The following is a 130,636-nucleotide window of genomic DNA, read 5'->3' as shown; positions in this document are numbered from 1 at the left end:
TTAATTAATCTGGGAGTCTCAAGCATTCAGAAAGGACATCTTGTAGATAAATTATATCAGATTAATATACTATTTGGCCCAAATTCATCCTAGTATAACTTCAATGACATCAAGGGATGGATTTGGTCTTTTATGTCCATTGACTCCTTTGGGTAAGGTTCCTTTGTACAATTCATACCTTGGGCAGGATCAACCCTGTAGACAAGAATGGCAGAAGGCACAATGTTGTTGAGGTTGAAAGGAATAGGGAAAGGGAGAGGTTACGGTGTTCGGGGAGTACAAAAAGGGCTAAGCTGTAAAATAGGAATTAAACTGGGCGCTGGGCAGGCTCCAGCAAGAAATGTATAATCCATCCCAATTAGGAACTGTCTCTCAAGAGAAACCCTGAGCCTGATGCAGATGCTAACAACAGGGAGAAACACTGCATTTCTAGTCTCTGTGCAGCTTTGGCTTTCTGTCTTTTGCTGAAGGCTGAGGGATTTGCTTTCGGCACCACACCTAAAACATTCAGGTGAGAATTGCTTCCAGTTGCCATTCTGCCTTCCTGTCCCTCTGTGCTTGGACCTCCATTGTGATGAGTCCCCTACTGATAGCAGAGAGACATTTCCATTCTTCCCACTGTCAGTCCTGGGGACTCCGCTCCCCCTGCACTGTCAGTCGCCTCTCCCACAACCTGAGCAGATATCCGATTCCTTGCCCGTCTCTCTTAATGGATAGCTGCCAACTATGCCGGTTCTGATCAAGTAGTTTTTCCATCTGGTGGACTGCGCTCCAGGCTCACCAGGCTCAGGGTCCTGGTGCTGTGCTGTTTTGTACTTAGGGAGTGCCAGAACTTTCAGAACTGAGGTGGAAGGCTGAGGAGGAGCTGTTAAAGGGCTGTGTTCACAGGCCCATCCTCCCCTTTACCCTGAGGGCCCATCTTCCCTCCACAGTCAGAATGTTGTTTCCTCCTACTGTTGTCATCTTGCCTTGAGAGTCCTGTCCTCTTGGCCACTGGCTCATGGTTCTTGACCCAGAACAACAAGAGGGTGGGGGGAAGCTGCTCCGTCGCAGTTAAGGTTTCCCGGTCCTTTCCAATAAATGCTCTTCAGGGGGTCATCGAGTCCTGATTCCCAGCCAGGCTGCCCTGAAAGCCCAGGGGTGTAGCTCCGTCCAAGGTGTATTCCCCTGGCGGGATGGCCCCTGGCTAAGTGCTGGCAGCCTAGTCCTGGCTCTGCTGGAGCTGCTGCAATGTAACGTTCACAGACACTGGCTCTTCTCATTCTGACTTGGAGTTGTTGTTTTTTTTCCCCTTGGGGGAGTTTCTCTCGTTCTGTCTCAGCCTCACATAACTCCTCCCCTGGAGCGATTTGTCAGTGAAGCCTGGATTTGCTCTTTTCCCTGGTCTCTGAGATAAAATCCAAATCTGACAATGTTTATAGGGGAAATGTGACAGACCTTGCGTGTCAGGCTGGGGTCGGGGATGGGGTCAATTTGATAAGGTTCCCTCCAGCCAGACATGCATCAACTGGAGAAATGTGGAGCCTGTAATCTCTCTGCATGAGTACTGGAAAAATACCCAATGCCTGTCCCAGCCAGCAAGGGGCACTGAAGAAGCAAGGGGTAGTGGGCAGAGGAGAATATGCAGAGGAGAGATCAACTTCTGTGTCTCAGACAACCAGGGGAATTGCAAGAGCAAAGGGGAAGGAGAATATGCAAGAAGGAGTGAATCTCTGTCCCACCTCCTTGAGGGCACCAGAGGAATTGAGTGGAAGGAGACATGGGGAAAGACCAATATTTGCCCAGTTCATGGAGTTTACTGTGGAGAACAGAGTGGAAGAAGGAATGACCAACCTCCATCCTGGCAAGAGGGAGAGCTTCAGGAAACAGGACAGAGGTTTTGGGGTTTTGATGTTGGAGTCAGGCTCAACAAGGGTACACTCAAGATTGGGATGTCTGGAACAGGGTCTGTTTGGGGATGTCATAGCTGCAAAGGATATGGTAGTGACAAGTTGGGCTCAAGATGTCAGTGCCAGGGTCAGAGCAAGGGGTGGCCGTGAAGGATCAGCGTGGCGGTGTTGGGACTATGGTGGCGATGTGGGCCTGAGGCGATGCGTGTAGTCTCAAGGGTGTAGGCCTGAGTCATATCAAGAACAATAATGTGGGTCTGGGATAACAAGAGTAGGGTCAACATGGGGAAGTTGGAGCTACAGGCAGTGGTATCAGGATCGAGGGAGCAAAGCATAGAGGATAGGATGCTGGGGACCTGGAGCTGGAAAGTGTACACCAGTAGGGGCTGAGGACACTGTGGTGAGAGTCAGTGTAGCTTTGTTGGAGAGGTGGATTGAAATCATTGTCGCAGTATACAAGGTCCCTGAATAAAGCTGGACAGATACCTAAAAATATTTTCCACAAGTATTTGTGTGAATTAAAACATCGGTTATCTCTGGCCACATCTGCAGCCCTACTGTATTTTTCTTTCCCCAAAGATTTCAGTGATCCAGTCGTGCAAACACTTGCAGAAAGCAAATTGTAAATTCATGTGTGAATTATTTGCCCCAGCAACCTGAATATAGAAGTTACATTCACCCATTCAGAGAGCAGAAACAAAACCACATGACTCGTCACCAATCACAACTAACCCAAACGTCCTGAATTTTGTGTTGCATACTCAGCAAAGACTGTTCGCAATCAAGTCATACAGCAAAAGAACCCAACAACAAATATTGACAAATTCAAGAAAATTGCAATCTCCACATAGACATTCTGCAAACAGAAAAAATGGCTAAATTAAATGAGCAAATTACTTACCATAAATAATTCACCCAGCTCTTCATGTGAAAGACATATTTTATTGTGTGTGCTTCAGTTGTTTGGTCTTTTAAGTCTAAGCGAAGCATCACTGACTCCTCTTTTTGTATTTCATCAGTTTCATGTGGACTTGGTGCAATGTTACTAGGACTTGTTTTTGTGGGTGTGGGGGGGTTTCAACCTAAGCATTTTGTAGCTGGGAATAATGGGGCTCAGGGGCCGTTTGGAGGGCATCACGCTCAAAGCCAGCTGATGGGGATGTCAGAACATGGGGTCTGGAGGAGATAGCCTTGAGGTGTTGGGATGGTGGGTTTCATAGCTGATGTTCGCATGAAGATACTCAGGCTGAGGTCAGTGTGACTATGCTGGGCTTGAGGAAAATGTATGGGTTGTTGGGACAGAAGGAGTGTGGACTGAAACAAGGTTGGCCATGGGTCGGCATGGAGATCTTGGGGCTGGGTACCCGTGGAATTCAGGGGACTGTGGCCAGCATCATGGGTGGGACTCAGATCTGTGTGGAGGTACTTGGGATGGAGAACTGTGTCTGGCAATAAGCATGGAGCTGAGTGGGGTAAAAAGCTGGAGATGAAAGAGTGGTGCTATGACTCACAGAAGAGCCCTAAACTCAGAGGAATAAATAAGCCCTTTCATCCATTGTGGTCTGCCCACCCACTGAAACCCTCAGGATGTTTCTCTTGGGCAAGGATTGAGTCATGGCTACTGCTGACGACCCTGTCACCCGAGTCTGCCTAGTGGTGTCGCTTTTACTATTTACCGAGATAGGAGACACTGCTAAGCAGAAGTGACAGGAGCTTGCAGGAGAGACGGGGCAGAGCACGTGGCTGAAGAGGAAGCTGCCGGACATCAGGCAGTTATATACACCTCAGCATCTAGCTGCCTCCCAACATCTCCCATAGCATTGCCCACAATTCCCACTCACCTTTGTGCTGCTGAGGCTGTCCCAACATACCTCTGGCATGCTGCCTATGCCCTGCACCCCCATGCTGCACCTCCTGCACCTACCTAACACCCATCTTTCTGGAGTCTAAAGCCACAGCCCGGAAGAAGCACTTCACATCCTATCCCTTGGCATGCACGCCTGCCACTGTTCACCTGGGGCCCAGCACAGAGCTCAAGCATTGATTGGCTCTATGGTCTGGCAGGAAACTGGGCTGGTATCAGGACAGTGCCTGAGCTTGGTGTGTATCTGTCTGGGGGGGGGGGGGGTTCCAGGCAGGCACCCCTTTGCCCCCCCATCAGACTGCACTCATTTATTATACCATCTGTTTTCTCAGTGCTGGAGATGATGCTGGGGATATGTGACTTGGGGCACTCAGGCGGAAACTGGCCTGCACAAGGCCGGCCATGTGTTTGCCTCCTAGCAATGCAGCGGTCAGCAGCAAATTCTTTGCCGCTGCCTCCTCTCAGTAAGGGAGAGAGAGAGCCTGGGCCTGGGTGTGTAGGAGACACAGAGAGATGGACTGTGTGGAGGTGGGATAGAGAGACAGAGATGGGCCAGTGTGTGAGGGTGAGAGAGATGAACCGCGTGAAGGAGGGACAGACAGATGGGCAGTGTGTGGGAGTGAGGAAGAGAAATTAACTGATGGAGGGAGAGACAGACAGATGCACTATGTGTGGGAAAGAGAGAAGGACTGGCTGGAGGAGGGAGAGAGGCAAATTTGGCAGTTGTGAGCAGGGAGAGAGATGGACTGCATGAAGGAGAGAATGTGGGGAGAGAGACTACAGTAATGAGTGCGTTAGAAAGGCCATAGATGACTGGATGGATGGAGATGGATACACAGTGTGACAAAGAGATTGTGTGAGTGGAAGGGAGAGGGGCTGTGAGAAGGAGCAAGTGAGCGAGGAGAGAGAGGTGGCAAGAGAGGAGGAGACATCCATCTGAATGGCAGATGATATCTTCAACAGGCTGTGTGGGTGAAAGTGGGGGTGGGGGGATGTGTAGTGGGGAGGGGTTACTGGTCCTAGGCGTATATAAGAACAAGAGAGACTAATAGCGTGTGAGCTCTTCCATGTGTGGGGGTTTGAGGTTCCCTTACCACACACTGGGAGAGGAGACTGCAGGGCAGAGTTCGGAGACTGGCAATGTCCCCCTGGTACTAGCAAGGAGCACTCACGCTAGGTTAGGGTGAACTGACAACACAGAGAAAGGTGTTCCCAGTCCTGAGGATGCAGAGAAAGTAAACATTCCCTGGGCATTAGCACAGAACCCTTTCCCTTTATTAGGGTTCAGGATGCCCTAGAGCATTACACTGCAACCTGTTGACTAGTTGTTTCTGGTGGGTTGTTTGAATGAGTTTAAAATGACAGAACAGGTTTGGTTGTGTTGGTTTTTTCTCACCCTGTTCTTCCAGTGTGGGTTCTCAGGCAGGACATGCACCCTCTCTTCTCCCAACCAGGTCTGAGCCCATGGCCACCATCTTCATTTTCTTTTTTTCCTGGTCTTTTAGCCACCATATTTCCTCTCTTTCTTCATCTGACTCCAACTGTCCCTTTGTTCTTTTGGCTACATCGCCTCTTTTCTGTTCTTTTTTCCTCTCTTTTTTCAGTCTCTTTCTTTCTCTATGACTTTCTTACCTTTTAGATTTCTCTCAGACTCTCATCTTCCCTGTCCCTTCTTCTCCTCTGTGTTCCAGACTCTCTCTCTCCCAGATTATAGGTCTTTCTCTTTTTGCTTCAGCTTACTTCTTCTGGTTACACTGTTTCAAGTCTTGTTTTCTCTCCTTAGCCCCTTTATCCCTTTCTGTCTCTGGCTGTCTGCCTCCTTTCTCTCACTTTCTGGCTGTCTCTCTTGAACTAGGTTGTGAATTCTATCAGCATCAGAGCAGGGCAAACTGTAAAACTGAAGTTCCCGGAGGGCCAGGTTGTGATCATTTTATTTTAGCAATGTCCTTGGATGTATAAAGGTGTTTGAGGGGGAGGGGCAGCATGTGTGCTGGGTGGGGGAAGAGAGGGGAGTTCAGGCCAGAGCAAATGGAGCTTTAGACTAATATAGGTCAGTTGCAGACAAGAGTCCCAGTGGTCTGTGTAAAAGAGGAGTGGCTTGTAACTTTGGGCTAGATACTGGAAAGATGGCAACTGAAGAGTTTTACCCAAATGACGGATGGATCAGACACACAAGTGCACATGAGCAGGCAAGTGCCATATCATCCAAGAATGCAACTAATAGTGAACGGGATGAGACTCTGAATCTGCACAATTGGCTACTCCTCTCCCAGGCATCTCCCCAGCTCGGAGAGTTTATGGGAATTTCCTGAAATTCCAGGCAGCTGGTTCTAATCCTGCTTCTTCTGTTCAGCTCCTTGTCCTGTGCTCTGAGTATGGAGGTCAGAGGCATTGCTGGCAGACCCCTCCCTAATGTCCTCAGCCGTGCTGCCTGATGGTTGTCTCAAAAGAAATGGCAGCAAATAATCCACAAGCAGAGTAAACTAGTTAATGACACTCAGAGGAGAAAGACACCCCCTCCCCCCATATTTGATATTGCAATGAAATGGCTAGAATGTGTGTTCAAGCTGCCTTTTGCTAGCTGGAATCAGAACTGTCCAACTGTGTGTCAAAGACCAAAACGGCTAGTGGAGATTCTCCTTTAGGTCAAGTGGCAAGAGCCTGGAATTTTGGAGCAGAAGGACCAAATTCTGTCCCTGGTGATACCATGAAATCCTGAGCTGCCATGGTGTGTAGCATAGTGACAACTGTGAAGTGACCTAGCTGGCCACAGATTTGCCATAATATGTGTGAACAGATGCCTCTCTCCCTCCGGACAGCTCCCAGATACTACACAGGGCCACATTAACACACATCATCATAGTGTACAGTAGATGATAGATAATAATAGCCCTTGATTATACACCCAAATCACAGCCTCTGAAATCCTAGCTTAATTTCTACTAAGATTTTTTAAAAATAGGATCTTAAAGTTAAGCTCATAAATCAATATTTAGCCACCTAAATAAGTAGCCAGATTTCCAGAGGTGCTGAGTTTCTGTAGTTTTCTGTAAAGACAGTTGGAGCCGCTGTCTGCTCAGTGCATTTGAAAATCAGTCCACTTATTAGGTGCCTAAATATGAAGTTAAGAGATTAAGCAGGTTTTTTTTTTAAAAATATCTTGGTCTTCATTCCTGAAGAACAGGCTAGGACTATTATTCTATCTATGACTTCTGTCTATGACAGGTTCTTATACTATGCCCATCACCATGGTGTCTGAGTGCCTCTGTGGTGTCTGACATGCTTAGTCTGACATGTTTAGCAAAGTTCTTCTATATGGGTTCACTTTGTGGTTCCTAAAATTTGTAATATAGGATTGTGTCATATGAAATATTTTCAGGGTTGCCTACAGCAGCTGTGTATCTACAGATGGCAAAACTCCCACTGATTTCAAAGGAGCCAGGGCTTCACCCATTATGATTTGAGCTTCTATATGTTTGACCCTCTGAGCTCCTGTACTCACAAAGTTCCTAAATAGTCTTTAGGTCGTATATTTCTCTAGATTTGTTCCTCTGCAATGTCAGACGTGCGCTTACTAATGAATTCCAGAGGGTCAGCTGCTTTTCCCTTTGGATCTTGCACTGTGACAGAACTTTTGATTTGCACATAACATTTCTTAGAAAATTCCCTGTCTTCATCATTAGTTCTGACTCGCACAGCTGGATGTTAGAGAAGTGAGAGGATCTGTATGTCATTGCCGATCCCCTAAACTAGCCAGTCTTTTGTGGCAAGAGGGCTGAGGATGGCCTAAAGGGGAGAGAGGAACATGTGGGTGGCCTGTGGCAGAGAGGCCTGCATCATTTCCAGTGGCTGCACTGGGAAAGTAAGTCTGTTCCTTATGAGATTCAGCTGATGAAGTTTCCATGATGCTTCTGTAGAGGATCAAATGGAGGGTGCTTGTGTTAACAGTGGACTGTGGCTTTGGCAGATGAAAGTGAAAAGGGTGAGGCCGCACAGGGGCTTTTTCTGCACTACTATAATATAATCATAGAAGTGTAGGGCTGGAAAGGACCTTGAAAAGTCATCTGGTCCTGCCCCCTGCACTGCGGCAGGACCAAGTAAACCTAGACCATTGCTGACAGGTGTTTGTCCAGCTTGTTTTTAAAAGTTTCCAATGGTGGGGATTCCACAACCTCCCTTGGAAGCCTGTTCCAGAGCTTAGCAACCCTTATAGTTAGAAAGTTTTTCATAACATCTAGCCTAAATCTCTCTTGCTGCAGATTAAACCCATTACTCCTTGTACTACCTTCAATGGACATGACTTGTTCCTTAAGTACCCTAGTATGAATTTCATCTTGCCCTGCTGACTTAAATAACTCTAACTTATTTAAATATTCTTTAACCTGTTCTTCTCTGCCATGTACACAGGGAGAAGGTCTGCTACCAATAAATATTGATCAATGTCAGAGTGAATAATCCCCATTGTAGGCCTCACTTTCCCTTGCCATTCATTTTCCTGCTTATGCTGCCAGGAAGCCTTTCAAAATCCTTCCATTTAGGTACAGTTAGATTTCTCTCCCTCTCTCCTTGCTCGTATTCTCTGTTTTTCTCTCTTCCTCTTGATTACTGGTATACTTGCATGAAAACAGGGACCGTGTTTCCTTAAGAGCCAGTCCACTCCTGCACTGTATTTCCCTACTGGAGTTTCTCAGATTTTTTCTTGTGAAATCATTAGCTCACCAGTGGACCCTAAATCTGACCTGAAGGGACCAGGGACCAGCCCTCCTCCTGAAGTGTGAAAAGAATCCAGGGCTAGAGAATGTTCTTCTTGTAATTAATGGGAGTTTTGGCATTGGCTTCAGTGGGAATGAGGTTAAGCCTTCTGTCTCTGAATGTTGTTCAGTTCTAGCCTTACATGCATATACACTGCTCCCCCAGTGAGGTCCCATCCTTGTGCCTTCTACTCAAAGCAGTTCCTGACCACAGAATAATTCCACATCCCATTCACAAACCCTCTGCCGACAATGGGCAAATGGCTTTTCCTTCTTCGCTGTTTCTAGCTTTGCAATTCAGACATTAGCTCATCCTTGTGTGCGGCCTCCCCGAGCTGTTCGGCATGACACCTGGTTCTGGAATTTGATTCCAGGGTTGCATGTGTCTGTGTGCTTGTGGGTGGATGTGTGGGGAAGGGCAGGTGTTTATGGAGGATTTGGTCAGAAGGGTAGGGGCCAGGAGTGGCTATGACAGGTGGATTTCTATGGGTTATTGGTCTGTATGTGGGTGGAGGGATTAGGTACATGTATCGGTGTGAAAGAGTAGGCAGATGGGGGTTGTGCAGGGAGGTGTGCAAAGCTGGGTACTAAGGGGAAGCATAAGGAGGATTAGATATGTGTGGGGTTCATGGCATGTGCTCTGTTTGTGCAACAGTGTGGGAAGGGTTAAATGTGCTGGTGGGAGTGAGGAAAGTGTTCTCCCCGATTTTCTTTGCAAGTCCCATCCAATACATCTGTGTTAGCCTCGGTAAGGATACTTTAGTAATTCTGGCTGGAGTAACTTAGCAGCAGCCTGCCCTCTGTTAGAGCTAATGGGTTACATGCATTGATTTCTTTCCTATTCCTATTGATCAGGCAGTTGCTGAACATACAAAACCCACCACAGCATGGAAAGAGGGACAGAGGTAAAACAGTTCACATCCCAGAAAGCCAGCTCTGTGGAGAATTTGCTATGGAAACCCTGTCCATCTCTGCTGCCTGTCTCACCCAAAGGAGGGACAGTATTTCCCTGGTGGAAGAAATCCACCCACAAGGCCCAAAAGGTGACATTTAGCAGCGTGTGATTAAAAAGGGGTTAGAATGAATACAACACAGAAAGGTCTATTTGGGGAGCAGTGTGTGTGCACTTCGGGAAATTCCAGGACCGAGGGACCATTTAGACCAACTGTTTTTTTTTAAATCTCATCCCAAGAAAAGTGGAGAATCCACCAAAGAAAGGAATGTGTGTGTTTGCATGTATTTGTGTGTGTGTGCTGGAGGGGATGCCAGTATTAATTTAACTTGGAGACTGAATTCCCCTCTTACTCTGGGAAAAGACAGGACAGGACAGGGCAGGGTTGACTGGAAAGAATCAGGTGGAGGCAAAAAATTCAAGCTGTAATGGTCATGGAGAAGAGGGACAATGACTAGGAGAGGACAAGGGAGGTGAAATGAGGGCAAAGATGAGAGGGAGGAGGTGATTAGATAAAGGGAGGAAGACAATACAGCCCTTATCCCATCCAGAAGCCCTAGGTGCTGTTTGTGCACCATAGTACTCATCCTTTCCTTGGAGATTTATTTTGTTCTTTGATCTGGTAGAACAAACAGAGAATAGAATCCTAAAATCACAGATCAGTGAGACCCCACTTAAACTTTGGAGAGCATGGATGGTCTTGGAGTTAAAGCATGGAAGTTGGGATTCAGGAAATTGACGGCTGGTCTGCACAACAAAGTTAGCACGTCTTACCTACATTGCTCAGAGGTGTGAAAAATTTCATGCCCTGCAATGTAATTAAGTCAACCTAAGCCCCGGGGTAGACACTGTGAGGTTGACAGAAGAATGCCGATGAATTTACAACAGCAACAGAAGAACCCTTTCTGTCACTGTCTACACTACAGAGCAGCTACAGCACTGCAGCTGTGCCACTGTAGCATTTCTAGTGTAGACATGCTCCTAGTTTCAATTTCAGCTCTGCCACAGACTTCCTGTGTGACCTTGAGCTAGTCACTTAGAACCTCATCCAAATCCCACTGAAATCAACGGAAAGACTCCCATGGACTTCAATGGGCTTTGCATCAGGCCCCTGATCTCTCTATACCTCAGTCCCCTATCTGCAAAATGTGGATAATAATATTTTATGAGAGTGGGACAAGCATAAATGCATTAACGTGTGTGGGGTACTTAGATACTATGGTGATGGATGCCATATGGAAACCTAGTGAGAGAGTGTGTTATCTACTCCACCTTCCTTTGCTCAGATACCTAGTTGCCTCTGTCATGGTTCCACTCCTTCCGAACAAATTACCTTTTCCTCTGCCTCTGGAGATAGCTCTTCTTCTGCACCAATATCACTCCTCTATGGAGTCCTACAAGTTTTAATTCTTGACCTCTTTCCTACCCACCTTCTTCCTCCAAGTCATATTGGCCCATGGAGTTACACTACAGACAAATTTGGCCTTTTATACGTATGTTTAATCTTAAATCACTTCAGTCACTTTTATGGTTAGACAAGGAGGCTGGGAGTCAGGACTCTTGGGTTCTCCCAGCTGTATCAGTGATTCACAGTGTGGTCTTGGCAAAAGCACACTTAACTTTTCTTTCCTCAGCTCACTCATTTGTAAAATGTGTATAACAGTCCCAACCTCATTTAGATGTTGTGAGACTGATGGTTGTAAAACACTGTGGGATCTTCAGATGAAAGGCATTAATGAAGTGTTGTTACTTATGGATTGTAGATAGCTTTTGATACCATTAATGACTGCTCTGTTCACCCTCTCTGCTTGTCTCACCCATATCCTTTTATGGCTTTTTTCCTAACCTCCAGCTAAATATCTCAGACTGAAGTGCATCTTTTGGATAAAAGGAGCCCTCTTAAGGACTCACCCCCTTCCACAACTCAGATCTCCCTCTTGTCTCCACTGTCCACTTGGCATCATGCACGACTCTGAATTCTCCTTTTCCCACATCTCCTATACCTGTGCTGCTGCCTACTACCATCTCCACATTGCCTATGAATACAACTGCCTCAGCTCCATCGCTACTCCATGTTTACATCTCCTCTCAACTTTGGCTGTGGCAACTCCTCCCTCTATGACTTCCCTGGATCCTTAGATTCCAGCATATGCAGAATATCACTGTCTGCCTTCTCACACCTACCAAAAAGCTCCACTGGATCACCCAGTCCTCAGACACCTCCTCATCCCTTTCATAATCTAATTCAGAGTTGCCCTTTCTGCTTTTAATGCTCTCCCGTGAACTTGCTTCAGCCCACTTCATGCACTTGGTCTCTTTCTTTACACCTTCCCCACATCCTTCACTGACCTAGTATGGTCCCTTTCTCTCTCCTCCCCAAATCACATCACTTCTGGTGCAAGAACCTTCTTGTCTTCTGCTTTTGCCACCTTAGACAGATTTCCTATATCTTTCTGTTTTATCACTCCATTTCATTTCAAATAGCATTCAGATCTCCTTTTTCTCCCATAGCCTATTACTGTCTCTCCCATTGATCTGTAGTTGTATTGCATAGTTCTGTTTAAAGCATATAGTAGTATCTTATTGTAGCTCTGTTATAAAAATCTGCGACTGTTGTTATTCTGTAATGCATTTTTTGTATTAAAATGATTCTCTGTATAAAAGATGAACTCTACACTGTATCTCGCCAAAGTATGAGCAGCAGCAGCTGTATGCACATTGAAGATTTTGAGTGATTATGTGATTTTGTTTCCTTTGCCTCTTTGCTGTAATTGGTTCCATTTCTCTGTCATGTCATTGCGGATGGTAGAGAAATTATTCAGAATGGTCCAAAGGCATATAACTAGGATAGTGGGAAAGGAAAAACTTGGTGAGAAGCTATATTAGATCCCGAGCCCCCTTAATTCCCATTGCAATCCATGGAAACTTAAGGTGCTTGTCATCCTGCAGGATTGCACTCTAGTACATTGTGGAATAGTCTCCCAAGGGAAGGATCTCCTATTGCTTGTGTAATTTGAAACTATATTGGTCAAAGCACTAGAAAATGCAATGACGGGAACGATCCTTTGCTGATGTAGGGAATTGCCTAGATGACCCAGTAGGTCTCTTCTGTCTCTGACTTCTATGATTCTTCTAATATCAATATAATTAGAAACATAAATCTGTTGTTTCAACTGCATTGTTCTGTTTCAGTTTAAATCTATGCTTTGAGTTCGGTTGGGGGGGGGTGTCTGGTTTTTTTTGTTTGTTTGTTTGTTTTTGTTTTTTCTGGTCCTCTAGTTATGTACTGCGGTCCCAGTTGTGCAACACTTACAGTGGTTAGCACTTACCCAAGTAGTTCCATTCGAGTCAAATGCTCACTTGTATGAACAGGGTCCAGATCCCATTGAAATCAGTAGAAGTTAGGTACCTAAATACCTTTGAGGAGCTGGGCCTAAGCTCCTTGGGGTGGGCCTGTCTTTTTGTTCTGTGTGTACAGCACCTAGCATGATGGGATCCTAGTTCATGAGTAGGGCTGCTAGGGCTAGTCATTCAAAGAATAAGGGTTGTACAACTGGGCCCTAGGAAAACAATCATAGCACCAAACGATCTTTCCTGCTCTTCATTAAACCACCCTTTTCTGTAATGAGGGCCTAATTTGCAGAGGTGCTGACAGCTGCAGCTCCCATTGACTTCATCTGGAGCTACAAGTGCTCAGCATTTCTAAAGAGCAGAAGTAAAATTTTCAAAAGCACCAAGTGACATAGGCACTTAAGTCTCATTGAAAGTCAAAGGCATTTAAAGCTCCTAAGTGACTATCATTTTTGAAAATATGACGTAGAATACAAAGTCATTTTAGGTGCTTTTGAAATTTTGCCTAATTTCCCTAATATTCCAGAATCACATCCCCATTGATTTTCAGTGTTGTAACCAAGTTGGTCCCAGGATATGAGAGAAACAAGATGGGTGAAGTAATGTCTCTTATTGGACCAGCTGCTCTTGGTGGAAGAGACAAGCTTTCAAGCTTCACTGAGCCCTTTTTCAGATCTGAAAAAGGTAGCCAGATTGTCACAGCTAAGTACAAGGTGGGACAGATTGTTAAGCATAAGGGGTTGCAAGAAACCACTTAAAATGAAGTAGACAATTAACACCTCTGCAATTATAGGACAAAGAAGGTGTCCTTGTTTGGTGAAGGCAGGTTTAAGTGTGTTAAGTGTGTAGGACTTTCTCCTCTGAGCATGTTCTGTGGTATCTGAGTGCCCCAGGGATTATATGTTAAGCTACACCTTTAACTTTAGTAATCTTTCTTCACCAGAGCTCCTGCCTCAGAGCCCTTTGTACAGCTGGCTGCTCTGTTCTCTCCTACCTCCTGTACAGAGCGATTGTGGATTCTGGGTGTAACAGAACATTCCATGATGGGTCGAGATCCCCGGAGGAGAAAGGAATGAAAAATGAATGTAGGGACAGAGACACCCCCCTCCTAGAACCGCCCCCGTCACAGTTATGGAACCCTGGGGGAGGGGAAAAACGTCTTTGATAATCCCACTAGCTCCTAAGTAGTCTTAGTCTCCGACCTTCAAGCCCCCCAAGACTTTCCTCACAATTATAGCCCCTCTCCAAAGATCCCTTTCTGGCAGACGCAGCCTGTCTGGAGGGGTCCCTCTCCTGTATGATTCTAGTCACTCTCCTGGACTCGAGGTTGGAGGAAGGGATCTCTGAGGCGATTGGCCTTCCCAGTATCTATTTAGTACCAGAACAAGAGAACACCAATGGGGGAGGGGAACAGCCCCATCCATCCCCTGCTGAAGACAGTGCAGAAAAAGCAGCCGGGGGGTGGTACCACCTGTCGCCAGCAAAACACGCCCTTTGCTCAGGGGAACCCCCTTTTGTGCAGAAAGAAACCCGCAATTCCGCTCCCCACTGTAGGGAGAGAGCAGGGTCACCAGCTCCGTCGCCGAGACTAAGGACTGAGCAGAGACTACTCTCTGGCTCGCCTCCTTGGCTTTACGGGGTCATTCCCAACCTCCAGCAAACAAACCCAGCACATCCCCACATCAAGCACGTGTGTGCCCGACAGATGCCCGCTACGCCCGGCTGTGCGTGGGACCGCTGCAGCGCATGCCGCGTGTAGGCACGGGACTGAACCGGGCAGGCTGGGCTGGGGGGCGAGATCACCCCAGACAGGCCTAAACGTCGTCATGAAACCACGCTCGGTCCTCCGATCCTTCCCCTCGTCCCCACCAGGAGGAACGCGGCTGCGGAGCAGAGCTCCTGTTACGGATGGTGCCCGACATCAGCAGTCATTGGTTGACAAACAAAACCTCCTAGGTGTTGGCCATTTTACTCCGTCGTGGGTTACAGTTCTGTGCTCTGAGGAGGGGCAGGGCCAGGGGGGAATTCGGGGGCGAGACTGCTCTGCTGTGGCCGGGTTAGCAATTTACAGGAATAAATAGGATTGGGGCGGGGTGGGATCCTAAAGGCTCGTGGAGTAGGGCTGGGCACAGCTGGGGTTTGGGCGATCTCCTGCCCCGCCCGAAGGAGCTTGCCCTGCACCGGTTTTGCGGGGCTGCGAGACGCTAGCTTTTTGGTAGGGAAAGGGGGAGTCTCCTTGTCCCACCCATACCCCAATGTAGCCACGTGGCTGCCCCGTCAATAAACTTTGTTTTCCCTTGCTTGGCCGGGCTGTTTTATGCGCTGAACGTCGTTTGTAGACTGTCCTGGGTTTAAATGTGTTTACTGGGCCAAAGAAGACAACCAGAAGTCGTCGCAGCGGAGCCACACGGTGAAGAGAGAAAGCAAAGGAAAAAGGGGGGAAAGCAGAAGACAAAGGAAGAGAGAATGTACGATCTTCACACTACAGCAAACCTGTCGTTGCCTGTGTGGGCAGAAATGGTTCGTCTAGAAAATTAGGCTAAAACCCAGGTAGTTTGGTAATTTACTTGCAAAGCTGAGAAGCGGGTGTTTTATTGTAGGTCAGTCAGTATTCGATAGCAGAAGGCGACGCTTAGAGATTAATTTATACCCGGTGCAAACTGGTTTGTAATTCACTTTTTTTTTTTTTAACAAACTCTTTAGCGTTCAGCAGACCTCTGAGAGATTGTCTTATAAGCATGAGCTCAGCGGAGGGGGGCGGGAGAGGGGAGAGAGAGAGAGAGTTATGAAATTGCAACGTGTCTCAAACGCTCCAACTGATTCAACTTCCCTGCATCCCCCCCTCTGGCAGAAAAACAGTGAACCTAAAGCAGCCCTTCTGGTCTCTTGTTCTCTGAACTATGAAGCTGATCCGAGAGAAATTAAATCTGTAGCATCAGGAATTAGATGAAGTCATTTTTCTCTTTACTGGTGTTAGAGTAAAGAACAGCTACACATATAGAATGAGGAGCGAGGTGAATAATGTAATTAACTTAGTGTAATGAAGGGGGAAAGGATTATGACATGCTTTGATGTCAGCACTGTACAATGTTATAGACATGTTTTCGGATTCGGTACTAACGAGTTATGTCTGACACAGGAAACTAAAAATACAATTAACTATTCCGACTTTGATTCGAATGGACTCAATCAACGCACCTCTCGATTTCAAATGGAGGCAGGAAAGGAGCATTATTTTTTGAGAGGAGATACTTCAATTTGCAGCAACCCTTTTCATTACTAATCTTTTCAAAATGTCTGCTTGTTGGAGCAGCATTTGGGATTTCAAGGAAAGCTACAAAGAGAGAGAAAGCCACCCAGAGATTCATGCACGATTAGTTAGGAAGAGACAAAGAAACGAGAGGAGAGAGGGGGAAAACCCCACTATGTAACTTATAGCCAGCCCTAGAATAATGGAGTGCTTTTAAAAGTGCTTTAAAAAAAAACATTTTATTTAATTTTGAATTACCCTTCCACGTTACATTTCCCCCGTCTCCTGGGAAGAGAAACGGCTGATTGAAGTTCTGTGCTGGTCTAATTGTGATGTGAGGGTTGTATTTGGAGCTCTGGGCACGTATCGCTGGAATGCGAAGGAGGCTGGGCTGAGAGCGAGCGAGCGAGATCCAGCTACGCCTTTCTCTCAGCTCCTGGATCCTAGGGGAGTTATCATTTCAGGGTTTGGAAGAAGAGGGGTAAAAACAGGAAAGGACAAGTGGGAAGGCGAATCAACCCCTTCCCCATCCCTCCCTGCTCCTCCGAGCAGAGCAGGGTCACTCGCATTTGCAGACGCTGGGGAAAAGAGGATATAGGAAGAGGAAGCGCTTGCCCCCCGGTTTCCCATCAGCATCCCGGGCAAGAGGCACAGGAGCTGTTCTTCAGCACCGCGGGGAAATCGGTGCAGGGGAGCTGTCCACTTCAGCACCACCACGGTAATGCAGTAGGTGGGAGAGGAGCTAACAAGGGAAGAGAGACAGAGGCAGCGAATCCTGCAGCAAGGCACCGGTTCCCTTCTTTTCAGAAGCTTTGCCAAGAGGAGGAGGGAAATCCGTCTCTCTTCTCTGGGAGAAACCCCCCCTCTCTTGCCCACTTTACCAACAACAACAACTGCCGCTGCTGTGGGGAAAGCCATGGAAGGCAAGAGCTCAGCACCTGTACCGCTGAAATCAAGGGCTCACAGTATACTGGGAAGTCTGGTTTGGTGGTAGGAAAAAAGAAAGGACGAAAAGGAAGGAAGAATTTGAACCCCCCAAAAAGCCAACCACAAAAATCCCAGGAAGATAACTGAGAAGAAAAAGGATTTTCATGGCGCAGGCTGCAGAGCTAAGCAAGACGCCTGAAGGTTGCATCTCTGCTCTTACAATCTCTAACTGTCTAGGTCCAGATAATGAGAGATTGTGTTGAGGATGCTGCTGCTGCTGCTCCCCTGTTCACTGTGGAAGCCATCTCCAAATTAGCCATTACATATGGAAACTGGAGACCAGAATTTTAGGAAAAGGGATTAAGGCATCTCAGTTTGGGGGGGTTCTCGCTTTAGTCTTTTTTGTTCTTTTCTTTTTCTTTTCTTTTTCTTTCTTTTTTATATTACAACCGGAACGTTTCCGATTTAAAAGGCAAGCCTCTTCCCGTGTGGTCTTTATAATTTACACTGTTTTCCGTGGGCTTTCTTACCTCCCTTTTTGATATCTCTCTCTCTCTATATATATATATACCCATTATATTAGTAGTGGAATTATTATTTTATTAACACACACACCCCAAGAATCAGAAGGCGGTTGGGTATTTGTATAATGAAGAATTATGGGGCTCTTTGACAGAGGTGTTCAGATGCTTTTAACCACCGTTGGTGCTTTCGCTGCCTTCAGCCTGATGACCATAGCTGTGGGGACCGACTACTGGCTTTACTCCAGAGGGGTTTGCAAGACTAAAAGTGTCAGTGAGAACGAAACCAGCAAAAAGAACGAGGAAGTCATGACCCATTCTGGATTATGGAGAACCTGCTGCCTGGAAGGTATTTGATTCCGGATCTCCTCCCCCCTCCCCAAATAAATCTCTCCACATTCCACCATTTTCTCACTTCCACCGTGGAACACGGGTGGTTGGGTTAGTTGCTGAGGAAAGAAAAGGCAATAAGAGGGGTAAAATATGCTCTCTACTCTGTTCCTTTATCCTTTCCTCTTCCCCCTTCCAAAAAACCCCCTCCTAATTGGAGTAATCTATGCACTGTGTAAACATCCAGAGACCCTGTTAAAAGCAATTGTGTGATCTGCCTTTTTCCGGATCATTATTGCCTGGGAAAGCAAGCGAAATGCTACATAACTGGTGCACTGTTGGCTATAATAACAGAGTGAAATAATTGCTCTCCGTTGCAAATTGCTTTGATGATCATAAGTCTGGGAACTGGGAAAAAACGGCAAAACACCTCATATGTAAACATCAAGTTCCCTGTACGGGGGGATAAACACACCTAACCCCCAATCTTGTTCTGTCTAAGCAGCCTTATTTGGAAAATCCGAATGATTCCAGTCAGCTCAAGCAGAGTTCAAGAGCATTTCGTAATGTCTCTGAGCAGCCACACGCTGCTGGGGTGGGTTTTGTTTTTGCGGGGTCCCCCCCTGTTTGTTTGTTCTCTCTAAAGGGTTACTGCAAAGTCTAAAAATAAATAAGTCTTTGAACAGAAAACCAGCCTAAGTATAATGTGGTGAAACTGAGCAGCAACTCAGCTCCCACATACAGTGACATGTCTGATGGCCACTGGAGAACCAGCAATGCAGCCAGCCTCTGGACTCAGACGTTGGGGGGGAGTGGGGAGAGGAGGCCAGCACTTTGCTTTTAAATCTGTGTTGTTTCGTATTGCTATTGGAGTATGTGTGCATGGGGGGGGGTCTTCAAATCACGTCCTGGAAGGAGAGGGGCACGGATGCAAATGTGTGGTTTATGGACACACACACACACACACACAGAGCATTTCGGTGCATCGTAAAATCGGTGTTCCAGACGACACTCTAAGCAGGAGGGTCGATTGGGGGTGGGGTGGGGACATCCACAGATAATGTGCACGTATGTCCATGTCTCCATGGGTCCCCCTTAACCGAATTAGCCTTGATCGCTCTGATGAGGAGCGGGAAGTGGATACCGCAGAATTGGTTTTCTAAAACCAGCCCTGGAGCTTTGGGGGTGGGGTGGAGGCGGGGAGGGAATAACCTGTGTTGTGTCCTAACGTCTCTCACCAAACCAGGCTGTTTGGAAACGGTTGTGGTCCGGGAAGAAGCGCGAATGGTCGCCCCCCCCCCCCCCCCGCCCCAGTTCTTGGTGCAAACGGTTGAGTGATGGCTGGACATGTTTTGAATAGCTAAGTGACTTCATTGAGCGATGGTCTGTTTGACGCATACTGCATCTGGTGCCCTTTCTCTATCCAAACCGCCGCCTTTCACACATTCTGCGGAGGAGCTCTCTGCTGAATACTCGGTGCTAGCTCCAAGCCAGAAAATCAATAGCAGTAAATTCAGCGGGGAGGCTTTAAACACACACACCTTCCCAAAAACAAAAACCCAAACCCCCACCACCCCATCCTTAAGAGCCGCTCAGGGAGCTTTCATCCGAAGCGGGGAGAGAGACAGCTACTTCATTAAACATTGATATAAGAGCCCTTCAAAGGAAAGAAAAGCGAAATGAGAGGGGGAGCTTTGGGGGCAAACAGCCTCTCGGTGATCTGTGTCCCTAGGCTTGGAGATCTAGCTGGGAGATGAAGGCGAGAGATGGGGGGGGGGGCATTGATGTAGGGAATATTGTGCATTCCGGTTGTGTGTACACCCAGAAGCACGTAGCTATGGCTACAACGGGGGGGGGGGGGGGACACACGACAAATCGGAGAGGTTGCATTCCTTCTCCCCCACATTGGACCGGCCCCTAAAGGCACAGGGACTGACATGTCCTGAGCTGGGACCACCCCTAGATTACAAGAGCTGGACTATTTACATTAAAATGTCATAATTGCCCCCCTCTAGCGTGACCAGACCTGCGGCTATTAGGGGCTTTGTCCTATAGGCAACTATCTCCCCCCCCCCCCCGAAAAGTGTCCCGATTTGTCACACTTGCCATCCGGTCCCCCAAGGAGCCATCAGCCCCGCGCACTCCCTCGCTAGCACGCTCTGGGGCTCTCTCCCTCGCTCCGTGAATGAGCTCCAAGGGTTGGGAATTGCAGCCCTGCAACAGGGGGGTGCGAGATGCAGACAGACAGACAGCTGGCTTGGCCCTGCAGGACCCTCTCCCCCTCAGCCTGCGCTGGGAGGGCTCAGCGCCCCGCTCCCTGGCAATAATCAGCTCCCGCCTCCCCATCCCCGCTTTGTTTAATTGCTCTGCCGCCAAGCTGTGTGAACCTTCAGCGGGAGATGAGGCTTCCCATCCCACTCCGGGGGAATGCGGAGGCAAAGGGGGAGGGTGGCGCGCACAGCTCCTGCTCTGTTGCTAATTAACTAGCCCAGCTGCTAAAATCGGCCTTTCCCGAGCGGCAAGGCCAGGTAGAGTTTGCACTAAAACTTTGACAGGGGGCTGGTGAAGCAGCACAGTTTGCTGGCCAAGGCTGTGTGCAAAGGGGGGGATTTTAGGGCACTAACCCTAAGCGGAATTGGCCTTTGCTGCTGGGACAAGTCAGCAGTGCCTCATGCTTCCCTAGGAAGGGTCTTCCCCGCAGGGATTTCTGTGGGGTTGGATTTCTTCTCATTCCCCCTCCCTAGCTGACCATATTTCAAATCTCCTTGTCAAGCTGCTGTCTAAGGGTTGCAAATGAAAAGCAACTTTGTGTTTGCCTCTCATCTCTCTGGGGTTTTTATTAGTGCGGTTGGCTTCCCTGCCCTTTCTGGAGAGAGAATCAGAAACACTCCTCTCAGTCACCATATTTGAAAGCTGGCTGCTTGGGGGCCAGGACCTGTTCCTCCCTTCCCCACAGAATTCACCGGTGGCCTGGCACCTGGGAGGACGGAAGGCTGAGATCTCACCTGGGGGTTCAGCTAGATGACCCTTGCAGTCCCTTCTAACCTCATGATACTATGAAGTGGAAATGGCAAAGAGGACCCTCCATCTGGAATCCCCCACATCTACAGGGTGGTGGTGTACTGTAGTGAGACACACTCACCATTAGGTCGGAGTTTTCCCATCAACTTCAGTGGGCTTTGGGTCAGGCCTGTAAGGTGAGGTGGGGCCATTGGTGTGTGAGAAGCTATACCGCTGGAAAAGAACTGAGGAAGTAGGCAATGTTTGCTCTTGGTCTATTGGCAGAAGGACACTCTCCATGCCACTAGCATGTGGGGTTGCCTTAGTCCTCCAAGGACTCTGTGAAATCTGGGCTGGTGCTGGAGAGTGGTGGATAAGTACTGTAGTAATCATTTGAAAGTGGGTTTTTCTTTTAGAAATATTCTTGTAGTTATTTACCTTTATATAGGCCTGGTGTGGCTGGGCATCCTCATGGATGCCGCTATTCAAGGGTCTTTCTGCTTCACCAATCAGTCTCAGTTATCACCTCGAGCTCTCTCCTTCCCTGGCCCCATCTATGTCTCAGGTACTTATCTGGCCCCAGTTACCATCCTGTCAGCCTCCATGTTCATTCTGCTTTTGGCTCTCTCCACCCATTCTGCTCCCTGCAGTGATCCACCTCCCCAGTCCTCACCCTGCGGTAAGAGGGAAACTTAGTATCTCAGCCAAGATTTCCAAAAGTGATTAGTTATTTGGGGGAAGAGGGAGCGTGTTTTTCAGGGGCACTTTCTGAAAATCAGGTCCCTTTAAGGTGTCTCAAGTTAGGCACCAAAATATTCAAGCACTCAAAGTCACTAGTCCCTTTTGGAAATCTGGGCCCCTTGTTCCATCTGTGTGAGGGTTCCACTTCTTTCAGACAGTAGCCTGGCTCCCCACAGTGGACTTCCAACCTTATTCTGAAGGACCTTCTGTGCTGGAGTGAATAAGGATTCCAATCTCAATGTTCTTTCATTGCAGAGGGTCCTTTCCCCTCTTTCTCCAGCCCACCAATGAGCTCCAGTCCTACACTAGGGTAAGAGGAGAAATGTAGTCTCTGCTCAAGTTAAGTACCAAACTAGAGATGTTTTCTGATCTGCCTCCAGGTACCTCTCTCTCATAGAGCTGCACTGTCTAAGCAATTTCTCATGTCACTCAAGAATTTTTGTGCTGTTTTTCTTAAAAGGGCAGTGACTGGCTCCTTTAATATAAAAAGCGCACTCTTTTTTAATTGCTCACCCACCCATCAAACAGCTGAGATCTGCAAACTCACTGCACCCATAGATCTGCTACGCTACACCTTTTCTGCCTTTAAGAAAGTTGCTGATCCTCCAAACCATTTCCCTCTTTGCATGGAGCCTTTTGTATATTTATTATTATGAATGATACTTCTGGTCTAACTGTAGATTTCTGTTCCTAGGGACTAATTTGATCCTCCTCTTATAGAATCTTAAAACCGGAAAGACAGTAGTTTATTGGGGCCTTATCAAGGCTAGCAGTATGTTAAGAACTATTAGGAAAGAGCTAGAAAATGAGACAGAAATATCACACTGCCACTATATAAATCCAGACTGTAACCACACCTTGAATACTGTGCGCAGGTCTGGTCGCCCCATCTCAAAAGGGATATAGTGGCACTGGAAAAGGTTCAGCTAAGGGCTGTGGAATGGCTTCCACATCAGGAGAGACTTAAAAAATTTAGGGTTGTTCAGCTTAGAAAAGAGAGAACTGGGGTATGGGGGGATATGATAGAGGGCCACAAAATCCTGAATCACGTGGAAAAAGTGAATTGAGCAGCGGAATTTACCCTTTCCCACTATACAAAAACCAGGGGTCACCTGATGAAATTAACAGGCAGCAGGTTTAATACAAACAAGAGGAAGTATTTTTTCACACAACGCACAACTCACCTGTGGAACTCATTGCCATGGGATGTTGTGACAGCTAAAAGTATAACTGGGTTCACAAAAGAACTGGATAAATACATTTGCCAAGATGGTCAGCAATGGAATCCCATGCTCGGACCGACCCTAAGCCTCTGACTATCAGAAGCCAGAAGTGGAAGATGGATGGATCATAATTGCCCTGTTCTATGCAGTTCCCCTGAAGCTCTGGTACAGATACTGGGTAAGATGGACCCTGGTCTGACCCAGTCTGACAGCTCTTATGTTCTTAAATAGAAATGAACTGTATTTTGTATTTCTGTATTGTTATTGGCTCTGTCATGTCATTATTATTAGAAAAGGAACAGCTCTTGAAGGCTTTTTATACTGGAGAAGAGGGAGAAAATAGTCCAGTGAGAGAAGGCATGAGTGATGTGCACAGGGTTAGACATCCCTGTAGATCTCACTGGTGTGAAGACAAGTAATTGAATGGATGTTGGTGCAGAAAATAATTCCTGCCTAGAGACCCTTCCTGAGGAAAATTAATGAGCTGATCTGTTTCTCTTTCCAGCTTGTTATATCTGAACAGTGCATAGGAGTGTAGTGCAATTTCAGCGTTCGTGAAAAGGAAGGGCTGACAGCAAAATAAAGCAGGGTGCAGGCAGACATTGGGTAAGCTTTCTCCACACAGTTCTGGCAACGTACCTCATCCTCGACCTGTGTAGACTCCCTGTTGTTTCAGTACTGGGCCACCTCGCAGCTTTGTCATTGTACCTTGATCATGATCTGCTCCTCTATCTCCTGTCCTGGTCCCAGTACCCGCACACAGCTCTGCCAATGCACCTCAGTTCAGCCCTCAGAACTGCCTGTTACTCTAGTTCTTGGCTCACACAGCTTTGCCAGTGCCCCCCAGTCCTGACTAGTAGTACCCCTTGCTGTTCTACTCCTGGACCTCCTCTGACCACATGCTGTAAACAGCAACAAATTAACTCAGGGTCCTTGTACCTTCAAGGTCCAGGATCACAGGAGGCCTAGATGCAGTGCTGAGCCTGAGCCAGAGCAGCAGGCGATGGCCCAGCGCATAGTTGATTGCTGCTGGCTTTCCACCTGCTACGGGGAGGGAGGGTCTGGGCTGGCTGGCTGCATCTTCATTGTGAAAAAGATCAAGGACTCAAAAGTGGGGGAAAGATCACACTTCATTAGGGTGAGGGACAGCAGACAGGAAGTTTGCTTCTGAAGCCCTGAAACTTTGGTGGTTTTGGTCCTCCTCGAGCCTTAATTCACAGCTGAGTGTAAATCATGGAAAGTTGTGCAGAGCTTTTATGATGTGGGTGAATATCCAACAGGCTGAGACCAGCAAACACATTCCATTTGTGAGCTATGACAGGTTAATGCTCATCTGCAATGGTGAATGGCTGGGCACTGACTTCTAAATAGCTCTAAAAGAGCAAATATGAATCCTCCTACTGAGAGAGAGGGAGCAGTGAGTTAATATTGTCCTGAAATGCACCAGGAATTGCCTTGTTGAAGGGAGTGGGTGGGAAATGTAGTGGGAGGGACACAAAGATGTAGTGTGGCAGCAGTAACGCATAAAGAAATTACATGGGGGATAAGATAAATGTTCTCTTTTCCAGGGATACAGAGAGCTATTCCTGTTTGATGTTTCCATTTTAACCCATGCATTTCTCTGTGCACTCTTTACCCATTCCAGTTTGGTATAGTCTAATCCAGAGTTCTTCAGTGGGGTGGGGGGCAGTAGGCAGGGGTGTTGGTGAGGTTTTACATCAGCACCACCCTATTTAAAAACAGAACCCAAAAGCAATGGTAAGCCTGGGAGCATGGAACCCTTCAGAATCTCTGATCACTGCCCCTGTTTTAAGAACAGGTTCCCAACTGAACATGCCCTTTCCATCCCCAGGGGAAGCCATCACTCCTCCATTCTGTGCCGTTTCTGCCCTCCAGATTGCACTAGTTGACAGGAACTGTGCTCCCGCACATCACACATGAGGTCCTGCCATTCCAAAGAGCTCACAGAAGAAAGTGTGTTTCGCTAGAGAATTCGGCTGCTGCCCACCCCTTTCCTTCCCCCAAATGTTCAGCGAGTTAGGGTGTGTCAGGGGGATCGTAGAACTGACATTAAAGAAAATTCACCTCAAAGTTAGGGGGTTTTCCTTGCGTATGTGACATTACCTCTACATCTCTGTTCCCAGCTTTTTCCTCTCCCTCCATCTTTGATTCATTCTAGCCATCTCCATTTTATTTTGTTCTCATTTCTCTCCATTGTTTTCCCTTTTTATTTTCTTTTTCTCTTCCTCTCCCTTCTGTTCTTTCTTTCAAAAGCAGCTCTCCTTTCCCTTCGTTGTTTCTCTCATCTTCACTCCCGGTTCTCTGTTGTCCATCCCCCTGGCCCCCTCTCTGGTTACATGATCTTGTCCTCTTGCTTTCCTTGCTCTGTTCTTCGTCCCCTTTGCTCCTGCAGTCTCCTTTTTCTGTCCTCTCTCCTCTCCTCTATTCCATTATTTATTCCGGGTCCTCTCCCATCTCTGTCTCTTCTCTATCTCCCCTCACTGAAGGATCCCAACCCTTTGGAAATCTGTTCCTCCTTTTCCACTTCTGAATTGTCCCAGCTCCCCACAGCTTTATAAAATGTCTCTTTTTCCCCTCTCCCTTCCCTCTTCCTTTCACCCTCATGAGCTGTTGCTATCCTCCCTTCCTCCACCAAGGAATTTGACAGCTGTTGCTGTTGTGAAGGGGAAGCCAGAGTCCACACTTCCCTGCCCTCCTTCCCCCATTGCCTCCTCTTCTTCCCTCAGAGGGAATGCTGCCACCACCGGGGCAGTCTGAGACCTGGGCCCCCGCTTCTGCCGCTCCCTTCTGCTAGTTGCCTGCAGTTGAGCCAGTTCCTCCACTTTGTTGCCTCCAGCTCTTGGTGACTGGAGGCCTCCTTGGCAGCTCGGCAGAGGATCGGGCTCAGCTCATGGCAGCCTTCAGACAAGAGTTAGTCCAGGGGCCTACCAAAAAATAAGGGGTGCCGTGGCCACAGCCCTGGGCAACTGTTGTGCTGTGACTAATCTGTGACTGTCAGGGAGACGTGCCAGGGCAAACATTCATTCCCAGCCATTTGTTTATATTGGGGAGGTTTTTCTTTGCAAGAAAGGAAATGAAAGCTGAGATGAGCACTGACATTTAAAGGATTTGGGGGCTGGGGCAATGCCTGCAGGCTGCTGCTTGAGCCCCAAATGAATAGCTTGATGAAAGGACAACGTGATGACAAATGAAGTTCAGTGTGGATAAATGCAAAGTAATGCACCTTTTGGAGGGAAAGAAATGGGACCACTCGTACACCTTTACAGGGTTCTAAATTAACAGCATCCGCTCAGGAAAGGGACTGGGTAATCATGGCAGATAGCTCAGTGAAAACCTCTGCTCAGTGCACAGTTGCAGACAAAAAAAGCAAACAAGATGTTAGGATGCATAAAGTACAGGATGGAGAATAATATGGAAATGATAATGCTTTTAAATAAATCAATGGTGCGGCCTTCTCTGGAATACTGTGCAGTGCTGGTCACCTCATCTCACTAAGGTTATTGCGGAACTAGACGGGATTTAGAGAAGGGTGACAAAAATTACTAGGGGCATGAAAAAAACCTCCCATGTGAAGAGAGATTGAAAAGATTGGGATTGTTCACCTTAGAAAGGAGATGGATGAGAGGGGACATGATTAAATTACGTGAAATAATGATTTGTCTAGATAAGGTAGGTCGGGAGCGTCTGTAATCCCTGTTGTGACACACGGAGGGGCCATGCAATGAAATTGAAGGTAGCAAAATGAAAACAGATAACAGGAAATACTTTTTCACTCAGTTTGTAATTAGACTGTGGAATTCGCTGCCACAGGAAGTTGTTGAGGCCAAGAACCTAGTAAGATTCAGTGAGTGAATGGACGTTTATGTGGATAACAGAACTATCCAGAATTGTGATCATTAATTATGATAACCATTTTGCACAGGATCTAAAACCTCTTGCTTCAAGTCTTAAGCCAATCTCTCACTGTTAGAAACTAGAATGAGACCTTTATGGAGAGAGATTATGCCACAATTTCCTGCCATGGTATTTTTACACCTTCCTCTGAAGAATGGGTGCTGCTCGCTGTCAGAGACAGGATACTAGACTAGGTGGGCCAGAGGTCTATTCCAGTATGGAAATTCCTATGTTTCTAAATGCTAGCCCTGCTCAATTGCACCCATAGGCTTTGAAGTAGCCTGTGTTTCTGCTAGTGTCAATGGTTGCCCTAATTTTACAAACTGACAGTGAGACTAGGTCATTTTTATCATATTTCCCTGGGAAGGATCCAGGGATCGAGGGCAATTGAGGGGATATGGAATTAAGGAGAGTCTTTTCCTTTGTACCCTACTGAATAAAATGAGTAGTCAGCAACGAAGATACTAGATATGTGCAAAGAATTATTCCTATCAGACTCCTGGCTGCAAGAGAAAGCAATAGGCTTTGGGCCTCTTTGATGCCATCATGACTGAACTAGAAATGAGGTGGTCTCCTTTCTCTTGCCTCTGTGGGAATGATCACTGAACTGGTGTTCAATGCCGTATAATGCCGTACTGTTTTCATACCCAACAGCGAAGGGCTTGATTCTCCTCTCACTTACCCTGATGTAACGCTGGAGTAACTCTACTGAACTTAGTGGAGTTGTATTGCTTTTTACACCAGATGCAAGTGACAGGAGAATCAGGCCCATACAATGCAGTACTTGTGTTTAGTGAGTGAAACAGGGATCTCCACCACTGTCTTTCTGTGCCCTTCCCTTTCCAGCACACCTTAGGGACCCAGAGCTAAATTCAGTGCAGATGTAAGTGGCTGCAACACCAGTAAAGTCAATGGAGTTGCACAGCCCCTTATACCAGCAGTAAATTCGACTCCCACTACCACTTTTGGGGAGCTACTTCTATTTTCATGCCAATCACCCTGTCTAGAGAATTCGAAAGGAGCCTAGAACAAACTGGCTTCTTCCAGGTGCAGATTCCTTTACTAGATCAGCAGTTTGATTTTTAGAATATGCAAAATGGCAGATGGAACAGTCTGGCTTTGAGTCTCTGACCATGAACGCTCCACCAGCTTTTCAAAACACAAAATGAGGATGATCTGTGGAGTGTGGTATCTAAAAGGGATCAGATTTGGGCCCATAGTGTCATGTCTTTCCTGTCCAAAGCTAGGGATTTGTTTGTTTTGGCTAAAAGCAGCAAAAACACCAATAAATCAAAGATTCAAAATGTCGTGTAAAGCAAACACTCTGTCAAATAAAAAAATAACACTCGCCAGCTATCTCCCCTGGGTGGGTTTTGTCCTTTCATTCTTCTCTTCCCATTCCCCACTTTCTCCTCTCCATACCCCGGTGCCTTTTTTCAGTGTCTGTGTTTCCTTCCTACCAATTTGTCTCCACATTTTCATTCTTCCTAAACTTGCTCTTTCTCTGAGACCGTCTCTCTTTCTAAGGCTTTGTTTACGCTATGCCTTTAGTCGCCCTGGGATTGATCACAGTTTAGCTGTGAGTGTAGAGAAGGACGCACCCTGGGCAGCACCAGTTCAGCTAAACCAGGGGTAAAACACAGCTAGCTGAGCCACTGTTGATCATGGATTGCCTACACTCACAGATAAATTGCGGCTAGCCCTGGTGCAGCTAAACGAACTGCTGAGAACCAGCCGTTGAAACAGGGCTATTTCCGACGGGAAGAAAGTGCCTAAAACTTTTTCTTTTCTGAATCAACTCTTCTCTACTCCCACCACCACAACCACCAATCCACATCTAATTTAAATTTAACTGTTTGTTCTCTCTGTGCCACTCTCCCCGCTTCCACCTCCTCTGATACATACCCTCCTCCCCCTTCCCCCCCCCCACAACTTTGGTTCTCTTGACCCAACATTTCTTTGGTCATCTTGGGGGGGGGTCAGAGCTAGGGTCCTGTTCACCCTCCAAATGCAGCTGAATGAATGGGTGACGCCACGAATTTGGGGGGTGTCATCTTCCAAAATACAAATGAGTTGACAGCCCTGCTATTAAGGTGGAGGGTTTGGGGGCTGAGGGTTGCCCTCATTTCCAAGGGCACACTCCCCCCTAGAACTTCACCCAGCATGGGTGGGTTCTAAGAAGTCCGTCAGAAATAATTACAGCTGCTTCATTTAGATCCTGAGGATTACCTTTTCCCTTAGCCCAAGGGGAAACAATTTGGGCATTAGTATTGTCATGGCTTTTGGAAGGTCAATAGCAGAGAGAGGGTGGGAAACATTTTTTCTCCATGCTTATTTCTGAGTGGGAGAGTGAATGAATGGTTTTAAATGTCCAGCCGGGTTCCGTACATCGCCAGAGCTGCGTGGGAAGGTGGCAGAGAAAAGAGAGGCAGACGTCTTCTACGAGCAGCTGCCTCTGTCCCTTAAGGTGTCACCAACACCAGCACAAAGACAGATGTTGGAATGGGGATGCTGGAGGTCAGGGGACCAAGGCAAAAAGAATGCATAAATAATGGTCCCCTGGGGCAAAGAGAGAGAGAAAAGGGGGAAAGAAGAAGGGGCGGCGAGCTGGAAGAAGCTGGGGACGGGAGGAGTGGTTTAGAGAGAGGACATATTGTAATAGGAAGTGGCTAAAACAGCCTGGCAAAGCCTCATTAGGTGACGGCCCCCTTAAGAGGCAGACGCAATGGTGGGACTGGAAAGTTCCCTTGCCTTTGGGAAGTGACTTTGGCTCTCAGCAGAAACAGCTAAGTGAGGGGTGTGGGGCAAGGATTGTACCTGAGGCTCAGCCCACAGGGTGTGGACAGGAGGCAACTGAGTGAGGGAAAGACATCCCCCCCAAAAAAAAAACCCTGCCATGGAAACACAGCCTGAGAAAGGGGGAAATTCAGGAGAGACTAAGGGGGCTCTGGTCACAGGACCGTCCAGCCATGTCTCCTCCTGTCTTTGTCGCACCCCAGCCTATTCCAGCCAGCCGCAGGAGACCCTAGTGCTTCTGGGGAGATAGCACAGCTTGGCATAGAAGCCCCCTGCACCAGTGCTGTGTCTGTCCAGTGGCCCTGCTGTAGCCGCACAATTAGCCCAAGGGAGCCAGGCTTCGGGCACTTGTGAAGTTGGCCCCTAGACTGTCAGAGATGGAGAGATGTACCTCTTCCCCCAGGAACCTACTAGAGCCAGCCACCTGCATGTCTGCCAGACACGACGGGGTTTAACAGCATCCCTGTGCCCCAAGTCCCCCTCTCGCTCCGCCAGTGTCTTCCGGAGGGGGAGGCATTTATCCCTTTAAATGAAGAGGAATTTCACAGGCCGGACCAGTGAGCGTTCAGAATAGAGACTGTGATTAAACTGAGGGAACGCAAAGACAGCGAGGGTGTGTGTCTGGGAGAGCAAGGGCTCGGGGTCATGTAATAGACCTGTGTGGGATTTGAAGATTAGAGAAGCTGAAAGAAGGACCATTTGTTCTATCTGCCTGGGGCATTGTTATGGCCTCCATTTCTGTAGTATCTGACCACCTCACAGTCTTTAATGGATTTCTCCTCACAACAGCCCTGTGAGGTAGGGCTGTGCTATTAGCCCCATTTTACAGATGGGGAACTGAGGCACAGGGAGACTGAATGACTTGTCCAAGGTCACCCAGGAAGTCTGTGGTGGAGCAGGGGCTTAAACTCAGGGCTTCTAAGTCATAGCCTCATGCCCTGACCATTGCACCCTCTCCATTCTACTGTATGAACTGCCACTTTGTTCCTGTAGCAACAGGAATATGTGATTGTGGAAGGACAGAAATGGTTTTCTAGGAGTTAATCTCAGGGGCTGGAGTGAGATCACAGGACAGGTGTGTTTCTTTGTGCAGCGTGATTATAAGTAGGTGCACATGACAAGGACAGCAAGGGGAGAAAGTTACAAGAGAACCAAAACTTCAGAAAACACTGTGTGTATGGAGAAGCAAGCCCAGAGGTGGAGAGAGTTTCCCCCCGTCCCCGCACACTGAGTAGATCAGACTTTTCTAGACCTGGATTGGCTGAAACAACAGGAGGGAAACCTTGGCAGAGTGAAGTTCCCTTTAGGAGGCAGGTGGCATGATGGGACTGGAAGACACCATGATCAGAGAGAAACGATGGGAAGGGGGCTGTGCCTCAGGTCCAGTTCACTGTGGGGGAGAGGAGAGGCACCTCATTTAGACACATAAAACATGCCCAAGGCAGCAGGATCTACCTCCTTCCTGGAGTCTGCCATGGGCAAGGGGATTTTGGAGACCGTGCTCTAGTGGGTGGGACTGTCATTGCCCCTAGGTGCCTATTACAAGAACAGGAAGGACTAGGGGGGCAGGGGGGAAGGAAAAGTAAATCACAGGAGTTAAAATTAAAATATTTAGGTCCTACCTTTTTCCTAGAAGACATTTACCAGACACATCCCCAGCCTCAGAACCTGGAGTATAAAGCAGCAAACTCTTTATTTCTCATTCCTTCCCTTTTGTAAAGGAGAAATATCTAAGTGGGGCGGGAGAGTGTGAAGGGAGAGGAAAGAGAGGAGATCAGAGTGGAGCAGACAGGGAAATGGGGGACAGGGACATTTGCAGGATTCAGAGATTCCAAGGCCGAAAGGGACCCCTTAGATCATTTAGTCTGACTTCCTGTATAACGCAGGCCATAGAACTGCCCCCAAATCATTCCTTTTGCATACATGTCCATGTAAGCAAACTTCATACGAACATAGCCACCTCTTGCCTGCACTCTCCCCTGATTCGTTCTGGTATAATTCAGTAGAGTTTTATGCTGGGAGACTAGGATGTAACTTCAGTGACAGCTACTTAGGACTTTGATCATGCAGTGTCAATTAAACAGGGGAAGCAAAGCTTGATGCTCCCCTTCATGTGCTGCTCGTTAAGGACCAGAGGGCTCATTATTATGATTATAGTATCATTATTATTGCTACTTGTATCTCTATTGCAGCAGTGCCATCATGCCCCAGACGCGGTCGGCACACCTTTGTACTAGGTGTTGTACAAACATACAGGGAGACATGGACCCTACCCCAAAGAAGTTACAATCTAAGATGACAAGCACCATACCCCGGGTGTCAAAGCAGGATGCAATCAACATATGTACAACTCTGATAGACACTATATACATATTTATATACATTGTTTTCTACATCAATAAAAAGAGTATTTCAACTACAACTGACTACTCCTCCTCCTGTGGGGTAGTGGAGAATGGGATGCAGAGTCTTTTCCTACCTTAAATCTGAACAAATAATAATAGGTCACTAGTTAGCCTCTGATCCCTTTCCCAAGATTGATTGTGTTGAAAGTTGTTCCCATTTGACAGCTGTTTGGCGCCCTGTGTGAAATGAATTGACTGATCTCACTTTGGTGCCTAATGGACAGGTCTCTTAGTTAGGAGCCTAAAAGGGAGCCGAGCGCTTTTCAAAATCTGTCCCCACTTCTGAGTGCTGAGCACTTGGAAAATTGGGCCCCATGGGATGTGAATCCACCATCACAACTGGATCTCTCCTTTGCCGTCTCAGCAGAGAGAGGCCAAGCACTGAATGAGCCTTAGAGCCCAGGCTCCCATATCGCCTCTAGACATTGTCCCTCCAGGCCAGGGCTGAGGCTCACTGGAGAGGCAGGTGCTGCTGCCCAGGCTGTTGCTGCTCTGGGGATAAACAGAGAGCTGCAGTCTCCAGGGTTGTCCATACAGCACGACTGACCAGTGTCAACTCACTCCATTTATGAAAACTAAATAGTGCAGGAGTTCCTGGCAAAGCAATGCTTTTCTGTGAAAAGAAACAAAAAGCTGAGCTGGACATAGCCGCCTATTCAGCTGTTCACGGCGTTGGTTATTCTGGTTTCCTTGCTCATTCTCACTGAGCATGCTGGATCTTCTGTGGCTCTTGATGCAGGCATTGACATAATTGTTTCCTTGAAGAAAGGGTGGAACTAGACTCATGAGCCAGTTGGCCCCTCTCCAGTGAGAAATCCATGGGAAGGGGCTCAAGGAGAGGAAATCCCCAGGGCGAACCCCTCACGAAGTTGCCACCACATCGTTCCATCAGGGAGGGTGCTGCACTCATCCAGAGAATGGGCCGTGGGTTCCAGCCCTGCTCTTCCGCTGGACTTGGCGTGAGGAACTGGGCCTTCACGGCAGTAGCTTTTCCCAAATAACGTACTCATCAGAAATACTAAGAATAGGCCACAATGGAGCATCAGGTCAGCCATATGGAAGGAACAGCGCAAGGCACTGCTTGTGTTTTATGAACTATGGTTTGTGTTTTATAAAGTGACAATGTCGCGGTCGGTAATCATTGGGATAGTGATAAACACTTGATAGGTGATCAACAGGGAACTTTGCTTTCAATGTTGTGACTTTTGCTATCTGCCAGCACTCCCTGGAGCGACCCTTGATCTTCCACTTGTTAGCAGGATGGGACCTCCTGTTCTTTTCAGGACCTAATTTAAGAATATTGTAATAACTCCTTTTCCCAACTACTGATTTGCAGTGACTGGGTCACTCCCCAACTTTTCATGAGCTACTGGCTGAGGCCACACTAAACTCGGTCTTAAGAACTGGGTTGGGTATATAGGAGAAGAGGGCGAGATCAGAGAGGAGTTAGTTCAGATCTGTGTGGGGGTGTATGAGAAGGAGGGTGGGAGTTAGTTCAGGTGTGTGGCAGGGAGAGGATGATGGGGAAACTAGGATTAGAGCACATCGGAGCAGGAATGATGGGGGATTAGGATTGGGTTAAAGAAAGCACAAGGGGAGAAAATGGGCAAGGCCATGGGGATAAAGGGCGATTTAGGTTATATGTGAGAGGATGGATGAGCAGAGTATTGGGGCATGGAAGGGAAGGTAGAGGAATTTGGAAAGGGAGTGTCGGGAGTGGCTGGAGGAGGAGTATGTAGATTAGGTGTACGGGTTAGAATTGTGGTATTGAGATAGGTTTGTTCACAACAGATCCCGTTAATTTTCTGATTCCCTTCACCGTATGGACTCTGGTCTAGCAGAGTTGCACTTGATCCAGACCAAAAAGGTGGAGCAGAAATAGTTTTAAGCTACCTTTACATTCCTCTGATCCTGAAGTTGGCTGGGGAGTAACCTAGCTGCCTGTGGGCACCAAGGGACCATTCTGGTCACCAGAGGATCATTGTTTTTCCCTTTTCCTTGACCACCTCCTCTGCAGTGGGGGGTGCCACAGGGAGCTGCTAGGCTGGCTTATGCCATTTAGGGATTCCCTCATACTGGAGGAATCCTCGGGTGGCCAGTTAAACCAGTTTTATGGCTGCTTTGTGCCACCAAGTGGCCCAGAGCAACTGGAGTGAACCAGAGGATTTGGCACTAAATTTGAGTATCAGCTGGTTTGTATTAATATCTGTGGGATTCTAATGGGGGGGGTTGCCAAATTGTCTCATGACAATTTTTTGTGTGGGGCGTGTCTGTCCTATGTTCTGCAGAACATTACAAAGATGGTCCCTATAACCTCACACTATACTGTTACAATCGTTGTGTTATCAGACAGCTCTCCTAAAAGTGTCAACTTAAATTATAACTGAGAACACCCAACCTGTACTCAGCCAGTCCAGTTACTGGAGGATAGAACATTTATATCCTGATAAAAAAAGTCAAGGAAACTAGGAAAAAGCTGCAGCCCACCAAAGAGCAGCCAATCTACCGAGAATGATGTGCTCATACACCAGGGTGATAAGTGCAGCGGAAAAATGTAAATGGATTGACAGAAAATGCTACAATAAAATAGAGATTATTTAATTACACTTTGGTGGATTAGCTGCTCTCTAATTGGCTGAATCACTTAATGGGTGTCTTCTAGAAGCCAATCACAGAGGGGCAGTTCAATAAAGCTATAGTGAGCAACACTCTGCTGCGTCATTCGGCATCCTTTGGTGAGAATGATTAACTCTGTATCATAGGCAATAATCGTTGTCACAGGGTCATTCTAATGGGTCATGCAGGGTTTTACTGGTAATTTTGCCCTGATTATATCAGGTACTGTTGTGTCATGTCTTGGTTTTTGCTGGGTCATTTGGTCATGCTATGTTATCTAGATGGTCTATGCATTTTCCCCTGAGATACTACTACTTCAGGGCTGAACTGAAAATGTCAGGAATTTTGTTGGACTATCTCAAGGGGATAATGATAATGGTATGTTGTGTGGCATGTCTAGCGCAAACCGGTTGCTGCTTCCTACCCCGCATGCGGTAGTTTTTCAGGGATCTGTGGATCTCTGTATGTTGCATACCCTTAAAAATGTGCATTTACCTCATTTAGTTGTTTAAATAGCTGCTGCAGTTTTTGTGGTAATTCTCCATTCTACATATAGTGAATCCTATCGGTACTCTAAATAACGGTAAATGTAGGAAACAGCATGGTCCTAAGGGCATCCGCTGTGTGTGCATCACACACGTGAAGATGATATCCATGTGACAAATTATGTAGCTGTATGCTGACGGAAAAGCAATGTGATAAATGAAGTTACCATGCACCTTTGACTGTCTCATCTGGCCTCTGCCCGCTCACTCACTACGTCTCTCATTCGAACACTCTAAATCCCTGGGCAACGTCAAATAGCCACCATTTTTTAAAAAAACATCATCCAGCCAAAGAGATATTTGCTCCTTCCTCTTCAAAGAGTAAAGTTGTCCCTCCCCCACCCCTGCAAATTAAACTTGCCCAAGACCCAGGATGGGTATAATACATTCCTGGGCCAGTGACTTTCTTATAACTAAAAAGGGCATGAGTTTAAAGTTCATTATATTGCCATGTAACTCCACAGAGTTAAAAACAGAGGCCCAGAATCTGTCCCCTGATAAGGCTGCTGTACATTGATGGTTCAGCTGGCTACCTGGAGATTGCCCTGGTGTAGGAGAATTCCTGGGTGGCATAACCACACCCCCCTGGCTTCCCCTAGTTTAGGAGACATGAGCAAGGGAAGAGTGTTGCCAGACTGTCATGGTTCTACAACAATCCCTGGCTGCTGCAACAGCTTGTTCGGGTCATGAGTAGCCTGGCACAATTTAGAGCAGCCCTATGGTCACTCTAAGTTGCACCACGGACCAAACCAGCCCCTGCTTTCCCAATGATCAGAAAAACACAAAGGCAGCATAAAGCTACCTTTAAACCACCATACCATCTGTCCTGTTCCAAGTACAGCTCAGCCAGACCTGACAATTAGGACCAGGTGCTTTATAGCATTGAGAGGCTGGAGGTTCCCAGCTTCCTCATAGGACCCAGCACCCACTTAAGATGATAGAATTTAAAATTGTGACATTTATATGTATATGAAAGCGAGGTTACGTCACTTTTAGAGGTATTTATGGCTTCCTCTGAAGCCTGTATGGTTGGATTCAGAGGAACTAAGCTACCTAGTTTTACTGTTGCAGGGATAAAAAAGAGTTCCAATAACATTCTTAAAACTCTGATAAAACCGGGTTTTTTTCTGCAAAACGCATGTGGCATCTACAGACTAGAGAATGACAAGGGGGGATATAAAGGTTTCACTGGCACCAATCAGGATGATCCCTCTAATGCACCTGGTCAGAACAAGGGAAAACAAAGACTGAAATAAATGGCCCATTTGGCATCACAAATTTCATTGAAAATGCTTTAGCTAATTATCTCTGTGAATACTGCAGCTGTCTGCCACTCATGCCCATAAAGCAATCTTCTTATGTGGCCCTCCTTACCATGGTATCTGCGCACCTCACCATTTTTAGTTATTTACTTCTATGAAGTAGGGAAGTTTTATCATCCTCATCTTATAGACGGGTCGCAGAGAGACTAAGGGGCTTGCACAGGGCCACACAGGAAGCTGGTAATAGAACAAAGACTTGACCCCAGGTTGCCAAGTCTCAAGCTAACACCCTGACCAGTGCACCAGCCTTCCTAACATGCTATACTGCATTATGTCTCCTGGTTCTGCAGTTTATCAGTGTATTGCCTGCCTATCAGTACGATATATGAGATGTATATAGATAATCTATAAAGCGCTACAGGAATGTCATGGATCACAATCATTTGCATATTAGATCTCATTTGGGTTTTACGGTACTTCTTGCAAGTGCCTAGATTGTCTGAACATAGAAGGACTCTGTAGGAGCCGCAGCAGATACTGCTGGCCTTCTCTAGGAAACAGCCAGAAAGAAGTTATTCCCTCTGCAATTCAAATCAAACCCACATTTTCTTCAGCAGAGCTATTTTAAGTCATTCATTATCTTTTTACTCTCCAAAGCAAAGACTGTTTGATACTCAGAGGTTGCTAGAACCAAAGGGGGAAGAGAGGACACTGGGGTATTGTTCTTCCTGCAAATTCAGACATACTTGGGACTGGAAAAAGATTTTATGTCTTGTAATAAAAACACCAAACACTTCACATTAGAAGAAGCCAAAAAGAAAAGAAAGAGAGAGAATCCTTCCTCTTGAAGTCTAGGGTAGTTGGGGTTTCTAGCACTAGCAGAGAAGTTAAGCCTGCAATTGACAGAATGGGTCAGATCCTCAGCTAGCATAAATGAGTGTAACGCTGTGGACTTTACTGGAGCTACTCCTGTTTAAAACCAGTTGAGGGTCTGATCCAGTAGCTCTTGTTTGGCCTTTGTGATGTGAGCAGGATTTGGCTTGCAGTATTGCCAGGATAGATGGGTGACAGTGCCAGGGTGAATTGCGGGGGTTGGCTTGACTGGCAACACAAAACTACACCACTCTTCGGTGACTCAGCTTGACTCATTTCTGCTGTGTCTGGTAAGAACAGTTACCAGAGGTGTTCCTTTGCATGAAATGCCAGGCCCAATTTTCCACAGGAGTAGTGAACTTTATGAAGAGGCTGCCACGTGTGATCTTCCGCTGCACCAGCAAGACACAAAAGTGCATCAAGATTATCCTGCCACAAAGGTCTGGCTCTAGGTGGATTGCACAGCTTAGGTGAAGATGGGATTTGGCATCTCCGATCACCGCTCTCTCTCTCCCACACACTGAACCAACAACCCACCGGGTCCCTTGTCTATGTAATTTCTCTCTCCGTCTGCATGTCTTCTCTTTCTACTAATTCATGCACTGTGGGTGCCTTTAGTTCCCAAGCATATCCCAGATCGTTTCTATTGTCAGCTGTAGAGCTAAAAAGGCACCTACTGAATATGACTGAACAGAATATGACTGAGCAGGGTCAGGACTAAGTGATCAAAAGCTCCACACCCGGATAAGAGCCATATAGGACTAGCCTATGGCACCATGCCAGTCCAAACACTTCTAGTCACAGTGTAGGTCTAAACGCTATAGTGCCCAGGGAAGTGATCTGTAGCCCCATTACTACACTAGTAGTTGTTGGCTACTTGGCGAGCATTGTCCACTGGAACTTATGCTACTTTTAGAGGCCAGCACTTGTCTGCCTGAAATTCTTCTACCAGCTCCAACTCTTTCGGAGTGGCGTGAGGAGTGGGGAGGAGACATAGACTGGATTCTACTCTGGCAAACAGGCAAAGAAACAAGGGGGGTATAGGATCCTGGAGGACCGTGTAACACGCACATTTAAAGAAAGGAAATATGAAGACTATACTGTCAGCAGATGTTGTGGCTTAGTTAATGTTCCATTCACTTATTCCAGTTTCTGAGGCACTGTGAAAGCTTGACGTATATGCTGGAGAATAGAGGGCTGGGGGTCTATCAGAGACATAGGAGGCAGGGGGAGGTTTCTGGTGTCAAGTTTAAGCTACCAGACAAAACTCCACCTCACAAACATGGACATGAAATTAGGGTGACCAGACAGCAAGTGTGAAAAATCGGGACAGGGGGTGGGGGGTAATAGGAGCCTATATAAGAAAAAGGCCCATATATCGGGACTGTCCCTATAAAATCGGGACATCTGGTCACCCTGCATGAAATACATTCTTGGCAGGTGGACAGTTTGGGTGTGGTTTTATTATAAACAATCTTTGGCTCTCAATGGCGAGCAAAAAATGTGTCACTTTTCCTGCCCTTCTGAATAACCTTGCATGGGTTGAATCCTCTGTAAAGTCCTCCCCTCGGCTCTTGGGGTGGTGGTATGAATCCAAGAACGCTCTGGCTCTTAATATGGTTATGTTTAGCAAGTGAAAAATAACTCTGAACCAAAAATTCAAGCTCCCCTGGTTAAACATTGGGTTGTTGAAGGAAGTGATGGCACACTAACAGGAAGTAAACACTGCACTGTGGTCTATAAGGCTGTAATGATATGTCATTTACAGAGCTGAGTCAAGCACATGGTGATTATAAAGCAAGAAACTCTGTGAAGATGTAACTATTTAAAATCTGCTTAGGAGAAGGGAGCGTGGTTCAGTTTGGAAGGAATATGGAGGGAAAGCTGTGTGGCAGGACTTCTGTTGCTAGATGGATGTCTGCTGCATAGTGGCATTTCCCTCCCCCCTTTTCTTGTCAGGACAGTGCCCAGTCAATGGAACTTCCTGGGGTGGGTGGAAGACATCTGGCTAATGAGGAACAGATGGACACCCACATGCTATAGCTGCTCTTTCCTCAGCTCTTTCCTCATTTGCTTAGTTTCTGATACCTGTATCCTCCCCTATTGCTGAGCTTTGCCCTCTTTTTGCTTTTAAATACCGAAACCCACCTTGTTCAGAATTTTCATTATGTTGGAAAAGTTGGAAACATTTTGTTTCAGCTATTTTTTAATAAAAGCAAATGGAGTGAAGGGCTAGAGTGACAAAACGGAGGAGAAAGAGAAGCTGCCAGTTTGCCCTGTGGCCCAGTGGTTGGGCACTCCCCTGAGATGTGGGAGACCTACCAGTTCATATCGCTGCTCTTTTGCAGGCACTGGCGTGCAGGTTTCTCCCCCGGCCCCCTTTCAAGGCAAATGCCCTAACCCCAAGGCTATTAGGTATTCCAGGATGGGCCCCTCTCAATCCCTTCCATTGAAGCGGTTCCGCTTTGTGTGAAATACTTGAATAGTCCTTGGGCAGGGATTCAAACGTGGTTTCCCACATCCCATGTGAGTGCGTTAACCAAGCGGTTAAATGTTATGAGGGGGGGCACAGCCACCTCCTCCCTGTTTTCGGGTGTGAATTTATCCCAAAAAAAGCAAAAGAAGACATTCTGGAAATATCAAAAAGGGTTGTTTGCATTTTTCCACTTTTTTTTTTTTACACTGAAATACATTTGCCCAAATCATCACCAATCCACAAAATGTTTCAGTCAACCCACATCCGCATTTTTTGGCCGGAAAAAAAGTTTCAGCTGAAAAAAATGTAGGGTCGGCATAGAGCTCCCTACTCTCCCAGTTCCAGAGCACCTACCCAGCTCTGACAGTGTGCCATTTTTCTGCCCTGCAGGGGAACAGGGGGCATGCAGTGTATAATTTAAAAAGAGGGTTAGACTGCTGTGCCCCAGGGTAGAGGAGTAGGCCCTGTGTAATGGAGATTATTATACTCTAGGGTGCTGTTTATTTAGTGCGGCCTGTGTTAATGATTTGGGAAAGACTTTCCCCAGGATTGTCTTGATGCCATCCTCTGAAATAGGCAGTTTATCCCATTGTGAGAATTTCCATGTCCATCCTCCCCCATGCTCTGTAGCACGCTGGTGACTTGGTTAGAATAGGTGCACGTGATTAGTGCTAGTGACCTGAATTTCCCTTCCACTTCTCTGGCTCCCTTGCTGCCTGAGGACAAGATCTGTGTCAGTGTTCTTTTGTTCTTGTCCAGTACACAGCAGATTCCAGGGCTTGCAGGTCTTCCAGTAACAGCCTTCAGCAATCTGAGAAGGCAAGTGCACTCTGGGCCCTGAGAGAAGCCTGAACCCTCAAAAGGTGTGTGCATGTCACAGCTCATAGGAGAGAGCCCAATGCCCCTAGATGTGCTTACACAGATGAAGTATTTCCATAAGTTCCTGCATTCCAAACCATGATGAAGAGAGAAGAGTTACTTTCCTATCAGGCTCCAGCTGGTTTTTATTAATACAGTTGGTTTTCCCCGAGATCTTCTCCCTGAGAGATCTGATGAGAAGGTCAATCCCTGAGCCTTTTCTCACTCCTTCTGATGACAGCTTTACTTCACCACTTCGATGCTTGCTCACAGGCATGGGGTGGAACTGACCCCCGGGTTTAAGTTTGAGAAAGAATCTGTTCACCCTGAGACATTTGGACAAGGACCTTGGGGCTTTTTACTTTCCTGTCAAGCACAGAGCAGGGACTGTCGTTGTGGTTCAGGAGGGTATATTCCCCAGGATCAGTCCCATTCAGTTGCAGTGAGCAAATGAGCAATCACTCCGTCCATCCCATCTTCTTCTGCCTGTCTAATTCTGAAGCTGTCACTGTGTCCTGAACGGGGATTAGCTTTCTTCGCTGCTCTGGTTTGGATGAAAGGCCGCCACAGCTCCTTTGTGCTCTCCCCGCCAGCTCCATTTGTGATATTTCCTAATGATTATGTAGGGCACAGTGTCTCCTCATCACAGACCGCATGGATGAGGGAGGCCGGCTTCAGAGGTGGTTGATTTAGAGACCTTAAGCGGGGTTGGGGGGAACCAAGTGAATCCATTTTATTTAATTTAACCTTTTCAGTTATATAAATAAGCTGGGTCCCTACTGCATCCTCCCTAGAGCACACAGACTTTTGGCTAATGCTCAAACCCAGGCCCTTCCTGGTGTTTGGCTTTACTGGCAGCTCAAAACTATGACAGTGTAAATCTCAGCCTAAGCCCCCTCCCTGATCTTGGCTATTCCTAGAGTGTCCCTCCAAGACCTTCTGTATGTCTCTTCTCTAGTTTCCCTTACCCGGGGGGGAGCATTCCCACCTCCTTTATATCCAGGGTCAAGTTAACAAGGTGCCCCTGCCACGAGTCAGCAGTGCTTCCACAGCTGTATGCAGGATTCTAACACCTACTGGCAGTGGCAGGAGGGGGTGTCAGCTGGAGATCCTGGTACATCCCTTTTCCTCCCCACCAACCAACACCTACCTGTTTTGTGCCCTGTGCAACCCATTTGGGATTCAGTGGGTCTGGGCCTCAGCTCCTAAAGTATCATATAGCTCCTAGGAGACCTGGTCTCCTTGCTGCCTACAGATTTTCCAAGGCTACAGCACAGGGTTAGGTCCATGACCAAACTTTGGAATCTAGGATGGTGGGAAGTGCTCTAAGTCTCGTCCCTCAACAGGTAATGAGCCTGACCCCCCACCCCCCATCTGGAGTTGGCATACATTTCCCCTTGCTCACTGGAAGATTGCAGCCTGGGGATAAGTCCAGGAAGCCTCACGGACATAGGTTACCAGAATAAGTTTTGGCATCTGTAGCAGCTCATCTCTAACTTAACATTCCCATACTAACATGTGGGTGTGTCCCAAGTCTACTAAGCTGGACACAGTCTCCACTTTCTAGCTGTCTGGGCACAGTACACTTCTTGGTCTCTGAGTCTTCAACCAGACCCATGTCTCTCCTTAGTCACAATTATTATTAGAGCAAAATTTCTTGTTGCACCTCAGTCTCCCCACACAAGAAAGACACAAAATCACCTAACTGGTGAGTTCCCCATGAATTTGGGATCAGGGTCTATTTTTGGCTTCTTCTCTTGTCCATTAATGTTTTTTAATCACTCCTCTGCCTGTCTAATGGAGTGTCCCTCCGATTTAGAATGCAGCTATGGCCAGGATGACATTGTCAGTGGCTCCATCACCAGATATTCCTCCCTTTGCTGTACAGCCTCCACCAGTGTGGCAGGACAGTGCCAGTGCACCCCAGTCTGCACCCTCCCAGGGAGACATTCTGTGTACTGCTCCAATATTATGAAGGCCATTAGTTCCCCTCCTGTGACAGTCTTGCATTTGAGACAAGTTATCTAGTAAACCAAGGGTGAAGGTGTGCAGCCACATTCCTGGGTGCCAAGGGCTGACCTCCAGACCATCACTGGAATACTTCCCCCAACACCCTCAGCTGGTCCAAGATAGCTACTTTCATGGCCTGTAGCAACATCCTCACTGAGGGACTGGAACGCAGTTTGTGCCTCTGCTATCAGAAAAGGTACCAAACCGATAAGCCAGACCCACTGATCTGCAGGAGCTACCTGCTTGTGGGGCAGCTTCTGATCACAGCATGGACAGGGAAGGGCTGGGACTTACTGGCAGCCTAGGAAGTGCTACCAGTTTAGTAAGTTTCTGAATCAGCTGGTTTTTGAATTGTTGCTGCCAAGCCTGTTGAACTACATGTAGGGCTTGCTTCTTCTTTACAAATTGCTGCAAGGTCTAGTGGGTTAAAGCCTTGCCTGTTTGCTGCTGCTGGAGAATGGCAGTCTGCTGTGCTGTAAATATTGTTCCACCAGCCTTGTCAGGAATTCCATTTTCCTCCTTTGTCAGAGGGTTACTGAAAAATCTGGCTTCTGGAACCAGCCAGAGTCGTCCCGTCCCGTCCCCCGCCCCCCCCCCCCCCCCGCGTCTTCAAAAAGCACACAGACCCTGAGTTAGTGCTCAAACTCACCCCCTTCCTGTAATATGGCTCTGTTGGTAACTCAAAAACAGTAACTCTTCATAAACTTCCGTCCAAGATTGGCTGTCCCTGGGGTTTCCCTCCAAGAGCTTCCGTCTTGGCTCCCCAGTCCTCTCTCCCCAGAAAACCACCTCCCCTCCATTATAATGAGCTACTGCTGCCATAGCATGGCAGCAAAAGCTCCGAGCTTTATGCAAGGTTCTATCCTCTGCCTCTGGGGTGGATCAATACCAAAGTTATGCCACCCTATTACATGAGCATTTGGGCTAATCTGGATGATTTTCTTTATTGGTAAGGAAAGCATTTGTAATGCTCCAGCAACCAATCTCTAGCTGTGGAAAGTCACGAGATATTTGCCCTTAGATTTATCTCATTCTGATTACTATCGTTCCTTTTTTCATTTTAGCTGCAACATGAATTTGGCAGCTGACGTCTCCTGAATTTGTAAAGTTGCTTGTTTTATAACTGTCGCTGGTGGTATTTCTGGTCTGCCCATCATCATGGTATATACTTTTCAAGTTTGCTTTCTATGCTTTCTGAGGGCAGAGTATTGCCTTCTAGCTCCAGTTGTGCTCAAACTGAACCAGAGAAGTTGACGTTGGGAAAGAAACAAGAGGAACAACAGAATGTTGTGCTAGTGAGGTCTGATCTGTCCCTTCAGAAATAGAAATGAATGCTCTGTGTCACTGGAGAGCAACATGCTTAGATAGCTCAGTTAAAAGGGTCTTTTTGCCCTAACTGTGCTATGGCATCAGAGTTACCATGTGCTGAGGATCTGTTGCTGGAAGTCACAGGGACATATGACAGTCTCAGCCAAAGCAGGTCAATAGTCTGTTGGCCAGCTAGGGGGGCGATAGCAATAGTACTAAAGGATTTGAGGTCCCATGACCCTATATCAACCAATTGGATTGTGTTGGGTAATCTAAGGGTGTAATTATATACAATAAATATTTCATAAAGTACTATCTCCCATAGGGGCTTGTGTTAGATAAAAACGGCTTAGGCCAGCCTCTTAGGGCCAGTTCAGACAGTGCTGCCAAAACCTGCCGCTGCAGGATGCCTCTGGGTCATTGGTTCCCCCCTTCTCCAGGGACAGGCTGAACTTCTGGTGTGAGCTTCAGAGCTGATGCTCCAGAGCCATGTGTTGTGGAGTGCAAATGGCTTCATGCTAACCAAGCTCTTTGGTGGTAGCTAGGGCTTCCTGTAGGCTCAAGATTTCTCCCCCTTTATTGCAGCCCTGCCTGGGCACATCACTGTTCCCTATACTCCCTTCAAAAACATACACCAGTTCTCTGTTAACTTGTTCTGCTCTGATGGAGCTGAGTACCTGTTCCAGATGGCATGGCATAGGAATTTCTGGCATGCAGAAGGAGGGTAATACTGTACTCCCAAGCTTGAGCTTTGCAGCCGGGAGCCCAATCAAATGGCTTTGCAGATGGCCCCAAAGTTGCCTGAACCATACCCAATGCAATGCACACTGGGCAGGCTAAGCAGTACTCTCATAGTCTCTATTATGCCCTCAGGCAGAACATAGTTGCTTTATTACATATGGCAGAGTATGCAACATTTATGGATTAAATATGATTTTAAGTGTGTGTAGGATCCTAGGGGTCCGTTATTGGTTCTCAGGGTTTTCCCCGTTTCATGGCTGGTTTCCGATCTATGTACTAATTATTTCATTGCATAGGGTAGTTTGATTGATCTGTAGCTAGTTGTGATGACAGTGTCTTCTCTTTCTGTTAAAGCGTTCTCCCGGAAGTTTGCAAGACAGGCTTCGTTACCATTGCAATAAGCCCCGGTCATGCCTCTGCACAGTGGTCATGTTCATCACACACGTCATCAGGGAATCATACTTCAGCATCTTTTCCTCTTGAAACCCAGGCCTTTAGCTGAGGAGATAAAAGAGCAGCTTCACTGGCTCTGACAGGAAAGAGAGAACTTTATATTTGATGTTAATACCAATAGGTCTTACATATCAGGCTGAATTAGGAGGTGAGTCTAAGTGAACCAGAGGCAATCTGAGCAGGTGTCATTTGCACCTTTCTCTATTCTGTCAGCATGCAATTCACATCAAAGGTGCACTTAAACTCCCATCTGAATCTGGTCCATGTTATCCTGTAGAGGATAGTGGTGCACACGCTCAGATACACCACACACACAAGATCATCCCACACCTAAAAGTGTAACATGCCTCGATCAGCCAGGAGAGGAAAGTCAGACACACAAACTGAGAAGTGAGCCAGAGCTGATATATTCCCTTCAAGAGAGGGCAGCAATTCACACCCTATACCCCGTTATCCTGACGTAATGATTCTCCAGACACTTATTTTCTAGTTTGAAAGGGTTGCTTCATCAGGGGAACATTCTGTGGTTGCGATCAAACTAGGGGAGAATTTCTGCACCTTTTTTGGAGTGAAATGTGTCAGGGTTGAATTTTGGAGTAGTTTCGAAGACAACTTCTTTAATCATAGCATCATAGAAATGTAGGGCTGGAAGGGACCTCAAGAGGTCATATTGTTCAGCCCCTGCAGTGTGGCAGGACCAACTAAACCTAGACCACCCCAATAGGTGTTTGTCCAGCCTGTTCTTAAAAACCTCCCATGATGAGGATTTCACAACCTCCCTTATAGTTAAAGTTTTTTTCTGATATCTAACCTAAATCTTCCTTGCTGAAGATTAAGCTGATTATTTCTTGTCCTACCTTTAATGGCTATGGAGAACAATTGATCGCCCTCCTCTTTATTACAGCCCTGAGCAGGGTACTGGACTAGATGACCTCTCGAGGTCCCTTCCAGTCCTATGATTCTATGATATTTGAAGACTATCAGGTCCCCCTCAGTCTTTTTTTCTCAAAACTAAACATGCCCATTTTGTAAAATCTTTCCTCCTGTATTGACCAGGGTATAAGCAGCCAAACCAGTAGTGTCTGCTGTGCCGGGGGTCAAAGGCAGTAGTGGAGACTAGTTAGCAAGCTGAGTCAGAAAACGGGTAGCAAGGTCAAGCCAGGCCAGGGTCAAAGGCAAGAATCTGGAGCAAGGCAGGGCACAAGCCAGAGTCAGCATTGTTGCTCAGAGGCTCCTGGGGTAGCTTCCTGGTGGGGGAGAGTGATAGCTCAGTGGTTTGTGCATTGGCCTGCTAAGCCCAGGGTTGTGAGTTCAATCCTCAAGGGGGTCATTTAGGGATCTGGGGCAAAAATTGGGGATTGGTCCTGCTTTGAGCAGGGGGTTGAACTAGATGACCTCCTGAGGTCCCTTCCAACCCTGATATTCTATGATCAACTATCAGTACAAATGGTTGGCATATGGTTCTGCCACTCTGGCCTCTTCAAGTGATACTTCCTGTGATGCCTAACACTTCAGTAGTTGTTGGGTGCTCATTCCCCAGTGGTGATGTAGAGGCATTGGTCACCCAGGACACACCCCACCCTAGGTTCTAGATGCAGAGATGTTTATTCTTCATAGGTTGAGTTTTTTAAACTTTTTATCATTTTTGTTGCTCTCCTCTGGATTCTCTACAACTTGTCCACGTCTTTCTCAAAGCGTGGTGCACGAAACTGGACACAGTACCCCAGCTGAGGCCTCACCAGTGTGGAGTAGAGTGGGACAATTACCTCCAATGTCTTACATACAACACTCCTGTCAATACACCCCAGAAGAACATTTGCCTTTTTAGCAACTGCATCATATTGTTGACTCATATTCAATTTGTGCCCCACTATAATGTCAGCTTCTTTTCAGCAGTAATACCGCCTAGCCAGTTATTCTCCACTTTGTATCTGTGCATTTGATTTTTTTTTCCTTCCTAAGTGAAGTACTTTGCACTTGTCTTAATTTAATTTCATTTTGGGGATTTCAGACCAGTTCTCCAATTTATCATGGTCCCTTTGAATTCTAATCCTGCCCTCCAAAGTATTTACAACCCCTCCCAGCTTGGTGTCATCAGCAAATTTTATGTCTAATCTCCACCTCATTATCCAAGTCATTAATGAAAATATAGAATAGTACCAGATCCAGGAATAACCCCTGCAGGGCCCCACTAGAAACATCCTCCCAGTTTGACAGCAAATCATTGATCACTACTCTTTGAGTTTGGTTTTTCAACCATTTGTACACCACTTTATAATAATTTCATTTAGACCACATTTACCCAGTTTGCTGATGAGAGAATCATGTGGGACTGTGTCAAAAGCAGGGGTGAAAGTAAGTCTAGGGACTTACTGGTACGGGGCTTGGCTGGGGCCGGCTCTGGCTCCCGGAAGGGGGGGGCCTCGGGCGGAAGGGGCAGGCCTGGGGGAGGTCAGAGCCAGCCCCGGCCCACCCTGTACCGGCAAGTGCCTCCTTCCCCCTCCCCGGGGTAACAGCAGCAGCCGGGAGCTCTGGCAGCAGTTTAAAGGGCCCTGGGCGGTAGTGGCAGCCGGAGCCCTGGGCCCTTTAAATCGTACCCGGATCCCCACCACTGCTTCCCCAGGGCTCCGGCAGCAGGGCTCCAGGGACGGGGCTCCGGCCACCACTACTGCCCCAGGCCTTTTAAATCACCACCCTAGCCCCACCGCTGCTACCCCAGAGCTCCGGCAGCGGGGCTCTGGCAGCAGTTTAAAGGGCTGGGGGCTCCAGCCGCTGCTGGGAGCCTCAGGCCCTTTAAATTGCACCTGTGGAAGCCGATCCATCCTGGTACGGCGCACCGGCTCTTGCCAGTATGCCGTACCGGGGCATACCGGCTTACTTTCACCTCTGGTCAAAAGCTTTATTAAAATCAAGATATATCACATCTACTGCTTCCCCCCATCCACTAGGCCAGTCACCCTGCACACTTGACATGTTAAACCCCATCCTTCCCATTTGAAGAGTGGGGTTCCACTGAGATGGATGGGATGTCAGGATGCGGTATCAGGCTGTGTGGGAAAAGTGAGCTGTTATCGAATGTGCAAGGGGGAAAACTCCAGAAAATATGACATCAAATATTCATGAGCATTCAGTCTAACTTTTCAACAAATTTACTTCAGTTGTATTCACACCATATTTCTGTTTGCTTTTTGTGAATATTCTAGCAAACAAACCTCCTAGCTGGAATTTTCACTGAAACAGAAGATTTACAGTGTCTATATTTGCAGAGAGCTGAGCGTGAATTAATAATCACAAGATAATTCCTTGGGAAATCTGATACGAACAGTTATGATTAGAGCGGACTGAAAATTTTCAAAACTTGTTTTCTCGATGAAAAATTAGTTTTTTAAAATATTGAAAATGTCTGTGGAAAGGTTTCCTCAAATATTTTCAGAATTTCATCGGAAGATCAAAGTGTTCCAGGAAACTGAACATTTTCAGTTTTCAGCTGCTGAAAATAGAAAAACATGGTTTTCAGAATTTTTTTCAACAAAATGGCAACATTTTCTATGTAAAAATAAACATTTTTCTGACCAGCTCCAGTTCCAATACCGTCTGACCCATGTGTCCAATCAAATCGGAACTGACGGTCAAGTCTCAAACACTTAAAGCAATACTGGCAGCAGAAGGTTTGAAAACAATTCATATGCTCAACTGTGTTTGCATAAAACATTCTTAGAACAATTTCAACCAATGTGCGGAGATTGCAATTTTTCTTTGTAGACAGTTTGAAAACAGAAGGGAATCAGGGTTAAATATGGCGAATAAATTCCTTATGGTGGACAATTCCCTCATCTCTAGCTGAAAGTATCCAGAAAGTTTTATTTTCTGTTGATCTTACTCAAAAGTGTGTTTCTGTAGCTCACGAAAGCTTATGCTCAAATCAATGTGTTAGTCTCTCAGGTGCCACAAGTCCTCCTGTTCTTTTTGCGAATACAGACTAACACGGCTGCTACTCTGAAACCTGTCATTTTAATTCCTGTAATCTCTTGTCTGGGGTATTTGATGCATCTCTATTTGGAGAACCCAGGTTGGACTGACAGAAAATACAATACAACTGTATTTAGTATCGAAGTTCTAATGCAACGTGTAGCTCAAAACACAACAGAGAAAACAGTGCAGGAACAAAGTCACAATTTTAAATAAAAAGATAGCAGTTGAGATAAATTAAGGGGCATTGATTGGCAAAGCGGATGTTTTCAGATAAGATTTGAACAGATATGGGGAGTCAAAGAAGCAGAGAGTTACAGGAAAATTATTCTGAGCCTGGGAAGCTGCAGTGGAGAAGGATCTCTTGCCACCTGTAGCAATGTTATGAGAAGGGGGAGTAAGGAGACTGGTGCAAGTTGGACTATCTGAGCTATGAGCTGAAGTAAGGTCTGTAATTCAGGCTGGAACAAGTTCATGTAAGGTTTAAAAAATGAAAGAGGGGAATTTGAAACTTGACCTTGGGAAGCCAGGAGAGGTGTCTGAGAATGGAGGTGGAGTGGGTGATATTGTCATGTTTTGTTGTATGTGTGAGAAGATGGACATCATGTGAGCCTGGCGATCTGGGATTTGGGAGGCTATAAAAGGAAGTGGCAAAGGTCAAGGTAAGAGGAAAGAAAGGGAGGGACGAGGAGTTCAGCAGGGGGAACGTCAAAACAGTTACATTCATAGGCAATTGTGCAGAAGCGGTGATAGGCAGATTTGGAGTCACAGGAGATGACGGAGGAGAAGGAAAATGTACAGTCAAGGATGATGTTCAGGTTACCGATAGAGGAGGCAAAAGAGATCTTTGTCGGAGAGGGACACAGAAGGGATAGAGATATATTTGATTAAGAATGCCTTTGAAGCATCCAACTGAATAAAGTTGAGACAAAGCCACAAATTTACGTGGGCAAGAGAGACAGAAGGTGAACAGGGAAGAGCCAATAAAGGTGTTAAAAATATTTACACTTGAGGATTATCGACATAAAGGTGGTAGCTAAGGTTTAAGGTAGGAAGAAGATGTGGATGAGGGGACACGTGTGGTTTAGTGGACTAAGCATGAGCAGGACTTGATTCTGTTCCCAGTTATGGTACTGACTCACTATGACCAGCCTTGGGCAAGTCACATACAGCCAAATTTTCAGAAGTGCTCACTAGCTTTGTGTGGCTTCATTGTTAGGTGCCCAACTTGAGACACCTTGCATCTGACTTGCAAGGGTGCTGAAGACCCAACTGAAGGCACACTGAAAATCAAGCCCCTCAGGTTTGGCACCCAAAAATGGAGGCACACAAAATTAGTGAACATTCTGAAAATGCTGACCTTAATCTCCCTGTGACTCAGTTTTCCCATCCATACAATGGGGATAATAATACTTACCCACTCCTGTAAGATGCTCTGAGCTCTGTGGATGAAAAGTACCATATAAGTACTATGTGTGATTATTATTTTTATAATAAGAAAAAGTCAAAAAGACCTTTACTACATGGAGATGGGCTCTTGGCACAGAGGAGGAGTCTCCACCATGAGAACTGTTAGACAGGTGAAAGGTTGTTAAGAAACCAGAGATACCTTCATAACTATTGATACAGCCCAGAATGATGGAATGGGCCACATCCACTGTGTCAAAGGCTTCCATCATGAAGCCCAGGAGAATGTAGGGGGGCTTCATAGAAGGAGATTATGAGATTTCAGTGCTATGGTCAGGGTGAAGACTCAAAAGGGGCAAAGATAACATTTGTGAGCAGCCTGGATAAAAATGGATGACTTTAAAAATTGGGTTTTTTTGAAATTGTAGTTTTTTATGTTCATTAAATACACGTTTATTTTAAAAAAATAAACCCATTTGAAATTGACAACCTATGTCAAGGCCTTAACTTATTATAAGCTATCAAAGTCATTTCACTTAAATACAAAAAAAATATTAAGTGGTACATATTTGCTACCAAAATTTTAAAGAAAGTCAGACAACTGAACTGGTGGAAGTCACTGGTTAAGCACCTGGAACCAAAGTTGGTTGATGTGCTAAACCAGTTTTTGATAGCAGTAGCCTCTTCTACAGGTGGAGAGAAACTATTTTTTTTTCAGTTCAGTTTATTCTACTAGTACAGTTCAATCAATACTTCATTCAAAATTAAAAAACCAGCTGGAAACTGTAAAAGCAGGATAGCTTGTTTTCCTCTTCCAATCTCTGAATAAAAACTAGAGGATGAGATCTACTAGTTTAATCTTGAAGGATATGGTCACCAGAAATAATCAGTTCACTTCACTAACTACAGATAATACTTCCTTTGTTCAATAAATCAGTTTCAAGTGCAAAACCTGTTTTGGTACACTTTTTTTCCTTGTACTTTCCAACACATTCATGGTAGTTTTACTTAATTTTAAAAATGCTTGGTTTGTGCATTTTAAATTGAATTTGAATTTCTATCCAAATGGAATTTGACAGAAATCACAAGTAAAACATTAATCATTTAGTAAATAAATGCATCCATCACCATTTTCTAAAACATTTTAAAAATGTAAAAATTAAGAATCTGAACAAATTTAAGTTAAGCTATATAATTGCTTAAATAAATGTGTATAGATACACTGTATCTTCTTGGTTAGCACAAAGAAGCATTAAATTTAGTGTAAAGGCTGTATTTAGTTGCAAATCAATATGTTTTAATGATTACCAACCAATGAGAATCAACTTATTTTTAGATAAATAACTAAAAGGTACAAATGCAAACCTTGATCAAAATTGATTATTTAAATCAAGGGTTTCTGTGTTTGATTATTTAAATCATGATTAAAATCATTTTTTTATATTGCTTCAATTTAAATCAATCCACCCGGTGTGTGAGAGAGAAGTCTTGAGAGGAGACTTATGTCAGAAGCTTTCAAGGGTCTTAAAGTGAGTGGGAAGAGAGATATGAGAAAGGATCAGTGGAGGGAGGTGTTGAGCCTACACAAACTATTATCACATATTGGGTCCATTTTACATTGAAAAAAGGAAGCAAGTTTCTCATGCTTGTCTGGAGAAAGACCAGAAGGCAAAGACAATCTGGGTGAGCTGGAAGAGAATTAATGGTATGGAAAGAGGGAGCAAAGATTACTAGGACCTTTCGAAATAAGGGAGGAGTAGAAATAAGAGTACCTCGGTAAGAGTATCTGAATAGCTTCCTAGATCTCATAGTGGACATGGAGATGGGACGTGCACCACTGCTTTCTGAAGTGCTGATGAAATGCTGACCTGTGTGACTGAGGATCTATAGCTGGTCTGTATATAAGAAAATCTTGAAATGATGGAAATAGGGTAGATTTTCATGTGGGAGAATATAGGAAGTTGGCTACGAGTGGAGAGTAAGACAGCATTGCGAGTATCATAGATGGGGCAATGGAGAGAATGTTAATACAACCAAAGAATGGTCAGTGGAGGTGAGATCATGAGAAGAATGGGAAACAGGAAAGGGGGATTCTAAAATCAAGTGGTGTAGCCGTGGGTAAGGATGAGAAAGGGGGAACATTAGACAGCATTAGAGGAGTCAAGGAAGTTAAAGGAGACAAAGTTAAGGAGGACATCAAGGTGCACAGTGAAGTCAAAGGAGAAGAGATTAATCAGGGGAGAGTCATACTTGAAGTAACAAAATACCACAGACTGCAAAAGACTGACAGAATAGGGAAAGTGAAGGAGGAGAGATTCAGATGTATTCCAAGGAAAGAGAAGAGAATTTAAAAGAAGGACCAGTCACAATTCCAGTATCTGGGTCCATCTTGTTTCATATCCTAAGGGTTCTAATGCCATCTTGAGAAAATGACCTCCCTTACACAATGAGATAATTGTGCATAGAATTAAATTGCAAACATATATGTCCGAGTCAGGCTCTTCCCCTGCACTGATCTCATGTGACTATAATCTCCATTCCTGCCTTCCCTGGAGCCACTCCTGCAACTGGCTGTCACCTTCTCTGCACCAGGGAGAGGCTCTCTGTTGGTTCAGGCATTAGAGCTGTAATTTCGTCTCTTTCCATATCTAAAAAGAGCTGTGAGTTGTTCAGTGCTGCTTATCCATGCAGCAGGTCTAGAGCTTTCTTCCAGTGGCAGAGGGTGAGGAAGGATGAAGGGAGTCCTTGTGGGGAATAGATCACCAAGCTAGCTGGGTTTCTTTCTCAGCTTGGCAGCCAGCACTAGCCCCAGGCTGACGGAGGGTTCCTTTGGAAGGATGTAGCCCCAGTAACCCTACAGATAGTAGCATAATCTGCTCAAGAATCTGCAGAGTGTGGAGGACAGCCTGTGTCTGTGACAATGAGAACCCTTCCTTACTGCCTTTGTGGGGAGGCGCTGGGACAGCAGGCGCTCCACCACCATTTGCCGCTCGTATAGGGAGGATCTGTGACAGAGCACCTGTGTCGGGGACAGTAAGAAGCCGTCACCCCCTCATTGTGGAGTTCCTGTAACCTGTGACAATGGAACCTGTACTACAGTCACTGATTGGTAAGGTGGGCCGCTCCCTGGGGCAGGGCCCAGTTGTATAAAATTAGGTCTCCTCATGTGTTATTGATTTATTGCAGTATAGACTAGATCACACAAGCAATGCTCAGCAATAGAGAACCCCATTGGGACTCTGGAGTATGCTTAATGCTCGCATGAATATATCTGACACGCTGCAGCTAAATTATCTTCCGTGCCTGCTCTTCCACTTGTGTCATCATCTCTCCTTGAATCCCTGCACTGGCTTCCGATCTCTTTCCACATCAATGTCCAACTCCTCATTTTCATCTTCAAGGCCCTGCACTGCTCTGTTAGTCCCTACAGCTCGTCCTTTACTGTGCTAACTTAGCGTGCCTCAGCACTTCCCTGAGCTCCTTCTCCCTCCAGCCATGACTCTGCACCATCTCCCCTGCCACCCTCTCTCTGGAATGGCCTCCTGGTGCACCATGCAACCTTGTTCTCTTCTTTCAGACCCCCCTTCAGGACTCACATATTTCAGCTGGCTTTCCTACCCTAATGTTCTTCCGCCTCGCCTCTGCTCTTGACAGACTTTGCTCCTTCAGTGAATTTAATATCTTGTATTTTTAGAATGAGAAACCATGCCAGAAAAGTTTCAGAGTGGTAGTCTGTATCAGCAAAAACAACAAGGAATCCTTGTGGCACCTTAGAGACTAACCAATTTATTTGGGCATAAGCTTTCGTGGGCTAAAACTCACTTCATCAGATGCATGGAGTGAAAAATATGGTAAGCAGAATATATATTATAGCACATGAAAAGATGGGAGTTGCCTTACCAAGTGCGGGGGTCAGTGCTAATGAGACAATTAAATTAACAGTAGAATACCAAAGGAGGAAAATGCCAGAAAATATACACAACTCAAACCAGGAACAAACAAGATGTGAACATACAATAGCTCATCTCAAAATGCTTTTCCGTCACAACCTCTATCCGTTCCTTACCCTGGCCCCCAACCTCTTGGTCCCAATCCTGCTCCTCTTAAAGTTAATTGGTGTTTTCCCACTGACTTTAATAGCAGCAGGATCCAAACTTCTGTTTCTCATCATTTTCAGTTCTGTGACTAACTAGGGGCCTGATTCTGCAAGAGGCTGAGTGCCTCATGCGAAATGCAAAACACCCTCAATTCCTACTGAGTTTCAAGTACTCAGCACCTCACAATTTGGGGTCCTAATATTGTAAGAGCCCTATGGCAAGCTCCTGTCTTTGTAACTGCCTTTAAAGTGCCATGCACACACCTGTCATTGTAGAAATGCATAATAATGCTTAACTTTCTGAGAATACAGCATTAGCAGGGAAAGTCTCTCCCACTCTCCCCTCCTACTCTCCCTTCGTGTATCTGCCTCTCTCCCATTGTTAAAATTTAGCATCCTCCACAGCGCGGCTCAGTTTTGCTTTGGCACTTTGGACTGTATCCAGTCTCTGCTCTCTGTCTCTCTCTGCCTGTCCCACACAGCACTCCCAGCGAAGCAACCAACGCTCTCTCCTCTGCCTCCTGCAGGAGATCTTCCAGTGCTGGGTTTGTTACAGAATCCCTGTGGCTTAAGCAAAGTCTCTCATTGTTCAGCTGAGGTGTTTGCCTCTGTGCTGCTGGAGACTGTTATGGCATTTCACTGAAACAGGAGCACTTCATTAGGGGCACGAGCCAGCCCTGAAGATTCATTTGCACCATGTATCTGTTATGGCAGGTGGGAGGAGAGGTGAACAAAGCCAAGGGTGGTTTTGGTTCTAGTTTGGCCAAACTTCACATGGGGTTTTTACTAGAGATTGACCCAAGATGTAAAGTTTGGTGCTGGATTCCAACCTCCCCAAAGATAGGGCTGATTGAATCTGGAGGTTTGGTTGGAGACTGTGTCTAGTTTTGGCTTTCCAAAATCAGACCCAGCAATGGTCAAGGCTGTTAACCAAGAGGCCTCTGAGGTCCAGACTTAAGGGTGCAGTGATTCTATAAGTTCCATTCTGAAAAAACAGACAGAGGAGCAACAACAGCTGAGAGAGCTGAGCGAAGAAGTCCCTGAGGAGCAGCTGGCCAGCTGTGTGCTTAGCAGCCACAGCTGTGCTGGCAGGCCTAGAATACGATGGATCAAGCCACGTGAGGAAAACTATGCCCTAGTCTAGTGTCTCATGTAAACTTCACCCCAGTATGTGCAGCCTCATCCCCATGAGTGACCCTACAGTAACAAACCAGTGCATAGAGCAGCAAACAACGCTGTTGTGATTAGCTTTTCCACACAGTGCAAGCCTCTGGATCAACTCTATAGGATCAAACCAATGTGCTCAATGGATGGAAAAAATACTGGAAAGTTAAAATATTTTAGAATCAAACTTCCAAGGGGTTATTATTACCCAACTGCAGTAATCAGCCTCCCCTCTATTCCAAGTAATATCCTTCCTCCTCCTGTGCACTAGGAAACCTCAGACTTCACCTTCAACTCTGTCCTCCAAATCTCATTCCTTTTGGCCAGCCTTCCATCACTGACCTCGACCTGGCTTTTCTTGTAGGCACCATCCACAAACCCAAAGGCTCCCATCTGGAACAGCTGTTACCTTAGCAATACAGTTCCATCCAGGGAGTACACTGGTTATTATCCTTTGGTCCTGGGCTGTTGGCAAAAGCTTACTGCAGTCCAGTTGCTGGGGCTGGACACCCTGAAGTGCTGAACAGTGGGTCTGTACCTGCAGTTTGTTATTCTAGGGTCTCTCCTGAGGACCAGTGTTGCATGCTGACATTCGTGTAGGGACTTTCAGGAGTCCTGAGCTTGTTTGGTGTGTTAATATAATCTAGCTCTGGAGTGCTGGTTTCGTGTAGTGTTCTTGCTGAGTACTGGCCATGGCACGGAATGAGACTTGTCAGGAGTTGCTAGATGTAACTGCAAAATTAAAGAAATAAATCCATACCATTGCATTTTAAATAATGTTATTGTGCATATTCCACTCCATGTGGCCCAGCTCGGGTATGCAGTGGGCACTAAGAGAGAGCGGTTTAGCAAGCCACACTCTTGTCTCTGGGCCAGTGCGCTGTGGATTAATATTCCACCCGAGGAGTTGTGCTCATCTGCAATGCTGCACTGTTGGCAGAGCGTCCTGTCAAAGAAATACTAAACCAAGTTCCCTTCTGACCATCTCTGGTGGGCTGCCAAGGGGGATGTCAAAGGTCCCAGAGCGCTTTTTGAACAGAGTAAGGGATAACCAATATTCCCTGTCCCTGTAAACCTGGGTCTGTTCTCAGAGGGGGGGTACGTGCGTGATCACTGAACACATGATGGCTGCCATGTTCATCTGTGGAGTTGCTGCACCAGGGGACCTTTCTTAGCGTAGCATGAAGGGCTTTGAGTTCCCTGGGGTATGAAAAGTGCTCAAGGAATCCCAACTCTGATTCTTCCCCAAATAAAATCCAGACACAGACGTGCTGTATGGAATAGCAAGACCAGCTTCGGAGTCTCTGTGAGGAGAGCCACCTCATCTCACTCTGCTCCTTACCTGCATCCACTCCCATGACACCCACCCAGAAAACATTAGAGCAGCCAGGCAGTCCCTAGCTTCTTTGTCCTTTTCCCCAGGACGCAAGGGCAATGAGATGAAAGGGGCCAGCATCTGATGTGAGAAGGGTCGTCTTGTGGGGCGGGGGATTAGGAATTCAAATGGCCTGATGTTCCCAAATTGTGCCGACCCCACCATCATGCTGACGGTCCTGCGTAATCCTAGACTGTGCACCCAAGATCAGTAGACACCACTGAGCAGGATCTCTTCCTACGATGGCTGGATAGAGGGAGGAGCAGTAAAGTGGCTCAGAAGAGGACGGGAGGACTGGATTGAACGATGCTTGTATAATTGGCTTGCTACACTCTCTGGATTATTTCCCATGGGCTCTAGGGTTTTTTTTAATTATTAATAACAAATAACTTTAATATAGCACCTTCCATTCTGAAGGACCCCAAAGCACTTTACATAATTTATAAACTAATTACTATGGGCCCAATTCTGCTCTGGGTGACCCCGATGTAAATGTAAAGAAACTCCACAGACGTCACTGAAGTTACACCAGAATGATGCCAGTATAACTGAGGCCAGAATCTCTCTCTCTAGACCCAAAAGGATATGTCAGAGAGAGAGAGAGATGCAGATGTGGACTGGATGGAGGAGATGAGCATTTGAATCTCCTTTTCCCTGTCTAATTTAAAAAACAATCAAGGAGATTTCATATGAAAAGTGACAAGACCATAATGTTAGGGTTGGAAATTTAAACCCTCAAAAGTTGGGAAACAGAAAAGCTAAAGTTCTCACAGCAACCTTCAGTCACCCATAGTGACATGAAGTCATCCAAATACTCCCTGTTATATAGAGTGGATCCAATTCTGCCCTCAAATATATATCTACACCCCCAGATGAATTGCACAGATAGATCTGAGGAGAAAATTTAGTCCAATATGGTGAGTTAAGGTATAAACTCTTTGGGGTCTCTAACGTGCATTTTTCCAGAGCCTAGTACAGCTCTGTTCATTGGGGCTTTTGAGAACTATCACAGTATGGATGAATAATAACTAAGACTGCGTTTTAGTCACAGGTATTTTTAGTAAAAGTCATGGACAGGTCATGGGCAGTAAACAAAAATTCACCGCCCGTGACCTATCCATGACTTTTACTATATATCCATAACTAAAATTTGGGCGGGGGGCCATGGCACTCTGGGGGGGAGTGGTGTGGGGGCACCGCAGGTGCTGGGGTGTGGCCAGAGACCCTGCTGCTGCTGGAGGAGAGGTGGGTGGTGTGCAGCCTGGGACCCCTGCTGGTGCTGGGAGGGGGGGCGGGTGGTGGTGTGTGGCCCGGGATCCCCACTGCTGCTGGGGAGGAAGGGTTGGTGGGCCTGGCAAGCTCCCTACCCGGCTCCGCGTGTCCCTGCAGCTCCTGGGGGAGGGGCGCCATGGGGCTCTCCATGTGCTGCTCCCACCACAAGCGCTGGCTCCACAGCTCCCATTGGCCAGGAACTGCAGCCAAAGGGAGCTGCAGGGGTGGGGCCTATGGCACGGGCAGCGGGCAGAGCCATCTGGCCCCTCCTAGGAGCCTAGGAGCTGCAGGGATATGCCGGTGGGAGCCAGGAAGCCTCCCATCCTGAGGTAAGTGCCGCCCTGCACCCCAACCCCCTGCCCCTAGCCCTAAGCCCCCTCCCACACACCCAAACTGCAGCTGCTGCTGTTGGCACAGGGAATGCCTGGCTCAGGCAGCCCGTGAGCCAGCACCGGCTGCTGCAACAGTCACAGAGCCTTAATAATAACCATATAAGAATTTTTGCATTTCCTAACTTTTGAGAGTTGAATATTGTAACCTTAACATGGTTACATGAATATGGTTTCCTTAATTGTATTATTATTTTTAATTAAAAAAGAAGAAAAAGAAAAGCATTTCAATACTAACTCTTGCCCTCCAGTCTGCCATTTGCATCTCCCCTCTGCCCCTCCCAGATATCTGCTCCTGGAAAGTCCAGCCACCAACTCAAACTACACATGGTGGAAATAGCACTGCTTATCTCCTCCCCACACCCTACCCACTTCATTTCTCTCACTACAGATAATTACACCACCCTTCCAGTTACTAGCCTCACAGTTTTGGTGTCACATTTGATTCCCCTCCCACACATACGAAGGCTGTTGCTAACTCTTGCATGTACTGCCTCTGTAATAGCTCTGAAATTCTTCATTTACTCTATCTATACTGCTGAAACTTTTCCCCATGCCCTGGTCATCTTTTGCCTTAACTACTGCAAGCTGCTCCCTGGCCTCCCCAACTCTCATGTTGTTTCCCTGGAGTCTATTCAACATGCTGCTGCTAAAATCATCCTCCTTACACTCCATCTAGCTATGCCATCCCACTTCTTGAATACTTGACCTGGTTCGTCTCACCTTCAAGGCCTTGCATAGCTTTGCCCTTGCTTATATCTCCTCTCTAGTTGCCTGTGTTTTCTCCTGTGTACCCTATCTTTTCGAAACACACCTTGATGTCTGTTTCTCTCGCCTTCTCACAAACCACTCCAGGACCTTCCCTTTTATGTCTGTAAAAAGCCGAGAACATTATAATGCTGTAGAAATAATAACTAAGCTCTCTGCTGATTTTTTTCTGAGTACCTCCACAATTGCATAGTTACAACTTTGGAATTCCATAATGAAATAGCAGCAGAAAACCAGACCTACCTACCTAATATCTCTTCTCTCCTTTGAAATCTAGCTCTAATTCCAGTATGCCCAGCACCGTTGTGTCAATGCACCAAGTACAGAATGAAGGGCAACAGTCCCACATTTCTTTTGGTGAACGTACTCCTCCTTTTGGTTCCACACTGCTTTTTCAAATGCGATTCATCTCCAGGCTTGATGCATTATGCTGTAGTTCAGAAAAGAGTGTCACAACCCTACACAGAGCCGAAAGTTTGTCCTGTGCATGTGTAACGTGGATTTTTCTCTTGCTTCTATGGTCGTGCTACTTGTTAACATTTTAAATCAGACTGAAGACTAGCAATTGTAAAGTTCAAACATTTCTGAGTTAAATTATTTTTATAGTTAAAATCTCAGAAATGGGTGTACAGATTTTGCTCAACTTTTCTAGACAAATCCATCTGTTGGCTGAGACAAATGATGGGAAATTTCAAGCAAAGGCGTTTTTGTTTTAGAAAGTTATGACCCTATGAAAGAGGGTGTTTTTATATGAAAATTTCCATCTATATGTTAATGATAGGTTTTGCTACCAGGGATACTATACTCGTACATACAGAAATAACTGTAGCCAGTTCCGAGGTAGAATGCATCACCTATTTAACAACTCACAGCAACATTACTCTACAGTTTAGGATAGGAAGTAAAGAAGAATACCATATCCAATGAATGACTGAATTTTAGGCTGGCACAATGTTATCAGTCCAACTGTAATGTGGCAAGGAGAATCAGGCTAATGGTCCTATCGGGGATGGGGGGCACTTAATAATCACAAGTTCTATTTCTATCCTATATAGCCTTTTATATCGCACTAACCACTGTTGCATGTGAGCCCCTTCCAGGATGGCATTTAGTGATGTGACTAACAGCTGTCACGTTTGGTTCATGCCTTCTTTCATCCTGTCCCTGGAGGGAGAATTGTTTTGTGCCTGGTTATATTGCCTGGTTTGGTAGGGTTTAGTTTTCTTTTGAATGTACACACTGCTGTGTGTTTATGTTAGAGAAGGCCAGGTTGAAGAAGTGCACCTTGCACTGGAAGTGGAAGGGGGTGAAATTTGTGGCAGGCCTTGGTTCCTGTCAGAGCTTGTTTCTCAGTCTTGGCTCAGCGCCCTCTTCCCTCCCCCCCCCACCCCCCCAAGCTTTGTCTCCTGTCCAGCCGAGCTTTCCCTTATGACAGAAAGTTCCATTGTGCCTGAGGAGCAGAGCTGTGGAGAACACGGGTAGCACCTCACCTACCTTTCACCTAAACGGTGGTACCTCCACTAGTGTAGCAACCAACCCTTTGCACCGTGCTGGGACATTGTTTCTCACTCAGTGTTCGAGCCGCAGCTGCTGAATCCCCAGCGTTACTTCTTGCAGCCCAGCCCCCTCTAGCACCATGGCCAAGACTTTCCAAAATAGGACCCTAAAGTTCGGCTTTTTAATCCATATCGCTAAACAGCTAAATAAGTGGCCTAATTTTCAAAAGTGCGGAGCACCCAACAGCTCCCATAAAGGTCAATGAGAGCTAATGGACAGTCAGCGCTTGAAAATCCAGCCACGCATTTAGGTGACTGAATATTAATTTAGGAACTGAAGCCAAGATTTTCAAAAGTGACTAGCAGCTTTGAGTGCCTCATTCTGGGCTGCCCAATTTGAGATGCCTTAAAGGGGCCTGATTTTCAGAAAGCAGGGTGCTCAGGACTTCCTGACAATCAGGGGTCTCGGGCCAGGCAGTCAAAAAGGGGACACCCAAACTCACGAGTCCCTGTCGACAGTGATGGGTAATGGACGTCTCCAATTTTTGAAGGTCTCTACCGATATGTATAAAACTGAACTCCACACTTAGTTTCCCATGGTGCTCTCTGCTATTTTTCATCTGTGCACAGACTTTGGCTCCGAGCCTCGCTTCGCCAGCTGGTCCCAAACAGACTCAGCTCTGAAATGAGGACTTGGAACAGACAGAAATGTGTATGTCTCTCTCTTTCACAACATGATTTACCTACCCCTTTCACACTTTGTTTCTGGCAGCTTTCTCATGGGTAAATATTAAATACCAGTTTCATCAGAGATCGGGATTACTAATGAAACAGGAAGTCTAAACCTGGTTGGTTTTATTTATTTAGCTTCTATGTCCTCTGCTACCATAGTATCTGAGATTCTCACAATGTATTTATCTTCACAACACCCCTGTGAGGTAGGACAGGACTATTATCTCCATTTTACAGATAAGGAACTGAGGCACACAGAGTAAATGACTTGCCCAACGTCACACAGAGCATCTGTTGCAGAGCAGGGAAGTGAACCATGACTGGCACTCTAACTACTGCATCCATCCTTCCCCTCTGGTGAAGAAAGCAATCTCATCCAGCTCCCTTTGTACATCTCCCCAGAAGCCCTCTTCCCCAAAACCTGTGCTAAGAAAGAAATATCCAAAAGCATTCTGGGAAAGGAGGCTTTCCGTCCCTGGCTCCACCTCTGTCTGCTTGTTGCTCTCGGATGTCTTTCCCTCTACCTCAGGCTCTCTCTCACCAGATGTACAGTCCTGGCCACTCAAAATTCCTCCTACCCTGCAGGAAAGGGGTGTCTCTTTCGCAGGAACTCACTGTTATTCAACGGATCTCCTCCCGCAGACACGGAGGACTTTTAAACATACATGGCCATACAAAGTGATATGGAAGTAAACTGTGTTACTAACAACATAGGGCCAGCTTCTCAGCTGGTGTAAACCAGTGTAGCTCCATTGATTTCAGTGGCGCTATGCTGATTTACACCAGCTGAGCCCTATATGCGCCCAAACTGTGTGCTAACCATATAGTAAGGGTAGAATATTTAAAACCATTTGCAGGGCAGGGGGGTTGGCTGCCCAGTTCCCATTAATTTTAATGTGAATTGGCCGCCCAAAACTCTTAGGCAGCATTGCAAATCTCCCAAATGTACTATCTCTACCCTGCCTGTCCCAACTGGAAAATACTATCCCTTTGGTCTGTGTGTTTTGGGGGTGTCCTGGAGTGCTAGTCTTAGTTCTTCAGGCCACCATTTTCAGAACCTTGAGCAGGCGCAAAGTAGCCATTTGCGCGGCTGTGGAAACCCAGGGGATATTCCAAGCTGGTGTTTGATTGTGCCCAAGCTGTATGAGAGCCCAGTGACTTGAACCCTGCAAGGGGGCAGAGTGGGGACAGGGATGGGGGCATTGTCTGGGCCACGGAGCATTTCCAGAAGGGCCCAGGAGCAGCCAAGGCCTGCTCCAGGGGCTTCAGAGTAAGTCAAATCAGAAGTATGACTAGCCCAGGATGGGCGGGTTGAGGTGTTGAAGGAGCCCCTCACTCCTGCAGTGCAGCAGTGCAGAGTAAAGATCCCCACGCTTACCTCTTAGGGACAAGACCTTGGCTGGAAGAAGGGAGACAGGCAGGATATATTGACGGTGTAGAGAATTCACATTAGAAAGGAAGAGCAGAGGCAGGATTGGGACAGGACCAATAGGAAATGTGTGGGGGAGGCGTGGAAAGTGTTGTGTCTCACACAGCAGGCCTGCAGAAGGGGCAGGTCACTGAGGGGTTGGGGAACAGGGAGACAGCACAGAACCGGCCCACTTTAGGGTTGCTTCTCATTAAACAACTCAGGGAAGGGAGGTGGTAGGCAAGGGAATGCCAGGCTCAGAGGAGAAGTTGCCCTTGTCCTTCTAACCAGGTCGTGGGCCCATAGATGGGCACCCAAATGGCTATTAGCACCTTCTGAAAGTGTTGGCCACAGGGTATAGAAATGGCCCCTTCACTGCTTCGCATCCCAGTCCTGCAGCTCCTGAGTGCAGACTGGGGAAGGCTCTTTGAACAGCACTCGGGAAGACAGGTGACCAATTCCCTCCCCCACCCCACGTGTCCTGGAGGCTTTGCTATCAATGCAGGTGCAGGGGAGGTCGTTCTCCTGTCTCAGTAGGCTACAGGTGCCCCATTAGAGAATCACTGAGTGACCTTGGAGCAATGGAGGGGACATATAGGCCTTCTCGACACCAGGCTTTTTCTGAAAGATTTCACACCATTGCTAGTCCATCTCAGGCACCGATTTGGTCCCCATTCGAATCGTCCTGAGCACCTCACAGTCTGTAATGTGCTGATCCTTGCAATGCCCCTGTCAGAGAGGGCAGAGCTCTGGTCCCCATTTTACCAATGGGACCTGAGGCACAGAGGGACTAAGGGTGGGATTTGCGCAGATATGTCGGCACCTCGCTCTTAGTGAAACCAATGAGAGTTAGGCACTTATGTGTCTGTGAATCTCACCCCAAGGGTATGTCTGTACTGCATTGTAAAGCCAGGTCTGTGGGACCTGGCTTGCGTCATGGCTGTTTCCAAGCCCATGCTTGAGCATCCGCACTGGATTGTAAACCTGGGCTTACAATTGCTGAATCCAAATCTCACAGCCATGCTAACTCGTCCATACTGCGCTACGCAGACCTTCTGACTCGGGTCTGTGGCTTGAGCTGTGTGTATCCACATTGCAAAATGACAGGGCTTGGACTCGAGTCACAGCAGGACTGGGCTCTGATCAACCCCCTAGCAGGGTCCTAGGACTCGGGACCTGAGTGCTTGCTGACCCAAGTCAGACTGATTTGTGTGTGGACAGAAGGGGAGCTTGGACTCAAACCTGAGTCAGAGCTGGGCTTAGTGGGCAGTGTAAACTGCAGTGTAAACTGCAATATAAGCACAGAGTTAGTAGAACTCGAGTTAGCAAACCCTGGGTTTGTTACCTAGGGCTTGAGCATCTACACTCATTTGCAACCTCATGTTAGACATTATTGAACCCCGGGTCCCAACCTGGGGTTCCAGCATCTACACTGCATTATGCAGGCCTGAATCCAACCACCCATAGCCCACACTTCCTAGCACCCTCCCAAAATGTAGCTGCTTTAGCTCTTTGCAGTGCAGTGTAGAAAAACTTGACTGTCCACCAAACTTGACTGTCCAGAGAACTAAGAAAGTTGGCCCGTGGGATTGTTGGAATATTTTTGGTGGACTCCTGGAGCATGAGTCCAGTGAGGTTGCATCTACACTGCAAAGCAATATGGCAGGAACCCTGGATTCCAGTTCGACTCAGGGTTCTGAGACCCTGAGTTCAAGCTCTAGATTAGCACAATTTGTTTGTAGATAGAAGGGGGATTAGGCTTGAGCCTGAGTTCAAATCCTGGGTTTACATTGCATTATAGACATACCCTAGGGGTGTGGCCCTCCGCAAGGGGTGAGGGTCCCACAGCCCAGGCTCCAGCCCAAGCCTGAATGTCTACACTTAAATTTTATAGCCCCGCAGCCCAAGCCAGCTGACCCAGGACAGCCGCAGGGGCTTTATTGCAGTGTAGACAACCTCTAAGTGACCTGGTCACACAGGAAGTCTGTAGCAGAGCAGGAAATAGAACCTGGGTCTTTTGACTCCAGGTTTGTGCCCTGACCACTGCAATATCCTTCCTCTCATCTGGCTGGGCTCCAGATGGGTTAGCAGCTGGGGTGCTGGTGGAGACAAAGCTCTGACGGCCAGCAGCATCCTTACCACCTTAGCATGTCGATATGCTCTGAGCAGGTTTAGACAGCACAGTGGTTAAAATGACAGCAGACACCTGGAGCCCTGTGTGCATGAGCACACCCAGCTTTGCTGCCACTGGTGGAGCTGGACCAATGGCAGCAGTCATAGGCATTTTTCAGACTAAAGCTTGGTACAGACACAGTGTGAACAGCAGTGCCTGGAGGGGGCATAGTGTCATCCAGCAGGGAGGGTTTGAAAATCCCAGTGGCTGGGCACCTGCTGACCCTGAGCACCCAGACCCCTTGGGCACCCATTACTGGAAGTGGATTTTCAAAGAATAAGCACTGCCCCATAGGGTGCACTGACGTTTGCCCTTGTTGTCTGAGGGTATGTCTACACTGCAATTAAAAACCTATGGCTGACTCTGGCTCGGGGGCTCAGGCTAAGGGGCTGTTTACTTGAGATGTAGACATTCGGGCTCGGGCTGGAGCCCAGCCTCTAGGACCCTGCAAGGTGGGAGGGTCCCAGAGCACAGGCTGCAGCTGGAGCCCGAACATCTACACCACAATTAAAGAGCCCCTTAGCCTGAGCCCCGCAAGCCCGAGCCAGCTGGCGTGGGCCAGCCGCAGGTGTCTAATTGTAGTGTGTAGACAGACTCTGAGTGCCCAGAATCTCTGTAGGGTACCCAAAGGAGGCCGTATGAAAACTGTCATGCACAAGATGCAGCATCATTCATAAGCAGCCTAATTTTCACACAGGGATTAACCAAGCTGAAAGATAGCAAGGAGTTACTGGGTGGGAAGGAGGGGCAGGGAATCATAGCTGCCTAAGTGTGCCAGGAAGCATAGGGTTCTCTCTGCGTGCCACACACACACACACACGCACACAGTGTCTCGGGCTCATTCCTGGCCATCTGTTATTCCTCATTTGCTGGGGCACTGACTCTGCATGTGGTGGGAGGGGGCATTCCCTGTCGAGGAGGCGGTTCCATCCTGGGTGGGAAATGTGAAAGCTATGCTGGAGGCTTTTCTGGTGCCGCCAAGTGAAAGGGGACGGCCAGCTGAGGTGCCGCTGAGCGTGGCCATGTTAAAGGGTTTAGAGCTGCAAGCTAACGAGAGGTGGAAGGTGGGCAATTTAAGACCAAGGAAAAGGGAAAGGGCTAGAGACATAACTATAGTGGGGACAACATAGTCTTGGTCCCCTGCAATTCTGTGGGCAAAATTATGCCACTTGTGGTGGGTGAGAGTTGCTTTTCTGGAGTCTGGGAAAACAGAAGATCGGGGTTGTCGACCAGTCAGCCCCAGCCAGGGGCCCAGCAGACAGGTGCTAGGCCAGAGGTGCTCCTCTTTCACAGACGGCTGGCCATCACAAGCAGTCAGAAGCAAGGAGAGGAAAGGACGCCCTTCCCATGGCAAAGGGGAGCCCGTCACATGGAGAGAAGTAAAGGGTGAGTCAGCAGAACGTCCAGGCATCCATAAAAACCAGAGGGAAGGGTTTGTGACACACCTGGGCAAAGGCATCTCAAGTGCCTCAAGCTTTACCTGCCTTCCATGCAGGTGTGTGTGCAGTGGGGAGGGAGGTGCAACTGATTTGCATGGCTGTGAGGCATTCTTTCTAGGAGAACCATGGCTGCAGAGCAGGTACTTCCTGAATGTGGGGCTCAGTGTGGTGAGAGGGGCTTAGTGGCTCCCCCCTGTAGCCACAGGAAGAGGTGGGGCAGAAGGGAATCAACTGCTCTGAGTATGAATTAGTGAGGATCGAAAACTTCGGCGGCACCCAAAGATATTGTGTTCCTACCTCCTAATATACTCAGGTCTTAGACTAACCGCTGCTGTGTCCCAGCTCCTTAATGGGAGCTCCTTGAATTGGTTGTTAGATACCATGGTGCCTTAAAAAATACCGAAGATCAAGAGATCGGATAGATAGGGTCAAAGCAGGGAGATGTGATAGTGAGGAGTATAACTATCAGTACCGCATGGACAGTTACATGGTAAGGATTTGCATTAAAGGCCCGAAGTTCTGCGCCTGCAGAGTCTGGGCTCAGAGTAAAACCTGGGATGGATTCTTTGTGCTTGGTCTCTTCTTCAAATGTCCCAAAGTCCTGTCCAGGAATATGAGAGAATCTTCCCAGGACATTCTTCTAACCAGGACACCTGTATTGTTCCTTGCATGGCCTCCTGCTGGAAAAGTCTGGGGCTGGCGTACGCTGGGTGCGCCTCACAACCAACACCATTCGCTCTGTGCAACAGCTAGGACTGCCGGTGGCTGTAGGGACCCCGCATCCTCCATTCCTGAAGCTTCCAGTCAGTGTTCTGGGCACTGTTAGGATGGTTCCTTGTAAGGCAATGTAGTTCCCCAGCTTCTCCCAGGATTCCTCACTCTCCATAATCGCTGTGAAAGCTCTCCTCCCTTCAGCCCATCCCAATTTGGGGGTGCCAATGCCAGGAGCGTAACCCCCTAGAGCAGCTAATCCATAAAGTCAAAGAATCTGGGCCTAGGTCTCCTGCACAAATGCCTCTGCACTGGCTGAACTCCTGCTCTGGAGCCCAAGGGACAGGTCCCCAAGCCCAATTGCCTCAGGCACTGTGCAGACACAGCAACTTCCCTTCTCGGCTAGTCAAGGGCCATTAGTTTTACATGGATGATACCGCTGTACGGGTAAATCCCGGGAAAAGAGCGGGCACTGCACTGGGGGAGCAGGGAACCCATGGAGATTAATGAGATGGTCTTCTGCATGGTCTTGTTTTGCAATAGGGTGAATGTCTTGATACCAGGAGGCAGGGGCTGAGTGATCCCAGTGCTGTGTAACCACGGTTCTTCTAATCTGTCCCGGCTTCCACTCTGTTCCAAGGTGTCAGCAGGGATCAGGGAGCTGGACTGCCACCACCACCCACCGAAATGTAGTGTGTGGGATTGGAAGTATGGGGACATGTCGATAGCTGTGTGTGCATGTGCATGTTGTAATGTATTGGCCAGGGCTTACTTGTACCACCGCTGCTTCATGGCTGGCCTAGCAAGGGTAAGAGCCCTACTATTATTGACAGTTAAGGGTGGTTCTCCTTTAGCTCAAATGCTAAAACCCTGAGGTTTTTGAAGCTGAAGGTCACATGCTGTACACCCCAAAACTGCATGTGTGCAGTTTAACCAGTGCCCATTAGATTTGGATGTAGCTCCCAGATTCCTTACCATTTATGTGGAATTGAGGTGCTATTGAAGAATTAGAGGAGGGTCAGAGAAGATTGACAAGAAAGACTAAAGGCCTGGAAAAACTCTCCTATAAGAAGAGATTGAAAAGACTGGGATCGTTCACCTTAGAAAGGGGACAAATGGGAGCAGACATGATAGAAATACATTAAATAATGTATGATCTAGAGAAGGTGGATCCGGAGCGTCTGTTCTCCCTGTCTTGTAACACAAGAACAAGGGGACATGAAATGGCAAACTCAAAACTGATAACAGGAAATACTTTTTCACACAATGTGTACATAGACTGTGGAACTCACTGCCACAGGAAGTCGTTGAGGCCAGAATTTAGCAAGATTCAGAAAGGGTGTGGACGTTTTATATGATTCTAAGAATATCCAGAGTTAGCAAAGTTACTACTAATAAAAAAAAATGGAAGGGGTCTAAAACCGCATGCTTCAAGGTTTCAGCCAGTCTCTGTAAGGGACCAGGATGAGACCTAACATGGGGGGAATTATCCCACACCTGCCTACTTTGTAGTTCTGACCCTTTCCTCTGAAGCATCTGGTGCTGGCCACTGCCTGAGACAGGCTACTGAGCTAGATGGCTCTTAGGTCTGACATAGCAATTCCTATGTTCCCATATTCCTATGGGGATGTGAAGGGGGCGAGGTTCTGTGTAGGATAGGAGACAATGCTCGAGAACTTAATGTGAGGGTAGGTGTGAGTGTGTGTGTTGCCTGCAAAGGAGGCAGAGAGGGCAGAAAAAATGACCCCGTGGGGAGTTGTTTGCCACGGCTGGTTTCTGATGTTCTCATTTGTTCTTTCTTCTCTTGTTTTGCAGGGAATTTTAAAGGTCTGTGTAAGCAAATCGATCACTTCCCTGAGGATACAGATTATGAAGCTGACACAGCAGAATATTTCCTCCGTAAGTCTGCAGGCTCTTTTCCTTGGAACTGATTGTGGGTGCAAGCGCTGGGTGCCCTTTGCTTCCTGTAGATGACACTGTTCAAAGTCTGGTTCCCTTGAGGATTAACATGCCAGATGAGGCAAAATCTGGAAGAATTGACTGGGGGGCATCCCTAAGAGCTTCTGAATATCTGTCTCAGTGGGTCCCCTGCCTTCCACTAACGAATCCACTCCCACCTCCACAAGACCAAATCTACCGGATCCTGCTAGAGTCAAACTTGCACTGGCAATTAAAGGTTTTTTTAATTAAAGGTATTTAATTATGATAAAATTCTGTAGCCCCTCAGCCTCACCCCCAACTCTAAATACATTAGAAAAATATTGACAAGGAGAAGGAAGCATTTCCAAGATGCAAAGAGAGTGTCCCGTTAGCTTGGAAAGCAAAACAGATAATTGGCTTCCAATGAAAATGACTCTAAGGAGAAGGGGAAATGACAGAAGCACTGACTGTGTCACCAGTTGCAACCATCTCTCAGGTGGGAGGGACTGAGTAACCCTGTGGATTGAGGGTAGGTATTAGAGACTTGTACATAAACTGCAAGTCACTTGTTCCATCTGGTCCCTAGGCAAGGAGATTAGAGGGTTTGGGTATGGGGTCGCAAGCCTTTCACTTCTGAGTCACTGAATCTAATGCATGCCAGGTCATTTGTGACCAGAGTCATTACCCTCTGATATTTGTCAATCCACATAAAATGAGTTAGTGGTCTTAGTCTATTTCTGGAGCAAGTAGTCACCTCACAGAAACCATCACCATGAGACACACTAATTAGCAGCCTTGGTTGTAGTCTCAGCAGAGCAACAGAGGATTGAATGGGCCATAAAGACTGACCTCTTTTAGATGTAGTAGACCCTCCATGAGGGGTGGAAGACACACTAGTGGGGAAGCTGGGATAGTGCGCACGCGCATGTGTGTGTGTGTGTGTGTGTGCGTGCGCTTGGGGGAGAGGGGCACGAAAGCTTACACCACTTCTGCTTCTGCTGTCCCTCTTGGTAGGGGTTCACATATTGAATTCTTATACTGTGATCATATCCGATTTCAAAACCTGAGTAGGTTTGTGCTGGTCAGTGCTTAGATGGGCAAGCTCTGAGGAGCTCCTGCTTCTGTCAACAAAGCTGTTGATCAGACACACCTTTTGCTGACAGAACATTCACTTCAGTGGGCTGTGAATAACAGCTGGAGAGCGGATGGCACAGGGAACTGCATGGTAAGAACAGAGCCTGCTGGAGCTAACACTTCTCTCTGGAGCACAGAAAAGACTGAAGAGCATGTACCAAGGCAACTTGCTGCACTTAGAGCATGGTGTGTCTCTGGAAGGAGCACACAAGTGGAAAGCAGAGACAGCAGAGATCAGAGCCCAACTTGGGGCATGAGGGCAGAGTTCACAACTCCCATGTACGGGTAGATGGAGCCGGCCTGGAAAGCTGTGCAGTTCTGTGTGATCCGTAAAACCTTCACTGATGAAAAGAGACCACTTTTGTTCAGTGCAAAAGCAGAGGCTTGGTCTTCCTTTACAACAGATGCACAGGTCCCCGCAGCTAATCTCCACCTCTATATCCTGCTGTCCCTCCCTGAGCACAGTTCCTGTTGACATCAAGAGAGGAGATCTTTGCTCTAAAGGAGTCCAAAAGAAGCAACTTTTAATTGTGTGGGCTAAGCACCAGGGATCTGCTGGGGCTGGGGATCTCCAGGAGTCACCAGCTATGACTCGTGTGTGTTTGGAGCATGCTGGAGGCCCAGCAGCACAATGGAGTTAGGAAGATTTGGGATTCTTTCAAGATCATTTATGTGGATGAAACAGGGAGACTGTGATAGGACTTAATCATCAATTCTAAAATATTTGCCCACCTGCTGTGGTTTTAAATAATCCCATGGAGAAGGTTTCCTTAAAATGTATTTCTGTTGCATTGCTTGCCAAACAGCTTGAGTGCCAGGACTGCAAATGCGGGTGACACTCATCAGCAGAGGGATGGGCACGCTGGTTTGTTGCTGTAGAGTTACCTCTGAGCACAGGTTTGCTAGTGAAGAATTGTTTGCTGGCATTGGTCTCTTTTTAGCAAACAGAGCTTTGGAGCATTTGTTTTGGGGAAAGAGCCCACACAGGGCTCCAGATCACTGTCTCCTCCAAGAGGAGACAAGTGTAGGTCAAATCCTTGACAATGTCTCCTTCAAAGCAAATCCCCAAGGCGGAATCCCTTAGAAAAGGGCAGTGTTCAGTGACCTGAAGCAGGATATTGGGGTTTGGTCAGACTTAATGAGGTACTTGCTGGGTCATGTCTGGTAGAAGGAGCCTCATGCTGAGCTTGGCCTGACTGGAGATGGCCTGACTTGGACAGGTTCTTCCCAGGACTTCTGCCAAATTGGAGCTTGTTGAGGCTTCACCTGAGCTGGGCCTGGTAGTGTTGGCATGACTGTCTAGGATGTTGTTTCTGATCTTTAGATTAGGTTGTCGCCTGGGTCAGAGTGGGCAGGAGATTGGGATGGCAGGGAGCCTGATTAGGACTCAGTTTGGTTTTGCTGACTGTTCAGATAAGATGGCTCGGGTTCCTTGCAATCAAATAGCCGATGTCAGGAGGAACGGGGGGAATGTCAGTGTGTTTCTTTGCCACAAGACTCTGAGGCTGGGTAGAAGCCATTCCAAACACATTACCAGCTCTCCTCCCCTTCAGACAGCGGGATCTGCACTGGACTCTGGAACGGTCGGTATGGTGGGTTCAGTGACAGCCCCTCTCTTCCATGGTCATTTGACTCTGTGGAACTTCTGAAATGAATAAGGCAACTGAGCTGAGATTAAGGACAGAGAATCCTGGTTTCACCTCTTGCCGTGTCCTCTGCTCCCAATTTCACACTGTGACCTTGTGTTCTCCCCAGCATGTGATGCTAAGAATCTCCACAAGGCCCCTCCATACAGCAGGCATCCACTTGGCATTTGCTTGCTGTCGCCTGGTTCCCCACTGTTCAATCTTCCCCTACTTTCCCCAAACCATTAGCACGGTTATTCCCATCCCATTCCCTGAAGTAGAGCTAGGTAGGACTGGAGAACAGCCAAGAGGTTCCTCACACCCCTTTGGGTTTATAGCATGGAGGGATTGTGCTGGAGTCGGCACCAGCAAGAATTCAGTGCCTGTGCCTGATACGAGGGGTAGATTCTCCCCCAGGGCCTGTGAACTCTGTCCCTGCTGTCTTTGTTTGCTTTATTCAGGTTGATTCTCCCACCTTTGCTCTGAAAGATTTGCATTGGGCTGTTCTTGCATTGAGGCATGTTCTTTCTCAGCCATGTGTTTGTTTCACACTGTAGCCTCTTCTTTCTGCTGGGAAAAGAGGAGCGACCTCTCATAAAAATACTGACTGTACCTGCTGTGATGTATCGTGCAGCATGTGCCAGTCCGCCACACTGCTCTCTGCTGGACAGAATATGGTGGGGAGGGGCGAGGGGTGCACAAACGCACACCACCACCGTCTGTTGGCTGAAATAAATGAGAGCTCCTCCCGGGGGGGAGGGGAAGTGTTTGCACACGTGTGTGCACTGTTCTCTGCTGGATGGAATATGCATGAGGTTGTGGAGATGCACCTTTAGCTTGCCATTGGGAGTCCTGTGCTTCTGGAGGATTAGGTTGTGAGTTTTATTTCCCAATGCCAGGGAGGGCTGCAGCCTCTGCTTATAGCCACAGACTGTCACCCTGCCTCGGTAGCTGCTTTCCAACTCTCTACAAACCTCTCCTTAGGAGGCGAGTTCACTTTCCAAATGATGTGCAATTGACTGACTTTTTGGGTGAAACGTTTGGGATGCTGGCACCGCATTGCATTATAGGTGGGAATAATAGCTGAAGGGCCCTACTCAGGCACACGGTGTGAACAAAATCAGGAGTAAGAGGCTTTCAGGGGGTTCAGGTTATGAAAGAGTCCCGACTCCCAGGTAAACTTCTGCCACCAGGCCCCCTGAGTATGCCACTGGCTTCTGATCGTCTCAATGACAGTCCAACACATGGGTGATCCATTTGTGACCACTCTCTCCTTCTGTCTCCTCTCGCCCTCCCCTTCTTTCTCTGTATTCCTTCCTGAATCACTCTGCCCTCTCCATGTTTCTCTCCCTTCTCTGTTTCCTCTCCTTCTCCCCCACACAATACATGCTATTGTTTTCCCTCTGTATCTGTTCCCTCCCTGCCCCATCTCTTTGTCTCCTGTATTGTTTTCTCTTCTCCCTTTCCTCTGTCTCCTACCTGTGCTGTTCTTTCTCCCCCTCTCCCTCTCTTTTTCACAGGGGCTGTAAGGGCCTCTAGTATTTTCCCGATCCTGAGTGTGATTCTGCTTTTCATGGGTGGACTCTGCATTGCAGCCAGCGAGTTCTACAAAACCCGACACAACATCATCCTTAGTGCCGGCATCTTCTTCGTGTCTGCAGGTAAAGGGACGAGGGACAAATGGGCTGGGGGGATGGAAGAGTAAGAGCAATAGCGAGGAAGATACCTCAGTGACAGGCTGTCCAGGTGATGGAGCAGCCAGGGCAGAAGGGAAAGGAGGTGGTATGTTTGCACAGGCAAAAAGGGCAACATGTATTTTTCAGTCTAGATGAGCTTTATTTCAGATGAATGAAAACGTTCAACCAGGAAGAGTAAATATAAAGTCTCTGTGTGTGTGTGTGAGAGAGAGAGCACACAGTGACTCACTCTGACATTCTGCATCTGAACTGACACACAAAATGGCAGCTGCTCCCTGCAGAGAGATTCCTCTACATGTACAAACGCAGTAAACAAAACACAATGGCCCCAGCTCCCTTCAGTTACATGGCTACCTCCACCACTGGACAGACTCTGACATCAGACAGATGAAGCCATGGAGTCCCTGATGACTTCTCAACAGGGTGCAACCACCTTGGGTGAAAGAAATATAGGAAATAAATTTCTCCAGCCTGGGGTTAGAGCGCTGTTGGGGTGCAGGGCTGGGAAGGCAGGATCTCAGAATTGGATGTAAATGGAAACTGAGCTCCTCTCTACATCTGTTGGGGGAGCGGGTCTCACGGAGACAGGCAGGACTGACTGGGGTGCCAGTAGTGGGGTGAAGTTTAGGGTTCAGTGAACATGTGGAATGAATTGTTCTCTCACCTGAGAATCCCTAAAGAGGGCTCCAAGCAGGGCAGGTTTGGAGGCTCGTTTGGGGAGCTGTGAGCAGACAGGCAGCCGGGCCCTCACCAGCACTGGACTACTCTTGGGAAGACAGGTGGGACCCTAGGCTTTAACCTTGCACCTCCTGCCGTCCTTTCCCTCTAGGATACTCTAATGTTTTCCTCTCTCTCTCTTATTCTTGCCCGCAGGTCTGAGTAATATAATTGGCATCATTGTGTACATATCAGCCAACGCTGGAGACCCCTCAAAGAGCGACTCCAAGAAGAACAGTTATTCCTATGGTTGGTCCTTCTACTTTGGGGCCCTGTCCTTCATTATAGCTGAGATGGTGGGAGTGCTGGCCGTCCACATGTTTATTGACCGGCACAAACAGCTACGTGCCAACGCTCGTGCCACGGACTACCTCCAGTCCTCCGCCATCACCCGCATCCCCAGCTACCGCTACCGCTATCAGAGACGCAGTCGCTCCAGCTCCCGTTCCACTGAGCCTTCACACTCCAGGGATGCCTCGCCCGTTGGGATCAAAGGGTTCAATACCCTCCCATCAACGGAGATCTCGATGTATACCCTGACCAGGGACCCCCTGAAGGCTGCTACCACCCCCACCGCCACCTACAATTCCGACAGGGATAACAGTTTCCTCCAGGTTCACAACTGTATCCAGAAAGAGAACAAGGACTCTATCCACACTAACACAGCCAACCGCCGGACCACCCCGGTATGAAGCCGACACCAGGAGCTGAAAATGGGGAAGGAGCAGGCGGGAGGTGGGGAGAAAACGGAAGAGGAGGAGCAGGGGCAACAGGGAGGGCAGGGGAGGGAGAAGAGAAAGCAACCATGGGGGAAACCTTCCAAAAGCAAAAAACAAAACAACATCAACAAGAAAAGAAACAAAAGAAAAGAAACAACAATGACAAAAAAAGTATAAAAAAAATAAGAAAAAGGAAAAAAAAGAAAAAACTTTAAAAATCAAGAGAGATTTAAAAAAAATAGAAAATAAATTTAAAAGAAAATGCATGATTTCCCATGTACCATTTATTTTAACATTTAATAAAAACAAATTTAAAAAAGGGAACCAAGAAACAACAAAAAAAACAACAAAAAATTAAGTGGGAGGAGGAGGCAGCTCTTTGGATTTTTTCAGGTTTCATTCTTTCATTTTTTGGTTTGTTTTCTGTTCAGTTTTAACCCGATGTGGACTCACAGGCTCCAGGGGTGGCGGGTGAGGGGGGTGGACTAGCAGTGATGAGTGTATCTGTGGGAGTTCTAGAGGCTCATGATGACCCTGGAGATCTTGGGGTTACTTGTGACCTGCTCAGACTTGCCAAGACCCTGGGATCAAAGGTGATTCATGTGTCTCTTGTGGGCCCTTGAAGGTTAACATTGACTTTCCTGTCCTTGGGAATCCCAGGGGTTAATGCTGATTCCCTGGTCCCCCGGGCTCCCAGGGAGTTAATGGTGACCAACCTGGACCCACTAGTCCCTGGTGATCCTGTGGTTAACAGCAACATTGCAAAAAAAAAAAAAAAAGTTTCTAAAAAATAAGTGGCAATTTTTTAATAAAACAAAACCAACTATAAATAAATGTAAATACAGTAAGTGGATTTACTTGGAAGAAAACCAGATAGTATTTTTCTTTTCATTTTTGTTTTCTCCAGCTTTAAACTGTGAAAACGTGGGAGTTGGGGGGAGGGAGGGAGGGAAATGCAAATTCGCGGGGTGGGGGGCCTTGTAAAGAGAAAACGGAAATTGAATCCTTTTAACAAAATGAAAATCACTGAGAGGCCGAGCTCACCCCGCTGGCAGGAGGGGAGAGGCTCCCCGCTGGCCACAGGGCTTTGTGCTAGACACACATCTCTCCCTGAAGAGAGGAAGATGCTGCTACTGGGGGGATGGGTGGCAGACAGCATAAGGACTATATGCTAATAAGGAGACAAGCACTCACACGCGCACTCCCATCATTCATGCAGTGGATGCTCCCTGGGGTAGGCAGACATGGGATGCCTACTGCTGTATATACCTTCAAATGTCAGTTTTGCCTCATCACCAAGAGCCTGACGCCACCCCTGCTGAAACCAGCGAGAGTCTGTCCATTGACCTCAATGGGCATCGGATTAGGCCCCAAGTCTTGGACAGACTTCGTCACGTACAAGGCCTGATTCCCCACTGCCTTGCCCCTGCGTAGTCATTTACACCCAGCAGGGCGGGTGCAAAGTGCTACCAGATCAGAGGTCCCCATTCGCTTGCCCCTGTTGTAGTGTTTTACGCTCATTCTGCCCCAGGGCAGTGACTAAAACAGGCGCAAGGCAGTAAGGCCCTTGAACTCCTATATACATGCTCTCCTCTTCCTGCTCATACACACACTGGGCCTGATTCTCCTCTCCTGCTGGTTTGACCCCAGATAACTCCATTACTCCTGGTTTACACTGGTGAGCATGAGAGGAGAATCAGGCCTACAGTCTCCCACTCATACACACACTCGTCCCACCACACCATTGCAGCCATCTGCCCACCCCTCCCTGCTTCCTTCGAATATGTAAATCCTGCAAACCTCCTCACTGCGCCTGCAGCACCCATCCATCCCGGGAATTAACACACGCACCGGGAACTTGGCCTGACATTTAGCACCAAGTCTTTGTGCTGAGGAGAATCAAATGTGCCAAGGAGGTCGTAGAAACCACTTGTAATTCAGCTCCCTTTATAATGCTGCTACCAGGACACAGAGAGGGATGGTAGGGAGAGTGGGCAAAGCAAACAGAAGGAGAGAGTTATCAATATGCCTCTGTGTGTCACTCAGTCAGCTGCAGACCAGCCCAGGGCCAGCACAGATTGAGAGAATTCTCCACGGACGTTCGGACAACAGAATCCTTTCTGTTGCATCCAGGGGCAGGTCCCAGGGCTGTGGGTTTATTGAGTGGGTCAGTTGACCCTTTCAGCTGCTCAGCCCCACGCTTGACTCTGTTCCAATTCCTGCTGCTCCAGTTTTAAAGGTCATTAAGTCCAATGGTTCAGCTCCCACTGGAGTGTAGACACTGTTCCTAAATGATTCCTGGCCCCAGATATTGCTGCTTTATCCTACTTTCCCTCTCAGCACAGGAAAGTGGGGTCTTTCCAGGACAGGTTTGGGGAGCAGCATGTGGGAAATTTAAGTCCAAGGTGAAACGAATTCTCTCTAGGTCTCAAGGGGAAGGTCTGACGCTGACGGAGAAGCATAGAGAAAGCTTAGATGAAACTGATCATCTAGGTGGCATGCCTCAGTCTGTACTGGGTGTCTGGGATTCCTGCTGAATTCCAGTTACTTCCCAGCCTGCCATCCCCATCTGGTCCCCAGGCCTTTTAAAATGTAAAAGAATAGATGAAAAATAAAAAAAAACCCCTCCACTTCCAAGCACTGAGTTAAAATTGGTTTCCCAAACTCCGGCGTAGACAGAGTACAGTGTTTTGGTTTAAATCCAAAGCTGCTTTTGAGAACTTGATGCCCACAGAGTTCTTGAGCGTTCGCAGAGCGAAACAAGAAGATGAGTGAGCACCTGGGTGTGAGAGAGGGAGAGAAAAGGGGGAGGACTAGGACTGGAGGGGAAGCTTTTTCTAAGGATATTGCTCATGTCCAGCTCAAACCAGTTCAAGAAACCAACCTCCATTTTCTTTATTTTGTGGGTTTTTTTCAGACTGTTAAAAAGAAAAAAATTTTAAAAACAGAAAATTACAAAAAAAAAAAAATCCTGGTACATGAAATAAAGATTTTTTTTTTATAACTTGGTCCTTGTTTATGTGGCTTTATTGGGAAGTCTTGAAGAAAAGAATTCTTGGCCTGCCAGAGGAGTCCCTCGGGGGAACAGTGACACAGAGTAGTTTGAAGGGAAGCGTTGGTCCGGTTAGGAGTTCTGGCTGATGTTGCCACTTTGTCTGGTCTTCCCACATGTTTGTGATCCAGGAAGAAAGGATAACATGGGGACCTGAGGGGGAATATGTTTTGCCATCCTTATGTTTGAACTAAATGCAATTAAACTGGAGTTGTTGGTGTGTTTGTTTTCTGGAATAGCAGACATGAGGCCAGGTGAATTGTGGACTTTTCCTGCCTTCTTCTGAAGCATCCTGATGACAGGCCAGTTATCTGGCAGTGTTGCCAACTCTTGCAATGTTAGTAATGTATTTTAAAGCCCCAGCTCCTGGAGTCCAGGGATTATCTGAGGATCTCAGCTTTCATTTCAAAATAAAAAGTTTCTAGCCCTTGTAGCTATGGAGAAAAGTCTGCAAATATGGAGCTAACGCAGCCCCAAAACCAGAAGGCAAATTAAAAACAAAAAACTTTAAAAAAAAATCTCATGTATTTTAAACCATTCGTTATTTTTGGGGTGCTTGACTCATAATCTTTGAATGCTTGAAGCTGGCAATACTAGACTGGCAGAGAGGCAGTAGGGTTAAAGCTTCTGCAAGCAGGCTCAAGGAATTAGGAAATGGGGCTGGGACCAGACCCCAAGGGGATCCTCCTCCGATATACACCCTTTGTGTTAATTGTCTGGGCCTGTTACATCCTGGCACCTTCAGATGTCCAAAGCATGACTGGAAAATTTGGGGCAGAGATGGGGATAGATATTTGTGGGCAATTTGGGAGGAGGGAGGATGCCTGTGTGAGTGGAATCAGCTGCCCTTGGCAGTCAGTGTCTATAGAGAAGAAACTCCACGCTGGAGGGGAATGAGGCAGAGGAACAAGGATGGGGTGAACTGGCTCATCAGAAATTTAACTGAGTTACCAAGTCTGTGCCCAAAACTCAAACTCACCCCATCCCCGCTCCCTGATGTGCAGCCAGAATCATAGAATATCAGGGTTGGAAGGGACCTCAGGAGGTCATCTAATCCAACCCCCTGCTCAAAGCAGGACCAATCCCCAATTTTTGCCCCAGATCCCTAAATGGCCCCCTCAAGGATTGAACTCACAACCCTGGGTTTAGCAGGCCAATGCTCAAACCACTGAGCTATCCCTTGCCCCAAACTGGAACTCAAACTGGATCCTCAAACTTTTGTCCTAAACTCAAAGGAACCCCCACTATCATCAACATCTCCCTCCCCCTGCCACACACACACAACTTCGATGGGGCTAGTTAGTTGTCATTTTGTTTTCAGTTTCACTTTTGCAGGCTGTTTGCTTCCTGGTTCCAGCTGAAAGCAACAGTGCTAAAACCCTGCAAGGAAAGGTTGTTGTCTATGGAACGCGGGCCTGGCTGGAACCAGGAGGTAGTGGAGAGGGGAAATGGCCTGACAAGAGGGCTCTGGACGTGACACAGCCAGGAAAGTAGGAGGTGCTTTGAGTGACTGAACTACCACCAAGCCTTCCGGAGCTTTGCCTGATGCTGAGTAGGGGCTGCCGGGGAATGAGGTGACACACAGCTAAACAGGAAGGAAGAATCTCTGCATTAAGCAAATAGAGAGCCACTGGATGGCAGCAAAAGGTAGTGGGGAGATAGCTCCTGATTATACCAGAGCTGGGAAGAAAACCCAGTAAAGGGCAAAATCCAGCCAGAGAAATTAAACAGACAGTGATGAGAAATGTGAGGAGGAGACACAGGGTTCCTGTCCCTTCTGACACAAAGGGCAGAGTGGGTAAAGCAAAGTCAGCAGAGGGCAGATCCAGCACATCCATCGGCAAGAAAAAGGGGCTGTTGTGTGAAGGAGATGCTGGGTTAGGGCAGGCTTCGGAGGCCATGCAGGTGTGGGCAAGCCCGCATCCCTGCTGTTTGCTGTTCAAGGGGAAAGGATGGTGCTGGTGAAAAGTGAAAACCCTGCAGGTACGTGAATAGCACCAATGGGGAGGGGAGGGAGTGTGCGTCCAGAGCCCTGCTAATATTAAACTGATGATGCTGGTTACGAACACTTTGCATTTCTCTGGCCCCTCCCATCTGATGACATGAAAACACTTTGCAAACAGTAATACCTGTGGGCTCCCAGTCTCCCTGTGCCATAGTCTCTGTAGGCCTCCTTACCAGAGAAGGAACCAGAGGCACATGAGGAAAGAGACTTGCTCAAGGTCACACAGTGAGGCAGTGGCAGACCCTGAAATAGAGCCCAGCTCTCCTGACTCCCTGTCCCCTGTTCTAACCACTAGGCTATATTGTGTGAAAGAGCCAAACCAGGAGGAGTGGAACTGAACCCCTGGCTCACAGAAACAGGACGGCCAGCATATGAACAAAGCCTTTGCAGGGGGTTCAGAATCCCACAGGGAGGGTCGGAGGAAATGTGCTTGTGAGGAGGAGCCAAAGCAAGTGAGGGCTGCGAGGGGGAAGGAGGCTGCAGATGCCTGTGGAGGGAGTGGTGAGGAACAGTACTCTGGGAGGCACAGATCCTGACAGCAGCATGGGTGGGCTGTGGGGGAAAAGGGGGCAAGGCAGGTAGGGGAAATGGCAGAGAAAGTGGCAGTAAGAAAAACCCAGAGACGATCTCATAGGGGAGGGGGATATTAGATTTGCTCCTAGTCCTAGCCTAGATGCTGGGGGGGCGGAGGGGACTTGTCATGGCTCGTTCCTGGAGGCTCATGGATTCGGGGCTGGATGGCCATGACACTGCAGAGCTTTGGTGCCCGCAACCTGGTGACACAAGAATTAGTGGGCTGGGGTCGCCGGTGCCCTGTGCCTGACAGTGCAGGTGCCACCAGAGTGACTAATTCCTGGCTTCCCCCCAGCCCCAATTTCCTTGTCCCAGCCCCCCGCCCCAAAAAAAGACAGACTTGCAGCCGCAGTACTTCTATTTTGTAGCTGCCCCATTCTGGATTGAAGGGGGAGCTGGTAACCAGCTGTCTTTGAATCTGTTGGAAAGGTCACAGCAAAAGCCATTGCTCCTCCTCAGCCTGAGTGAACAGCCTCAGCAGCTAACCCAGCACGGAGGAGACAGGTTGTGACGGCTCCCGGGTCTCCCACATTGGCAGCGCAGGGCACTAACCACTGGCGCCCCTAATCCACCTGCTCCCACAGGACAGCAGTCTGGGCAGGAAAACCTGGCTGGCTTGTGTAGCAGTGTTCGCCAGAAGGCCAGCTTGGAACCTGCCACTCCAGATAGGCTAGAATCCCACCCCTCCTCTGCCGATGGAGACGCTTTGAACTGATGTGTGGGAGCAGCAGGGTTAATTCTGCTGTGCGACTGGGCCAAAGGCAGAACAGCGCTCTGGGAATGAAGGGGTTGAAGCAGCAGGTTGGCTCTCCCCGGGCTGACACTGATGGATTACAGTATGTCCTCTGTATTAATAGCACTGCAGTTCTCTCCTCTGACTCTCGCACCCGCCTGCTGCATCTTGCACTGATCAATACTGGGGCCTGGCATTAAAATTCCACAGCTATCTCCTCTGGTCACTTGTAAACACCCTCTCTGCCCCAGCGCGCTCTTCTCTCCTCCCTTTCGCTAGCTAGCTGTCTCCCTCCCCCAATTCTCTTACACTCCTTTTCTTCCCTCCTCCACAGTCTTCTGAATTAGCATCTACTTCCCATTCCTGGGGCCAAGCTCTCCCCCAACCTGCTGCATATCACTCACTCCCCTGAAGTACAAAGGGCATGGCTTGTATCTCCCCAGGGAGCACCGCACACACAAAGCCATGGGGTGATGCAGCACGGCTGTGTTAGGAAGGACACAGCTCCACAACCCCCTTCCTTCCCCCTAGTGCCGCATTGGGGTGCTGGGAGACTGAACCTGACCAGGCTGTAGAATACGGCCCTTCATTCAACACTGAGTCACAGATGTTGTATCAAGCTGGAGCTCCTGGGGTTGCTGAGCTTCTGCTGCCATTTCTCTAGTTTGGATTCACCCCTAGGGCAGTGAGATCTGTCCTCTCTCCCTTACTCTTTTCCCTGTAGCTCTTTTCGCTTTCCCTCCCCCTCTGGACCTCACTCAATCCATGCCTGTCCTGTTCCTCCTCCCACCTTTCTACCTCCTCACTTCTGCTTCTCAGCGGACACCCAGCAGTCCACCAACACTGTCCACCTAGCTCCTTCCACTTGCCCTGTCCTTTCATCCCAGCAAGAATCCTTCTGCTAATTAACTATCCTCCAGATTTCCAGGGTCTGCCTCTCCATTGCCCTGCATCTTAAGCAGGCATTTCTGTGTAAGGCGCTTCCAAGTCCGAATGGGATTCACCTAGCGACAGGTGGAAATGGCAGCCCATGGCATGAAGAATCAGGTTCCTGGAGCCTGGGAGTATGACCGAGTGCTGCTCCTCACCCCATGCCCTGAGCAGAGGACACTGCTGGAATAGCAGAGAGATTACCCGTTGGTTCTCAGTATGGGGGACAGAGCCAGCAGATGCAGCTGGCTAGGGGAGTCAAGGCTGTCTACTCCTGAGTCAGCAATGGGAGATAGGTGCTCACTTCCTTCTGTGCCCTCTGCTGTCCTCATAGCACTCCCGGCCCCCACCAGCCCAGAGAACAAGAGGCTGGGTCTGGAGATCTAAACCTAGATCTCCCGAGTCCTACTTGGCAGGGTAGGAGCATTCATCTCAAGCTCATTCAGCTCGTGTTGGACCCTCGTAGCGCGATGGGGCCAGGGATCCGAAATGGCCTGGCAGCACAGTGAGCTGATTGCAGGGCACCAGGACCTCATCCTTCCTCTTTCCCTTTTTTCTTCCTTTCCCTCTCAGCCCCTGCTCTTCTCCCTTTTTTGCTCCACGCTGGCATGGTGCACAGCAGGCACTGCTGCCTCCTGCAGGCTGGTATCAAAGCTCAGAGGAAGCCTGCACTGGCCCTTTGATCTGCGTGTTTCAAGCTGCCAGAACAAGCCAGTGGGATGCCTCATCACAGAGATAATTACAGACGCCTGGTGTTCCATTTCCACTCATCCTCCAGGGACCCCTTCCACAAGCAGCGGCAAAGGGGCCTGCATGGAGAACGAGGGCACGAGGCAGGGATGGAGCTCCAGAGCAGGCCAGGAGCCCATTCAGCAGAGAACAGGCTCAGAGCTGAGGGCCCTGTTACTACAATGGGCATCACACACCCACGTACCAGGAGCAAGGCAGGTCTGCACATGGGCATACTCTTCTGGGGCATGATCATCCTCCCATTCTACTCTTTCCTCCACCTGCTTCTCCTCTAGGGTGAGACATTGTCCCCCTCCCCCTCCTGGTTCCTGCCAGCCTCACCAGGACAGAGAGGCCTGAGCTGCCCAGTCCTGAAGAATGGGACTGGGAGGTGCCAAAGGAGCCGGTGGCTTCTCCATCCCCACTGCATTGTTGCCCCGTCCCTTGGTGGCTCTCGGAAGTTGCTGGCCTCTCCTTGGTGGCTGTGCATGGCCAGGCCTGAGACAGACTGGGAGAAGGATGGAGTGAATTCTCCCTGGTTGGAAAAGCCATCCTCTGAGCTAGGGGCTTATAAGGTCCCCCTCACCAGAGTAGCAGAGCGCCTTGCAACACTCCTGGAGCCAGAGAACAGAAGAAGGCAATTATGCAAAGCACTAGCAGGTTGGAGCTAGGTATTAATAATAGTGTCATACGAAAGTAGAGTCAGGAGTGAAATGGCCCCTGGACCAGCTCCCAGAAGGGACAATCATGGCAAGAAAGGATGGATCAGCAAATAGGGCTCTGGATGGGGACCCACGAGACCTGCGTTCAGTTCCTGGCTCAGCCACAGACTCTTTGTGTGGTCTTGGGCAGGCCAATCTATCCTCTGCCTCAAGTCCCCATCTATAAAATGGAGATAATCCTTTCCTACCTCCCAAGGTGTTGGGAGGCTAAAATCCATTCCAAAGTGTGATGCACTTATGCTATGGTGGTGGGGGGCCACATCATTTCCGAGCTGTGGATTCCTCCTTGGGATGTGGCCTGTCCAGCAGGGATACGTGATTCTATGCCAGGGAAAGATCTCCCTGCCTGGGGTCCATGGATCAGTGGTTCCCTCCTAGGACTATGGAGTGGGGTGCTTATTCTACCCAGAGGTGTTTTTAAGGTATAGGGGACTGAGAGTGAGAGACAGGAAAGGGATAAGGTTCCAGGGCCAAACACTGTGAATTTAGTTCAGGCCTCAAGGGGTGCAGACAGGGGCAGGCGCGAAATAACAATAAATAACCAAGCACTTACACTGTAGTGTTTGTTCAAAGCACTTTCCAAACATTAACTAATGAATCTGTCGTAGTAAGGAATGTTTTAAAGGGGCAGAGCTGAAAGCAAATGGCTCTTGGGTGGGTGTGATCACATTTCCCCCGTCTCCAGGGGTGGATTAACACTATATTGGGCTTGATCCCTCAAAACCATCCCCCCCAAGCCCCCCCCCCACCACCACCAAATCCTTGGGTCACTGGCACTGTGTGCTACCCTTGCCACCCTAATCAGAGTCACACTTCCCAGATGCTGCCTGCCTGCCCCCACTGTCCCTCAGGTCATGTTGGGATGTGATCTGCGGGGTACTGGGGTGGAGGGAGGGCACCATGGATTTAGGATGCATGTCCTCTCTAGGTCCTGTGCAGGCAGCAGATGGCCAGCTGGCAGCAATCAGCTATGCTTTACCCTGTCTGCTGCTCACTGACTCACTTCTGTGTCAGTTATCCTGCCACTGCAGGGTCCTAATCCTGCAGCCTCTCCCGGAGGGTTAATGGTGCCCAGGCTGAGGGGACAGCACTGCCCTGTGGGAGATGACTTGTGGCTGCTCACATGGGTCTGGGAGTCCTCAGCTTTCCTCTTCCTCTTTATTTTTCTGTCTAAGCATTGGCCTCATCTACCCTGCTTTCCTCACCTCTTCCCGTGATAGCTTCCAACTGCAGGCTTGGTGCAGTCCCTTCTGAGGATACATGCCTGGCCTAGCAGGGCAGGGATAAATCTGCCTGGCTTCTTACTCTGAGATCAATCAATGTACTGTAGTATCAGCTGGCAAGCCCAGCAGGTCTCAAGGCCCACCCCTACAGGAAGTCAAGAGGACTGGGTCAGCTAGCAGACCATTCATAACTCAGGAGGAGTGGAGCTGTGATATGCTACCTCTGACCCCAATAGGAGGAACATAGTCATGAGGAGCTCCATGCCCACAGCACTGCAATATGAAAGGTCTGTCACAGGGGGGATTTCTTTTCCTCAGTTTAATTGCCATGGGCCATACAGGTGCTTTAACAGGAGGAACTCTGGGAACGACCTGAGTGCCTCCAGGCCGCACTTTCCCAGTACAGTCACGTGGGCAGAGGAATTTGAGGAAGTGGGAAGGGCTCCTGAATTAGGAGGGGGGAGGGAAGAGGAGCTGGAACTATGTCACTGGGGCACTGCCCCTCTCAAAACCATGAGAGAACAAAATCCATGTAATACGAATGTGCCCTTGTCCCACTGCTGTGCACCATTCCTAGCTGGCCACGGAACAGGATGGCTCTTCCAGCTGAAGGACTCACATAAAGGCAGCCACTCCAATGCCCCACGTTATATAGGGCAAGTTCTAGTAGGGGCGGGGGTGCAAATGGAAGAAGCAGCAGCAATCGCCTTTCCTGAATAGCCAGGCAGCTGCAGCTGAGAATTGAGGGTCACTTTCAATATGAGCACGCACGACTAAGGCAAGTTAGTGTGAGTGGCTGTAGACCTGCCCCTGGGTGGTGCCTGAGTTTGCTTCTGGCTACAAAGGCTCTGATGTTAATGTTAACTCTCCTCATCCTCAGATGTCCCTCTAGGTGAATGTTCCATAGTGTGGTCCTGGGAGCCTGGAGCACTGTTTGTTCTCATTTCTGTGTGATCTACACTAACGGCTGGGTATGCGGGAAACCTGGGGACTTTGATATTAAAATATTCCAGGGCATTAAACACCACTGTGCTGAGTATGTCTGATGTTAGATCACAGAGAGAGGGAACTCATTCTTCCGGAGGTGAGCAACAAAGGCCAACCGCACAGCTATTGCTGCAGTACTTCCTAAAGCCTGTTTCGATGCTGCTTCAGGCAGTGCATTTATAATCTACTGGCTAAACACGGGGTCAGGTTGCCCTCTAGTGACTGCCTCATATAGCATCGTAAGAGCTCCGCTACTCTTGTCCGTGAATGGGGATTCTCTTTCATCAAGAGGCAGTGAACTCTGGTTTTGAAGTAGAATGATGGATCTGGAATCTGTCCCCCTGGCAGGGGATCGTGATGTCTGTGTGTCTGCAGCACGGGCTTTTGTTGCATGCTCATCAGGGCTAGCTCTGCTGTTGAAGTTGGACCTGTATCCGCTTGAACTGAGGTCTTTTAATCATGAGGTCAGCGCTCTCACCAAGTCTGTGCTTTAGGGTGGAGCCCAGCTATTTTCTGACACTAGCAGAGTTGATACTAGTTAACTTGTTCACAGAGATCTGTCATCCTGCTGGCAGGTCTCCCTCTTGGGCCAATGGGAGGAGCTGGTCTCTTTCCTGGGTACCAAAGGGTGCGTGACCCCAGACTGAGCCTGCTGGTCTTTATTAATGCACAGCAGTGCTGGGGTGACAGGGGAGTGGGAGTGGAGTGCAGAGCCTTCAGTGTCTAGGTCCCCAGTCCCAGTGAGGCCCAGGGCTTGTAGTGCCAATGTGGTACCACAGTGACAGCTGTTCTGTAAAATGAGGGTGGGGAGGTCTCAGTGCACTCTGTGCTGATTGGGCGCTGGTGGTGCGGAAAGTCCGACAGCCACTGGTGCTAACTAGCCCTGGCACGGGTAGTTTCAGGACAGAGGCTGAGGATTAAGGTGGCTGTGGAGATGAGCTCACCCCTAGGGATGGATCCTCAAGGACAGTAGCAAGGGGTTGGCAAGGGAGACAGTGTGTAGGAAGCTTGCTCTGTGTCTGGCCCTACCCCTTCTGTACCTGTCTTGGAAATAAAGTACAGGGCTTCACGCTCCAGGGACCTGTCAAGCAGAACCTTTCACCACCATTTCATTCTCTTTTAATTCTCTAAATGTATTTATTGATTGATTTAAAAAGTGTTGGGGCCCTGGGTCTTTTAATTCCTTAGGAGGCAGTGCCATCCAGTGGAATAAGCTCAGCATAGCAGGAAGAGACTCCCCTTCTCCAATCCTCTTACAGGAATAACAGTAATACCTAGTTCTTACAGCATTTCAACAGTAGATCTCAAAGCGCTTTACCAAGGAGGGCAGTGTCATCATCCCTGTTTTACAGGCGGGGAAACTGAGGCGCGGAGAAGGGATCTGTCTTACCCAAGGTCACCCAGGAGGCCTGTAGCAGAGCTGCGAATAGAACCCAGGCCTCCTGACTCCAATCCCAATATTTCTCTAGCACCCACCATGTGCCAGGTGCTGGCTATACAGCCCTTAAGAGCTTCCAATCTAAGATGACCCTTAGGTCATTAAGAGGAGATGTAAATAACTGAAATGCAAGAAATTGATTTTATTAAAATTATTATTACAGTAGCACCTAGAGGCACCAACTGAGTTCAGTGCCCCCATTGTGCCAGGCACTATACAAACACAGAGTCAGTCCCTGCCTCAGACAGCTTAAAGTCTAAATAGACAAGACAGACAAAGGGGAAGGGAAACTGAGGCACGGAGAGGGGAAGCCACTTGCCCAGTGTCACAATGCAGGTCAGTGGCTGAGCTGGGAATAAACCAAGATCTCCTGGCTCCCAGTCCAGTGCCTGTCCGCTGACTAGACCACATTACCTCATTCAAAGGAGGGAAGCCTGTATTTGCCATCGGATTTGCAAAGAATGTTTTCCAGTTAAGCTTGGCTCCCAGCTCTCCCTTCCAGCTTCTCCCAGTGGAGCTGCTCGCTGTTGGCATTCTCCCTTCCCCTCAGCAAGAGGTCTCATCCTGGACACAATTAATCTTATTTATTTAAGTATGTGTTGTGCTCACTGCGGCGCAAGACCCAGTGCAGGCAGCCTGTGAGTGTGTACAGCATTAGCAATGGAGACCAGGTGTTTAGCAGGAATGGGTAATTAAAGTTTGCTGTTTGGCCAGCAGTGCAGCCGAAACTGTTACGCTAAACTCAGTGGGGGAATTGTTGGGTGGCAGATGTATCCCAAGAAGCGGAGTCAAGCACAGCCGCAAGGCAGCTCTACCTCCGCTAAGGGCTGTAGCTGCTGCAAGCCCCAGCGGATGTTGAGCTTGTTAGGCCAAAGGTGGGGCTAGGACGGAAGGGTTTGTTCAGGAGGTACAGCACAATCTGGGGACGTTTCAAGTATGCTGATAAAATCCCGCTCGCCAGTTCTGCTGGTTAGATGCTAATAAGTGGGATCACATGCCTTTCCCACCCCTGCTGCTTTCTCACAATGGCTCACAATTGCGGTGTTCCACTGTAGTCGTCAGGGAGTTCAGGAAACCTCCCCTTTCCATCATCCCAGACTAATTTATCTCCTCCATATTAAAACCCATCGACACCCCCTCTGCGCTGTCCTGCTTGGTGCTGCCTGTACAGTCCAGGCCAGCTGGTTGTCTCAGTTCAGAGGCAAAGCGCAGATCTGACCTCTAGCATCAGCTGCGACCTTGGGAAGTGCGTTAGTCCAGACGGGGGCTGTGTCTTGGGCTGCTGCAGTGCAAGGCTGAGAATGTGCCTCCTCTTTTCCTGCTACCTCAGGGTCTGTGAGGCCTAGTGGAGGACATATGTAGTCAGGCTTTGCCAGAAGAGACAAAAGCACATGGGTGACTCCTCCAAAGACAGAACTGAGCAGATGGTGCTGAAATCTGCTCAAGAATAGAGAAGGGACCCTGAGGCTCAGAACACTGTAGGCCCTGAGAACCACATGCATCGAAGCCTTAGTACACCCCCAGGCCCAAAGCAGCAGGCTACTCCTTCCTCTAACTTCTCAGGGCGGGGTTCTGGGCCCCATTGGCTGGTGTGGGTCTATGTATCCTCTCTCCACTTTTTCCTCACTCAGGCCAACAAGCTTGCTGCACCACCAGCTGAGGTAAGCAATGGTGGGCAGGTTTAGAGTTAAATGGAGGGACACTCCTCCTCCCCCAGACAGACTCTTGAACCCATCTCTGGCTTAGCCAGTGCTGCAGTAGCTGTGCGTCCTCAGGAGATTGATGAGACTGGGCAGCAGGGAACGTATTCAGAAGGTGGGATGGGGTGGGGGAGAGGAGGAGGAGGATGACACCACTGTTGAAGCAACTGGGAATACGCAGCAGTGGATAAGTGTTGCAACTAATGTTGTAGCCTCCACCTGTGTTTGTGTAATTATCCTGGAGACAGAAAGCAGGTGACAAAAAAATGGCCTTGTGGTTCATGAACTGGCCTAGGAGATATGGATTCAATCCCTGGCTTTGCCACAGACTCCCTGCGTGACCTGAGGTAAATTATTTCATCTCCCACTGCCTCCCTTTCCAATCTTCTGCTTGGATGTTGTTCCCTTTATGCCACCCTTTGTCTGTCTCATCTATTTAAAGAGTAAGCTCTTTGTGGCAGGGGCTGTCTCATACCATGTGTTTGTACAGCACCTAGCACAATGGGACTCGGCTTTTGACTGGGGTCTCTAAGTGCTACCATTAATACTACTGAGATTAATACTAAGGGGGGAAATGTGTGTGGTCAGTTGAGTGCTTCTGTGACAGGTGGTGTTTCAGTCAGGAAAGTCTGTGCCTGACATGTATTTCCTGCAGTCATTTTACATCGTGCTGTGATCCCATCAGCACTCACAAACTACGCAGGGTCAAGATATCACTTGATGTAACTTGTGTATTGAAGAACCACAAAGCACCACGTTCAATTCCCACCGCAAAAGGGCCAACTTCTATTAAAACAGAGAAAGTATTGCAAGGATCACATCACCAGCCTTTCCACCACTCTCCTCCCTGCTGCTGCTGCTCTCTATACAACTCTGTCTCCAGAGTACTTAATGAAACAAAGGGGCAGGCTAGAACACTAACCATCTTGTGCCTCTTACATAATTATGTGCCACCCAATTACCACAGCACCACAGTTCTGATGTAGTTCTTCTCCCAATGCCTGTGTGAGGTAGGGGAGTGCTATTATCCCCAATTCACAGATGGGGAACTAAGAGGATACGGCCCACATCCTCAAAGATATTTAGGCTCCTAACACCCACTAAAATCAACTTACTCAAGGTCACACAGGAACTCTGTGGCAGAGAAGGGAATTAAACCGGGGTTTCCTGAGTCCCAAGCTAGGGCCCTAACCACTGCACAATACCTCCTCTTTTCTCAGAGGCTCCTACCCAATAGAAACACTGCAGGTCCCTGGGCTCAGATCCACTAAAGTACTTGGGCACCTAAATCCCAGTTTTGGCTGCACTGTAATCCCCAAAACTCCAGTTGAATCCTGCAGACAGCGGACCTACCTATCTCACTAGAAGTAATTGGCTCTGAGGAAGTACCTGAGGCCCTATATCAACTGAAGAGTAGTAAAGCACCCGGCTATGATAAAATAGATATTGAACTGTTAAAAGCTTGAGTGGAAGTGCTGGTGAATTACATGTGCAGATTGTACAGAAGGGTTTGGGAAAAGGAGATTTGCCCTAAAGATTGGAGAGGAGGTGTCATCTGTAAAATTCCTAAAAAGGGGGACCAGCATATTTGTGATAACCAGAGAGAGGTGACACTCCTATCTGTACCTCAAAAAATGTTTTGCATTATGATTGTGAATAGGATGAAAACTGCTGCTGATAAAATACTCAGGGAAGAACAAACTGGCTCAGGTTGTGTTCAGACCAGATTTTCACCTCAAGAAGACTTACTGAGAAAGCTTTTCACTTCCTTGATTTTATGAAAGTATTTGATCATGTCCACAGAGAAACTCTCTGGAAAATCCTGAGACACTATGGAATTCCAGCAAAGATTTTTAATTTGATAAAAGCTTTGTATGACAAGTCTGCGTGCTGCATCGAGAGAGAGAGGAGACCTGGCATGGTTAACGATTATTACTGGCACACAGCAATGTTGAATACTATTCCCCACTTCTCTGCTACATTGTCATAGACTTTGTGATGAGATGAGTGGCAACTGCTGCTGAGGACACTGGTATTGTTTGGACAAGAGAGAAGCTGCAAGACTTTTGCAGATGATATAGTCATAATGAATACCAACTTGGACTGAATAAAAAGACTCTTTATGACCATAAAAGAGAAGCTGCTAAAGGGGGACTTCGTATCAGTATGCAGAAGATCAAGATAATAGAGATAGGAGTGAATGCTGTCAACACTGGCAGATGTACGATGGAGAAGAGTACAAAAAAGTTGATGACTTCATCTATCTTGGAAATTAAATATCCGCTAATGGCCAGCTCACTAAAGAAGTGAAGGCAAGAATAAGCCAGTGGATTATTTTCCCATTTGCCAAATGTCTGGAAGAGTAAGAAGAACCATCTACACAGTTAAATGATATTGTACAATGCTACTGGTCTTCCACACTAGTGTACGCCTCAGAAACATGGCAGCTGGTGGAAATACACAGGAGGAAGCTGGATGCACCACTAGCGTTTAAGAAGACTCTTGGGAATTCATTGGAGAGATTGTATAACAAATGTGAAAATGCTGTGCCATATGGGTCAGCAGACTGCAGACTCAATAAGTAGACAGAGACGGCCATGTCATCGGGTTACCCAGTGGCAGAAGCACAAGGTATGTCTTAGATTGGATTTCACCTGGAGGGAACAGAAAGCATGGAGGACAAAGAATGACCTATTGCAGGACGATCAAAAAGGATGCTGCCATCTTGGAGACAACTTACAATGGAATCAGACATGTTGCTCTGGACAGACAGCAGTGGGGAAAATGGCTTGCCTTGTGCCCCTAGGCACAGGACATTCTATGTAAGTAAGTCTGCGATGTGAGAGACTCAGGTGTTCAATTCTCCCCTCTTTGCCAGAGCAGGAGAAAAAATTTGAACAGGGGTTTCCTACTTCTCAGCAGACTGCTGTAATACAGGGCTGAAACTAGGCAATTGCTTAGGGCCCTGAGCAGCTCAAGGTGGTCCCCATTCACTTTTTGTTGTGAGGAGGGCCCCAAAAATATTCTTGCTTAGGGCCCACAATGGGCTAGCACCAACTCTGGCTGTAACCACAGAGCTATGGGATATTCTCATGTGGGACTCCCTCAGTCTGTCCTATTGAAGCTGTTCCTCTGTGGATAAATAATGAAAGAGTGACTGGAGCAGAGGGAATGGACCTGGGTCTCCCATCTGCCAAGTGGGTGCCCTCACCACTGGACTACAAAGTCATTCTCTGGCCCAGTGACTGGGTCTCCCACATCACAGATGAGCGCTCTAGCCTCTGGGCTACAAGTAGACACTTCCTCCTCTGGCTGTTTTATGTGGAGTGAGGCAGGCGCCTAACTCATTCCCTCAAGCATCTAAGCTGCCTGGCTCCAAGAGACTGGATCCCATTCAGGGATCACTAAGAAAAGATATGCACCTTATCTCCAAGAGGGGGCAGGGCCTACCACACAACCCTGACGTTGGTGCCTCCCATTGGCTAGCTTAGTGGCTAGCTTTTGTGGATCACATTCTAAGACGTCTGTCTCTCCCCATTCATTGTATAAGAGCCTGGGCGCCTAACTCAGGCTTTGTGGATTGCAGTGTTTTCCCTTTGATTTTCTAGGCCTCTAAAAGTTAGAGATGCATCAGCATCTCAACACCTACGTGTCGCTTCATGGATCCCTATCTTGGTCTTCTAATTTAACCATGTGCTGTAAACGTGGATAATTAGCCTGCTGGTTGCTGGAATAAAATACAGTGCATAGTACAGATTGAAAATAATGATCCTCCTGGTAGCTAGCAAGGAGTCTGTGGGCCGGGAGTTGTGAATGAGTTCAGACCCTGTTCCCTGATGAAGGCTCTGGAAATCTGGGGGGAGTTGAACAGCTGAGGAACAAAGGAGTCTAGATAAGCTTTGTCTGAATAACGTACATCATCTGGACTCTTACCTCTTAGGTTACAGATCCCCATGAGAGATCTTACAGTGGTGCCCACTGTAAATAAAAATAGGCAAGGGGAATGGAAGTGGAGAACACTAATTCTGGAGGAGATAAGTTTTGTTGGGTTGACCACGTGTCCCAGCCTGGTCCATATGGGGCCTAGACCTTTTTGCTCACCCCTTTCTCGAGCTGTTATGAAGGAGGGGGCATACAGGCCAAGGTAAGGAAGACACTTTAAGCCTAGGGTGGCAGAAGGGGCTCAAGTCAGTGAGAAAAGCCGCAGGAGAAACCTGTACACTCCACAGGGCTACATATCCTCGGGAAGGGCGACCCCTTGTTCTGGCAGCACGGGGGAGGCAGCCAGCAGAGCTAAACTCTGGAGCTGGTGGCTCAAGGAGCTGGAGGATGATCAGCAGCCTTCCAGGCAGCTCTGGGATGGTGTAGCAAAAGGTGGCCCCAGGCAGCAGTAGAAATCAGAGTGCAGTGGAAGCATGTAGCACAGACAGAACAACACCCTGAGTAGCCAGTTAGAGGCTGCAACCAGAGGGTTGTGGCAGGGGAGGCACTGGTTTGGGAAGCCGGTGGAGGGGAGCTTCGGCCCATGAACAGCAGAGCAAAGAGGCATTGGATGCAGAGCACTTTGTGTGGATTATAATGCTTGTGGACAGCTGAGCAGCCAAATGGCTCATGGTCTGTGGCATGAAAGTATATTGCAGAGAGTGGCTAGACTGGGCGCATGGGAGACAGGAGTTTTGTTTTTAAGAGAGCTGGGAGGAAATATGACTCGGATAACTGTAAATACTATGGTTATGGGACTTGGGGTGGGTTGTGGTGAGATGAGGAGTTAAAATCAAGATTATTTTTCTTGGTTTCTGGGCCTTGTAGAGAGGCGCAGAGGAATGAGAGGTTGTACATGAGCAGCATTACAGTACCTATGGGCGGAAAACGTTCAGCAGAGGAAGGAGGGTTGTCTACTTTTTTAAAAATCAGCTATTAATGTAGTTCTTAAAATAAGAGGAAAAGGACCTGTTGGAACATGGTTGTGTAATGTGATGGCTAGTCTTCCAACTCCATTCCATCTGTCAGATCAGCACTCCCTCATGAAGGGAAAGAGTACATGGAGAACTAGTGGCCCTCACGGCTGAAACAGGTCCTCACCCCAAGACCTTCCAGGTTGTCTACAGTCAGGTCAAGGGAAATGATTCTTCCATACAAGGGCCTTGCAGGCATGGCAGGGTTAAGCTGGATTCCGTTCCTTCTGTTCAAGCCTGATTCTCAGTGACGTACATCCACAATGATGGAAAAAACTACCAGAGAGTGAGAAAAGACACAGAGGGAAGAGTCTTTCTCTGATAGCTGGAATGCGGCTGCTCAGGCATTTACATTGCTTACATTGTGGTTATCGACCATGGAACTTTATGGGAAGGAAGTAGACAAAAAACAAGTCTAGCGATTACGTCAGGGGCCCTGTTTTGTGGATGATGAATCCCAGTGGTGGTTTCTCTGCTGTGGTCCAGAGTTGCCTCCTGGGATGAAGATATGACATTTGCCTCCCAACAGAGGTGATTGGGTGCTGATAAAGATCCTGAAAAGATGTTAGGGACCAGGTGAATGAGATGAGTCATTGCCTACAACTTCAAGAGGCTGATTACAAAATCAAAGTAACCTTCTAATGGTTACTGCCTTATTCTACTTCGCTCAGCAAGACCACCAGCCCTGATGGTGTATGCCCTCTTGGCGTACAGCCAGTTTGGCAGAAGAGTTGCTCTCGTACAAGCCCTGGAATTGTCATGGAGGACTGAGAACCTTTCAAAGAGAATAACAGACAATGGCCGCAAGGATGTCATTGGGCAGGAGTGCCCAGAGTGCTGGAGCAATCCCTTTTACTTTCACTGACTTTGCCAGTGCCATTGTAGCCCCAAAAATGGAGAAACAGGGACCAGAGAAGTATAGGATGCATCCCACAAGGAAACAAACTAACTGCTTGGGTAGTTTAATCTTGCTGAATTTATAAGCATCTTCTAGGAAGAAACAATGGGGCCATACTTGGAGCTATGGGTCAAACGATGTTAGCTCTTCTCACCTGTGCTTTGGTGTCAGTTGCAAGTGACTCTGTAGTTCGAATAACCCTGAGATGTCATTGACATGGTATTAATGGCATGGCCTGCAAGGGGACTAAAGAGCCTGAATGAGGATGTTGACTATCAGGAGTTCCGAAGTCATTTGGAGAAATGGAGTACTGGGTAAACAGATCACCACATGTGGTGATGGAGTCATACCCTCTGCAAGAACAGATGGGGCTTTAGATTTCCTTGGTACTGCAAGATATGTAACCATAGTGACTTGGCAGCAGGAAATGCATAGGTTATAGCGGAGCCCAAGCTACTTTCATCATGTACAGTGGACTCTTTCAGTTCCACGTTCTCTCATTTGGGTTATATTATTACTCCTGGGGGAATTCTGCGCCACTGTGCGGGCACAGAATTCATGTCCCCCACAGATTTCTTTGCTTCCCCACAGAAAAATGACTTTCTGACAGGGAAGCAAAGGGAAGACACAAGAGCAGTCATGTGCCCCTCCCCAGCAGTGCAGGCGCATCCTTTTGGGCACCTGGAGCAGCCAGTGGAGAGGCAAGTCACTGGGGGGGGCAGGGAGCTGGGGACATACCAGCTGGTGCTGAGTCAGACACATCTGGGGTCAGGTCACACCCACCCCTCATCTGCCCACCCCCATGCATCCAGACCCCCCCCCCGCCCCAGCCTCACCCCCCTACATCTGGAAACCACCCCCTGCACCTGAATTCCTACCCCAGCAATCCCCACCCCCATGCACCTGGATCACCCCAGCAAGGCCCACACACCTGGACTCCCCAACCCCACTGAGCCTCAACCAGAACACCCAGACCCCACCCCACCAAGCCCTACTCCCGCAGCACCCAGACCTCTCTGAGCCCCCACACAGCCCCAATCACTTTCACCTGGACCCCCCTGCAAAGTCCCATCACACCTGCACCTGGAGCCCCCCCCCCGATTCCCCCTGCACCTCCCACTGAGCCGCCTGCACCCAGATTGCCCCATACAGAACCCTCTCATCCCACACCTGGATCCCTTCACACTAAGCCCCTCCAAACTTGGATCCTGCCGGGCTGAGCCGACCTGCCCACACCTGGTGTGCCTGGCATGGAGGGGCCGGCCCCTGGGATGTTTCTGGGGCAGGCCTGGCCCTTGCACTGTGTAAGAGTCGGGTGCAGCCTCACTACTGAGTCCGTGTCCTGGGGACGGGGAGTGGGGGTGGAGCTGCAGGGTGATCTCCCACCTTCATAGAGCCAGTGGCCTGTGCTCCCCACTGCCATGCCGAAGCCTCCACATTTATTTATTGACAAGTAAAATTTGCAGAATTTTAAAATACTGTGCACAGAATTTTTAAATTTTTGGCCCAGAAGAAGTAAATTATGCACCCATTCTGTTCTCATGACTGGAGAAATACTGTGATGTTGGGCCTGACCTACAAGTTATTTGGCAGAGCTGGAAGACATTATCATTGCTTCACCCTCCTAAGCACCACACAGAGGTTATTGCTGTTTCTTCTCTGCTCCTTTTTCATGTTCTTCTTTTTTTGCTTTGCTCATTCTCTGCTCCATTTCTCACCTTGTCCTTCTGCTTTGGATCTTGTCCCTTTGCTCCTTTCACCACTCTCTCTCCTATGCAGAATGTTAACCCGATAATGTTCCACTTGAACCCACAGCGTTAAGTTAGGTAAAGTGTATTCATTCATCCTTAATAGGAATAAAAAACTTAGTTATGGGCTATATTATTACCAGGCCACTTGCATAAAGCCTTAGGGCCTGCTCCTGCTCAAGTCAGTTGGCAAAACTCCCATTGACTTCATTGGGTGCATTAGCAGAGTCAAGAGAATGTATGTAATTAAAGTTGCCATGGCACAGCTGGAATTGGGCTTGGTGAGGCTCCCACCAAACTGTTAATGGGTTACTACCAACATACTGAAATGTGTTCCCTGGATCTGCCCATTGCACTTGTCCTGTGAAGGCTGCTTGATTGTTGGTCTACTACAATTACTGATTGCTTGTGTTTTATAGGGTATATTTCTATAGGCATATTATCTGACGGTTGAGTGGGTGCTGAAGTAATCTTGCTGCTGGCTGATGAGGGTATATTGTGTTTTTTATGTGGCTTCTGTTCCCTCTCCTCTGGAAGGGTTTAGCAGTGATGGATTAGGTAGGGGAAAAACTTTGCCTGCCTCTGGCTGAATAAAGCTGTTAGTGTGGACTCTTCTCGAGTTAAGAATCCTTCCAGTGACCTTACAGTGGGAAATCTCAAAAGAAATGGATCTCAGCCTGTGGGGCTGCAGTCCTGAGTGGACTGGGTCTTGCTCTATCTATTTAGGTACTTGTGGCCCTTATCATTGTTCTAACTAATCACCTCACAGTCATTAACAGACTTTTATCCCCAAAATCTGTTGAAGCAGAGAAGTACTCTCCCCACTTTACAGATGGACAACTGAGTCACAAGGTAAATTAATTTCAGGTTTCAGAGTAGCAGCCGTGTTAGTCTGTATTCGCAAAAAGAACAGGAGTACTTGTGGCACCTTAGAGACTAACAAATTTATTTGAGCATAAGCTTTCGTGAGCTACAGCTCACTTCATCGGATGCAGGTAGATTAAGTGACTTGCCCAAGATTCTGCAGGAAGTCTGTGGTTGAACCATGAATTGAAACCAGGTCTCTTGAGGTCAGTGTCCTATCCACTAGACCAATATTTCTCAATCTGAGGGTCATGAAAGGCAATCGGAGTGACATTGGCATTCAAAATTTTATCCTAAAGCAAAGAAAATTTTACTCCTCCTCTTCTCGCACATGCTTACCCTTCAAGGTCAAGTATTCTGTCAACCTCTAAAGACACAGACACACACACAAACTAAATAGGATTAGCATTATTATTGATTTTTTAAATCTTCTATAGTAAATGTTAGAGGGTCACAGAAATTTTTGGCTTCAAATAAGGGGTTATCAACCCCAAATGGTTGAGAAAAAACATTCTTCCTATCCTGCTATGCTGCCCTGCCTGATACATATAGAGAGAGAGAAGGTGGGTGAGGTAATATCTGTTATTGGACCAACTTCTGTTGGTGAGAGAGACAAGCTTTCAAGTTTACGCAGAGCTCTTCATCAGCTCTGGGCTGAAGAAGAGCTCTGTGTAAGCTTGAAAACTTGTCTCTTTCAGCAACAGAATTTGGTCCAATAATAGATATTGCCTCTCCCACCTTGTCTCTCTAATATCCTGGGACCAACAGGGCTACAACAACACTGCATGATACACATGTAGTCAGGAGACCAGCATTATGTTCCTCACTGTACCACAGACTTGCTGTGTGAGCTGCTGGAAGTCTAACCTGTCTATACCTCGATTTTCCTTATTTGTAACATGGGAATAATATTTCCCACCAGGCAGGGTCATTGTGAAGCCTAATTCTTATTTGTAAAGCTGTCATAAACATACAGCTAAAGGTAGCATAAAATCCCTCCTTCACCTGTAAAGGGTTAAGAAGCTCAAATAACCTGGTTGGCACCTGACCAAAAAGACCAATAAGGGGAAAAGATACTTTCAAATCTGTGGGGGAAGGTGTTTTCTTTGTGTTCTCTCTGGGTCAGGGAGGAACCACTGCAGGGAAAATACATCTCCTAAGGCCATATCTGAACTAAGCATCTATGATTACAAATTGTAAGTAATAGGAAGGAAATGCATTAGATTATCTTTTGTTTAATTTGTGAATTTTCCCTGTGCTAAGAGGGAGGTTTATTCCTGGTTTGGGTTTTTTTTGTAACTTTAGAGTTTTGCCTAGAGGGGAATCCTCTGTGTTTTGAATCTGATTACCCTGTAAAATTACCTTCCATCCTGATTTTATAGAGGTGCTTCTTTTATTTTGTTTTTATAATAAAGTTCTGTTTTTAAGAACCTGATTGGGTTTTAGTGACCTAAAAACCCAAGGGTCTGGTCTGTGCTCACCTTGTTTACCTATCTGGTTGGTAGATTATTCTCAAGCCTCCCCAGGAAAGGGGGTGAAGGGCTTTGGGGGAATATTTTGGGGAAACAGGAACTCCAAGTGGTCCTTTTTCTTAATCTTTGTCTAACTCACTTGGTGGTGGCAGCAGTACTCATCCAAGGACAAGGAAGGATTTGTGCCTTGGGGAAGGTTTTAACCTAAGCTGGTAGAAATAAGCTTAGGGGGTCTTTCATGCGGGTCCCCACATCTGTACCCTAGAGTTCAGAGTGGGGAGGGAACCCTGACAAAAGCACTTTGAGATAATTGGATAGAGAACACTATACAAGTGTGAATATTTATTTTATTAAGCAGGGTGGATCAGCATTCTTTGTTCTGTTTGATTTTAGACAGAAAAGGGTCCCCTGGGTACTATCAAGAAAGCCTCAGTGCAAAAAGCAATCTTCTTGAGATCAGAGGGTAAGCAGAGTGCTGATCGGGTAGAGTGCCCAACACCTTAGAGATAATAAAGAATATATGGGACTAATTTACTACTAGAGCACCAGTCAAAAGCCAGACCCCCTCATATTTTCCTTCAAGTAGCTAAGAGGAGACGGAAAGGGTGATTTAAATTAAATAAATGTTATTGCTATGACAGGGTACAAGGATAGCAGAATAAAATAGAGCATAATCCCAAGGGCCTGCACAACATAAACAATGGATTTTTATACCAAGTGGGGATTCTCCCCTCTTTTCAGGAAGTAAGACTGGGAGGAGAAAGGAGATCCACACATGTCCTCTAAAGTACTGGAAGAACAGATCTGAAGAATTCAGCAGTGTAGGTAGTGGGAAGAATAAACAGAAAATTAAGGAAAACCCAGATATTGCAGGAAGTTGGGTGGATGATGGAGGAAAGGTCATTAATAAGCTCTTATTAAGCACTTTAACTTTTTTAATAAGACTTCAGAGGCAATCCTGTCTATTGCAGACCGTTAAACCTAACTTCAGTACCAAGCAAATTGGTTGAAACTATAGTAAAGAACAGAATGATCAGACACATAGCTAAACACAATATGTTGGGAAAGCATCCACATGCCTTTTGTAAAGGGAAATCATGCCTCACCAGTCTATTAGAATTTTTGAGGGTGTCAACAAGCATGTGGACAGGGCTAATCCAGTGTATATAGTGTACTTGGATTTTCAGAAAGCCTTTGACAAGGTCTCTCACCAAAGGCTGTTAAGCAAACTAAGCAGTTATGGGATAAAAGGGAAGGTGCTCTCCTGGAACAGTAACTGGTTAAAAGACAGGAAACAAAGGGTAGGAATAAAAAGTCAGTTTTCAGAAGGGAGAGAGGTAAACAGCAGGGTCCCCCAAGGCTCTGTAGTGGGGCCAGTGCTGTTCAACATAACTGTAAATGATCTGAAAAAGAGGGTGAACAGAAAGGTGCCAAAATGTGAAGATGATACAAAATTACTCAAGAAAGCTAAGTTCAAAGCTGACTTCAAAGCATTATACAGGGATCTCACTAAACTGGGTGACCGGGCAACAAAATGGCAGATGAAATTCAGTGATAAGTGCAAAGTAATGCACATTAGAAAAAATAACCCCAACTATACATACAAAATGATGGGGTCTAAATTACCTGTTACCATTCAAGAAAGAGATCTTGGAGTCATTGTGGATAGTTCTCTAAAAATATCTGCTCAATGTGCACTGACAGTCAAAAGAGTTAATGTTAGGAACCATTACGAAAGGGATAGAAAATAAAACAGAAGATACTACAATGCCACATAACTCCATGATACGCCCACACCTTAAATACTGTGTGCGGTTCTGGTTACATCTAAAAAAGATATATTAGAATTGGAAAAGGTACAGAGAAGGGCAATCAAAATTATTAGAAATATGGAACAGTTTCCATATGAGGAGAGATTTAAAAGACGGGGACTGTTCAGCTGAGAAGAGGCAACTAAGGTGGGAAATGATAGAGGTCTATAAAATCATTAATGAGCTGGAGAAATTTAATAAGGAAGTGTTATTTATCCCTTCACACAGCACAACAACTAGGGTATCAAATTAATAGGTGTCAGGTTTAAAACAAACAAAAGGAAGTACTTCTTCACACAATGCACAGACAACCTGTAGAATTTTTGCCATGGGATGTTGTGAAGGCCAAAAGTACAACTGGGTTTGAAAAAGAATTAGATAAGTTCGTGGAGGACAGGTCCATCAATGGCTATTAGACAAGATGCTCCAGGTATCCCTAAATGTTCAACTGCTAGGAGGTGGGACTGGACTGGGGTACAGGGGATGGATCACTTAAAATTGCCCTGTTCGTTCCCTCTGAAGCATCCGGCACTGGCCACTGCAGATGACAGGACACTGGGCTAGATGGACCACTGGTCTGACCCAGTATGGCCAGTCTTACCAATAGCTCCACTTTACAGATGAGCAAACTAAGAGGCCACCCATCACCCGCCCCAAGGAACTAATTCCTGTGGCAACTCATGTCCCAGCATGGTACCAGCAGAAGACCTGCACTGCCCGAGTTCAGTATTAGATAAATAACATCCCCCCCCACCCCCTTTGTTTCTCCGGACGCCGCTCTCCGTCTCTCCCGCCCCCCTGCAGAGCCCACGGCGCAGGGCAGACAGGGGCCGGGGAAGGGTTTTCACGCTGAGCAATGCCCTGCAGCAACAATGCACGGGGGGGGGGGGGCAGGCCTAGCTCTGAGACACAAGGATGTGGTGGTGCCGCCAAATTTATGGGTCCCATCCTGGGGGCTTCGATCAGGCCCTCGCCCCAACAGCTCGGGGCCTAGCTTAGCCTTCCAAGCGCCCACGGCCGGGCGCAGCCTCAACCCGCTCCGGCCCCAGCGCAGCGCAGGACTAGCCCGGGTGGGTGGAAGGGAAGCAGTGCATTGTGGGACACTGGGGGATATGCAGGGCGCCGAGCGGGGCTCGGTGCACTGTGGGAAATTGAGGGACTGACTCTGCGCTCGCGCGCTCTGTCTCCCACTTGGAGTCAGCCTCGGGACTAGGGTGGTCTTTCTAGCCTGGCTCGCCGCCAGCTCGCGGCGCTCTTTGACGTCCTACAATGACGCGTGTTCTTTTCGTTTACGACAGCCCTGGCGGACTTTTGTGCTTTACGGCAACACTTGTCTTCCCCCACCGAGCGGAAGCGGAACAGCCCTGTCTGCTTTTACGACAGTTCGTCCGGGGGCGGGCGCGGCGTGATGACGTGTATGACTGTGCGCGCACCGCCCAAGCCCAGTCTTTCCGGTAGCCGGCACCCCCGGCCCGCGCGCATCTGCCTCCATCGAGACCCGCCGGGCCCCCGCAGGTGAGGGGGGGGCGCGCGCGTGTGCGCGGCCCCGCGGCTCGGAGTCTGCCGGGCCCGGATCCGCCCTGGACACGGGATCCCCCGGCCCAGAGGCCGCCGCCCGCGGGGAGCCCAGGCCTCGGCCCGCGGGGTGGGACAGGCCCGCGTGGCGTCTGCCCTGGCTGGGACAGAGGCCCGGCCTCCCCGCTGGGCTGCTCGGCTGGACCCTGGCTGCCGGGCACGGCTCCCGCACACGCCGAGCCGGGCCCTGCCGAGCCGAGTGACCATGTGCGGAGCGGGGCTGCTGACTCGCCGGTTCTCACTAACCTGCGGGACTCGCTGCTGCGGGATCTACCCCGGCCCAGCATGTAGGCCCAGATCCTCGAAGGTGTTTAGGTGGTTAGCTCCCGCTGATTTGCGTGAGTGTTAGGTGCCTAAATACCTTTGAGGAGCTGGGTCTTAGTGACACAGGATTAGACATTTCTGTGAATAAGGATAGCTGCTTCTTTGACACTAGCTAGGGCAATAAAGAACTATAAGGATAGCAGATCCCCGAGCATAAAGGCATAAAGTGGTCTCCAGCTGTGGTCAGAAAGAAACATCCATCAGGGAAAATAATTGTGCTATTATGCACAGTAAAGAGAGATATTAAACATTTTTTCTGGGGCTTTTTATATTGCTATTGGCAGAGGCAGGTTACTTGACTATTGATTTTTTTTTTTTTTTTTTTTTTTTTTTTTGTCTAACAGCTCAGTTGATAAGATTCTTACACAGGAAAGTAATTATTACATTACATACGGACAATGCTGTCAGAGCTCCTGAGACCTTCACCTTTTCCTTGACCCCAGAAATTCTGGGCAATGACCCTAACCCTGGAAACTTTTCTATGTGTGTGGCCTCATTAAAAATGGTGTTACCTTCTCTTGTCTTTTGAATAGGCATCATTGCCCAGTCACTGTCAGATGAAGTTTCCCAGCAGCCTCATTTTCAGTCTTGTAGGGTTAAAATGTTTCTAACACTTGATCACCCCCATCCCCCCCCTTTTTTTTTAAGGATTTTACAAGATGGCTAAATTCATGACACCTGTGATCCAGGACAACCCCTCAGGTTGGGGTCCATGTGCTGTTCCTGAGCAGTTCAAAGATATGCCATATCAGCCCTTCAGCAAAGGAGATCGTCTGGGAAAGGTACCTGTGCTAATGCTGCTAAATGAATCACTGGAGCAATCAGTTAATGCCCATGTATTCATCTGCATGGCAGTTCCTGTTAGCTGTTCTTGTCATGTGGGCTGTCTGAGTCCTGTACTGTTCCCTACAGTGCCCCCACACACACACTCACACATACCATTGGTGCTCCACTACTTATAGCTTCCTTTTCCCATATTGCAGGTGCTGCAAGAAGTGGTATATGAACCATGACTTCTTGATAGTGTGTGTATGCAGAGCAGGGAGTTTGAAAGAATATTGATAGTTATAAGATGATTGTAAGGTAGGCTCTGGAACATAAAGCACTAATTTCTCTCGATGAGTGGCATCTGGATTAAGCGATTGTGGAGAGCGAGTTTAAAATGTTGGTTGACACATGCTCATCAACTTTTCCTGGTTTTTTTTATTAGGTTGCAGACTGGACAGGAGCCACTTATCAGGACAAAAGATACACGAGTAAGTGCTATTTTGGTGGCTGCTCTTGTCTGAGATACTTCACGTGAGGTTTCTTCAGTCATCATCGATGCTTCCTTCCCTCATCGCTGTCTTTAGTAGTGTCTATGAAACCTATGTCCTACAGATCTCCACCAAGTGAGAGAAGTTTCTTGAACTCAGAAGTGTGCCCTACCCTTGGAGAGAGGCACCTGGGGCTGTCTCCATCCTTAGGGGTTTCTCCTGGCTTTGAGCTTCCTTGTGAAAAGGAACTTGTCTGGGAGGATGGGGGACCCTCCCACAATGGACTGCTCTAAGAGAAAAGCCCTACCTCTGGTATCAAGCTCGGGTGAGCCAACAGACAGGGTAGGCGTGCTAACGCTGAGCTCTTCTCATGAGGCATGGTTTACAAACCAGCAGTAAGGTAATTTGGGTCATTGTGTCCTCAGATAAGTACTCATCGCAGTTTGGTGGGGGAAGCCAGTATGCGTATTTTCATGAGGAGGATGAGACCAGCTTCCAGCTTGTGGACACAGCACGTACACAGAAGACGGCATACCAAAGGAATCGTATGAGATTTGCACAGGTATCTTGTACGTTTCCTGAACCGTTTCTGAAACAGTGGAATTGCTGTAAAGATATCACTTATAACCTGAACATCCCTTCCCTTCTCTTCCTCATTCTCAGAGGAACCTTCGGCGGGACAAGGACCGCCGGAACATGCTTCAGTTCAACATGCAGACCCTGCCTAAGAGCGCCAAACAGAAGGAGAGGTGAGGGCCCCAAACCTGAACTCTCTGCTGGTATTGGATCGCTGATCAGGTGTCTAGGTTTGCTAACTGGCTTCTGTCAATTGAGTTATTGTAACAAAAACCCAAGACTTCCAGGACAGGTCTTTTGCTAGGCTCTGCTATGGTTTGAAGTGATGGTTTCATGTGATGATTGTGGAACCAACAGGGTTTTCTAAGCCAAACTCAGGAAAATAAATTACTGTTGTAAAAACAGCATGTGCACCTTCTGAGAGCTGTAGTGCAATCTTCAAAGGCTGGGTTGTCCAACTGGTGTTGCCATTTTCAAAGAGTCATTGAGAGCATACAGTGCCTCAGCCTGCTGGGGGGTCCAGTAGTTCAGCAGATGCTCTGAGTGGCTTGGGACCTGAGAGCCCAGTGGTTTCAGCAGTGACTTGTGAAGATGCGAGTGCTGGGGACACGCTGATGGAACTGTGTCTCATGAGGTTGTCACATTCCTCTATTTACAGAGACCGTCTACGTCTACAAAAGAAATTTCAGAAGCAGTTCGGGGTGAGGCAGAAATGGGACCAAAAATCACAGGTAAAGTAACTGATTTTTAACTGTGCTGTTTGATCAGTTCCTCTGGCTGCTCTTATTATACAGACTTCAGTGTACCCTGTTCCCTGTGGTAGCATTCCTCTAACACGCTCCTCCTGCTGCTGTGCTCACACGAATCCTGATGTGCTGTGTCTCTTTCTTTCTTTCTTTCTTTCTTTGTCCATCTGCCCTTCCTCTGGCCACACAGCAGAAGCCTCGCGACTCCTCTGTTGAAGTTCGCAGTGACTGGGAGGTGAAGGAGGAGATGGATTTCCCTCGGCTGATGAAGATGCGCTATCTGGAGGTGTCAGAGCCACAGGACATGTGAGTTCAAGACAACTGAGGCTCCTGTGGGTATTTATTTTGACATAATCTGTGTGTGGAAAGGGATGGGTACTGGCTTGGGATCCAGTTTTATGAAGTTCCTTTTGGGGGAGGTGCACAAAGTCAGTAGAAATACTCTTGCCAATCACTGTGGTTCCCTGGCACTCTGAGATGGGGTTATTTGTGCTGGTGTCTCATGACTACTTACTCGTTATGTCTGCAGAGAGTGCTGTGGCGCCTTGGAATATTATGACAAAGCCTTTGACCGCATTACCACAAGGAATGAAAAGTCCTTGCGGAGCATCAAGCGCATCTTTCACACTGTCACCACTACTGATGACCCAGTCATTCGCAAGGTATTATTGTCCTTCCTGCCCATCAGCTCACAAGGTACACTAGTATGTATATTACTGTGTGGTATTTTTTGGACCCTCTGGTTCCCTGTCTGCCCTAAGCCAAGGGGTCCAAGATGGTCCTGCTTCCTGGAGTGAGAAGAGATTAACAGAAATATCCCAGGACCCTGCTCTTTAGACAGCAGAAATTTGTGATCTCCATACCAAAGGGAATGGTATTGGCCAAGGCAGAACTGATTAACACATGGATAGATATCAGCCAAAGGAAAGCCCTATTGTGGATGGGCAGATAAGCAGACCTACAGGCAAGAAGGATGAAGGAGAAGAGAAATGTCAGGGTCACAGATCTGATTCCCAAGATTTCTGGTCTTGAGAGGAAAGGATAATTCTTAGAGTGTTGCTGAAGTCAGGGACAGAGGATGAAGAACTTATTCTCTTCCTTGCAGATGCAAGTATCCCTTCTCTGTTATAAGTTCTGTCTTTTTTCCCCAACTTGTTGGGGCATTTTCAGGGCTGGATTTTCTGGGCAGCATTTGGCTGACCAACTTGTTGAATGAGTTCAGGTAGGATCAGTGGCATTTGACACGTTTGTGTCCAGATGTCATTGGTGTGCATCAGAGTCTTGTATCAGCCCAGTCTCCAGAGTCTAGAAGAAGGGAATCAGTGTCTGGTTTGCTAAGGCTGCAATTTACTTTTGGGTGGTGGGGAGAAGAATGTATGCTGTCTTCACTCACATTCTTCCCTCTGTCTGCAGCTGGCGAAGACCCAGGGAAATGTGTTTGCCACAGACGCCATCCTGGCCACACTGATGAGCTGTACTCGCTCTGTGTATTCCTGGGACATCATTGTCCAGAGAGTTGGATCCAAGCTCTTCTTTGACAAGAGGGACAATTCTGACTTCGGTGAGGAGGTTGCTAGGATCAAGGTTGGGCAAGGGAACAAATTACAGCTTTTTGCATTTAGTGTTCCTTATCCCCTTTAAGTCAATATTACCTCTCAAGTGTCCACACTGTGTCTTGAACAACCCAACAGCTGCACTACCTGCATGTGCTTTGAACAGATTTGGTGCACAGTATGAGGCTTGAGTGCCCTTTTCAGAGGGTAACTATCCTCCTGATGATCGTTTGAACTTGGCTCTTTTCCCAGACCTGCTGACAGTGAGCGAAACTGCTAATGAACCACCACAGGACGAGGGCAACTCCTTTAATTCACCTCGCAACCTGGCCATGGAAGCAACCTACATCAACCACAACTTCTCCCAGCAATGTCTGAGAATGGTAAGAGGCAAGTGAGCTTAGCAAGGCCTATCACGCAGACAGTACTGTGGAAGACTGAGTCTGCAGGTCTGGAACTTACTATTAATATCGGTGCTGGAGCAGCCTCTTATTAGAGTGAGAGGCACCTCTATTTGCAGTGTTACTTTACATATAAATCATTCCAGTTCTGGATGTGTGGATTAACTTTGTGCAGGTGGGGGGGTTTGTAGAGAGAACACCCCTCTTCTTCATGGAGCATTCCATGAAGGGGAAATCCCACCCCATCACTGAACCAGTCAGGATTGTGACAGCATTGAGACAAATTAAAATGCTCTGTGGAATGCTGGATGCTGATTGGCTGAGGGAAAGAGTCTTTAGTTCCAAGGGGAGATGGCAGGTGAGTGGCTGCTGGTGATGTGGACGTATTGGAGAAAGTCCAGAGAAGAGCCACAAAAATGATTAATAGGTCACGTTTTTCAGACCATAAGGAAAGATGCGGGGGTGGAATGGATTTGTTTAGTCTGGAAAAGAGAACTGACAGGGGACATAAGTTTTCAAGTACATAACAGGTTGTTATAAAAAGGAAGGTGATAAATTGTTCTCCTTCACCACAGAGGACAGTACAAGAAGTAGTGGGCTTAAGTTGCAGCAAGGAAGATTTAAGGTTAGACGTTAAGAATAACTTCCTGTCAGGGTAGTTAAGCACTGCAACGAATTACTTAAGGAGGTTGTGGAATCTCCGTCATTGGACGTTTTTAAGAACAGGTTAGACAAACACCTGTCAGGGATAGTCTAATCTAGATAATACTTAGTACTGCCTCAGAGCAGGGGACTGGACTAGGTGACCTATTGAGGTCCCTTCTGGTCCTACATTTCTGTGATTTTATTATTCATATCTATGATTGTGTTTCTGATCAGCTGCCTTAATTCTCTCAAGTTGTTGGGCTTCTCGTGATTTGTCCTGGCTTTCTCTGCAGGGGAAGGAAAAATACAAGTTTCCCAACCCAAACCCGTTTGTGGAGGATGACATGGATAAGAACGAAGTGGCCTCTGTTGCATACCGGTGTGTTGTTTGCTTCAAGCATGCATATAGGTTTGGGGAGGGAGTTTCAGAAGGGGGTGGAGTGTGACTTCTATTAACAGCTTGCTAGTGGTAGTGTGACTAAAGCTTTATTTCCCAGGGACATTGCCACACTGTGATGTGAGAGATTCTGGGACTTATGCTTCAGGGTGGTATCTCTCACCTTCATACTGGGTTTGAAAGGAGCGGGGTGAAATCCTCGCTGTGGGCCGATAGGGGAGGAAGGGTCTGGCTTTTGTGACTGCTTAAGCGGATCCAGGAGCTGGGGTGGAAAATAACACAGCAGATTGTTTGCTTGCAGGTACCGAAGGTGGAAACTGGGAGATGACATAGACCTGATTGTCCGCTGTGAACACGACGGAGTGATGACAGGAGCTGGCGGAGAAGTATCATTCATCAACATCAAAACACTGAACGAATGGGATTCCAGGGTGAGGAAGAACTAGATACCAAACCTCTCTAGGTCCTCCATTGCTGTCTGATGTACCAGGTACAGCAGGCAAGACGTGAGACAAGCCTCTTGCGTCACCCCATGTATCTGTTATGTCATTACATCCCATCAGAAAACAATGACTGCGGAGGACCATCAGTGCCAGCTAAACTGACTCCGCGTCTCCCAAGTGCTGGGTAGTCTGTTTGAACCCTCTTCCAGGCTCCTGCATTTCATGTGATAGCCAGTCTGATGGAGCTCTCCCTTGACTTTTTTCCCCGGCCAGCACCCTGTATACTGGCCAGTACGTATCACTCCTTCCAGAATCAAGGAGTCCTTTTAAGCCTCCCATCTCTTCTCTGCATAGTATAATTGGGTAGCTCGCAGGTGATCCCTATGTGTTCTCATCATAGTTGCGGAGATAATTGCACCCATGGCTTGTTGACTGTCAGTTTGACCTCTCTTTTCAGCATTGCAATGGAGTGGACTGGCGTCAGAAGCTAGATTCTCAGAGAGGAGCTGTGATTGCCACCGAGCTGAAAAACAACAGTTACAAATTAGCCCGTTGGACATGTTGTGCACTGCTGGCTGGATCGGAGTATCTTAAACTTGGGTGAGACCAATATAGGATTTGTCTGTCAAGTACCTTCTAAATGCTTTTGCTGTCATGTGGTGGTATATATGTATGGGAGAGCTGGTTTTAGGACCTGTACAATCACAGAATTCCCTCCCATTTTTATTCCGTTTGGCAAACCAAAAACTACTTTTGAATATATTTTAGCATTGGTGACTGGGGCAGAATGGGGTACAACGCAGACTGTTGTTTGAGGCAAGCTGCTTCCCCACAATGTCCTGCTGACTGACCACCTGTACATGTGACAGTGGAGTTCAGTGTCCATGGCCCATTCAGTTCTTGGCTTGTCTGCTGAACATAGGACATAATTATAGTGGTTAATGTGGTACCCGTTTAGATCTTGACTGAGTCTCCTGGCACATCCTCGAGAGATGTATTGGCGGGGGGTCTGTGACTTGAACCTGGCAACTTAAAAGTGAATGGCCCTATGTCCCATTACTGATCTCCTGAGCAATCCACTCCTGATATTAGCCTCTCCTTCTTCCAGTCCCCAAAGCACCTTAGCCAAGTGGCTTTTTCCTTGTTTATTTCAAAATGTTGGCACAGAGTTGATGCAGTTCTCTTAATTAGAACCCCCCTCTGCTGGCCAGCCGACCTAGTCAGTTGCACAACAGAAGCTTTGGGTGCTGGTTTGTACCATGTATATTTCTCTTTCATTGACATTTTAAATCAACTTTGTTGCTGCGACACACTTTCTCGAACACTTTTTTCATCTCTGGTGACTGGGTGTTTAAAATAAGATGCTTGATATTTCAAATCTAGCTTCTTTGCCATCTCTCTGGTTTCAGACCACCTGATGTGACGTGCAGCTGCCTCAGACTAATTTGTTGTTTGAATCAGAACTCCCTGCTAAGGACTCTATTGTTAAATCTCTGTCTTTCCTGTTTGTGGGACCTGGGAATCATCTCCTTTATCACCTCTTTTGTTTTGGACGATGGAAGTGTAGTTCCTGCTCTCTTCAGCTTAGCAACCCTATCCATTTTACTCTGGCCTGGTCTACATTACAGAGTTAGATTGACATAAGGCATCTTACGTTGACCTAACTCTGTAAGCATCTACATTACAATGTAGCTCCCAGTGATGTAAATCCCCCACTACGTCAACTTAATAACTCTACCTCCGTGACAGGTGTAGTAGTTAGGGTGACATAGTGTCCATACAGACACTGCGTTACTTACGTTGCCTCACCTGGGACTCACACCTGGAGCCCCCCTGCTGCTGGGGGCTGACAGCCCAAGCTGTGAGCCTCGGCGGCAGGGGGGCTCCAAGCTGTGAGCCTGCGGGGCGGCGGGACTCCAGCCATCAATGCCCCACACAGTTAAGTCAATGGAAGCACTCCTGATGAGGACACACACTGCTGACAGAAGGACTTTTGTGTTTTGTGAAACACTGCTTTAATTACTGCAGTGACTGTACACTGACTTGACTTAATTTGGTAGTGTAGACAAGCCCTCAGTTACTGTCTGAGACACAGGATTGGCTCCCCAGAAGGGAGTCCTGTCCATTTTCCCCTTTGAAGTGGGGGGTTGATTCCTGCGGCTCAGCCCAGAAGTTAAAATCTAAGTGATCACCTCATTTTGGTGACTTCCCTGTGAAGTCTGGGCTGGGGCATTGAATTTCCTGACCTTTTTTGCCTTTCCTCCCCAGGTATGTGTCCCGTTACCACGTAAAGGACTCTGCACGCCACGTGATCTTGGGCACACAGCAGTTCAAGCCGAATGAGTTTGCCAGCCAGATTAACCTGAGTATGGAGAACGCATGGGGCATCCTGCGTTGTGTCATTGACGTCTGCATGAAACTGGATGAGGGCAAATACCTCATCCTCAAAGACCCCAACAAGCAAGTGATCCGGGTTTACAGTCTCCCTGATGGCACCTTCAGCTCCGATGAGGAGGATGATGATGAAGAGGAGGAGGAGGAAGAGGAAGGTCTGTAGAATGCTCAGTGGCGCTGGTGCTCAGTGACTGAGGCCTGAGAGAAAGGGGGTAATGTAACTGGGGGATTAGATCTCAGAATTTCCAAGCTGCCTATCTAGGTGAGAGGTGGTGTGTGGAGAGTACAGTCACTGTGGATCTTTCGATCAGTGGTGAAAGCAGAGTAAACCTGTTAACTACTCCCAGAGACTGGAAGACTAATGAAATAAATACAAAGGAACCTAGAGAGATCTAAAAACATGAGAAGAGAGTTGCAACGAATCTCACATGTGGGGAGGGGCGGGGACTAATTCATCTGAGAGGAAAACATATTCTGAAACCCTGAGTGGAAGGGGGAGTAACTTGGAAAGGAAAGCTCAGCTCAGTAATACTGTGACATGGGGGGTGGTAGTGACTGATTTCAGCACAAATGGCAGGTGCTCAGTGCTACTGAGAATCAAGCCACTATCATGATATTTAGATAAAGAGGAGCAAATCCAAAGTGAGACATTAAAAATGAGCGGCTAAACCAATTAAGCTAATGAGTCCCTTTCAAATGGATGACTGGAAAGCGAGTGTGGGTGCGCTAGTCATGTAGACTGGGAGACTTTCTACAAGTAAGGAAAATCCTGGGGCAAGTGCTGGCTCACCTCCCCACTACCTGAAACAATCCCTGATCCCTGGCATGTGCTCCTCGTGTTCTATCTCCACTGTGGGAGGCAAGCCAACTTGAAGCTCATGTTCATGGGATGTTAAAAAGGTGTGAATGCTGTTTTAAGCTCTTTGTAGACTTGGGCAGATCTGTTGGACTTGGATCTGTTCACTATTTGAAGGTTTTCTGAATAGTCATAATAGCTAAAGACTTTTTTTAATTAATTTTTTTTAAGATTCTCAAGTGAATCACGCAGCAACAAAAATAATCTGTAGCAATTTATGTGGTCGTGTTGTTTTGTTGTAGATGTGGCCCTAATGAACAGTCTTGTACTGGGTGAAAAGGGCAGGCAAGATTGTGCCATGAAGAGTAAAAGAGATTTTGTTGTTGTTGTTGTTGTGGCATTTTCTCGGGGGAGGGGGTGTCTGCTGCTTCACCTTGTCCCACCACAACCTCTTTTCTCTCTTTCAGAGGAAGAGAGCTAAACCCTGTGGTCAGGGAGCAGGGGCTTCAGTGACCAAACGCTCGTCCCACCCCTGTGTTGTTGTGGGTGGAATCTTAGCTGAACCTTTGCACCGTGCTCATTTACAAGTTTAATTAACGGAATAAAGAGTTTTGTTCTGTTTAATGAGTTTGTTGTTCATTGTCTTATGGATAAATATGCTGTACACCGAAACCTACCTTACAAATGTGGTGTGAAAAGAAACCCTGGGAGGAAAGCAGCTGTTGAAATGGCAAGTGAGCTGTTGTAATAAAGTATGCTGCTTTACAAAAAGTTTACCACCTCCAACTATTTTGTATGTCTTCTCTGCCACCATTTTGTGCTAGTGTTTTCCTGCTTCACCCAGTTGGGAAGAGGTGAGTATTCTTCTCTACTGCAGTAAAGGAAATAGAGGTTAAACAGTTTTTCCTCTTCTCCCGGGTACAATGAGTGGTGATATCAGAGACCTCAGTGCATCTGAAATATGTGTAACTATTGGTATCCCTTTCTGACTGACAGCACGCTGGTATAGAGCCACAATGAGTATTAGCTCCTCTGACAGCTCGTAGTTTGGAACATCAAAAAGTGCCCTAGGTTGGGGTTTCTCCCATGAAGGAATTCCCAGTCAAGCTAATGTAGATGTCTCAGTTCTGCAGAGGGGGGTGGTACTAATAGTTTTGGCAGGCTGAAGTGGTTGGATGAGGGTACTGCAGGGTTTTCTCTATCCCACCAAAAAGAAAAGGAGTACTTGTGGCACCTTAGAGACTAACAAATGTATCTGAGCATAAGCTTTCGTGGGCTACAGCTGTAGCTCACGAAAGCTTATGCTCAGATAAGTTTGTTAGTCTCTAAGGTGCCACAAGTACTCCTTTTCTTTTTGCGAATACAGACTAACGCGGCTGCTACTCTGAAATCTATCCCACCAGTTCCCTTGTGGACTTATGTCTTATCTGGTGCAGGGGAAAGAACATGCTAATCTTCAGATTGTAAGTGTAGAAAATGAGGAGTGGTTTCAGAGTGGTAGCTGTGTTAGTCTGTATCAGCAAAAACAACTAGGAGTCCTTGTGGCACCTTAGAGACTAAGACCTACTTCATCAGATGCCTGGAGTGAAAAATACAGTAAGCAGCATAAATATTACAGCACATGAAAAGATGGGAGTTGCCTTACCAAGTGTGGGGTCAGTGCTTATGAGGCCAATTCAATTAAGGTGGAACTGGCCTATTCTCAACAGTTGACAAGAAGAGGTGAATATCAAGAGAGGGAAAACTACTTTTGTAGTGCTAAGGAGGCCAATGCAATCAAGGTGGACATCGCCCATTTCCAAATGTTGACAAGATGTATCAGCAGAGGAAAAATTTACTTTTCGTAGTGACCCATCCACTCCCAGTCTTTATTCAGGCCTAATTTGATGGTGTCCAGTTTGCAGATTAATTCCAGTTCTGCAGTTTCTCGTTGAAGTCTGTTTTTGAAGTTTTTTTTTGTTGAAGAATTGCCACTTTTAAGTCTGTTATTGAGCGTCCAGGGAGATTGAAGTGCTCTCCTACTGGTTTTTGAATGTTACAATTCTTGACGTCTGATTTGTGTCCATTATTTTGCATAGAGGCTGTTCGTTTTGGCCAATGTACATGGAAGAGGGGCATTGCTGACACATGAGGACATATCACATTGGTAGATATGCAGGTGAATAAGCCCCTGATGGTGTGGCTGCTGTGGTTAGGTCCATGATGAGGACAGGCTACTGTCAATAGGTTGCTACTCCCCTGCCTCCTAATGTACTGGTGTATTAGTGGAGGGAGGTACTAAATACCATTTCATTAGCACTTTTGATTCCAAAGTGCTTTTCAATTTAATATATAGCACTCATTTTGCCTGCCACAGAGGCCTAACTCTCTCTGCTATTCAATACTGCCACCCTCTTAATAATGCAATGTATTACCAGTCCTACCTTGATCAGTGTGGCTACAGCTATAGGGGAACCTCCTACAGCAAACTACTTCCCCTGAATTTGCTACCAGGTGTGTATACAGTATTTCCCTTGCTTTAGATCATACAGATGGAATGCTAGTCTGCTCTTCTCTCCCTTCACCAATCTCTTCCAGCAAGAATTACTTCTCAGAATCCTGCAAAGGGATTTCACACAGGCCTGGAATTCAGCTCCCTTCCAGATGCATCAGGCTGTGCCCCCTCTCCATGAGCTACCCTAGACTCCTCTTCTTCCTGGAAAGAAGCATTTGCCCCCTTAGCCGTATTGGGTGGGGGGCAGTGCTATGCAAAGGCCTGTACTATCAATTGTCCAAGGTATCAAAAGTCCAGCTCTCCCTGTTACGTACAATTGTTTCCAAGTCAGCAAAAGTTGGACACAAATAGACTAGTACAACCTGGCTTGTTTACATTAAAAGAACTGTGATAAGGGGTCAAGTTGAGGTCATATGAGAATGAGCAAAGTCTAGAAATTAGAGAAAACATATATAGTTTAATCACTGATGTGTTTTGACTGGTTAGTGGTAATGGGAGGAGGTTACCACTCCTTTAACATTGTTTATTTGGGGTTCAGTAAATGAGAGCAAGCAGGGGGAATGCAAGTACTGGAAGGAGTGAGCTTTTTGATTGTAGATTCCATTGCCTCCTAGGCTTCACCATCACATCATGGGGCTTTCTGGATCTTGAGGTACTTCCAAACTGGGCCAGAGAGTGGGACCTAGACGACATGACTTCCCCCACACACTTTGGTTAGAGCTAAATCCCAAACAACACCTGGAATGTGAGACATGGGATCCTGCTATCACCCCCACCCTCATATCATATTCCTTACCCACTTGATTTCTTCTCTTTCTCAGCCTTCTTCTGTCTAAAGAGAGTCTGGCTTAGGCAGTGGAGGCAATTCCATCTTTTGCAACACTGTTGCAAGCCTATGACTAGAAAGGCAACTAAAAGCAATGCCTTAAAAGCCAGTCTCACCATTGTTGATGACACTGTGCTGTGCCTGTGTTTCTGCAGCAGTGAGGTTGCAAGTGAAAGTTGGCACCAGAGACAGAAGCTGCATTCCCTTATTTGTGCTGCTATTCTCCCCATTTGTGCTGTGGTCTTATTTTGTCTTAAAGGAAACAGGATCAGACTTCAGCAACAGCTCCAGCCCATCTCAACTCTTTTCCATTTCCCCAGAAAGGACACTTATTACCATGTCAAAAAAGCAAACAGGATGTTAGGAATCATTAAAAAGGGGATAGAGAATATCTTATTGCCCTTATATAAATGCATGGTACGCCCACATCTTGAATACTGCTTACAGATGTGGTCTCCTCCTCTCAAAAAAGATATACTGGCATTAGAAAAGGTTCAGAGAAGGGCAACTAAAATGATTAGGGGTTTGGAAGAGGTCCCATATGAGGAGAGATTAAAGAGGGTAGGACTTTTCAGCTTGGAAAAGAGGAGACTAGGGGGATATGATAGAGGTATATAAAATCATGAGCGGTGTGGAGAAAGTGAATAAGGAAAAGTTATTTACTTGTTCCCATAACAGAAGAACTAGGGGCCACCAGGTTTAAAACAAATAAAAGGAAGTTGTTCTACACACAGCGCACAGTCAACCTGTGGAACTCCTTGCCTGAGGAGGTTGTGAAGGCTAGGACTATAATAGGGTTTAAAAGAGAACTAGATAAATTCATGGAGGTTAAGTCCATCAGTGGCTATTAGCCAGGATGGGTAAGGAATGGTTCTAGCCTCTGTGTGTCAGAGGGTGGAGATGGATGGCAGGCAAGAGATCAGTTGATCATTACTTGTTAGGTTCACTCCCACTGGGGCACCTGGCATTGGCCACTTTCGGTAGACAGGATACTGGGCTGGATGGACCTTTGGTCTGACCCAGTATGGCTGTTCTTATGTCTAACACCAGCTAGAGGTAGGTTCACACGTACAGTGGCGTGTACAGTAGAGATACTGCACAGCCAGCTTGCACAGATACAAAGAGCCGTGCGGACAGTGAAGCGCGGCTTAGGAGAGTAGCGTGCCCTGCACACCTGAACCCCTGCATACCCTAAATGGCTCTCTGCACCCCCAAGCTGTGCCTCCCATGTCTGCACGGCTGTTTTTGACAGGGCTTTAGTGCCCCACTGCCTCCCCTGCCGGAGCCTTTCCCCGCCCGAGGTCGCTGCACTCCACAGCAACGAGCGTGGGCCCCGTAGCCTGCCTGTCTCTGCGGCCGGTAGCTGCGGTGGTAGTGCCGGGACTCCCCCATGCGGGGGTGGCGGGGGAGCCTGTCAGATGAGGGGGTTTCCCATCACCACACTGGGTGGTGGCAGCGAAAGGCCCTGAGAACTGCAGCTGTTTTAGGGGAAAGGTCATGGGGGGCTGGCCCAGCCCTGTGACAGAAACCCAAGGTGTCAGTGCCCCAGGCAGGCGCCCACACGGGCACCTCCTGGCCCTGGGGCTCATCCCGCACCCTGGGCTCTGCCTGGCCCAGCTCCCAGCCAGCGGGTGGAATTCATCTGGGCCTGTCCCTTTAAGACTCCTGCTGGGCAGCTTCACCCCCGACACGTGACACGGGGGTGACAGCCCGGCTGACAGGGAGCGCGTCTCCTTCATCACGTGACACGGCTCCGCCGGGCAGCTGAGTAGCGCCGATCCGATCTCAGTGCCCGCCTCATCCTCGGGAGGAATAGCCGCTCTTGCAACTTCTCTCGTTGGTGGGGTATAGTCTATCCGCCGCAGGAGGACCGCAGCCGCCGGGGCTCTATAGTCCGAGTTTGGTGTTTACGGGGCAGCCGGACGGGACCTGCCTGGATCGATTCGCTACAGCCTGACGTGTTAGGTGCGTGAATACGTCACATGTGGCGCATCACACGGACGCCGGTCACGCCTCTTTCCTTATTGGGTGGGAGTGGGGGAGGGTCAGTGGGGTCGCGCCTATTGGCCAGGGGTGAGGGTGGGGTCGGGTCACCTGTCCCCATTGAGGGAGCTTAGCGGAGCACTGGCACCCCATTGGCTGGGATGGAGTGGGGCAAGGGGGTGATTCACCCCACTGACTGGAGGCTTCACATCCCTGTTCCCCATTGGCTGCGGTTGTGTGGGACAGGGTGTCTGTCTGTCTGTCTGTCTGTGTGTGTGACACCCCCTTTTCCCTTTGAGATGGGGGGAGTTCACTTAGGGTGTCCTTGTTCCCTATTTGGGGGGCTGTGACCCCTGGTCATGTGGGGCCTACCAAGATGGAGGAGTACCAGGGAGGAGAGAGGGTTTAGCGCCAGAGACTGGGCAAGGAGGTGGCGAGCTGTGGACTAGGTGCATCCATAGCAGCGCCTAGTGGGTCTGCAGTGCTGGTACCAAGGTGGATTCACCCCAAAGCTGAGCGCTGGAGTGATTTACCTGTAGCCCCACCGGGCTCTTGCAAGTATCTTGTGCCTGGATTTTGTTTTGAACAGAGCTGGCCTCGCTGTTCCCATGATGGCCCCGCCTGCTGCCCAGTGTCCATGGGGCCTGCTCCTAACCTTTGCCTTCTACTTGGGCTCTTCCTGCACTGACAGTGCCTCTGCCCTTCCACACCACGACTATTGCATCATTGGTGCTGGCCCCTCAGGCTTGCAGATGGCCTATTTCCTCCAGCGTGCAGGCCGGGACTATGTGGTCTTTGAGCGTAGCCATGCACCTGGCAGCTTCTTTGCCCTTTATCCACGCCATCGCAAGCTCATCAGCATCAACAAACGACACACTGGCAAGTCCAACAGCGAGTTCAATCTTCGCCATGACTGGAACTCCCTTCTCAGCCATGACAGCCGACTGCTTTTCCAACACTACTCTCATGACTTCTTCCCTGAGGCTGACACCATGGTGCGTTACCTTGAAGACTTTGCTTCCATGTTGGAGCTCCGGGTTCAATACAACACTGCCATCATCCATGTGAGACTGGAGAGGGACTCACAGGCATGGAATGGCCATTACTTCATTCTTACAGACCATAACAGCCAGGACTACAGATGCAGGTAACCAGCAAAGTGGGCCTGGTCGGCTATGCAGCTTTCCACGAGCCTAGTACGTAGCTACCTGTTGGGTTGTAGGTGACATGACATTATTTTTGAAAAAGTGCCACCTTCCTTGAGCAACATCACATTGCAGAAGTTTGAAGTGCTGACAGGTGTTATTTCTATTCCTGTGGTAAAGCAGTTTCAGTAAACAACCATTTGGGCATAAAGCCATGAAAGTTTTGAGTCTGAGATGATTGTATTCTAAACCCTATTATATGTTTCCAGATGCTCTTTAGGAGCCCAGAACTGGACTAGCAGGTCAGGTCTGAGGTGCATTGTCTGAAGGATGGATTTGGGCAGAACTGGAATAATGGGTTGCTACCAGTTAGGAAGAGGTGCTGTCATAGAGTTGTGTGGACAGCTCAGAACTGGAACAGCAGATAGTGTTGCCAGTCAGGATTACCCAATATTCCTTTCCAACTCTTAGATGTTGCCCTAACATTAAATAACAGTTGGAACAGATGGCCTGTGAGATGATTCTGCTTACCTTATTAGCATCCTTTTTTTTTTTTTTTAATTGAGATATTTTCTGTCCCATAATAAAATGACAGGGAGCATGCCATATACTGTATTAAAAGGCAACACATTTAAAATGTGTAGAAGGAAATACTTTTCATGCACCATATAGTTAACCTGTGAAACTCGCTGGCATTAGTTTTTTTAATAAAAAAAGCTTAGGGAGAGTTGAAGAAGATTAGACACTTACGTATCGCATCTGCAATGGCCTTTGCTAGGATAAAATTACAAGGGTTATTGACCCTCCTGGTATGGAGAATAAGCAGATCACTAACTGAAGTAGGGAAGATGCTTCCACCCATGCTGTGTAGTATTGAGCAGTAAAAATGCATTAAACAGCTGCTTCAGTATGGCAGGCTGCAGAATATTACACTGAACAAGGTAGCAGTAGTGTAATCCTGTACTACAGGAGGTGGGATGGCGGATGAGATCTTATGTGGCAATTCCTATATTCCCTAATGTTGACAGTGCTTTCTTATCATGTCTCTTTGCAGCCTATTGTTGGTAGCCACGGGAACATGGGTTCCCAATGTGGTAAGCTTCCCTGGCTCGGAATATGTTGAGGGCTATGAATCTGTGTCCATCAACCCAGAGAACTTTGCTGGCCAGACTGTGTTGATCTTGGGTCGGGGGAACTCTGCCTTTGAGACCGCCGAGAACATTCTGGGCGTCACCAATTTCATACACATGGTGAGCCGCTCCCGCGTTCGCCTCTCTTGGGCCACCCACTATGTTGGAGATTTAAGGTATGAGGCTGCTCTCCTTCATGGTTTTAATGTGAATTGAATATTAACCAAGTGAAATTGCCATTGTCTGATGAGACTGGCCGTTAGGACTGGTACAGCAGACTAATGGCTTGGAGGATGAGTAATGGGATATGGGCCCTTTCACCTGTAGGCCTATGTTTTAATCCAGCCCAGGTCTGCAGTTACTGAAAGTTGTCTATTTCATGGCTGTGAAATGAGTTGGTAGGGAGAGTCTCTGACAGTTCCTAATGGAAACAAATAATAAAATCTGTCATCGTTACAATCACTAATTGGCCCCTTGCTTGCTACCTCAGACGGGAGGCCCAGGATTGACTGGACCACGGAAGGATAGTCCAGTGGTTAAGGCCCTAGCTCAGGAGACCCAGGTTCAATTTCTTGCTCTGCCACAGATGCCCTGCGTGACCTTGAGCAAGTTTAGTCTGTGCCTCGCTTCTCCATCTGTAAAATGGGGATAATAGCACTGCCCTACTTCACAAGGGTGTTGGGACGATGAACACCTTAATGACCATGAAACACTCAGATACTCTGGGAATGGGGGTCATAGATAGAATGGAGACTGAGCTCTCCTTTTATTGCTGTGAGGTGTACTGGTGAGGCAGTATGGAGGAAACGTGTACTGCCACTATCTACGTTGTACCTGCTTGGGTGGTACATAAAGGATGTCTGTCTCCAGCACTGTCAATCTGGCATGTCTCACCGGCACCAAATTCCCACAGACATAAAAGGCACCAATTGTGAGATAGTTATAGTGTGCTTTGGGACAGAATCGTAGGATGCGTAATAAACTTGTCATGTTTCCAGGAGCAGTTTTTGAACCCCAGATGCCTCCTCTTTCTTATATTCTCCCTCAGAGCGATTAACAATGGCCTTCTAGATACATACCAGCTGAAGTCTTTGGACGGGCTACTGGAGGGTGACTTGGAAGATCTGGCTATTGTCAAGGATAAGAAAGGGAAGCTGCACATCACTCTCAAATTCTATCTGGAGAACAGCAACATCAGTGCAGGTGCAGAATCCATCACTCTCCCACAGGATGAGCTGGACAACTTTGCCACCCGGGCACCCTACGACCGTGTCATCCGCTGCCTGGGTTGGAAGTTTGACTTCTCCATTTACAACAGGTGAGGGTGAACCAAGGCCTGGAGGAGGCAGGAACAGAGAAAGTGGATTATGTATGTGGGTGTGTGAGAGAGCATGTACCACTGCCCTCTAACAGATGGGATGTCAGACCTGAGTGAGTGGAGTTGTTTGAATTTGTAAACCTGCTTCCTTGGCTCCCTGGGGAGAGGCCTATGTGTCTGGAGCTGAAGGCTCTGAGTCCCTGATGTCCTGTGAGTATTGTCAGCTGGTGACTGCATCCATGGTGTACAGATACAGATCCATACAGCGAAGCTTTTTTCTAGTCTTCATCCCTCAGCACATATCCTCATCACTCTCTGCCTTGGCTTATCTCATAATACAGACTGGAAATGATATAGGTAACTCTGCTTTCCTCTTAAATGGGTTGTTACTGTGTCAAATGGCTCAGACCCAAATATGACCCCACCCAAAACCACCTTAAAATGGATACTCTTGGTTTCTAATAAAATTCCCTGTGTGCTCCTGGCTGGAGAAGGAACAAAACCTTCTGAGGGCAGTGGAAGCAGGAAGCAAGATCTTTCAAAATGACCAGAGCATAGCCTATGCCCCTCCAGACACGCTCAGCCACCTACCCTCAAATCTCCCCTTCCTGACTGGCTTAATCTGCTCTTTTGTGCACCCAGATCTCTTAGGCTGATGCCAGGGAAAGGGAATAAGAAGAAGTATCCTCTGATCAAACCCAGTTATGAGTCAAGAGGCACCCTGGGGCTCTTTGTTCTGGGCGCTGCTAGCCACTCTATCGACTTCAGGAAATCTGCTGGGGGCTTTATCCATGGATTCCGATATACAAGTGAGCGTTGGATGTACAAAATGGGCAAAAGTTGGGAAAGAAGGGCTGAGGTGGGACGGAACAATTCACTGGCTATCAGTGGATTAGTGACTGTTACTAGATCACCTTCAGTCTTTAGTATATCACACAGTCCTCATTGTGAGAATGTGATATATCCAGTTTGTGATTGCATAGCAAGGTATGGGGTGAAGGACAGGCTGTGGAAAAGATTTTGGCCCATATCTGTTATGTCATTTTTTGTTTTTTGTCTTTGTTTGTGAGTTTGTCTTCCTATCTCTTGCCTTCTACCTCTTATTTATATAACACAATGCATAAGTTCTTGCCATCAGGTATACTGTCTTGTGACTGGATGTGGATGAGAGGTCTGTTTTGTGGAGCAGAGTTTTGGGCAGAGGCCTTAATATTTTTTGAAAATTCTTATACTTGAGAGAGACTGCCACTCTGGTGAAATGATTCATTAAGAGAACTCCCCTACTTTCTAGCCGGTTAGGATCACGGCAGCTTTCTGAGGATTGTCCACTCAGGGTGTGAGCGATCCTGGGGAGAATTCTTAGTGCTGATTGGCTGAGGTGGAGATCACATGATTTGCTATAGTCTAGAATCTATCTTGTGTGTCATGATGTTGCTTGTATGTGTCTCCTTGTTGTGCGATTCAGTATCTTAAAAGTATGAGCTGTATTTTAAAGTGAGCCTTTTCTTTCTTGGCTTGCTGTCTTAGCTCGTGCTGTCCATCGCTTGTTGGAACATCGTCATCACGGAGTCCCCTGGCCAGCATCAATCTACCCCATTACACAACTGACAAATTCCATCATCAAACGGGTGAATGAGGCGTCTGGACTCTACCAGATGTTCAGTGTCTTGGGTGACATCATTCTGCTGAGAGAGTGAGTGAGTAATTATTCCCAGCACTCTGATTCATCAATAAGTCCCTTCTCTTTAGGGGCTAAAACAAACCAAAACCTCTTGCTGAAGTCAAAACTATATTCCTAGATTCCCCTTTGAATGTCCCTGGTGAAAAGCTTTCAATGAGATGTGCTGTCTCAGTTTTGGATGGGGAGAAGCAGGGCTTAAATTCTCCCCAAATATTTCCCGGAGCCCCAGGGCTCGGGGCTCCAGCCCCATGGGGTACGCCAGGACTCTGCACCGGATGGCTTTGGCTGAATTTAAGCCCTGGGGAGAAGGGTCCCTTTGTCTGGAAATAATGGAGACTTGTAATAGGATATTGAGCTTTTTAAATCCCTACATCACTAGGTCTGGTCCAAACCGGATGGATAATGACTGAAAGTCATTACCATCTGATGACTGTTCATTGGCCTCAGCCTATGAGGATATATTGGGTGCTATGTATTTGCCTTAATCCCTTGTTGGCTGGTTAGATTGTTCCTTGTAGAAAGATCTCATGAATGTGGTTGTGGCTCCTAGGAATGCCACAGCATTTGAGTACCTGGAGGAGTATCCAGTCGGGATCCTGGCAGAGCTGGAATTGCACACAGGGAGAAAGGCCCACAACGGGCTCTTTGTTGTCATCATGGAGTATGGGAAGAATTTTTCTGGGGCTGACAAGGATGTCTTCTACTACAACCGAGCAGTGGGGGAGGCACAACATGCCTGGCAGTCTAACTTCCTGCATCCTGTTATTTATTACTACAAACGACTCCCCACAGGTAAGCTGACAAGTATCCCTCCTCACCCTTGTATCCTGATTATCCCATATATACAAGATGGAAAGTTAAGGATGGTTCAGGACAAGAGGGAATTTTGAGTCCATCCTAGACAACTTCCCCTGCTTCTTTGAAGTTGCTCCCCTGTGGTATACTAGCCGCTACTGTAGGTGCTAATGGTGTACTTGTAACCCACCCACCCCATCTATGTATATTCATTTGTTGTCTCTTGTCTGATCCTTATAAGCCTCTTGGGTCAGGGATCGTCTGTTTGTACAGCACCTGGCACAGTGAAGTCCTGGTCTATGACTATGGCCCTTAGGCCCTACAGTAGTAAAAATAATAAGAATACAAAATAAAGAAATAGAAGAGGGAAGGGAAGTTCCTGTGGAACTCATCAGCGCTGCTCTTCAGTCATCCAGAAGACATCACTGATGAGTCATGTCAGCTATGGCAACTTCCTGCAATATCTTTGGGAGACCAGGTTGTATTAAGTGCATAAATGGTTTATGTATCATTGTGGGCCAAGAATTGCATACACTCCATGGAAGGGTGTGATAGAGAAGGGCTACAACAGCTCCTCCAGGAAGTGAACACAGCAGAGGATGATTTAGAGAAATCACTGATTATAACATTTCCAGAGAAGTAACACTTCCTGGGAAGGCTCACATAGTCTGGTTCAAATCCACTGACCAACAGACAAATAAAGGACTTTTGGATAAATAGCCCAAGCTTAAACCGATTCAGGGCCTTCATTCTGGTCTAAAGACTGATATGAACTGGTAACCACAGGAAAAACCCAGTTGTGGGGTTTGAAGAACTGACATCTACCAGAGTCCTGTGTTGGGAGTTCGGGGGTGACCTCTGGTAAGCTCTTAAGCATGTGTGTAGGTTCTTTTATTGTCTTTATATGCTTTCTCTGTAATGCTTTTACTTTCAGAATAAATGTGATTGCTTAGAGGGAGCTGTGTAGTGAGTTGTAACTGCTGGCAATACACTGGTAATAGCCCTCGGAGAGAAAGCAAAGTGCAGATGCTGGCTATTTGGGCAGACTGGCTTTCTGGGGATATTGCAGTGGAGATCAAGTTGCTGTGCAGCCTTAAAAACCCTAGTCAGAACTGAATGAGACTGCCCAGGAGAGGTGGGAGTTGAGAGACCGAAATCTTTAAGTGGGTGCCCTCGAGGGACCACAGAGAGGGAAATACAGGTGCGTTTACCCTGAAACTGTGACAAGTGGCCAGGTGGTGGTTGAAACCTCAAGTTTGGGGCCAGAAAAGGGGTGTTGGGGAATATTTCAACTGTCCAAAAGAATCCGGTATCCCATGGAAGCGATGTGCATGGTTTTCCTTTGCCTGGTGCCATGTGACTTCTGAGTTGTGTAAGTACTGCGGTGCCTAGTGTTGTTGCCAAAAGTCAACTGCTCTCCTGTGGTTTACCCATCTCTGAGACATCATATACTGACAGGAGAACCCCCAGCTCTGATGAAAGAAGCCAAGAGCAAGATTTAAAAGCAGCATAACATCAAAGCAAATAAAAACGCATACAATGAATTTCCCTTGGAGGATCCAAAGATTAGAGTGTTGACATTTCACCTCCAGAGACCTAGCTTCAAATTCTGGCATGGGTCACAAGGGAAGTGAATTTGGTTAATAATAACATAAAGCCTAAGCACAGTTTGGCATGACTGGCTGGTTCAGAGGGATCAGAGCTAAAATAGTAATGGTGGGTGTCGTGTGTGTGTGCGTGTGCGTCCATCCATCCACAATTGGAAAAGCAGGGGATGCTGCAGGGCCAGGAGTGAGGGGCATTGACAGAGCTGAGAGTCAGTCCAGGACTGGAATAGCTGAGATTCATGCTGCAGTTCAGAACGAGGTGCAGTGTTGCAAGTTAGGGGGCCAGGAGTGGAAGCTGGAATAGCTGTTGCAGTGTTAACATCCCATCTCCTTGAGCTCTTCCGAATTCCATTTTGATTCTGGAAAAGGAGGACAAAAGCACATTTTCTCCTTTTGTTAATATGATCTGTTCTATCAACAGAGCGTGAGATGAGGCTCTGTCCTCCGGACTGGCCTCTTTCCCGCCCAGATGCTGTCCATCATATTGTGGAGGATTTCCTGACAGACTGGACTGCCCCAAACGCCCATATCCTCCCCCTTAGACGCTTCCTGGAGAATTGTCTGGACACTGACCTGCGCAGCTTCTTTGCAGGTAAGCTGGACGCTAGCTGGAAATGGGGGTTTGGAGACGCATCTGACTCAGATAGGACAGTAGCAGGCCAACAGTTTAGTTAACATGAAAGATCCCTCTTGACTACTGGGCAGCTGGGAAATCTTACTACTAGTTGGATGCACTCCATGAAACAGGAAGAAGTGCTGGGTCATATCAGGAGCTCACCCATTCCAAAATAGCCTATGATCTTAATTGCCCCAAGAGGCAGAGGGACAGCAGGGTGCCCCTTGGCAGGTCCTCTCTCCTGGGAGTGCATGCTAGGTCTTGATTCAATACCCCACAGGCTGCAGCTTCCCCACTTCTCTATCTGAAATGAGATTTGTGCTGACAAGCACCACAGCTGCTTTCAGTTGGAAACAGTAGGGACAGCTTGTGGAATGAGAGATGAGAACTCTGTGATACCAAAGCTGGAAAACTAGTCTCTCACCTCCTGAGCTGGAGAATGGGTTGGGAAACCTATATATGAATTTCATGGGGCCACAGAGAGAAGCACCTCTGAGCTACCAAATTGAAGAACCAGGTTTCGATCTCAAATTCTGTTCCTCCCTCTCTGAATTTACAGATTCTGCTGGAGACAGTTAATTACTCTGGATTAATCAAGTCAGGGTGCTTGCTGGCGAAGTGCTGTCACTGTCCCTGACCTTTATTTTTTTGGTTCCGAATGATTGACTTGTTGGGAGACCCTGAATTATTAAGCATTTACGGAGCATCTCTACATAATCTTTTTTTGTTTTTATTTGTAGAGTCCTGTTTCCTGTTTGCTCTGACTCACCGGAAGCTGCCTCCCTTTTGTCAGCAGGGATACCTGCGAATGCAAGGGCTTGTGGGTAACAAAAGACTTAGGCACCATGCAGTGGAAGCCGGCCTACTGGAGGACCACACTGTTATGCACTCTACAGATGAACTGCTTGGTGGCCAGAGAGGTTCATGTGACCAGTTGCTGAAGGATCACGTGATACCAGGTAGCCCCCTACATCATCTTGTGAATACCAAGGATGAACTTTAACCTTTCCCAATTCATACTGAAACCCATGGGGACTGTTGTGACAATACTGTAACACACATCTGCAGCAAGACTCCAACCTCTTTCATGTGACACTGGCTTCCTGCCCATCCCTCCAGCTGTCCACATATTGCCAAAGACCTGCTCAGATCTGTTGTGACTGATGGGCCTGATGTGCTGTGGAGGATAAGTTAGAAGCTGAGATTCAGTAAGGCGGAGGCTTCTCCTTTGTCCCTGCAGAGCCCACGGTGCTTGAAGACAGTGTTGTATTTATCTTATGGACCAATGTCTGGGGCAACATTTGGGGATCAAAGATATGGGGAGAGAAAGGGAGAAGAGATGCACAGATGGCTTAACATGAAATATTTTCGGTTTTGTTGTGACACAGTTACATGTCTTGAGGGCAGGTTGGAGACTGATCATTGGATGCTGTGTCCAGCACATTCTTGTGTATACTTGAAGATTTGTATGTCCACTGAATTCAGAAGCGATACCTTCAGAAGCAAAGCTTTTCGTGCCCTTTGATAGAGACAATGAGGTGCATGTCAGTATATTTAGTTTTAGTGCAGGGCAATATAATGTCACTGCCTGGACGCGGGTCCCAAAAGCCATCTCCCTCTCTAATGGTGAGCAGCTAGCCTAGGAAGCTTAGACCCAATGTGAACTGTCACTAAATTAGCCCTGCTACCCTATCCATTCCTTTACTTGGTGGAGTTGGTATTCTGTGCCAGCTGCTCCTATTTAGAAGGGATAGTCCCTGGATTTTTTAGCAAAATATCTGTCCTATTTGCTCTATGTCCTTCCAAAAAGCTTCCTGTGCATTTCACTCTAATTAAAATGTGTATTCCTAGTTTTCTTCCCAGATGTTCCTATTTATAGCTTTCAGATGTTGTATGGTAAATTGTCTGCATTTTATTGCTCATTCCCTAATAGGCACAGACCTCTCATTTCTTGGAAACCACTAATCAGAGCAAGGAGTTTGAGCTCAGTCTTCCTATGTCCCCATGATTTCTATGAGGTAGAGGAGGGGTAGATGGGAATATGCTTCCTGCTCTCCCCATATCCATGAGAATACCTTACATTTGTGCTTCCTGGTAAGATGGGTGGAGGAGAGGGTGGACCTGAATATTCCCTCCCCGTCAGCTGATTCCTAAGTAGCCTTTCCCAGGGACCCCTTAAATTTTCTTTCGCTTCCTATAAAGACCCAGTTCCTATAGCTCTTTGCTGCTAGAGGCTGGGGAGCACTGAGATGAGTGAGGGATTGAAAGGAGTGTCACTCTTAACTGGGAACACTGGTGACAATGCTGCTGCTGTCAAAGGATCCTCTTAGTAGCTGCTACCGGGAGAAACAGGGTTGGCGTCTCAGAAGGTGTAAATTGCTATTGCTGCACTCTCTCTTTTTAATGGAACTACATCCATTTTCACCGGATGCGAATCTGGCCCAGAGGGAGATGGTTGAACAGTCTGTACTCACCAAGCAGCCCACAAAACTCACCATGGGCTTCCTACATGTAGACTCTCCAAGGGGGGTGGAATTAGGAGGGCCAGTGAGAATGCTAACGCGCCTGTCTGACCTAAAGGTTCAGTTTCATTGTCTATGAAATACTAAAGCCAAGAGCAGGCCCACTGTACGCACACGCATGCATGCGTGCACACACGCACAAAGCACGCTCTGTAGTATCCCCACTCAAGATCGTAAGACTATAAATTCCTAGTATGTGGGTTGCCTTAGATTGCAGTTCTGCTCTGAAAAGTGACTTAAAATGGTATCTTCTTCTCCACCTGTGCGCTCCCTGTTGTGTGTCCAAATCAGATCTGTTCACTTCAATGTCAGAAGGTTTTACTGTTTACTCCTGCTACCCATGCAGAGCCAGAACAGTTGAGAGAATGAGCATGATTCATTCTGACTCACACGTAATCAATAATATTTGTTAAGTCCTAACTTCATCTTTGGTGGCACTTGAACCAATCCAAATCCATTGTCCTTCTGGGATCCCAGGCAGGAATGGTAGTTGGGAAAACCATTCTACTTGTAAAGCAGACAAGTTGGATCTGGATGTCACAAAGGAGCAAGAAACACGAACTTCCATGGTGCCATTTTTATAACGACTTTTCATAGCAGAACTTCATTTTAATACCGATGCTCAATTTAATTTTATTGTATCTCCTGTTGAAGTGGATTACTACCTGTTGTAATTGGTTGTATAGGTTTTGTATGGTTATATTCTTCCAGTGCAGTTTAAAAAAATATTTACACCGCTCCCACTGTTGGCTTTTTAACCCTTTGCTCAGAGGAGATAGGTATACGTGCAGGTATGGCTACAACCGTGAGAATCAATAGGAGTTTTTCTACAAACTTCAGTGAGCTTTGGATCCGACCCATAAAGGGAGTAGGGGATTCAAAGTATGCAAAGGTAGACTGACTAGTGATCTGAGAAAAGCAATTAACAGCAAAACAAGCCACTCTTACATCCTACCCCTATATGCTTGCCATGTTCTATCCTTTTTTAATCTAGTTCAACAGGTTTTGGACAAAAGGAGCTTGTAGGACAAATAAATTGTAAGGCTAATACTTATCTGACCAGTGCCATTTACTGTCCCCAATCACAGCACTGCCTTTGCTCTCACCCACTGGGACACAGGAGCAACACACAGTCCTCACCCAGCACAGCCCTAATTTGGCCCACTCACAAACACTGTGCTCTAGAAAGGGGGTGTGTGTGAGTGAGTGACTGACCACTGCTCTAGCTGAGACTAAAGAGGTGCCTTCAATCTTCAAAGCTGTTGATCCAACAACACATTTCATCTAAGCTCAATGTTTTTAAAAAGCCTTTCCCCCACAATGCTGTGAAAGACATGTTGCCGGCACCCAGTGCCAGAGGCAAGCAACAGCAGGGATTCATTGCCTGGTGTGCGTCACCCAATAAACACAACGGGGTGGAGAAGCAGAAAAGTTTATTTGGAGCTCTAAAGAAGGTACAGGGAGAAAAGAATCTCAAATCCTGCACACTGAGCAGGCAGAGTCACATACCTTTATACTCCTTGTCTCTCTTGCCTTACACATCAGCCAAGTAAAACTGCTTTGCCTTATATGGGTTACAAACAATACTTTTTCCGGCAACCGTTAACAAGCATTTTAGCAATTCAAAACAACAGCACAGTCTGCTTAGCCTTGCGATTAATGAGGCAAATAAGCCGTTATGGCCTTGTAGCTGATTCCTGCCATTATCCTAACTTGGTGCCAGCAAAACCTACACAAAACAGCTCTATCTGCAGCTGCAGCATTACTTTGGGAGTACACGGGCTTTCTCAGGCCAGCCAAGACTGATTTCTGTGAAGGGCGGGTTGAGAAGGGCACCTCAGTCGGTAGAGCAAAGAGACTTCCTCGACACTCATGGTCTTCTATCCCCTTGACTTAACTAGTGGCCATGCCCTGGGACCCCAACAGACAGTTCCCACCCCACCTGCCCTTTGACAGTTTTTAGATCTTTTGGTTTAACAAAGACCGAGAATAGATTGTGTTGTTTCCAAAGTAGTGGGATGTTGCTGTATTGCACTAGCAGGGACTACGAGGGCTCACTGCACAAAACTGGGATGATTTTGCTTTATTACTACCCCAGCTTGTACCCACTGTAAAGCAGTGGGCCACAAAAACACCTGAAAACAATATGGTAGGACAGTTCTTGCCATCTGTCAGGTGAATAAACAGGGATAGAATGAAGGTGCCGCAATTAGCAAGGTTTTATTTGTGGTAATGACTATCATTGGCTTGAAAATTTTTGCCTTTTTGTACCTTGTAGCAGAAATCACTGCCGGTGGCAACCTCA

General features: G+C 47.4%; 3 protein-coding genes across 7 annotated transcripts; all 3 read left to right on the top strand.

Moving 5' to 3' along the window:
* Positions 1 to 15,681: 15,681 nt before the first annotated feature.
* CACNG2 (calcium voltage-gated channel auxiliary subunit gamma 2) lies at positions 15,682 to 76,199 on the top strand. 3 transcript variants are annotated; one of them, XM_074941518.1, is made up of 5 exons: positions 15,684 to 17,456; positions 17,709 to 17,854; positions 69,272 to 69,355; positions 73,656 to 73,796; positions 74,706 to 76,199. In XM_074941518.1, exons 2-5 carry the CDS (start codon positions 17,713 to 17,715, stop codon positions 75,239 to 75,241), a joined length of 903 nt encoding a protein of 300 aa, XP_074797619.1. In that variant the 5' UTR covers positions 15,684 to 17,456; positions 17,709 to 17,712; the 3' UTR covers positions 75,242 to 76,199. The 3 variants fall into 3 exon arrangements, with proteins under 3 accessions (XP_074797617.1, XP_074797619.1, XP_074797618.1); XM_074941517.1 differs by having other exon boundaries at positions 15,685 to 17,185; XM_074941516.1 differs by having other exon boundaries at positions 15,682 to 17,854.
* Positions 76,200 to 102,469: 26,270 nt separating this feature from the next.
* Positions 102,470 to 112,889, top strand: EIF3D (eukaryotic translation initiation factor 3 subunit D). 2 transcript variants are annotated; one of them, XM_074941514.1, is made up of 15 exons: positions 102,470 to 102,623; positions 103,656 to 103,789; positions 104,218 to 104,263; positions 104,689 to 104,825; positions 104,927 to 105,012; positions 105,498 to 105,570; positions 105,779 to 105,891; positions 106,115 to 106,247; positions 106,999 to 107,146; positions 107,391 to 107,521; positions 108,478 to 108,563; positions 108,883 to 109,012; positions 109,482 to 109,624; positions 111,293 to 111,573; positions 112,682 to 112,884. In XM_074941514.1, exons 2-15 carry the CDS (start codon positions 103,667 to 103,669, stop codon positions 112,693 to 112,695), a joined length of 1,644 nt encoding a protein of 547 aa, XP_074797615.1. In that variant the 5' UTR covers positions 102,470 to 102,623; positions 103,656 to 103,666; the 3' UTR covers positions 112,696 to 112,884. The 2 variants fall into 2 exon arrangements, with proteins under 2 accessions (XP_074797615.1, XP_074797616.1); XM_074941515.1 differs by having other exon boundaries at positions 102,606 to 102,623; positions 105,776 to 105,891; positions 112,682 to 112,889.
* Positions 112,890 to 117,299: 4,410 nt separating this feature from the next.
* Positions 117,300 to 129,257, top strand: FOXRED2 (FAD dependent oxidoreductase domain containing 2). 2 transcript variants are annotated; one of them, XM_074941512.1, is made up of 9 exons: positions 117,300 to 117,499; positions 118,107 to 118,664; positions 119,717 to 119,968; positions 120,841 to 121,110; positions 121,753 to 121,919; positions 122,638 to 122,803; positions 123,342 to 123,583; positions 125,615 to 125,785; positions 126,550 to 129,257. In XM_074941512.1, exons 2-9 carry the CDS (start codon positions 118,126 to 118,128, stop codon positions 126,810 to 126,812), a joined length of 2,070 nt encoding a protein of 689 aa, XP_074797613.1. In that variant the 5' UTR covers positions 117,300 to 117,499; positions 118,107 to 118,125; the 3' UTR covers positions 126,813 to 129,257. The 2 variants fall into 2 exon arrangements, with proteins under 2 accessions (XP_074797613.1, XP_074797614.1); XM_074941513.1 differs by lacking the exon at positions 117,300 to 117,499 and having other exon boundaries at positions 117,616 to 118,664.
* The last annotated feature ends 1,379 nt before the right edge of the window (positions 129,258 to 130,636 follow it).

This window comes from Natator depressus, chromosome 1 (genome assembly GCF_965152275.1).
Source record: "Natator depressus isolate rNatDep1 chromosome 1, rNatDep2.hap1, whole genome shotgun sequence".
In the NCBI taxonomy this organism is placed as follows: Eukaryota; Metazoa; Chordata; order Testudines; family Cheloniidae; genus Natator; species Natator depressus.
Note: the sequence above shows the minus strand (reverse complement) of the source record. Positions and strands in the feature narration are given on the sequence as shown.

Coding starts and splice junctions, on each gene's coding strand:
- EIF3D (XM_074941515.1), top strand. CDS start 103,667: ATGGCTAAATTCATGACACCTGTGATCCAGGACAACCCCTCAGGTTGG. Junction 105,571..105,775: donor AATGGGACCAAAAATCACAG/GTAAAGTAACTG, acceptor CTGGCCACACAG/CAGAAGCCTCGCGACTCCTC. Junction 107,147..107,390: donor GAGGGACAATTCTGACTTCG/GTGAGGAGGTTG, acceptor CTCTTTTCCCAG/ACCTGCTGACAGTGAGCGAA.
- CACNG2 (XM_074941516.1), top strand. CDS start 17,644: ATGGGGCTCTTTGACAGAGGTGTTCAGATGCTTTTAACCACCGTTGGT. Junction 17,855..69,271: donor GAGAACCTGCTGCCTGGAAG/GTATTTGATTCC, acceptor CTTGTTTTGCAG/GGAATTTTAAAGGTCTGTGT. Junction 69,356..73,655: donor CACAGCAGAATATTTCCTCC/GTAAGTCTGCAG, acceptor TCTTTTTCACAG/GGGCTGTAAGGGCCTCTAGT.
- FOXRED2 (XM_074941512.1), top strand. CDS start 118,126: ATGATGGCCCCGCCTGCTGCCCAGTGTCCATGGGGCCTGCTCCTAACC. Junction 118,665..119,716: donor AGCCAGGACTACAGATGCAG/GTAACCAGCAAA, acceptor GTCTCTTTGCAG/CCTATTGTTGGTAGCCACGG. Junction 123,584..125,614: donor CTACAAACGACTCCCCACAG/GTAAGCTGACAA, acceptor TTCTATCAACAG/AGCGTGAGATGAGGCTCTGT.